Below are 116,012 nucleotides of genomic sequence, written 5' to 3'. Positions count from 1 at the left end.
GCAAACCCTCCCCCAGTCAAGCCTTGTGACGACTCGGCCCCAGCTGACACTGTGACTGTGGCCTTGAGGGACGCTGAGCACCTGGCTAAGCCGCACCTGGATTCTTCACCCACAGACACTGGGAAAAAATACATGCTTGTTGTATTAAGCGGCTACATTTTAGGGTCCTTTCTTACATAGTGACAGATAACCTATACCATGATCTTTGCCTGAATTATTTCATTAGAGCTTATTCACTGGAGATTTTCTAATTCTGTCATTACTTCCACATTTATTTATTTATTTGTTTATTTAGAGACAGAGTCTCGCTCTGTTGCCGGGGCTAGAGTGCCGTGGGGTCAGCCTAGCTCACAGCTGATACGGAAAATGTCGGGCGCTGGGACGCGGCCACTTGGCGCCTCCCCCACGCTCTGCATCTCCGCAGGCCAGCACTTCTCATGGCCAGTTGGAGGGCATGCTGCCGGGCCGGCCCGCGGCAGAGAGCCGCCCAGGGCCCGGGTGCCGGAATGCCCCCAGGCCCCCATACCCCTGCCTGTTTCTGGCCACGCTGCTTGTGTAATCTTGATTGGGTAATTTTTGAATCCTACTGTTTTTGATTCGATGTTAAAGCTTGTTGTTGTTTGGATGTTAAAGCTTGATGTTGATTAGATGTTAAAGCTTAATGTTGATTGGATGTTAAAGCTTGTAGTTGATGGGATGTTAAAGCTTGATGTTGATTGGACGTTAAAGCTTAATGTTGATTGGATGTTAAAGCTTGTAGTTGATGGGATGTTAAAGCTTGATGTTGATTGGATGTTAAAGCTTAATGTTGATTGGATGTTAAAGCTTGTAGTTGATGGGATGTTAAAGCTTGATGTTGATTGGACGTTAAAGCTTAATGTTGATTGGATGTTAAAGCTTGTAGTTGATGGTATGTTAAAGCTTGATGTTGATTGGATGTTAAAGCTTAATGTTGATTGGATGTTAAAGCTTGTAGTTGATGGGATGTTAAAGCTTGATGTTGATTGGATGTTAAAGCTTGATGTTGATTGGATGCTTTTTGAGCCCTACCAAGGGTATAAAAGCAGGGAGCAGAAGGTGCAGAATGGTTAGAAGATTGGAAGACTTGAAGAGAGCTGTAACACTAGATGTGCTGAGCCTGCTGTGGAAGAATAAAGACTGTTCTCTGACTCTTAATGTGCTGCTCAGTTCTTTCCCCAATCAAGAGCTGTAACACTAGCTGTACACATTGCGGCAACACAGCAATCTCAAACTCCTGGGCTCAAGCAATCCTACTGCCTCAGCCTCCCAAGCAGCTGGGACTACAGGCATGCGCCACCATGCCCGGCTAATTTTATATATATATATATATATATATATATATATTAGTTGGCCAATTAATTTCTTTCTATTTATAGTAGAGACGGGGTCTTGCTCTTGCTCAGACTGGTTTTGAACTCCTGACCTCGAGCAATCCGCCTGCCTCGGCCTCCCAGAGTGCTAGGATTACAGGCGTGAGCCACCGCACCCGGCCTGCTTTGTTTCTTGAAGTATGATATTATGCAGAAAATGATACACTTGGTAAATTACAACAAATTGCACATCCCCATGGAATCGCTATCCAGGTCTTAGAACAGAACATCGCCAGTAGCCCCTCTCTTGCTCTCTCCTAATCAATAATCCTTCTCCTCCAAAGATAACCAGTATTTAGCATAGATAAGTTTTGCCTATTTTTGTACTATCTTACACAAATGTCATCATACAGTATGGGTTCTTTTGTATTTGGCTTCTTATATTTGTAAGATTCACCCCGATTTTGTATGTAGTGACATTTATTTATTTTCATCGCTGCGTGCTATTCAATTGTATCAATATAGCCCGATTTACTTATCCATTCTGCTATTGACAAATATTCGGGATATTTGCAGTTTGGGGCTATTACAAATAATGTTATTGCAATATCAGTGGCAGTTAAACAGGTTTTGATTAAGAGAAGGCTCACTGGAGCCAAATGGCCAGGCTTACAAGTCTTCAGTTTATTGCAGGAAAAGCCTGGATGTGACTATAGGGTCCTTACAGGGTAAGGACAATTAAAGCCTAGGCCTAGTCCCTTGGACCCCTTGCTACTGTCTGCCATGCATAGCCTTCCTTAATGCTCTGGCTGAAAGAAGACTAGAGTTTAGGGTTCAGGGAAGTGTACCTTTTGCCAAGTTCTAACCTTAGTAACTATATATATATAATGTATACTCCCTAATATATGATAATATATATCTTCACAAGTGATTATATGTGTATATACATTGCCTAATATATAATATTTTGTATCCCCACAAGACATTATTTCATAAAGTTTTATACAGTTAATATTCATTTACATTTGCCTACATATTCACTTTTTCTGTTGTTTTTCATTTCTTTCTGCATTTCCAAGTTTCTATCCAGCTTAATTTTTCTTCTGCCTGGAGGATAATATTTCATATTTCCTTTAGAGTGGGTATCCTGGCAATGAATTTTCTAATTTTTTTGTTTGTCTAAAAAGTCTGTATTTCACTTTCATATTTGAAGAATATTTTCCTTAGATATATAATTCTAGGCTGGACATTATTTTCTCTCTGCTCTTTGAAGATGCCATTCCATTGTTTCCTCCCATTTTGTTTCTTTTCAGTAGTCAACAGTCAGTGTTATTTCACTTTGAAAAGCAAATAGACAATCAAAGTTAAGAAAATGAGCAAACAATTTTTTGAAATAGGCAATAGATTTGAGCAGAACTTTTATCAAAGTTAAAAAGATTCTATAGGGCCAGGCACGTTGGCTCACACCTATAATCCTAGCAATCTGGGAGGCCAAGGCGGGAGGACCCCTCAAGGTCAGGAGTTCAAAACCAGCCTGAGCAAGAGTGAGACCCCCCATCTCTACTAAAAAATAGAATTTAATTGGCCCACTAAAAATATATAGTAAAAATTATCTAGGCACAGTGGTGCATGCCTGTAGTCCCAGCTACTCAGGAGGCTGAGGCAGAAGGATCCCTTGAGCTCAGGAGTTTGAGGTTGCTGTGAGCTAGGCTGATGCCATGGCACTCTAGCTTAGGCAACAAAGTGAGACTCTGTCTCAAAAAAAAAAAAAAAAAAGATTCTACATCAGATATTATGAGAATTTCATAAAATTCTGTTTATACTGCAATCCTTACAGTCAGGCAACCTAGGTTGAAATCCTGAGTCTTTAACCTTAGGCGAGCCACTTCAGCTCTTTCTATCTCAATATCTTCATCTGTGAAATGCAGATAATAATTGTAAATGTTGTTCTGAGGATTAAATGATTTAACACATATGAAGTGCTGGCACATGGTAAATACTTAAGGATTGTGAGATGGCTTTGTTGTTATTATTATCTTTATTACTATTAGTAGAATTAATAGTAGTGCTAGTAGTTGTATTGAGAAATTTCCTCTTGGTTTTGGCTTCCATAATACTTGGGATCAAATTCAGGATGACATATGGCAATAGTGCAAGACCAGCTTTGTCTTCTTCTGGGTTATCCTTATACCTGGATTATTTTAACCAATATTTTCTACAGTTCCCAAAACTATTTTTTCCCATTCTATGTTCTATGATTAGGATTGTTCTTGGTTACAAGTGTGAGAATGACTGGATTCTAGCACCAAAACACATAAAGATTAGTTCATTGCATCCAACAAGATGTGCAGAGGTTGGCAGAACTGGGGAGTGCAGTAGGTCCATGATGCCATCAGTTTCCCAGACTCCTGTCTTTCTGTTATCTCATTTTTCATTTGTGGTTTTCATTCTCATGGTTTCAAGATGGCTGCTATGCCCAGACATTGCATCAGTGTTCCAGGCAGGAAGAATAGAAAGCATGAGAAACCATCTTCTAGAAGTTTCCTTTTTAAAAATTATTTATTTATTTATTTATATTTATTTTTTTTGAGACAGAGTCTCACTCTGTTGCCCGTTAGCATCAGCCTAGCTCACAGCAACCTCAAACTCCTGGACTCAAGCGATCCTCCTGCCTCAGCCTCCCAAGTAGCTGGGACTACAGGCATACGCCACTACACCCAGCTAACTTTTTTCCTATTTTTAGTAGAGACAGTGTCTCGATCTTCCTCAGGCTGGTCTTGAACTTCTGAGCTCAAGCAATCCTCCCACTTTGGCCTCCCAGAGTCGTGGGATTATAGGTGTGAACCACCATGCCCTGCCAAAGTTTCCTTTTTCATTCCGAAAGGAAATTTCTTCTCATCAGCATTCTGGATACTATAATTAACCAGAACCATGTGATGTGACCACTCTTCCCTGCAGTGGACTCTGTGGAATTAAGGGTTTTTAATTGGGTAAAATGCAACCCCACACAAAATTGAGGTTCTGTGAGAGAGGAAAAAAATGGGGATGGATGTTTACAGGGCAGGTACCTGGCAGTGACTGCCACACAGGGATAACTTAAGCCTTCCTCAACTCCTGTGTTCAGCAACATGGGATCTAAGTACCCAGGTTCCTGGTCCCTCCACACCCACTGGCCTCATCACATGCCCAGTGACCCTCAACCATCACCCTCTAGCTGCACCAGCTTCCTTTCAACTTATGGAGCTTGGGCCCCTGCACTGAGCTCTCCTCTGCCAGGAACGCACCCCCAGAAGCTTGCGTGACTGCTTCCCTCTTGCCCCCCACACCTCAGATTTTTTCCCCCAGTTATTTCACACCTTATTCTCATTGTATTGGCTGGGCCATGAGTCATGCACCAGTGTAGAGATTATGTTATTCTGTTGCTTTCAGACAGAACTGAGATCCGGGTCCTAATTCCAGGTCCTAACCATCTTTAAGTTCAGAATCTGGATCAGAATCAGAAGAAGTCAACCACTGCTGCAGGGGTGGGGTGCTGCTGGGGAAAAGGCAGAAGCCAGGCTTGGAGCTGACCATGGAGGGTTCATGTTCTGTGGCTCCCATCCTCCCTGAGGATCCTGCATGTAACTCAGGTGGCCCCTCAGAGTGGCCGGGGATGGTACAGGCCTGGGCTGGAGCTCAGGAGTTGGAGGTATGAGCACATCTGCACAGAGAGGACCTGAAAAGAAGTCCTCCCATTTGCATCCCAGAATCTTGTGTAGGGCTCTTCATAAGGACAGGACAGGGCCGACTCCTTGGCCTCTGGTTGGCCTCATGAATAGCCCAGTAAAACTGTCCCCATCCGGAGACATTCCTGCCAGCTCTTCTTTTTGCCCCTCAGATGAGACACTGGGCAGTTGCTTTAGACCGATCATGATTCTTCTTCCTCACCTCTTCAGATTCAAGAGATCTACATTCTTTGAGGAAACTCTGAATCTCCTGGCCACTCCAAGGTTTAATTAACTGGTCTGATGGTTTTTCTTGTTTCTTGTTTTTGTTTTTCCTTCTTTACTTCCTGAAGGTTTCTAGTAATTTTAGTCTGATGTCTCACTTTCACAATTTTGATACCTGAGTTTTTCCTGGGATTTTTTTCACTGCAGCTGCAGGGCCTAATCCTGAGCTGGCAGAGAACTAGCACCTACTCCATCCTCCTGGAGTCCGGGAGAGTCCAGAGGTGCCCAAGTGTGGAAATGTGTTTGCTCCCCTCTGCTTCTGGCGGTCTCTACATCTCGCACTCTAATGCCCCATCTCAGAGAGGACTTCGTAGCCAGCTGGTCTCAAGGGGCCACCCAGTCACTCTCTAAGGTACTATCTTATGTTAATTCTCTGCTTCATGTATATATGATTGTAGGATCATACAAATATCATATATGTCATATAGATTGTATGTGAATTTTATCTTTTTCACTATATAATATCAATTGGTCTTTCTCAACAAGAACCTTGTCATTCTGTTTGTCATTGCATCTCAAGTGCCTAGGACACCTCTTCGCACATATAACCAATGATTAATGTCAGAATGAATAGTACTAGATTTTTATAGAATGAGCTAAAGCATCTGTATGGAACTATACTTTTCCTTTCCTCTACACAATACATTTTCTCGCCTCATACTCCTTTTCCCAGAAATTTATCACAGAAAATAAAATTTCTGCAGCCACTAAAGTGCCCCCAAACCATATCTTGACCTAGTGGCAGACACAATGATGTGGGTACTGAATTCTATTCAGGGTGGTGAACAGATGGGTTTTCTTTGTTCTAAACCTTAAAGATAAAATAATATACCCTCAAGAACTCTCATTTAGCTCTGTGATCATTGCCACTACTTGAACTTTTCCCATTTGTGATGTATGGCCCCCAAAATTAATGCATCATAAAATTGAGAATCTGTTGTGCCAATATTGTTTCTAATGTTCCTCTAATTTGTATCTGTTTCTAGAATGGTAATAAAATTAAACCTAAGTCATATGGGGAAAAAGGACATTAGGGGCTGCAGATACACATGCAGTTTCATTAAAAGAATATGTAACAAAATCAAGATTCTGAGATAATCAAAATGTAACCATCTGCAAAATTAATGCTTAAATGATAGAATCCTATGATGAAAATAGGCAGGCATAATAGTTTGGAATTCACGTGGTTTCTTACTAAGAAATGATTATTAAAGGGTAAACAAGCCAATTAAAAAGTAACTGTTAGGCCGGGCGCTGTGGCTCACGCCTGTAATCCTAGCTCTTGGGAGGCCGAGGCGGGCGGATTGCTCAAGGTCAGGAGTTCAAAGCCAGCCTGAGCAAGAGCGAGACCCCGTCTCTACTATAAATAGAAAGAAATTAATTGGTCAACTGATATATATATATAAAATTAGCCGGGCATGGTGGCGCATGCCTGTAGTCCCAGCTACTCGGGAGGCTGAGGCAGAAGGATCACTCGAGCCCAGGAGTTTGAGGTTGCTGTGAGCTAGGCTGACGCCACGGCACTCACTCTAGCCTGGGCAACAAAGCGAGACTCTGTCTCAAAAAAAAAAAAAAAAAAAAAAAAAAAAAGTAACTGTTACCAGGCCCCAAAACAAATAATCTAATTACTATCATGTCTAAAAATAGAATTAGAAATTGTAATCTTGAGAAAGAGACTTATGTCATTTGAAACACAGGATGATAATAAACCCTTTGGTGACACTAATTAAAGCATTTGGAACATATATACATAGAAGACAGAAAAGAAAAGGGAAGGCAGAAAGACCTATTGTACTGAACTAAGTCTTAGGGCTTTTGAAACACAGAATCATCTCATACATTTGTGGTTTGACTTACGGTGTGTCTTTTATTTAGATAACTCCCCCCAAATATAACAACACTAAGGTACATATGTAGCCCTATGTAACAGCATGTCCTCTTTGATGTGCCTTTGTGGTCTCTAAGTAGTAGTGGGGAGGATGATTGTTTGCATAAAGTTTTACCATTTACAAAGCATAATCTCAGTTTATTATTTCACTTGAGATACTGTATTGAGACAGTTTTCTGCCTGTTCAAACAAATGCACTAGGAGATGAACACCATATTTTATTCACTTATATTCTTCCACTCATTGTTACTAGGAAAGGACCACCTCCACCAAGTGACTCTTTACAGAGCAAAAGAAAAATGTGCTCTCTCAATAACAAGAAAACAAATAACCCTATTTAAAAATGGGCAAAGGCACTTAATAGACATTTCTCAAAAAAAGACATACAACTATATGTTTATATATCAACAGATATATTTTAAAAATGCTCAACATCTTTAATCATCAGAGAAATGCAAATTAAACCCATAATGAACAATCACTTCATGCCTCTTAGGCTGGCTATTACAAAATAAATGAAAGATAACAAGTGTTGGTGATGATATGGAGAAAAAAGAATACTTGTACACTGTTGGTGGTGGTATTGCAAATTAATATAGCCACTTTGGAAAATAGTATGGAGGTTCCTCAAAAAATTAAAAATGGAATTCCCGAGGGAGGATCAAGATGGCGGATGAGAAACACCGCCAGACAGAGTGTCTCTGTAGAAAAGACAGATTCTAGCAGAAATTAGAAAAAAGAAGCAAGAAGGCGAGCATACAGAAGATGAGGGCCAGAAGGAGGGTTACCTGAGACCCCGGGAGACTCTACAGGAGGAGGCTGCGGAGAAGAAGTAGAAGCTGAGACTGCTGAAGCAGCCCGGTGACCAGCGGGAAGGGTAGGTGGATAAATCACCTTTCCCCACCCCTGCATTTGGGACTGCTGGTGGGCTCCCCAGCGGGTGGAGAGACCTGCGGACACCAGCCCAGAGACGGCCGCCGCCAGCTAGTGGTGAGCCTATAGCGGACACAGCACCAGACTCCCAAATCCCTTGGGGCACCTCCGTGTGCACAGACACCAGCCACGCAGCAGGCGCCATATTGCCTCCTTCTCCCCTCCGCCGACCCTACCCGCAGCTGCCCAGAGAGACAATACAACCACCAGCCGGAGGCACCTCCAGGGAACGGGACCTTCCCTTTTGGGACCCTACACCTGACTAAGGGGAACTCAGACTGTGAGCTCCCTACCCGCCAGCCCTCCCAGGTGCTGCTGGCACAGTGTTCCCAGGAGAACGGTGCCGACTCAGAGGCTGAGAGACACAGACACAGCTTGGGCTCCCTGTGGGTGAATTGGGACCGGAACTCCTCTCCTTGGTGGGGATACAGTTTGAACTCTGGGACCCAGAGGTCGGACCTGCAGAACAGATCCCGTGCACCAAGGTCTAGCATTGCCCGGGGCACAGAAGGGATATTTGTGAACAGCCTGCTGAGGTTGTGTGCCTCCAGTGGCAGATCAGCATCCTAGAGGGCAACCCTCCTCCCAAAAGGAGGCCGTATGCCCAGCCCAGGTGGCATTCCTGGGCAGGGAACCTCCCCACCGGCATCACAGTTCAGGGGAGGCCTGGTGGCATGAGGTCTGGCCTGCTGGCAGAGGCCTAGGAGTAGCTGCGGAGTTGGGGAGGGTGGAAAGAAGCGAGGCCCGCTCCAGACTGCGGGTCTCAGACAGCCCCACCCCCACAAGCAGATTTTCTGGCTGAAGGAACCATTCCAGCCTCGCCCTGACAGCTTTTCCTGGAAGCAGAGAACAGAACTTTTACCCCTGCTAACGGCATTGGTGGTGCCCGAGGGCAGGCTTACCCAACCCAGCTCTGCCCAGAACAAGAGCTGATAACAGGACACAAAAACAACAGCATAGCCTATTCTTCCAAGCAAGCGCCACCTACTGACAGGGACGGCATCCTGCACAGCCTTTTCACGGCACCCACTGACTCATTATACAGGGAGTGGTTGAATCTCATCCACAGACACCACCTAATGGTTCAGAAACTAAACAAGGCGTGTGAATACCCAAACAAAAACCTAAAGGAAAGAAACAACAACTGATTGACATGGGAAGAAATCAGCAAAGGAACTCAGGAAATATGAAGACCCAAACGGAAAACACACCCCCAAAGAGGAGCATCAGCCCCCTAGAAACAGACACCAACCAAAATCAGGCAACCGAAATGACAGAAGAGGAATTTCATATGTGGATCATAAGAACACTCTCCGACCTGCAACAATAACTCAATAACCAACACAAAGAAACCACAAAAAGCCTCCAGGACCTAGAAGAAAAGTTCACTAAAGAAATAGACACAATGAAGAAAAGTTTAACCGAACTCCTGGAAATGAAGAATCAATTCAGGGAACTACAAAATACAGTGGAAAGTCTCAAGAACAGGGTACATAAAACAGAAGAAAGAATCTCAGAGATTGAAGATAACACCCTCCAACTAAATAAAACCATCACAGAGATACAGCAGAGAAACAAGAGAAAAGAGCAAAGCCTACAAGAGATGTGGGATTATGTGAAGAAACCTAATGTGAGGGTCATAGGGTTACCAGAAGGGGAAGAGGACAACACTCAAGGGTTGGACAAGCTTTTTGAAGATATAATAGAGGAAAATTTCCCAGGCCTTGCTAAAAATCTCGATATACAAGTTCAAGAAGCTCAGAGGACCCCTGGGAGATTCAATGCAAACAGGAAGACATCATGACATGCAGTCATCAGACTGACCAAAATATCAACTAAAGAGGCCCTTCTAAGAGCTGTAAGATGAAAGAAGCAAGTGACATACAAGGGAAAGCCAATTCGAATAACACCAGACTTCTCTAATGAGACTTTACAAGCAAGGAGAGACTGGGGCCCCAATCTCACTCTTCTGAAACAAAACAATGCCCAGCCTAGAATCTTATTCCCTGCAAAACTAAGCTTCATATATAAAGGAGAAATAAAGACATTCTCAGACAAGCAAAGTCTCAGAGAATTCACCAAGACAAGACTAGCCCTACAAGAAGTACTCAAAACAGTGTTACGCATGGAACACCATAATAAAAACTCACAAATATAAAAACAACCAAAACCCAAAATTAAAGGCCAGATAATGCAATGGCTCAAGAGAGAAATCAAAGCAACAACATCCAACCCAACAGAATGAACAGTAATCTACCTTACCTATCAGTTCTCTCAATAAATGTGAATGGCTTAAACTCTCCACCAAGAGACATAGGCTGGCTGAATGGATAAGAAAATACAGGCCAAGTATATGCTGTCTTCAGGAAACACATCTAACCTGCAAGGATGCATATAGACTAAAAGTAAAAGGGTGGAGATCAGTATTTCAGGCAAGTGGAAGCCAAAAGAAGGCTGGTGTGTCAGTTCTAATTTCAGACGATTTAGTTTTTAAACCAACAAAAGTAGTGAAAGACAAAGAGGGTCATTATATAATGGTGAAGGACACACTTCAACAAGAAGAGATAACAATTGTAAATATATATGCACCCAACTTAGGTGCACCCAGTTTCATAAAGCAAACCTTACTGGATCTAAGCAAATGGATTAATAGCAACTCCATAATCACCAGAGATTTCAACACCCCACTGACAGCACAAGACAGATCCTCCAAACAGAAAATTAATAAAGAAATAATGGACTTAAACAAAACTCTGGAACAACTGGGTCTGACTGACATCTACAGGACATTCTACCCCAAATCCACTGAACATACGTTCTTCTCATCAGCTCACGGGACATTCTCTAAGATTGACCATATCCTAGGACACAAAGTAAATATCAAGAAATTAAAAAAAATAGAAATCATACCATGTACCTTCTCAGATCACAGTGGAATAAAAGTAGAAATCAACACTAACAGAAACTCACATTTCTACACAAAAATGTGGAAATTAAACAACCTCCTACTAAATGATTACTTCATAAATGAAGAAATCAAGATGGAAATAAAAAAATTCTATACTCCTACACTGCTGGTCGGACTGCAAATTAGTTCAACCTCTGTGGAAAGCAATATGGAGATACCTTAAAGTGATACAAGTGAATCTACCATTTGATCCAGCAATCCCATTGCTGGGCATCTACCCAAAAGATCCAATGACACTCTACAAAAAAGACACCTGCACTCGAATGTTTATAGCAGCACAATTCATAATTGCAAGGCTGTGGAAACAGCCCAAGTGCCCATCAACCCAAGAATGGATTAATAAAATGTGGTATATGTATACCATGGTGATATAGCACATCTTATATTTTCCTGGTTAGAGCTGGAACCCATACTATTAAGTGAAGTTTCCCAAGAATGGAAAAACAAGCACCACATATACTCACCAGCAAATTGGTATTAACTGAACAGCACCTAAGTGGTCACATAGGTACTGCAGTAATAGGGTATTGGGCAGGGGGGAGGGGGGCGGGTATATGCATATATAATGAGTGAGATGTCCACCATCTGGGGGATGGTCATCCTGGAGACTCAGACTTGTGGGGGGAGGGGAGGAAATGGGCATTTATTGAAACCTTAAAATCTGTACCCTCATAATATGCCGAAATAAAAAAAAAAATGGAATTCCCATATCATCCAGCAATTCCTCTTCTGGATATATATCCAAAGTAATTGAAATCAGTATGTCAAAGACATGTCTGCACTCCATGCTCATTGTAGCATTATTCATAATAGCCAAGATATGAAAATAACCCAAGTGTCCATCAACAGATGAATGGATTTTTAAAATGTGGTATATATGTGCCTTTAACATGCAGGAAATTCTGTCATTTGCAACAACATAGATGAACCTAAGTGGACATTAAGCTAAGTGAAATAAGCCAGGCACAGAGAGACAAATACCTCATGATCTCACTTATACGTGGAATCCAAAAAAGTCAAATTCATAGCAGTAGAGAGTGGAATGGTACTTATCAGACACTAAAGGTGAGGGGTAGGCAAAGAAAGGAGAGATGTTGGTCAAAGGGTACAAGATTTCAGTTAGGAGGAATAAATTCTGGAGATCTGTTGCACAATGTGGTGACTGTAGTAAATAATAATGTGTTGTATGTTTCAAAATAGTTAAAAGAGAGTTTTAAATGCTCTCACCACAAAGAAATGATAAATAAGATAATGAATATACTAATTAGCCTGATTTGTTATGCAATATATGCATTTGATGAAACATCACATTGTATCCCATAAATACATACAATTATTATTTGTCAATTAAAAATAAAATGAGGCCGGGCGTGGTGGCCCACACCTGTAATCCTAGCACTCTGGGAGGCCGAGGGGGGAGGATCGCTCAAGGTCAGCAGTTAGAGACCAGCCTGAGCAAGAGTGAGACCTGTCTCTACTAAAAATAGAAAGAAATTAGCTGAACAACTAAAAATATATAGAAAAAATTAGCCAGGCATGGTGGTGCATGCCTGTAGTCCTAACTACTTGGGAGGCTGAGGCAGAAGGATTGCTTGAACCCAGGAGTTTGAGGTTGCTGTGAGCTAGGCTGATGCCACGGCACTCTAGCTCAGGCAACAGAGCAAGATTGTCTCAAAAAAAAAAAAAAAAGAAAGAAAATTGGACACATAAATCATTTGAGGCAACATGTGACAGATACATGTGCAGTGACTGATGGGAATGGTGCTTTAATGCACATCGTTCATTGCAATTTAGCACAGCTTATTGAACTTTGAGTTGCTACTCAGGGACAATGCATTCAACATGTCTTAGCAGTAAGCTATTTATTATGGATGTTTATATGTTTTCAGACTTTATGGGACCCTGAACAACTTTAATTCAAATGACTAAGTTTAACCTGTTAAATTAATTTGAAAAAATACAAAAAGTATTCCCCATATGAAATCTTCCCTAATTGGTCCCATTTTGTTCTGATGATTAAACTTGTGTAAGTTGCACTATAAAAAAATCCAGTAGAGTACTAGAGAATATCTATGACCGTATTCCAACATTTTGTGATTTAGTGACATTTTAAGGGAGTAACACCAAAAAATAGTATGTATAAATATATAATTATGGAGAACAGAAGGGAACTTCTGGTTGGAACAACTAGGCCTAAAGAGCCCTCATGTCAGCTTTGCTCCTCTTAGAGAAAGGACAGTGATGCTTTCATCCTGACGGATAATCTGAGAGACTTAACCAGTGACACACGCGTGATGATGCTGTTGAAATGGAATTTAACAAGGTGAGGGCATCGGGTTGCTTATGAGCAGCAAGAAACATGAAGTTTCACTGAAGTGCACCCTTTGGAAAGTGTGGGGTATTTAAAAAGTGAGGCCTTTCATTATTCTAATGCAAATGTTGGCTAAATGTACATTTTCTTCAGTTCGGATGTTAAGGTGTCCCTTCCCTGTAGTTTTATTGGGCTATGTGTATATCTCAAGCATTGGTTCACTGATATATTTTGTAAGATTCCAGACTATTTGAAGCATCCCTTTTTAGCCCTATGATGAATATAAAAGAGAGCCTGCCCTCCTGAGTCTTGGAAAATGTACATTTCTTAGAATTATTTTTAAAATGAATCCTAAATAGTTCATCCGTTTAGCTATGGTGGCTGAACATAGGACTCTGTCCTATCCTGAAAACATGTATATCATCATTCAAGGGCATCACCACATTTTAAGGAAGAAAATATTACTATTAAGAAATACGGGCAATTTTGCCAGAGGATAAAATAGGAATATTGCCAGAAATCTGACTTTTTAAAAAATCTTTACATGATTGTTAGTTTGTTTCATTTAAAAATATTAATAAAACCCCACAAGCTTGAGACAAATTGTTATGCACAAAATAATGTGCTAGTGGCACCCCCACCCCCAGGCCAGTGTGAGTCCAGATGCTTCTTTGCTGGTTTATTTCATTTTCTAGGGTCCATTTGCTGCAAATCTTTGTCATGCTTCCAAAATAAAGAAGTCAGTCATCTCAAGTTCAGGTCTTGTCCCAGTGAATTAAAACAAAGTGACACAGATACTATTAGACTAGTGATAACTAAAACCAGACAAATAAGATTTTTTTTTCTCTCATTGGAGCTTGGCAGCATTTTGTGTTTAAAATTTGTGATTGTCTAAATTGTAGGTCAGAGCTAAAGCTAATGAAAACCCGTGGGGGAAAGAATTTTGTGGGTCTGCACACGGAATCTGTAATTCTTCTGTTCAGAGACAATAGCATTACAAAAGAACCTCAATTCTTGAGCAATTCCCCAAGCAGAAAACCCCATTTTGGGGGCAATGTTGACAATGTCTGAATGTCTCAGTTTTTAGGTTGGGGCATAGTCCCTCCTGTGTGGCACTTTGCTAAGTGGACTCAGGTCCACTACTAAGGAAGAATGCATGAGGGCTCTGTGGGGTGGGTCTGTGGAGATTTCTGTGGGCAGTGGGAGGTCTCTGTGCGTTGTCTCTTGGTAAGTCCTCCGTGAGAGGTGGCTCAGTGTCATGTCAGCACCAAGTTTCTGCAAGCGCTGGGTGAGATGAGTGTGACTTCTCTGTGTGAAGTGTCTGTGAAATGTGTGAAATCTGCATAAAAGTTCTCCATGGAGCAAGATGAGGTCTCTGTGCGGCAGTGTGACATCGCCATGTTGTCTCTCTGGGCAGTCTCTGTAGGGGCAGGTCTCTGAGATCTGGGAGGTGCTGCGGGAGGCAGCAATGGAGGACTCTGTGAGGCAGCGGGCATTTCTGTGAGGCCTGCAGTGGGCTCTGTGGGGCATGGCTGTGTGTGGTGCCGGGGTAGGTGCTGAGGGAGGGCCGTGTGGGAACTGTGGGAACCTCAGTGCCAGGCTTCACACGAGGGTCTGTGGGCACACAAGGTGGTGTAGAGGGCTCCACGTGAGGTCACTGTACCATCACCTGGGGCCTGCGTGGTCCTGTGGGAGGCACCGCCTGGTGTCTCTGCACAGGCTCTGTGGGAGGTCTGTGTGGGAGGCTAGGAGCCTTCTGCAGGTCTGAAGGCTCTGTGTGATGGCCCCTCAGAACCGTGTGCAGAGACTGTGGGAGAGCTCCTGCGCTCGCCTCCAGGTCCTGGGCGGCAGGCCTTGGGGGTCCCTGGGCGAGGGAGCAGCTGGGTCGGAGCAGCAGCAGCAGGATCTGTGCCTTCCCCCCCTTCTAGCCCGTGTATCACATCCCTCTGGCCCCTCGTCCCCTGAAGTCCTCAGGGCAAGTGAGGCCCCGAGACTTGCTGTGGACCGTGGCCAGCCCTGGCCTTTCAAGTCCCCTGCCTGGGAGCTGCCCCAGTGCCAAATGTCCGTAATGGTCACCAGACTGGGATCCTGCCTGACATCTGTTGGTCCTTTCTGAAATTGCAGAGGGATTGTAGGCAGGCCGGTCACATATGCCATGGGAAACGCTTCCTTCTTGCATGAGGGCTTTTTGTCCCTGGGTCCTGCCCTCCACCTTGGGGTTGCAGCCCTACCCCCTTGGCCAGTGAGGGCACTGGGCATGCAGTGGCCACCACATAGGGGCCCATGAGCTCTGCTGCCTTCCTGGCTCCCACCTCTCAGATTCTTCTTCTCCTATGTCCCAGCCTTGTCCTCCAGGTGCCACCCTCCCATGGCTCCTGTGCACACAGTCATGCCAGAAGGGAGGGCCAAGGCTGGGAGGGGGGCACTCCTATCACCAAGCTGAGCCCAGAGGGGCCAGCGGGGCTCATCTCTACTCCAGCCTTCAGCAGGGAGGTAGGGGAGACTGTGGGGAGACTGTCTGATCCCCACCATGAGAATCAGGGGGGGCAGATCTGTCTGTACCTGCACCCAGGGCCAGCACCCCACCCCCAAAACTTCCCAGCCCACTTCGGGGTGGAGGCTGCTTGGCTCCACATTCCTGGCGTCCGAGAGGGAACTTCCACCCTAAGAGGCCTCTGTAAACCCATCGCCCACCACTACACAAAGTTCACAGCAGAGGGAAAGCAGGAAAGATGGGTGAGCCAGCTACCAGGGTGGTGTCTCCACAGGGTTTGCCCATCCTGGCAGTCCTGAAGGCTCTGTAGTGTGACCGAGCTTTGAAAACAAGATGCCATGAGGGACCCCAGGGTCAGGGTGGGTCTGCAAGGCCCCGTCAGCCTCCTCCATGCCCCTCCCTTCTAGAAGCCACACTCAGGGAGAGCGGACAATAACCTCCCCTTCCTTGTGCGCCAGCAGCCCAGAGACAGAAGCCACCACCTCTGATGAGAAAACACACAATCTGATTGGAAGGATCACACATCTCAGTAGGAGGAGCCATTAGCACATCGGGGATGTGCTGCCATAGGACAGAACTCGTTTTCTCTGCCGGAACTGGACTTCTGAGAGAAAGGTTCGCTCACCAGGAAAGGTGGGAGAAGTGTGATCTGGTTGACCAGGCAAGACACCTTTAGGTAGACAATAGTGCCTGGGGCAGCCGACAGCGTGGTTGGAGGCTCTTACCACCCTTGGCCAATGCTGGCAGGGCCTGGCTGGGGGGGCCCGGTTGCTGTTCTTGTCTCGGACCCACCTGTTCTTGACAGGAGAGCTGTGGCCCACAGGAGTGGCTTGGTGACTGCAGGCAGAATCACTCATCACTCTCCTTTGCTGCGGGTGGGAGGGGCCTCTGTGGTGGCTGTAACGCCCACCCACTGTGGCCTGGAGTTCCTCTCTGTACCGATTTCCCTTCGAGGCAGGAAGTTCATGGATGGGCCCAGTTTCCTCCTCTAGGATCTGTCCGACAGTGCTCACGAGCCCCCGCACTTTATCCATTCTGGCGTCCGTAAATGATCTGCCTGTGACCCGTCCTGAGCACTGGGCAGTGGCTGATGCAGGTTTACGGTTTTGCCGGGGCTCTCCCTGCCCTGTGTTTTTCTTGGGGAAAATCCACTGCAGAAACTGCCTCATCTTGTTCCTAAAGAAGCTTCCTGTGGAAGCCTGTCTTTTATTTGGCAGGAGCTGGGAGGACTTGCTTCTTAGTGGCTGTGCTAATTCCCTGTCCTGGGAAGGGCGGCTTATACCATTGGTTTGGGAGGTGGTCCTTGGTCTTGCAGACCTTTGTTTTTGCCCCCCTGGCTTGGGCCTCCTGCAGCGCTGTCTCTCGTCAGTAGGGCCAGAACGCTTGCTGAGACTCTCACGTGGCACCCCCATGTCAGCAGTGGACTTGCTGTGGGGGCTGGACAGAGTGGCCGGAAAGGCCCAGATGTCTACAGCCAGAACGTCAGGGTCACAGTCTCCAAGGAGGACACCAGTGGTGTGGTCTTGGAGGAGGACATCTGGGGCAGGGCCTTGAGGCTGGTTCTCTGGCTCCACCTCCACTGCGAGCCCACACTCACTAACACTTGGAGCATTAAGGCATAGCTCTTCTGGCACCTGGGGGACATAAACTATAGAGGGTTGGGAGCTTTTGCTGTTGCTCAGAGACCCTGAGCTCAGGTTGACATTAAGGGTGTGGGAGTCTGCCCTCACGCTGGCTCCCAAGGTGGCTTCCCAAGCAGGGAGTTTCTCTTCCTCAGCCTCCACTGGCTCCTTGGTCTCCTCGGCCCCTGAAGACTGGGACCCTACGGTGAGCTGCAGCATTGACTCACTACGATGGAAGTATCCTGAGGCCATGCTCTCCTCTTCCTCCCACGGCTCACTCCTGGCCATTGCTGGACTTGGACTCCGCTCTGGGCTGCCTCTCCTGGGCCCCAGAACTGCCTCACTGTGCCAGGTTCTGCATGTGAGGGGCTGAGGAGGCCACCTGCCCTCCTGTGCAGTAGAAGGAGCTTCTGAGTGTCCACAGTCGTCACCAGACTGAGTCTCTCTCAGGTCCATCTGGACATTCTCTCCCACAGGTGAGGGGGCAGGGAGAAGACCAGTCAGGGTGAGGACTGACATTTCTGTTATCTCCTCCTCTCCCGGACCTTCCCCAGGATCTTCTCCCAGGAACTTGACAACCTCGGCTGTGGAGTTATCCCTAGATTCACAGGTGGCCCAGGAGGGAAAGGTTGAGAGTGGAAGGGGTGGAGGTTGAGCCTTTCTCAACATAAAGAGATTTTTCATCTTGAGAATCTTGAGGGGCAGGCCCCACCTGTGCCTCACCCGAAACCTTCTAACATGTGCTTCCAGCACAGGCTTATGGCCTGGATCAAGGAGAAGTTCCCGAGAGGTGTCTTCACAGGATTCCTGACCCTTTGAGGATGCTAGATTGCCAGTTTCCACATGCGTGTTTGCGTTTTCAGAAGGGGCCAAGGCTCGGTCAGTAGCAAGCCTGGAATGATGAACACTCACAGGGATCCTGCCGTCCTTAACCTGCTCCAACTTCCTGCTCAAGTGGACTTTCAGGATGTCTTCTACATGCTCCTTGTCTGAGCTTCCTGGTAAGTCATTTCTTGTGTCACTTCTTGAGGGTTTCATCCAGTCGCTTTCTGACTCCTCCTCAGATCTGGCCCCTGGGAGCACCACTAGGGAGCGGTCTGAATTGCAAGATGGATCTGAGTCACTCCCTGGACAGTACGCCAGATCCAGGCTCGGGCATTTCCATATCTGAAATGTTGCTGGGCCCTTGGACTCCATGTCCTGTACATCCTGGCTGCTTCCACCTGCAAAGGCTGAAGGCCAGGAGTCCCCTTGCTTCTCCGTTGCCTGCCCTGCCCTTGGAAATCTGCCCTGCGCCTGCGCCCTGCCCAGAGACGGCTGGTTCCTGGAGGGCAGTGTGGCCCGGTGTCGTGTGAAGCTTGTTCGTGGATGTTGCTCCCAGGGCTCAGGGATGATTATATCTCCTGGGCCGCTGGAGACTGACTCGTGGGTCTGGGAGGCCCAGCTGTCGGGAGTGAGCTGGTGAAAGACTTCCTGAGAATTTTTCACTATAGTGGGTAAGGCCCTCCTGCTTTCTTGTTGCTTCTTCAGAAGGTGACAATCTAGTTGTTGAACAGCAGTTAGGATAGGAAATTGGGCCTCCATATGGACTGTTGGGCAAGATGCTCCACAGAAAGGTATCTGAGGTGAACAGCACAGTGGGGTCGAGAAAGAGGGTGGGAGACAGACCTGGGGGTGGATCCCAGCCAGAGGGAGCTGGGGCAGGGCCATGTGGTGGGGCCAGGACTGGGGCAGAAGGAATTGTGGATGTAGCTTAGCCTGAATTTGTACGGTAAAGGAGTTAGAGAATCCATTGAATACAACAGAGGGGAACTCTAATGGGGGACCAGAGACCCTGACAGCAGCCACCAGGGACTCGCTGTGCAAAGAGGGGAGGCCCCAGAAGAGCTGGCTGCATTTCTGCTGTAAATGGTCCCCCTTGGCCTTGGGATGGGAGAGCTGCTGGGGACCTGGCAGCTGCTCTGGTTTGTCTGTCATGTTGCAGAAGCGCTGTGGGGTTGTGTCCCGATCTCCGCTCGGCGACTTCACCATATTCCCCAGGCAACCCCAGGGGTAGTCTGGGCTCACTTGTTTCAGAGATGACCCCTCCTTTTCGTTCTCCTTCCTCTTACCCATTAGCGTCTCCAGCAGGTCCTGGACGTCAGTGTGGATGAAAGGGGGGCCACGAATCTCCATCTGCCTGTGCATGGCGTCTTCCCAGGAGGAAGCCTCTGGTGGGCGGTTGGAAAGATGCCCCTGCTGGGATTTGCTCTCGGCTGAGGTGGAGAGGCTCCAGGCTCTGCCAGTTCTGGCAGCCACCTGCCACCAGGTGAGGGTTGAGACGGTGTCACTTGTGCAACTAAGGTCTGAGATCTTTGAGACGGGAGGAGGCAACCAACAGTTGTTATAGTGTGGAGAATAGCTCTGTGGGACAGTGCCCAGTGGGGGCGCCATTGAGTCACACTGAGCATGAGCCAGGCTGGAGTCAGGAGGAGGCAGAGGGCAGGCCACGGGAGCAGGAGACCGCGGTGTGGGAGGGGAAAGCGCCTGTGGCTGGGGTGAGGGGCGTTCTGGGGGCAGCAAAGGCTCTGGCGGCCGGGCGGCACTCAGGGATGACTGTGATGATCCAGCACAAACTGGGGAGGCTGTCGGACCTGGTGACAGCCTGGAGGCCAGAGGCGGAGGGCTCTGGGCCAGGGGAGCTGGCGATGCCAGTGGAGACGAGGTGGTGGGCGAAGCATCTTGCACACGCTCCGCACGTGGCCGGTGGGCGCTGGCAGGTGCTGGGTTGCACTCCTCCCCCCGGGGGTCTGGACATGAGAGCTGATGAGAGCCCCCCTTGTCAGGGAGCTTCACCTGGCAGCTGCAGAAAACAGGAGGCACAGGCTATAGCAGGGGTGGGTGGGGTTGGGGGCCAGGCAGGGGTGGGCACCTGCAGCCCGCAGCCCCTCCTCTGCCCCCACAATGACATCACAAATCTCTGCCTCTCCCTGGCCCCAGGGCTCCAGTCACATCCCAGCGGATTCCCTGATCTTCCCCTCCCAAGTCAGTCCTAGGCCCTGGGGTGGCATCCCAGGCCCTGACGGAAGGACTGGGAGAGAAGGGGAGGGTTCTCACCTCTGCAGAAGCAAAGTCAGGTCCCAAGCCCCATCCAGTTCCCTCCGGCAGTCTCTATAAGCTGGAATCAGGAGTTGAGTTAGGTGGGAAGGGAGAGGCTTGGGGATCTCACAGGAGGCTGAGTGTCCCTCTAGGGCAGACTGGGGGGGTTGGACCTTGCAGCCCATGCCTCAGTGTCCCAGCCCACGTGACACCGGGAATGGCAGCAAGAAGCGTGGTCCTCAGTGCTTTACCTTGTACACAGTGCTCCCACGTCCATCCCCCAGGTCCTCACACCCCCTGTGCGGCAGAAGGCAGGGTCCCTCAAAGAGGAGCCAGGCTTTGCCAGGCCGAGCAGCCGTCCACAGTCGGGCCTGGAGGCCCCACCTCCGCTCCAGGCCCCTAGGGCAGCCGCCCCCCGCCCACCTGGCTTCACGCCCAGCGGGATCTGAGAAAATCCCGCTCTGATTTCCTTCCCGGGATGCCCACAGGCCTCTGCAGCTGACTTCCTCAGAGGCAGACCCTTCAGGGACAGCCAGGCTAAGTCCCTCTGGGGTTCGGGGCGGAGCAGCAGCTCCTTACCTTTCAGAGGGCCGCTCCTCTTCCTGCTCCGGGGCCGCTCCCTCCTGTCCGCCTGACGAGAGACGGGGAGACTGAGGGGCTGGGGCGTCCTCGCCGCCCCCCAGACAGGCCGAGAGACGGGGAGACTGAGGGGCTGGGCCGTCCTCGCCGCCCCCCAGACCGGCCGAGAGACGGGGAGACTGAGGGGCTGGGCCGTCCTCGCCGCCCCCCAGACCGGCCGAGAGACGGGGAGACTGAGGGGCTGGGCCGTCCTCGCCGCCCCCCAGACCGGCCGAGAGACGGGGAGACCGAGGGGCTGGGCCGTCCTCGCCGCCCCCCAGACCGGCCGAGAGACGGGGAGGCTGAGGGGCTGGGCCGTCCTCGCCGCCCCCCAGACAGGCCGAGAGACGGGGAGGCCGAGGGGCTGGGCCGTCCTCGCCGCCCCCCAGACTGGCCGAGAGACGGGGAGGCCGAGGGGCTGGGCCGTCCTCGCCGCCCCCCAGACCGGCCGAGAGACGGGGAGGCTGAGGGGCTGGGCCGTCCTCGCCGCCCCCCAGACCGGCCGAGAGACGGGGAGGCCGAGGGGCTGGGCCGTCCTCGCCGCCCCCCAGACAGGCCGAGAGACGGGGAGACTGAGGGGCTGGGCCGTCCTCGCCGCCCCCCAGACAGGCCGAGAGACGGGGAGACCGAGGGGCTGGGCCGTCCTCGCCGCCCCCCAGACAGGCCGAGAGACGGGGACACTGAGGGGTTGGGCCGTCCTCGCCGCCCCCCAGACCGGCCGAGAGACGGGGAGACCGAGGGGCTGGGCCGTCCTCGCCGCCCCCCAGACAGGCCGAGAGACGGGGACACTGAGGGGTTGGGCCGTCCTCGCCGCCCCCCAGACCAGCTGCCGGCCTTCCCGCTCATGGGGGACGTGACCTTCGGCACCGAATTAGTGTCGCTTTGCGTTTGTTTTTTCTTTGCTTTCACTCATTTTTAAAGTGAAGGGAAAATATTTTCTGTCCTCCTCTGAAGAACACAGGAGGGACACACTGCATGGAATGACCGCGGTGTCTTGCGTCACTGTTCCTCTGCGGGAGAAGCTCGCCCCCTGCGCCTCGCCAGGATTCTGCTGCCCGAGGAGGCCAGAGCCGCCCAGCCCTGGCGGGAGGCGCTCGGGCTCGGCACAGCCCGCAGTCGCCCCGCGCAGAGGAAGGGCCGCCAGCCACGGGAAGGCGGTGGTGACTCATGAGCGAGGGCCCAGGGCCGTCCTCCCTCAGGGATCCTCGTCCTCCCTCAGGGATCCTCGTCCTCCCTCAGGGATCCTCGTCCTCCCTCAGAGATCTCCGTCCTCCCACAGAGATCTCCGTCCTCCCTCAGAGATCTTCATCCTCCCACAGAGTTCTCCATCCTCACACAGAGACCTTCGTCCTCCCTCAGGGATCTCCGTCCTCCCTCAGAGATTGCTGTCCTCCCACAGAGATCCCCGTCCTCCCACAGAGACCTCCTCTCCTGTCGCGAGCCGCGCTGGCCCTGAGGCCCGAGGTGGCGCCGCCCGCCGCGCGGTCCAGAGCTTCCCGCAGACACCGCCCGCCCGCCCGCCCGCGCCTAGAGGACGAGCCCGCGTCCCAGCCGGGAGTCTCCGTCTGATTCGGAAACGTGGAAATGACAATGGAAAGAAGGAGAGGATGACTGTGTCGGGGCTGGGCTGAGGGCGCCTACCTTCCTGGCGCTCCTTTTCTGCCGGGCCGGCGGCGAGGACGGGCCGCTCCCGAGGCAGGGGAGCAGGAGCAGGAAGAGCCCCAGGCCACACAGGATGCCCAGGATGAGATCCGTCACCCAGGCGGTGGAGCTGAGCTTCAGCCATGAATCACTAACGCTACTCAGAGGAAACGGATAATTCTCCATCTTCTGAATCGCACTGTTGCCCTAAAGCAACTGAGCCCTGGGCGTTGCCTTTGGGCCTTTTGACCAGGGCCCAGGCAGCATCACAGAGCTGTGGCCTCGTCACAGAGGGCTCCTGGGGTGGGGGAGGGGCGGCGAGAGGAGGGGGCTGGACCACGGCCCCTCCCCCACCCCAGCCCTGCTCAGCGCTCCAGCCCCTGGGCCTTCCAGAGCCCGCCTTTGACTCCATCCTCTCATCCGGTCAGATATAGACCTTGGTCAATTTTCTATTCCTCCCCCCGGGACCAGATATTCCCTGGTTCCTTTTATCCATTGGAGATCTTGGCTTGAGGTCCATCTATTTTATGGCCCTGGAAAATCTGAAGTTGACCCTGGAATTTTGGCCATGTCCCAGGGTTTTTTACTCTCAGAATCTCCTTCGTCTTCAACTTCAGCTTTCCCACACGTTTTTGTCTTAATATCCATGCAGGGACAGCACTTAAGTTTCTTTTACACTTAATTAGCTTTGTAAATTTTGAATAGTAAGTTTTTTATTTCTGTCCCATTTTGATTCAGAGGGACCTACATACATTAAATTAAAATAATTATTCAAAATTCATAATTCTAATTACAAAAGAATTATAGGTAGTTAAACCTTCAAATGGTATTTCTGTAAGTGTGTAGCATTTACAATTTTGGAATTAGTAAAGCTTAAACTGCACAAAGAGTTTGGGACTGCTGTACAGGTATACCTCAGAGATACTGCAGGGTTGGTTCCAGACCACTGCAACAAAGCAAATCACACAAAACTTTTGGTTTTCCCACATAAAAGTTATGTTTATACGATACTGTAGTCTATTTAGTGTACAATAGTGTTAATGTTATGTCTAAAGCAACAATGGACATAACCTAAATTTGAAAATGCTTTATTGCTTTTTATTTATTACTTTATATAACAATCATGTGAGCCTTTAGCAAATCATAATCTTTTTGCTGGTGGAGGGTCTTGCCTCCATGGGATGGTGCTGACTGATCAGGGTGGTGGTTGCTGAAGATTGGGAATGGCTGTGGCCATTTCTTAAAATAAGGCAACAATGAAGTTAGCTACATTGATTGACCCTTCCTTTCTAGATTTTTCTGTGGCATGCAATGTTGTTTGATAGCATTATACCCACAGTAGAACTTCTTTCAAAATTGAAATCAGTCCTCTCAAACTCTGTTATTACTTTATCAACTAGTTTATGCAGTATTCTAAACAATATGTTGTCATTTCAACAATGTTCACAGCATTTTCACTAAAAATAGATTCCATCTCAACAAACCATTTTTGGCCAGGTGTGGTGGCTCATGCCTGTAATCCTAGCACCCTGGGAGGCTAAGGCGGGAAGACTGCTTGAGCTCAGGAGTTTGAGACCAGCCTGAGGAAAAGCAAGACCCCATCTCTACTAAAAAGGAAAAATTAGCTGGGTGTCATGGTGCACACTTGTAGTCCCAGCTATTCAGGAGGCTGAGGCAGGAGGATCACTTTGAGCCCAGGAGCCTTGCCATGAGCTATGATGATGCCACTGCACTCTATCTGGGGCAACAGAGTAAGACTCTTTCTCAAAAAAACAACAATTTCTTTGCTCATTCATAGGAAGCAAAGTCCTCATCTGTTTAAGTTTTATCGTGAGATTGCAGCAATCTTAAATTTTAGTGTGGTTAAATTATAAATCTGTTCTTTAATGGGTAGTTCTTTTATGACTGGTTTACGCAGCCTGACATACCACAAAGTCAAGAAAATGTTGTTCTATATGCTCACTCTTTTAAATGTTTTATAGTTTACTTTGCACATGTCGTGGATCGATATTTACATATGGTTTGAGGAAGGATTTCAGTTTTCTTCCCATATGAATACCCAATTGTCCCAGTACTATTTACTAATTTAAAAGATTGCCTTTTTCTCTCATTGTTCTTCAGTGCCACTTTTCTGTTGTATCATGTCTGTATTTGCATGGGTCTGTTTTTTGTGTTCTGTATTCTTTTATCTCAATCTCTTTTTTAAATCTTACCACCAATACTTCAGTCTTAATTTGCTTTAAAATAAGTGTTAATATCACACCTTAATTTCATTTTTTGACTTTTAGCCCTTCACATTTGTAAATTTTAAAATCAGCTTGTCAAGTTCCAGGAAAAAAACAATGTGTTAAAACTCTGATGGAATGCTATTAAAAATATATTATTTTTAGCTCAGACATTTTGAATGCGAAAAAAATGTATGTCTACCTGAGATGCTGACATATGTTTACCACTGAATCTTCCAATCCAGGAATATGACATTCATTATTTGCTTAGTACTTCTTTACTAGATCTAATTAAAGATTTATAAGTTCACCTAAAAAGATTGTACACACATTTTGTTACATCTATTCCTAGGTACTTGTAAATTTTCATTCTATTGTGATTAATATCTATTTTATTTAATTTTATAAATTGCTAGTATATGGAAATGCAGATTTTATTTTATTTATTTATTTTTTTTGAGACAGAGTCTCACTTTGTTGCCCAGGCTAGAGTGAGTGCCGTGGCGTCAGCCTGGCTCACAGCAACCTCAATCTCCGGGGCTCAGCGATCCTACTGCCTCAGCCTCCCGAGTAGCTGGGACTACAGGCATGCGCCACCATGCCCGGCTAATTTTTTGTATATATATTTTTAGTTGGTCAATTAATTTCTTTCTATTTTTGGTAGAGACGGGGTCTCGCTCAGGCTGGTTTCGAACTCCTGACCTTGAGCAATCCGCCCACCTGGGCCTCCCAAAGTGCTAGGATTACAGGCGTGAGCCACCACGCCCGGCAAAATGCAGATTTTAATTTGTTCATTTTGTATACAACAAATACGCTAAAATGTCTTTTTTTTTTTATATATACAGAGTCTCACTCTGTTCCCTGGGCTAGAGTGCCATGGCATCAGCCTAGCTCACAGCAACCTCAAACTCCTGAGCTCAAGCAATCCTCCTGCCTCAGCCTCCCAAATAGCTGGGACTACAGGTGCACACCATGACACACAGCTAGTTTTTTCTAATTTTAGTAGAGATGGGATCTCACTCTTGTTCAGGCTGGTCTCAAATTCCTGAGCTCAAGCAATCCTCCCGCCTCGGCTTCCCAGAGTGTTAGGATTACAGGTGTGAGCCACCATGCACAGCCAGTACCTGAAGTTTTGATTATCTTCCCAGGGTTATGGGTTTGTTAAACCAAAAATTGGTTACAAACTATTTTAGCAATTTAGAATAATCACCAAACCAATATATTTTAAAAATATAATTTGGATCATTTTATCTCTTCCATAATTGTGTCACAGAGTGCAGAGATTTTGATAATGGAAGCTATAAGGACTCAGGAAGGACCAGGCAGATGGCCTAACTCTCCATGAGTCCATGCATAACACTTAAATAACACATAATGGTATAAATGCATAAACGCATATCCTCTTAAATACCAATTTTGTTTCTCCAATTCAGGTTCATAGCACTGTTTACTAAATAGGTTATAGGTAATTTGACTTGGACCATAGAGTTTATGTAAATTGCATATCTGAAAAATTTCAGTACTGGTTGATTTAGCATGATAATCTGCCAAAGTATTTCCTTGATATTCGATTGATTCTTGTCCTGCTTGTGTTAGTGGTTTTATAGACTAGTCAGTCTCTTCTTTAGAGTTCTGGGAATTCTTACCCAATTCAAATGATAAAATCCTAAATTTATCAAAAACCTTTCTTCAAGAGTGGTTTTCAGGATCCTTTCCATGAAACTCCTTGAAGACACAACACTTTAGGATTATAATTGCTTGCAAAGAGCTTTCAGAGAAAGTACGAGAAAGCAATTAACTGTGGAAACAAGACTTAAAATGGTCATGATTAAAGATACAATTGACAAGGAAATTGAGTATTGCTACGGCCTACAGAAATCTATCAGATTAACTATAATTATAACTGATAACATACACCAAGACATGTCAGAATTTTAGGAATCTCAACTAATTTTGGAACACATAATAACACATTTATACAAATATAACTTAAAGAAGGTTAAACATCATTTCTTATTTGACAGTGCTTCCTGTATAACTTAATATATCAAATAAGCCTGTTCATTATCTCTCTTTTGGATGCTTCAAGAGCCCTCTTTATTATCCTAAACTTAGCTTGAAGTAAAAAAGGCAGAACTTTGAATTTGAAATTTGAATTTAGAAAGCCTATCAAGTATATCAAAGATTTAAAAGACTTAATCAAAATAGGATCAGAGGTCATTGCAAAATAATAGTCGCCATTTAGCCAAAGTGATCATTAAAGGTTTTAAAAAGTAAAAACTTCTACTCTTTGATAGAGAGGAGACTCAGTTTTCCAAACAATCAAAAGACCTACTAAAGAGAGCATGAGACAGAATTTGTCAAAATTTGTCTCTCCTTCTCTTTCGCAGTTTATTCCAAAGGTGAACAAAAATGTTTTACTCTCTCTTATTAATACTACATGAAAACCTTCTTCAAAAGAGAAAACCAAATTGCTTTTGTTATTAGTGTATTATCAATACTAAAGCTATTTTTAATAAAACTTTATAAATTGATTCATCCAATCTAAGTCCATTTTTGACTATACAAGATGATTTCTGTAAAACTTTTTTTAGCCTCTTACAATTTTTTCTACTTTTACTCAACTTTTTATATCCATTTAGTTTCATCTATATCATTTTTCTTCATTTTGAAACTATCTTTAAATAATCTCTACACTAGACAATTTTTTCCTAACAAACACATCTTCTTGTTTTTATAACTTTTCTCATCAACCACACATCTTGCTTTTCTTGTATATTTTGCATATAGAATTATTTCTTATTTTAGTAATTATAACTACATATATTAATTTGAATTTTAACTTAGTGACCCTAATTTCCAGTGGAAAAACCTAGGAAGTAAATCATTTTGAACTGTTTTAAAGCAATATTTGTAGATGAAAAAAAACCATTTTATAATTTCTGAAAGATAATATTGTGTCAATTTTTTAAACAGATTTAAATGTTTAGCTTTCCTATGTCATATAAAAATAAGATGCCAAAACACATAAACTTAAACTTATGTTTAATAATTAATGTTTCAGTATTTGACATAATTAGAAATGACTTAGAATCTAATGAGTATCTATTACTTAATATAACATAGTTCTAAGATTTTAAATTACTGAAAAGAATTTTGAATCAAAAGTTATCTCATGGCTGGTGTGGTAGCTCACGCCTGTAATCCTAGCACTCTGGGAGGCCAAGGCAGGAGGATCGCTCAAGGTCAGGAGTTCGAAACCAGTCTGAGCAAGAGCGAGACCCTGTCTCTAATAAAAATAGAAAGAAGTTAATTGGCCAACTAAAAATATATAGAAAAAATTAGCCGGACATGGTCACGCATGCCTGTAGTTCCAGCTACTCGGGAGGCTGAGGCAGAAGGATTTCTTGAGCCCAGGAGTTTGAGGTTGCTATGAGCTATGCTGATGCCATAGTACTCTAGCCCGGGCAACAGAGTGAGACTCTGTCTCAAAAAAAAAATAAAAAAAAAGAAAAAGAAAAAAAGGTATCTCACATGGTAATAACATTAAATAATATTTTTTGGTGCAACTATTATTATATTCTGGTAATTTACTGAATGTTTTATACATATTATTGTATTTATTTCTCAGTCCAACCCACTGAGGTAGGCCTTATAATTAACCTTATTTTATAGGTAAGTAAACCATTTAATAATGAAGGGACTAAGGTTATCCAACTAGTAAACTCTGGGATTGGAATTCAGAAAAAGTCCCTTTTCCCTTCAGTATTTGAATACCTCACGTTTGAGACATAGGCCTATTTTCTTTTCCTCAGAACTCTTGTCCCTAGCATCCACTCCACAACCCCCTACAAAAGGCATAAAATAAAATGCCTTGCTGAACCAGCTGGGAAAGAGAGGCCATTTTTAATGGGTTCAGGGAAAATTTATAATTCTTGGAGAAAAAATATTGTGGTTAGATCTTTACCTCCATCATACAACAAAAAATAATTTCAAATGGATTAGAATTAAAAGTGAAAACTTTCATTCCACCACAATATTCTTTATAAAGCAAAGAAAAAGTAAAGGGTTTTTAATCTTAGAAATACTGAAAGAACTCTCAAAGAGTGATGAAAGGATGGCCTTGCTAGTGAAACAGCAGAAAAATATCAATAACAAAAATTTATCTAATGCATAGTTTTTTAGTAAGAGCTAAAATCTATCATATGAGCTCTCTCTCTCTTTTTGCCAGAAACTTCCCTTTAGAATTTGCTTTTTACAGCCTTGAGGAGCACTAAATGGACATGATGGAGGATGGGATATGAGCTTCAGGCTTCAGTTCCTGCCCAAAACCATATCTCAAGGGCAAAATCACAGACAAGATCACTATCACCAGCAATAAGCTTGTCTCCAAGGAAAAGGCAGCCATTTCTGTTATTGGCCTGCTGCTAAGAAAAAGAGGAGATGCAGATACAGCAGTTTTTCTGTACCCTAGCAATTACTCCGCAGCTGCTTCTGTTATCAACTGACAACAAGCACTATTTTTTTCCCTTTCTCTTTGTCCCCATAAAAAATGGCAAGCCACTTGGCCTCAGGGTGGACACTTCCCTTCTCTTTCCTTGGGTGCCATGCCAGCTGTTCTCCCTCGTTTTTCTCTCTTCCCCTTCTCTCTCTCTCTCTCCTCCTAAGAAGATAAAATAAATTTCATACTTTTATATCCTAATCTCACATAGAGATTAGGATATGACATAATCTTTCTCTTCTGTGCCGTGAGCACCTAGTGAGTTTTCCACCCTTACAAGTGATAGATTCCGCTAAGTGGGAAAATAAAAAACATTCATAATCATCATGAAGAATTAAATATAAACAGTTGGGAGGTATATTTGTGATTAAAATTGACAAGAAGAAAGTTAACATTTATAAGGCTTCAGTAAGATTTTTCAACAAGAAAACACCAGAGTCTTTATAGACAAATAGGCGCAGACAATTCACAAAGAGGGAATAAAATACAAACTATTAATACACATTTGAATAAAAAGCTCAGACTGACCAGCAACCAGACATTTCACAAAAATAATGAGATATCATTGTAAGGCTGTCGGCAGGCCCCCCTCCCCTCCCTATATCAAAAAAAAAGAAAAGGCTCACGAGACCAGACCCGCAAAGGACAACTGTCAGGCCCCGCTGAAAACAACCACACCTAGATGTCCACCTGGATAAGAAAGTTTTGGCTCCTGGATTCCACAAATACTGCCAGCCCCTCCTATTTCTCAATGACCACCAAAGGTCACAGTGGAAAAACCCCAGCTCTTCCCGCCAAAAGTCCTCAGCCCACTTAAAACAGTCTAAAAGCCTTCCTTCCTTTCAAATGGGTGAGACTTCTCGGCCACCCCCCCTTGGCACCTGCAAACCTTGCCCGAGAGTGCTCAATAAAGCCACGTTGTTTGGCCCCACTCTCTCGCTGCTTCTTTCACTGCCGGAAAACTTTACTATCATCTTTAGCTTACCTGATGAATAAAGCTTTAATAATATGGAAGACAATACAAGTGAGGCTTTTGATGAGAAGTGTATTCATATTGCATGTAGTAAAGTTGTACAACTCTTTACAAAATAATATGGAAATATGAATATGTATTGGCCCTAAAAATATTTCTTCCTATTAACTCAGCAGTTCTTTCTTTCTGGGCTCCTTCTAAGGATATATATACTTAGAAATACAGACAAAGATTTATGAATAAAGACATTCCTAGGATAATTTTTATACCAGTCAAAAGAGAAATAGTCAAGTAAAGGAGGGAAAATTATGATGGTTAAAAATTTGTTCTTCATGTATATCAAACTCCCTTCCCCCTGGGGCCTAGGGACTGTGCCCTAGCACTTCCCTTCTCTAGTGACCTTGTTGGTCTTAAAACACTTGTATTCTCTGTCTCCCCAAAAGAGTTTTGCACGTAGTAAACATTCAGTAGAGATGTGTTGGATTAATTAGCTATCCCAAAATGTATCTCTCTGGCCCTGTGTTTGAAGACTGAGTTTGAGGTACAGCTTGAGATACCAGAGCATGCCATGTCACCTGTGGGGTGGACAGAGGGGGCCCGAGTCCCTTGTCTCCCTTCCGAGGTCCTGGACAGGCTCAAAGTTGGACAGAAAAGGATAGTCTGAATCCAGCTTAGCAAGGAGTTTGGATGATTAGATGTGGCCAGATCACTTAGGAGAAGACAGAATATCCACCCAGGCAGGGCTCAGATTAGTGGGAGGTGAGTGAGGCATTCCCCTCAGGGGCAAAATTTAAGGAGTGTAAAAAATCTCAGTAATCAAAATGGATATTATTTTAGTGTGAGATCTAAAAAAGCAGTACTAATGCCAAAAATTTAAAAACCCCGTGATGAGCAAAATATCAAGATGTTAAGTAAAGATAAGATCTAGCAGTGCCATGCTGAGTTATATTGGAGCCTGAGACAAAATGAAAAATGTACCTTCCTATTTATTAATATATGTGTTTATGTGCTTTTAAAAATGGTCATTTTTTTCAGAAACTTAAAGTTCAAAAATATTGGAAAGATGCAAAGTAGGTTTATTAAACATCTGGCTGAGAAATTAAGGAACAGTAGTCCTGGGGGGACAGCAGGGCAAACATCAAGCCCCTGAGGGTATTCTAAGTAGGGTCCACCAAAAATGAGTTTAAAAAATACACAACACACAAAGAAACATGATTTGCTTCAAGCTAGACTCAGTAGACACAATGAATAAAAGTATTCTCAATGCAAGAACTTAACATGGGGGAAGAGTGATCCAAAAGAGTTGGTTTGAAATGAGTAAAAATAATTAGCTTCTTAAAGGAAAAGTTAACCAAGAGTGGAAATTCAAATGTCCCAGGAGACCTCTAGATAGCGCCACTAACTATAATAAGACACTAATGAACTATGCGGAGATTTAAAAAATGTGAACAAAGGTAGATGGCAGAACAATGGGAAAACCTAAAAAACACATTGTGTGTGTCTGTGTGTGTGTCTACCTCAGGTTACAAAAATTAAATATAAAGTTACCACCTTGTTTCTCAGGGCGGATTCTTTGACTCTTCCCTCTCACTGAATGCTTGCTCACATCCACTAATCCCAAAGTGCTGTCTTCCCTACCTCCTCAAACTCTCTCAAAGCCATTTCTGTCTCCACTGTCATCATCCTTCTGCCTCTGTAAGCACTACGGTATCAGTCCCATGAACACACCAATGGCCATGTGGGGACTTTGTATATAGTATAAATCTCATTTAAAATTGGCAGAGAATGGTGGGAATGCAATTATATGTCCCTTAAAAAACAAAACAAAATTAGACCTCTCCTACATACCATTATTAAAATGAATTCCAGATGAAATTCCTACATACCATTATTAAAATGAATTCCAGATAAAATTTTGGAAAATATTCTATATTCTAAAAGTTTTGTGGTGGAGGATAAGCCATGCTAAACATAATTTGGAATTAAATACCATATAGTAAATGGCAGACAGATTTGAGGATTTTTTAGTTTTTGTTTTGATTTTTATCATAATATTACATGTAGTTGTTTTTTAAAGTGGAATGTTTCTTTCAGTATTTAAAAAGTGACGCAGCAGTGTTCTACCCTACCCTTCCACACTCATAATTCCTGTTCTCTGGAAGCAAGAAGACTTCAGTCATTTAGGGGTTTATTATGGTTATATGCCTATACTTATAAATGATATGTTTACAATGTTAACCTCATGATTTTTATTTTACATATTGTCTATTGACTTCTTACTATGGTAGATGAGAATTTAATTTTTTTGGCACTTCCTCAATATTTACTTTTCCCATCTCTCATCATAAAACATAATAATTTCTGGGTAAGTTACAATGTTTACAGTATCATGAACCTATTATTCACAGCATATTAGTCTATTCATAGTTTATCCTGATTATGTTCTCTTTCTGGTACAATCTTTTCTTTCTCTTTTTCAAAGTAAAAAATTGACTTTATTTTTGTTGCATATTTTTCTATGCACAAATCATTAATTCCCCAAACCTCTGATGAATATATAAACCCAAAACATGTCAGATATTCTACAAGTTTTCTTTTCCCCTTCACTTCCTCTTTTCTTTATTCTGAGAAATGTCTCTTGGTGGATCCAGCTCTCCTATTCCATTCTCTATTACTTATTTCCTTGGAGTCTGTTGCCACTATTATACTGGAATTTTCCTTCACCATCATCTTGAGACTTTCCTTTGATGGAGATCACATTTTCAGAAGTCATATTCTTTTTCTTGGTTTCTTCTATCATTTTGTAGACCATACTCTCAAATAGCTTCCTGAGAAAGCAGTATAGAAAAATTAATTTTCTGAGATTTTGCATGTTTGAAAATATCCAGTTTGGCTGAATGTATATTGACAGTCATATTCATTCCGAATTTTGAAGACAATTCTTTTTATCATTTAATTCACAGTTAGGCGTTGAGAATTTCAGTGTTATCTTGATCCCCAGCCCTTTGTATGTGAACCATTTACTTTTCTCTCTGAAGAAAAATAGAGTCTTTTAGGGTCTTCTCTTTGTCCTTCATGCTCTGTCATGTGTGGCACATCAAATTAATTTATTTTGCTGTGCATTTAGTGGCTACTTTTAATTTAGAAGTTCATGCCTTTTAATTTTAGAAAATTTTCTTATACTTCTTTCCTGTTTAATTCCCCTCTTTTCTTTTTCTTTTTATGCCCTCTCTTTTAGGATTCTATTATTTTGCTTTTGGCCTCCCAAACCAATCTTCTGATTTCTGTATTTTCTTCTCCTACTTTTCACCTTTTTGATCAACTTCTAGAAGTTTTTTTCTTTTCATCCTAATCCTTCAATTGATTTTTTAAAAAACCCTGATATGTTTAAATATTTTAAAGTGCTCTCTTTTTGTTCTCTGAAAATTGCTTTGAATAATTTCCTGCTATCATTTTATGAGGTCATTATTGTTCTCTTATCTATTGAGTATATACTATAGTGTTTTGAATCTTTTTCTGCTCCTGTATGCTCCCATCTGTTTCCTCTTTGCACTTTTTTTTTTAACTATTTGTATTGGTGTCTTTTTTTCAAGTTAGAGCCTTCGTGCAGATATTTGGTGATCCTCAAATGTTCATTTAAGTTTAAGAGGGAGGAAATAAAAATCTAATTGGAAGCTTGGGTAGGGGATTATTGTGTGAAGGCTTCTGTTTCAGGACGAACTATTTCATTGGGGGAAGCCCTCTATGCTAGTATCTATGCTAGTACCTATGGGTTAGGGCCACTTTCCTAGAGAGAATTCTCTCATCTCCTCTTTGTCCCTGGCAGGAAGTCTAGCTGCTAGCACTCTCAAGCCTGAATGGGGACAAATGACTGGGGTTGGGTTATCTCACCATTTATTGTATAGATTTTTTTTATCTAATTCTACTTTTTCTGTATGTCATCCCATCCTCAGCTTTACCTCACATCCATGACACCAGAGCCTTTTGTATCAAATTTTGGTCTTTTTCTGGCGAGTGTAGGCAGTGTCACTTGCTGTGTGGAGAAGGAAGGAGCTCTAGGGATGCACCCTTTGAGAGTTATGTAGGGTGCTGGTTGGCAGGTTGGGTATTAGTGTATTAGTGTGTATTAGTTTGCTGCAATAAGGAAAGACAGTTGAATTTGGAATTTTTACACACCCAGACCTAAAAACCACTAATCTGTTTAATCAAATCAATCAATAATTTATATATTAATTATTTATAGTATGGACCCATACAGATATTTGTTTTAAACTTTGGGTTGTAATCCAACATTACTTTATGTATTTATTACATGTATAGTTTTCCTTTCACAGAATGGCATTGTTGGAATCATACTGTATGTAGCCTTTTCAGATTGGCTTCTTTCACTTGGTAATATGTATTTAAGGTTTCCTCATGTTTTCATGTGTCTTGTTGCCTCATTCCTTTTTATCAATAGATAATGTTCCATTACATATATGTGCCACAGTTTGCTTATGCTTTCACCTATTGAAGGACTTCTTGGTGGTTTTGTTTTAGACAATTATGAATAAAGTTAATACAGATATTTGCATGCAGGTTTTTGTGCACACATTAGTTTTCCAATAAGTTAGATAAATACTCAGGAGCACATTTACTGGAATGTATAGTAGATTATTTTTAGCTTTATAGAAACTGCCAAATTGTCCTCCAATGTGGCTGTACCATTTTGCATTTCCATCAGCAACGAATGAGAGTCCTTTTGCCCTGCATCTGTATCAGCAATTGGTATTGTCGAAGTTTTCAATTTAGTCATTTTAGGTATCTTGTTTGAATTTGTAGTTCCCTGATGACAAATGATATTGAGCATGTTTTCATATGCCTGTTTACTGTTTCTATATTTTCTTCTGTAAGTTGTCAGTTTAGAACTTTTGCCTATTTTTAATTGGGTTGTTACCTTATTGCTGATATATAAAAGTACTTTGTATATTTTAGACTCAAGTCCTTTATCACATATGTAATTTACAAGTATGTTATTTCATTGTGTGACTTGTTTCAAGTTTCTTAAGTGTTTTTCACAGAACAAAAGCTTTTAATTTTTGCTATGGCCAACTTATCAAATGTTTATTAGTTGTGTTTTTGATGTTACATTAAAAATTCATTACCAAACTCGTTTATGTAGATTTTCTATTTTTTCTATTTTATAATTTTGCATTTTAAATTTGGTTCTATGATCAATGTTAAGTAACTTTTTGATTGAAAGGTATAAAGTCTGTGTCTAGTTCATTTTTTAGCATATGAGTGACTAATTTTTTTCTACACTAATTTGCTGAAATATAATTCTTTTTCCATGAAGCTGCCTTTTCACTTTTATAAAAAAACAATTGACTATATTTATGTGGGTCTTTTTCTAGCCTTTCTATTTTGTTCTATTGGTCTATGTGTGTATTTTTTCACCAATATCGCACTGTCTTGAATACTATAGTTTTACTACAGTAATCATGAAATCAGTTAATATGAAGAACTTTGTTCTTCTTCTTCAGTATTGTGTTGACTATGTCCTTTGCCTTTTCATATAAATTTTAAAATCTGTTCATAGATGTCTTCATAATATTGTGCCAGAAATTTGAATGTGATTGTGTTGAATCTATAGATTAAGTTGAGATGATATGATATTTTCATAAAACCAAGTCTTCTGATCCATGAGCATGGAATATCTCTCCATATATTTAGACCTTATGCGGTTTCTTTCACCAGTGTTTTGTAGTCTTTCACATAGAGATCCTGTACCTAATTTGATAGATTTATACCTTAGTACATTCTGGTGCTATATAAATAGCATTTCTTTTTTAATTCAGGTTCCAATTGTTCAGTACAGGTACACAGGAGATCATTTAATATTTGTATATTGAACTTGTATCCTGCAACCATGCTGAATTTACATTTAAAGTGATTACTGATGGGGGGGAACTAATCTCTACCATTATTGGAATTGCATTTTATTTATTGCATTTACCCTCTTTCCTTTTTCCTCCATTTTTTCCTGCTTTCTCTAGTTTTAACTGAGCATTTTATATTTTATTTTAGCAGCACTCTTAGTGTACCATATACTCTCCTTAATATTTTTTACTGATTTTTTTATAGAATTTACAATACACACTATTAAAGCCCACTTTAAAATTATAGTATAATACTTCATGTGTAGTGCTATTACCTTGTCACAGGATATTTCAAATTTTCTCTCCTATCAACTGCAAGATTGTTGTCATTATTTCCTTTATTCATATGCTATAACCACCCAATACATTGTTACTATTATTGCTTTAAATAAGCATTATTTAGAATAATATCTAAAATTATTTTACTTTCATTAACTCCTCAAATGTTGTTCTTTTTAAATAAAGATCCTAGTTTCCAATTTATATTATTTTCCTTTTCCCTGAAGAATTTCTTTTAGGATTTTACATTTCATGCAGGGCATGCTTGCTGGCAAATAGAAAATGGCACAAGCAAGTTGTATGTTAATCCAACTATATCAATAATCACTTTAAATGTAAGTTATCTAAAAACACCAGAAATTGTCAGAATGGCCATACCTTTCCTCAGTTTTTGTTTATTTGAGAAAGTATTTTGCTTTTATTTTTTCCAATTTTATTGAAGTATAATTTGTACACAAAAAGTTACACATAATTAATGTATACAATTTGGTATGTTTAGACATATATAATATATTCATGTTACTATCACAATTCTTTAGAAAAGTGTCTATTCAAATTCAAGTCCTTTGCATGTTTTTAATCAGGTTATTTGATTATTTTGCTATTGAGTTTTAGGAGTTCCTGATTTATTTTGGAAACTAACCCCTTGTCAGAGATGGAATTTGCATATATTTTTCTCCTGTTCTGTAGGTTGCCTTTTTACTTTGTTGATCATTTTCTTTGCTGTGCAAAAGCTTTATAGGTTAATGCAATTCCACTTCTCTATTTCCCTCCATTGTGTGTGTGTGTGTGTGTGTTTTAACATTAAAGAATGTATAGAAATTTATTGAAGGTTTCTCAGGGATGAAAAGGAGGGGGGCTAAACATTGCATCACAACAAAAACTTAATTTTTGGATATTCTCCTCTCACCCCAGGATTCTACTTATATATAGTGGCCCCAAATCTTTTTTAATAAAAAAATTGAAAACCTCCATCTTTCTCCTAACCGCCTCTCTCCTCCCCCTCGGCCTCAGTTCTTGCCCTCTGCATCCCTTTATCCCCTGATATAGGAGTAATCTTGTCCTGTAATCAAATTTTCCTGTCATTCTCAGTGTATGGGTGGAAAGGGGAGAGAAAGGCACAAGGATGGGAGGACAAAGATGCACTGAGGAAAATTTATATGATAATATTTTAACAATATTTTAGAAAAAAAAGTTGTTTTACTTTTGAGACAAGGTCTCGCTCTGTTGCTCATGCTGGATCATAAGTCACCACAACCTCCAACTCCTGGCTTCAAGGGATCCTTCCACCTCAGGCTCCCGCCCCAATACTTTTTAATTTTTTTGTACAGAGGGGATCACATTATGTTGCCCAGGCTGGCATCGAACTCCTGGCCTCAAGTGATCCTCCCACCTCAGCCTCCCAAAGTGCTGGGATTACAGGCACTTGCCATCACGCCCCACCAAAAGTTACTTACCACGATAACTTCAGGAGGCCCAAGCCAGACTCCTCTTGAAATTCACAAGCATGAACTTGAGCGCCCTGGTCCCCTGCTCTTCGGTGTTCAAAGGCGTCGGGATGGAACAGGCTCCCCCCGCCCGGCGGGCCCCCACAGGCCTCTCTGCAGGCGGATGGGCTGGGGCCGGCGGAGGACCCGCGCGCCCTGCCCGCTTCTGCGCGAAGTGCTGCGTGCGGTCCAGCAGGGCCACCGTCCAACCTGCCATCCCATAAAGCACCCTGCCCGCGCCACAACACAACGGCAGCTCAGCTCCGCGCAGGCCTCGGCTGAAGACGCGAGGTAGGAGCGGTCTCCTCAGGGGCCTACGCGGTACCTCCGAGACTGTCGCCCACAGGTGCTGGCCAGGGCCGGGAGCAGCAGAGCCGTCCGTCCCCAGGCGGCGCTGGTCTCGTTCCAGCCACGGGACGGCGGGGAGGCGGCCCAGCCTGGAGTTGTTGACGCCCGGGCGGCCCTGGCCCGGGTCTCGAACGCGGCGCTAATTAACGTCGCTTTCCTGCAGCCGCGCCGCAGCTGGTCCTCCAGGCTCCCCGGCGTCAAGCAGCCCCAGCTGGTGCCACTCGAGCGCGCGGTGGTTCCTGCGGTGCTGCCGCTCCTGCTCGTCCAGCCCTGGGCGGCCTCGTCAGGCCTGGGCGGCCTCGAGACCCGCCGCCACTTCACCCTCGCCAGGTCCCTGTCCGCGCCCTCCAGCCCCCGGGCCAGCCTGGCCGCCTCCCGCTCCAGGCCCGCAGCGCCTTCCGCGCGCGTCCCTCTCCTCGCCCGCCAGCTCCCCGGCAGCTTGGTGTCCAGCTGCTGTGGAAGCCTGTTGACACACTCCTCGCACGGGGGGTGGTCCGTAACTTTTTGGCCAGAGAGGATGTCAAAAATGTCCCCAGCGGCCTTCTGGCAGGTACCGAGAGTTCGCGCGGCGTCAGTTTTCCCAAGAAGGGTGAAATGGCTGCGCTGTCCTTGGACATCCCACCGTCTGCAGGAAGGGGTGTGCTAGAGGCGCTGTCCTGTAGCTTTCCCTCTGTCCACCCCCAGGAGATAGCACTGTCCTCCTGGCTGTCTTCTGGCTCCCCCTGCGCTGAGGCTTCCTCGGTCTCTGCCATCGGCTCAGCTTCGGGGGCGGATTACAGTGCTGGCAAAGGAAGCGAATGGTGGAGATCTCAATCCTGCCTTGGATCTAAGTTTCCTCCATCTCCCCCATTGTGTGTTCTTGTCATCCTTGTTGAACACCAGTTGTCTATAGATACATAGATTTATTTGGGGGCTCTCTATTCTGTTTCATTTGTCTATATACCTGTTTTTATGCCAGTACCATATTCTTTTAATTACTGTAGCTGTGTAATATATTTTGAAACCAGGCAGCATGATGCCTACAGCTTTGTTCTCTTTTTATTCAAGATTGCTTTGGCTATTCAGAGTCCTTTGTGGTTCCACACGAATTTAAGATAGTTTTTTTCTATTTCTGTAAAGAAAAAAAAGTCTTTGGGATTTTGATAGGAAATGCATAGATGGCTTTGGATTGTATAGACCGTTTAACAATATTAATTCTTGCAATCTGTGAATACAGAATGCCTTTCCATTTGTTTGTGTTGGCTTTAATTTCTTTCATCAGTGTTTTATAGTTTTCAGTATACAAGCCTTTCATCTCCTTGGTTAGGTTTCTTCCTAAATATTGTTTTGTGTGTTTGCTATTGTAAGCCAAATTGTTTTCTTAATTTGGGGGGAGGATAGTTCATTGTTGGTGTGTAGAAATGCAACTGATTTTTGTGTATTGGTTTTGTATCCTTCAAAGTTGCTGAATTTGTTTATTGGTTCTGTTTTTTTTGTGAAGGCCTTAGGGTTTTCTATATATAATAAGATCATGCATCTGCAAATAGAGGCAGTTTTACTACTTACTTTCCAATTCTGATGTGTTTTTTATTTCTTCTTGCCCAACTGCTCTGGCTAGGACTTCTAATACTATGTTGCCAGAAATGGTGAGAGAGGATGTCCTTCATTTGTTTCAGATCCTAGAGGAGATGTTTTCAGTTTTTCATCATTGAATGTGGTTAGCTGTGGGCATTTTATATATGACCTTTATGGTGCTGAGGTCCTCTATTCCTAGTTTGTCAAGTGTTTTAATGAAAAAAATGGTGTTGAATTTTTTCAAATGCTTTTTCTGTATCTATTAAGATAATCATGTAGTTTTTGTCAATTCCATTAATGTCGTGTATCATATTGATTGATTTGGGTATGTTTAACTACCCTGGCATCCCAGAGATAAATCACACTTTTTTATGGTGTATGGTCCTTTTAATGTGCTGTTGAATTCAGTTTGCTAATATTTTGTTGAGGGATTTGAATCTATATTCATTTGAGATACTTGCCTATAGGTTTGTGTTGGGAAAATAGGCAAAGAGATATGAAAGGTTTCAGGAGTTTTTCAGGGCTTTGCCTTGAAGGAATCTGTGGACATGTTAGTTGGCAGAATTGAAGCTGCTCACAACAAGGGGGGGCATTGCCAAAGGACGTTTGCAAAGCAGCGTTTCTTCTTTGCTGCTGGCCATCATCGCCTTGAGCTTTTTTTCTAAGCAGAAGCTCAGTTTGGGTCTTTGGCGGAGAAGCTGATTAAAATGCCTGCCCAGCAGATAAGAACTATCCTAGACTTCAATGCTGTTCCTGCTTCATTCCTGACTACATGTCTCCGTGTTTAGAAAAAGTAGATTAGAGTAGTACGCAGACTCAGTGTTCTCATTTTATACATTTTATCTTTAATTCGTATGCTCAGCTAGGTCGGTTTTTAACTTAGAGCTTAACATGCTTATCTTAGAAAAATTGTGTAACCATCTATTCTTGTAGACAGAATTAGGTAAGGTTCCCCTGGAAACCTCAAAACATGAGCTGTACACATAATTCTTTAACAAAAGACAACTATTTGCTGTAACAATACTTACTGATGTGGGATTTCAGTCAGGGCCTCACAGCTCATGAGAATGCTGGAGGTCCCTTAACTCCCCTATCATTTAAACTGCACTTTGTCTCCATCTCAATCATTTCTCCATCTATATTATTTCTTTATTTCCTATTATTTCCATATGCCTTGCGACGATCCTGCCTTGGGGCCTGTTTTGCTGGGAGAGTAGCTAACTCCTGGCAGGTTTGTTCTTGTGGTGTCTTTTTCTGGCTTTGGTATCACAGATATGATAGCTTTGTGAAAGGAGTTTGGAAATGTTCCTTTTTTATTTTTTGGAAGAATTTAAGAAAGATTGTTATTAATTCTTATTTAAATGTTGAGTAAAGTTCACCTATGTAGACATTTAGTTCTAAGCTTTTCTTTGGAGGTTTTAGATTATTGATCCAGTCTCTTTCTTTGTTATCAATCTATTCAAGCTTTCAATTTTGTTTTATTGTGTGTTTCTATTATGCATTTCATCTAAGTTGTTGAATTTGTTAAAATGTTATTGTTCACAATAGTCTTGTATGATCTTCTCTTATTTCAGTGCCATTTGTTTTAATGCCTCATTCGTGTCTGATTTTGGGTCTTTTCTATTTTTTCTTAGTCTAAGTGCTTGCCAATTCTCTTTATCTTTTAAAAAAAACCAATACTTAGTTTTGCCAATTTTTTTCTATTGTTTTCCTAATCTCTATTTTTTTCTTCTCTGATTTATATTATTATCTTCCTCCTAATAAATTCAGGTTTAATCTTTCTTTCTTTCTTTCTTTCTTTTTTTGTTCCTTGAAATGTAAATTTCAGTTGTTTACTTGGGATCTTCTTTTTTGATGTAGGCATTTATCACTATAAACTTCCCTCTAAGTACGGTTTTTGCTGAATCCCGCAAGTTTGGGTATGTATTATTTTCCTTTTGTTTGTTTGAAGACATTTTGTAAATTTTTAAAAATTTTTTTCTTTGACCCAATAGTTGCTTAAGAGCATGTTGTTTAATTTACATGCATTTGTGATTTTTTCCTGATTTCCTTTTGTTACTGTTTTCTACGTTTATTCCACTTTTGTCTTTCATTGTGGCTTAATGAATGTTTAAGCGATATGCTTTGATTCTTTTCTCTTTATGTTTGTGTGTCTACTATAGGCTTTTTTCTTTGTGGTTACTGTGAGTCTTGCATCCAAATCTTGTAATAGTCTATTTGAAGCTGATAAAAACTTAACCTCAATGTCATACAAAAGCTACATGGTTTTACTCCCTCTCCCATACTTTATATTACTGATATCAGAGTTTGTTTGTTTTTATATTGTATACTCATGAACAAGTTTGGAGGGTTATAGTGATTCTTAATACTTATTTCTTTTAACTGTTATAGTGTTAAAAGTGATTTATGCATAACCATTAAAATATTATGATATTCTGTGTTTGTCCACATATCTTTATCAGTGAAATTTGTACCTTAATAAGCTTTTGTGTTGTTATTTAATACCTTTTTTAAAATTTCAACTAGAAGACCTCCCTTCAGCACATTTTGGAATGCAGGTCTAGTGGTAACCAGTTCCCTAAGTGTTTGTTTATCTGGCACAGATTTTATCACTCTTTTATTTTTGAAGTATTGTTTTGACAGATATAATATCTTTGGTTGCCAGAATAAATTCAATACTTGCATTTATTATTCTACTCTCTCTTGGCTTGCAAGGTTTGTGCTGAGGGACCCATAGATAGTTTTATGAAAGTTCTCTTATATATGGCAAGTTGCTTTTCTCTTGCTGCTTTCAAAATGTCTCTTTGTCTTGGACTTTTGACAAACTAATTATAATGGGTCTTAGTGTAGGCCTACTCAGGTTTCAGGTACATAGACATTTTTTGGCTTTATGAATCTGGATATCCATTTCCCTCCCCAGATTTCATAAGTTTTCAGTCATTATTTCCTTAAATAGACTTTCTGCCTCTTTATTCTTCCCTTTTTCTTCTGGAAGTCTAATAATATGTATTGGTTTCACTTGATGGTGTCCCACATTCACCCAGGCATTCTTCACTTTTATTCTTTGATTCTCTATGCTTCTTTGATTGGATAATTTCAAATGACTTGTCTTTAAATTCAGTAAGTGTTCCTTTTGTTTGATTGAGTCTGCTGTTGAAGATATATATTAGAATTTTCAATTCAGTCATTGTATTTTTTAGCTCTAGGATATCTGTTTTTATTGGTTTATTTTTTATTTTTGAATATCCAATCTTGTTCATGTATTGTTTTCCTGATTTTATTTGGTTTTGTATCTGTGATCTCTTGAAGTTCACTGAGCTTATTTAAAATAAGTATTTTGAATTCTTGCTGAGTTCTCCAATTCATAGTGAAAGTTTATTAGTTTCTTTGGGTGATCTTAAGTTTCCCTGATTCTTCCTGACCTTTGTATCCTTTCATTGGTGTCTCATATTTGAGAAAGTAGTCACTTCTTCCAGTGTTTAAAGATTGGCTTCAGCAGGGAAAAGCTTTCACCAATTAGTTCAGCCTTTGTTCTGTGAAAGTCAGATGACGGCATGTGTGGGTGGGTGGGGCATGCTGCTGGTGCCCCACTTGGTGAAGCCGCTGTTTGGGCTCCTGGCCAGGGTAGGATTTGTGGCTGGGCTCTGCAGATTTTCCAAGGTATGCTGGCTGGACTCTCTGGCTGGATGGGGCCACTGACTGGACTCCACAGTTGGATGGGTCCAGTAGGAGGAGCTCCATGGTCAAATAAGTTTGGTTTATATGTTTCCTCCATTTGAGCAAGGCCCTTAGAGAGGACCTTTGTTTGGTGAGACCACTGATGAAGGTGTAGGGCTGCTAAGATCTACACACCATCACTGTGAGCCCCTGTCCCTTTTCCCCATTTCTAGCTGTCCCCAGGTGGTCTGGCCATGCCAATTCCCCAAGTGTTCCACATGAGGCAAGACAGAAGTAAGCTCTGAGGTAGTTCCCCCAAATCCTGGGAAAGTTGAACATCAGCCTCTGTCTTGCTTTCCCCTACTTGATAAATTAAGGGCCAAAGCAGTTGTGTAACCTGGGGGGACAGGCAAAGTAAAACTGTGGTTATGCTTTTTGATGCAGCTTTTGTGCTACATTTGTGTTCTGCTACCCTTTGCCTTGGCTCCCTGATTCTCATAAAGGCACTCCCATCTATGGGTACTTACTAAGTTGGTGTTTCTGTGAGGGAACTAGGGCTGGGGACCTCCTCCTTTACCATACTTCTTACCTTTGCTTCTCTTTGTGTAAGGTTTCGTTTTCCTTCAAGACTTTCTGTTTGTCTTTAGTTTCATGCATTATGACTAAGATACCCTAAGTATGTTGTTTTTATTTATCCTGCTTAGTGTTCACACTATGGGGACCATATCCCTCAGCGAATGACAGGGAGTATAGGAAAAATGAACAGTTAACAAAGAGTATATGAGGAGATAATGTGGAAGGCCTGGAGGACAGGTCAGTGAACTCACAAAAAGTATAAACCCTAACTTGATCCAATATGCACTTTTCACAACACATTTCCTATCATTGTGCTATACAATTCTCTGTGTATGAGTGTGTACTACACATATATGATGTCAATAATGCAAAATATCTTTAAAGCGAGCTGCATTGATGAAATCCACTGAGATCCCTATGTTTCATTTGTTTTCAGTAACTTGGTAATATTTTACTCTCCATCTGTTAAAAGGAGTCTGAAATATCCTCTTAGCTTTTGCACTTAGTTTAGTGCTTTTTTTAGTAACCTCCCTATTGCACTGAAACCATCCTTGGTAAAATACAGAGTTGAAAATGGGGTAAATAAGTAATTTAGCTTTGTTCCAAATGAATGGGTGTGAAAATCTTAAGCGATAAATCTGTTCCAACTATAACAGTTAAGACATTTTGAACCCAAGGTCACTTAACTTCCTGCAAATTGTCAACATATTCTTTGTTATTTTAAATGGATTAGTAGCCAGGTCTAGTAGATTCAGTTGAGAGAGATCTAGAAATCAATTCTTTATACATTTTAAATAGTATCTGACTGAGAAATATATTTCTAAATTAGAACATATGTGTACTTATGCAAGTTTCAGTGAGTGAGGTTATGTATAATACAGTTATTGAGAATCCCTTTTCAGTTGTCTAATTTCCTTACAAATTAGGAAGGATCCATTTAACATTTTAACTATGTCTGAAAAATATATCCCATATTTTCTTAATATTTCAGTTTCAACATATAATTTTTCAATGACTAGATTTAAAATTTATTTATTCTGAGCCTTGGCATTGCTAAAATTATGGATTCATTTTATATTAGTAATAATATTAGTAGCACATAAATTGGTTAACATTGGTTCATTGAATCATTATGGAAATAAACTCTTGCATGCACCTCAAGATGAATTAAATGGGAAAACCAGGGAAAAATTAGTTACTTAGTAGCATCAAAAAGTGAACAATCTTTTTTTTTTTAATTCAGTATATTATGGGGGTGCAAGCATTTTGGTTATATGAAATGTGTTTGCCTCGCCCAAGCCAGAGCTATAAAGTGTGTCCTTCCCCATACAGTGTGCCCTGTTTCCATTAGTGTGAGTTTACCCCCACACCCCCCTACCTGACCAGCACCCGGTGAGTTTTACTACCTGTGAGCACCTTAGGGTTGATTGTTATATTTGAGATTTGCAGGGCTGCAGGACAGAGAGACAGAGTCACGGAGGCTGTAATTATCAAAAGGAGTTTTATTGTCTAGCTCAAGCTAGGGTCCAAGCCCCCAGAGTGCCAGCGCAGTGGCCTCTTCTTTGGGCAGGGACCCCCCTTTGTGTGCTAGTGACCCTTTTATAGCTAAGTTGTTTACACACTGGTCATGCATCCGCCCCCACAGTGATTCTTACTTCATCCTGCCCCTGATAGGCTCTAACCTGTTCCAGGTCCTAGCTGAGAGACTCCAGTTTCCGTGTTCTTTGTCTTTTTCCTCTGCATCCCATAATGTACTCATAATGCCTTGCGGTTAGCAAACAAGCAGTAAACAGAACCTGGAAGGTGTCCATTGTCCTTATAGCCCAGTATCTTATAGATTAGTACCAATTTGATGGTGAGTACATGTGGTGCATGTTTTTCCATCCTTGTGATACCTCACTTTGAAGGATAGGCTCAATCTTTATCCAGGATAATATAAGAGGTGCTAGATCACCATTGTTTTTTGTAGTTGAGTAGTATTCCATAGAATACAAATCAAAACTACAATGAAATATCACCTAACTCCAGTGAGAATGGCCTCTATCAAAAAGTCCCCAAATAACAAATCTTGGCATGGATGTGGAGAGATTGGAACACTCCTACACTGCTGGTGGGACTGCAAATTATTATAACCCCTGTGGAAAGTAATTTGGAGATACCTCGAAGAGCTAAAAATTGAACTTTTTTTTAAAAAAAACCATTCTCCTTAGCAGAGCTACTTCTTTTGTTGTTCAGAACAAGACACACAGACACTTCTTCACAGTCACTACACAGTTCACAAAATAATCTGTTATCCCGGGAAGCACTGCCCATGTCACCAGGAGCAGTAACAGCACCACTGCGGTGTGTGACCTTTTGCTGTGACCTTGGCGCCCTGCGTGGAGCATGAGACAAGCAATTGCTGAAGCACCTTCACCTTCGCAGCGTCCCACAGCCCCGCGCCTGCGCCTGCGCACTGACTCGCGGGGCCCCTGCTCCCTCTGCTGCCGAGGCGAAGGCTCTGGGAAACGACCTGCTTTCTAGGAATGTTAATTAAGGGTTTCGTGTAATGGAGTTTATTCATATCCACTGTCAGTAACTTTGAAAATAACATTTGCTCTGTGACTCTTCATTTCTTACAAATTTAATAGATGCAAACAGAAAATCATCATCACCTGAGACGTGTCTGTACTCATAATGAAAATTTACTGGACTGCGGTGCATGATGAAGTTGTATTTGAACTCTTACCCCACCTCAAAATTCTTCTCTAACATGCAAATTACTTGGTGAAAAAGAAAAATACTTTTCTTGAATTTCTTTTCACTTTTGTAATAGTCACTCATACAGCTAACAAGATATTTTTTTCTAATATTGTGTAGTTTGCCATATTTTACTTTAATTTTTACATTGGTTTTATCTAAGAAGCAGTGATAAATATTCCTTCTGATCCAAAAATGCCATCAGTATTTCAGTTACATTATTACTTTTTTCCAATCATTTCCTTATGTCTTGGAGGTACAATACGTACTTGACATCTCTCTCTATTGGTATATTCTTTCAGAAAATATTTGCCTAATTTATGTTTCTACTCTGTTTTGGCAGAAGAAATATTGGGATAAAATCAATATTAAATATCTAACTGAACATTGTTTGGCACTTTAGCCTTATAGGTAACATTTTTGAGTAAGTGCTCAGTCTGCATGTGTATGTGTAAAATCACTGTAAACAGGACAGCTACAAATGCAGCTTGATAAAATGTGTTTACTAATGACTCAAATACCAGCAATAAAATTCCTGATGGCAGCACACTTTTCCAAAGTAATGAACAACTCTCAGTAAAGTGCCAAACAAAGCACCATGTACTTTCTCCTTAATTTATATGGTAGATCCATTTGTGGAAAGTCAATGCGTAGCACCATCACATAAAAGCATCGTACTTAGCAGTAAACTCAGGGTAGACTCTTCATTTTCACTGAAACATCCAAGAGGAATCTGGGACACAGCACGGTTTTCTAGGGTATAGAAAGGTGTATTCTAGATTTGAAGGATTCTAGATGTGGTAGGTTGACTAGATCCCAGTCCTTGTTCTCTAAATGCCCAGTAAATTTCCAGACTTCCCCCCAGAGGTGGAATGGCCTCCAGTGGGAACCACTGGTATCACACAATGCTCTTAGCAGCACCGGAACAATAGTGTCTCAACTGAAATAAAAGGAAACTGAGGCTCAGAATGAAAACCTGATGCCCTGTCACAGTTAGCCGGCTACTACGTGCAAGAGCCGGGATGGAAATTCGGGTCTGTGTGTGTCAGGGCCCAGCTTTTCCATGAGGCCATGCTGGTGCCAGTCTCACTTGACTGAGTGAATAGATGAATCAAAAAGTAATAACTGAATGAGCGACTCATATTTGAACTCACGGGTCTTCTGCAGCCCCAACCTCCCCTTGCAGGGAAGGAAACTGAGGCCTGCACAGACTATTTGACTTTGCACTATGGGAGGACTTGTCTACACTCTGGCGATTTCACATTCCGAGGACCCAGCATGTTCTCCCGGGTGGACGTGAAGCCACTGGAGGCAAAACCGTGGCTGGTTTCACTGCGTGGGTCTTTACTGGTTCCTTGTATTTTGTGAACTGACAACGAATCGCAGTCGTATTGCAGAACTGGGCTTTTTATTGGCTGTGAGGTTTGGAAAATTAAACAGGTTGAATTAACCACTTCAGTACCAGCGTCAACTATAGTCGACAGCCTCAGATGAATGCACACAGCCCAGTGTCGACTGTAGCCGACAGCCATGATATGAAGGCGCACAGCTGAGCGTCAACTTTAGCATTAATAAAAAAACTTAACTTTTCTAATTTTTCATTTATCAAAATAGTGAACATTTACAAATAACATAATGAAAACATATATGTATATGTTACCTATTCTGATTTACATTACAAGTAAAGCTGCCTGTAAAGTTTCCTCATCACACAAGAGCAAAATGGATGTGTCGTCAATGCACAGCGCAGACTATCGTGCATAATGTGAGTGCCGGCTGTGGGCAAGGTTTCACAGCCAGTGAGCACTGTACCGAAGTGGTTAATGATCAACCAGCCACGGATTCTGACAGCCCAACATGAGGGAGACAAAGTCTTTCAAGTAAAATGTTCAAGAAGAGCTTCTTGCCCCTGCATTTTTGTTTGTTTGATAATTCTGCCCTCTGCCTTGGAGAATGGCTCTGTATAGTCAGAGAAGGACTGGGAACAAAGGCCTTCAGGTTTCTTACTTTGTCACTCAGTGTCCATTCTTTTCCTGAGGCAGCAATCCTTAAACTTTACTTTAGGGAAAGCACCTCTAGGTCCCTGGGCTACAGATGAAGCTGACTCCACCCCAGACTTTTCCCACCTACTCTGGCCACCGACAGGTTGGGAGATGCCCAGAGCCAGCACACACAGATCAAGGAGACAAGCCCGGGCTTGGGCTTGGGCTTGAGCAGAGCCGTGTGCAGGAAGAAGTCAAGTCCGCCCATGCTGAGCTTGGATGTGGAACTCACACAGAGGAGGCAGAACTACGAGATGGACCCTGACCCCAGGCCAGGGTTTTTTAGGTGTATGAGCTAACTGATGCACTTTTTCTTTTAAGCCTGTTTGGACTGGATTTTCTGCCACCTGCAACACAGAATCCTAACAGATTGCAGTAGTTAAAGACATGCCGGGTTGATCCCAGTACGTGCATAGAGACATGCATATACGTGAACATATAATTTAAGGCACAGATGACAACTGTCTTTTGTGCTCTATTATCTTTCAGGGCAGGTCAGGGGACAACAAAATCTATCCCCCTGCCCAGCTGCTGACATTGTTTTGCCCAAATAAAGAGCTACGTTGAATGGATGCACCAGGAAAACAGGGTGAGAAGTGGAGGCGGGAATGGTTTGGTTCCTTCCCTGTGAACAGAAATGGTCCCAAGGACTGCGGAGACGGAAAGGACGTTACCCACAGAGCAAGAGGCTGCTCGCCGGTCCCTGTGCATCTGGACGGGCCAGATGGTGCAGGTGACACCTGCGAGGCACAGGAGCGTGCACAGAGGATCGGCGAAAATCTGACCCTCAATAAAGTTGACTTTTCCAAGTAAGAAAGGTAAATTGATATTTTCTTTATAAATTGTTAATTTCTTTGACACACGCATCTGAAAGTTGCACATTCTTTAACAAGCGTTTCGTGAAGTTCCATCAGCTGCCATGCAGCAGCAGAAGCGGGAGAACAGGGACCTTCTCGCCCGCACTGGCGGGGACACAGGGACAGAGTGGCGGGATGGGACAGGAGAGGCAGGGGGACAGTCAGGTGGGGCAGGTTGCAGGTCCTGCGGCTGCCCAAGTGCCGAAGTGTCACTGGACGTGCCCCCAGCGAGGGGGACTTCACCCGGGGGGCTTCCGCTGGGAATCTTGGCTGACGGGGCTCGTCTTCCCTCCTGAGGGAGAGTCCTGTGGAGATCAGGAAATAAAAGACTCTCACAAACATGGAATAGAAAAATTCACAACCACAATATATCTGTCACACACAGCAGAGAAAATCAGGTATAATCAATCCAGATCCAAGGGGTATTTCACAGGACTTAGGAGTAATAGGTAAGTTAAGTGGGAAAGGGTAGCAACAGAACAGTATATAATGACACAAAGCCTTCTAGAGTTTAAGGGAACAGTACATATATATTTTTAAGGTCAAGGTTAATGCAGGGAAATTCTAGGACAGAGAATGGCTGACTTAAACTTTTCTCCTTTGTTTCCCTCTCAAATTAATTACACACAGGGAACTGTGCCAATATGAAAGAAATAAAGGACACACAGGCATACTTGATGAACAGGCCACTAAAACGTTTTGGAAGCACACAAATGGTATAAATACAAAATTCCAGATGCTGAAAGCAACGTGGGGAAGGGCAGGAACGTCTTACTCCCTTTGCAGTATGCAAAGGCACACAGACACAAACAGGTGACCAAGGACACCACGAGACAGGAGGTGCTTAAAGTAAGATCACAGTGAGGAAGGACACTCTGGACGACTGTAACAAAGCTTGGACTATATAATGCACAGCACAAAATGAAGCAGCAGTGGGGACATGTTCATTTCACAAGGAACGTGCACTTGTCCTCACACAGCCTTGCAGTGTCTCCTTCACTGCCTAGTGGAGGGAACGTGATGTTGGGGTGCCCAGAGGTTGCCGTGGACATCAACAGCCAGTGTCTCGGCCAACAGGTAGAAGGTGTGGTATAAACTGAGGCAGGGCTAGCTGCATGAGTGAACATTTCTGTTAGGCTGGGAGGGGGTTTGGGTTCCGGCAGAGGCAGAAACCACAGTCGGATGGAGCTGTGACCACAGAGCAACCTGCCGTGTAAACAGCCTCATGCAGATATCTAAAAGCATATGAAAAAGTGGGGCGGAGCGTCCCTGCTGTGTAGGTTGTTCAGCAACATTATCTTGAGAGATTAGGTATACTTAGTGTAAGCTAAGAAAACTCTTCACATTCTTGTCTGAGCAGTTTATAATTAAGAATGAAAGCTGGAATTTATTGAGTACTGTCTGTCAGGCCTGTGCTCAATGGTTGAAGACTCACTGTGAAACTACTCCATCTGGACAGAATCAAACCAATTAAGATGTAATCAAACCATCTAAAGCCGAAGCCTAGTTCATGTCGACTGTTAGTCTGATGGTTGGGGTAAGGTCATGTTTGGAAACGGTAACACAAGTAGAACAGCAGGGCCGGGCGCGGTAGCTCATGCTTATAATCCTAACTTTCTGGGAGACCGAGGCGGGAGGATCACTCAAAGTCAGGAGTTCAAAACCAGCCTGAGAAAGAGCAAGACCCCATCTCTACTAAAAATAGAAAGAAATTAATCGGCCAACTAAAAAAATATATATATATGAAAAATTAGCCGGGCATGGTCGCGCATGCCTGTAGTCCCAGCTACTTGAGAGGCTGAGGCAGGAGGATTGCTTAAGCCCAGGAGTTTGAGGTTGCTGTGAGCTAGGCTGACACCATGGTACTCTTGCCAGGGTGACAGAGTGAGACTCTGCTCAAAAAAAAAAAAAAAAAAAACAGCAGCATCACGAGGAATCAGCAGAAAGTAGGCTGACCTTCAGCACGCCTGGTTTCAAGATGAGCCTTACTCAGAATTCCACTCAGAGGTCCCTGTGTCAAAGCAACCACTTGCCAAAATCTATGCACCCTGCCCCCCAGACCAAGGATTAACTCCGTTTTTCACACAGTAAAGCTGATAAAACAGAAATATGGCACTAGTAAGAATCAATTAATAAAACTAATTTGAACAAGTAAAAACTATCACAAATTGATTGCATTGCTTGTGGCAAAGGAAAATATCCCACTTTTGGTGAGCCTTCAAAAATATCATCCTATGTTTGGCGTAAAATTTTGAAGGTAGTCAGGGCTTATTGAAGGCATGTGGAGCCTTTGTTTCAAACCTTTTCACAGTGTTTATCAGCCACAATTGTTCTCACATTGGAATTTTGTATAAACACATACAGAAGAACAAAGCCCAACATATTGAAAGCTGAAAATGGAAGTCAATATGCTTGTTTCAGAAATTAACATAAGTCCAGGCATCCTGTCTCTTGCTAGTATTTTCAACTAGTGAATGAATATGATATATAGGTAGGAGAGAAGAGAAGAAAGCAATAATCTGCTAAAGAACTGATCTGTGCAGGAAGGCAAACTTCATCTAATTGAAGACTCAGCCTTTTTGTTTGAGTCTTGCTCCTCTGCCCCAGCTGGAGTGCGTAGCATCATCATCACTCACTGCAACTTGCTCAAACTCCTGAGCCTCCTGCCTGAGCCCCCGGAATAGCAGGGACTACAGGCATGTGCCACCACACCTGGCTAATTTTCCTACTTTTGGTAGAGATGGGGTCTCACTCTTGCTCAGCCTGGTCTCTAACTCCTGGCCTCAAGCAATTGTCATACCTTGGCCTCCCAAAGTGCTGGGATTACAGGCAGGAGGCACTGCACCTGGCTAACCACCCAGACTATTTTAACAAGAAACCTGTCTCCCATTTCAACTTAAATACATGACATAAATGTAATTAGGAAATAAGAGAAAAGGATCCATGCCTGCACCAGACCTTCACTGAGTTTTCCAAGGGGCCACACGTGTAGTGGCTTGAAGGTCACTGCCTCTGCCTGACACTTCTTTGCTGTAGGCCCACAAACAAGTTCCTTCACTTCTCTGAACCTCATCTTCAGTGTCTTCTATGAAACAGGGATATCTACTCCACAGGGTGGACTGTGGAGAGGTACTGAGTGTATATATGTATATTATATTATCAATGTAGTTATTTTACATAAAAAATGTTTGTATAGATCCGGCGCAGTGGCTCACACCTATAATCCTAGCACTCTGGGAGGCCAAGGAGGGAGGATTGGCTTGAGGTCAGGAGTTCGAAACCAGCCTGAGCAAGAGTGAGACTCCATCTCTACTATAAATAGGAAGAAATTAATTGGCCAACTAAAAATATATATAGAAAAAATTAGCCGGGCATGGTGGCACATGCCTGTAGGGAGGCTGAGGCAGTAGGATTGCTACTTAGGGAGGCTGAGGCAGTAGGATTGCTTGAGTCTAGGAGTTTGAGGTTGCTGTGAGCTAGGCTGACGCCACAGTACTCACTCTAGCCTGGGCAACAAAGTGAGACTCTGTCTCAAAAAAAAAAAATGTGTGTATATATTACAAATAAGTGTGTATAAAATGAATGCATCTAAATATGTATAGACATCTCTCTACCTTAGCATGTAGTAAGCATTCTAATAATGACAGCTGATATTTTTATCAATGATAGTCTTAAGATGACCAAAAACGGAGCACAGAGGAGACAGTTAAATAAACTCAAAGATTTTAATGAGGTGAAAGGTTTTACTTAAAGAGCCCATTACGGGACAAAGTGCACGGACACAAAGCTGCCTTTCTGAACTGAGGCAAACCTGGACACCCCGGGAAACGCCTGCTGACATTCAGCAGGGGCGGAAGGGAACAGCCACATCAATGGTACCTGGCTCCACCTTCCACCACCCAAGTTTCAGAGGCAGATTTCATTTTAGCCTAGTCCCTGGGGAAGGAGCCAGGGTTGACAAGGAGGACTGGGACAGGCCATGGGTGACCCTGAAAGGAAGGATTTATCATGGGGGTCAACAGACTCTTTCTGGATTGAACTCACTGTCTCTCTCACCGCTCACGAACCCAGCCCCCAAATCAGCAAGGCCCTTTAGACCATTCTGTTCTGCCGACCTCGAATGGCGGGTCATAGTAAAGGGGATGGGGCTGAGGAGAGAACAAGGTGACTGAAACCTTCTGACTCGCCTGACCTCCAGTTAATGCTAATGGATATCGGGAGTCCTCCCGTTTCTACCATTTGATACCCTAACCATAAACAGATGACACTATTTCATGTGACTCGCCTAAGTCATAGATGATTAATCTGGAGAAGGTAAGGAGACTGAAAAGTGACACTTGGCTTACAGGTTAATAATGGCAAGAGCGTGACACTGAGCAGGGTGCTAACAGACCATGGGGAGCACAGACAAACAGAGGAGGGGACCTCTGATTGTTGCAGACCTAAGAGCACTCCTGTGCTGTCCTAAGACACAGGTGACAGACAAAAGGGCCCCACCAAGCAAGACGGCAGGAAACCTCAGACAGACTAACCCACGCCGGCCTTCATTTCAAAGAATGCCTTCAGGGTAGTCATGAAACTGCAGGGCTCTTGGGTTTCTGGGACTTGTTCCTGGATAAAGATGCCTTTTGCTATTTGGTTACCCTTGAAAGTGGTATCCTTCTTTTCCCTCTGGAAGCAACCAATATTTCTGTTTGCATCATGTCTACTAGATGATGGAAATGAAGTCAGAATTACCTTCAAGGACCCCTTAGAGTTTCCAAGGCCACCAATGGCAGCCTAACTAAATAACATAGGAAGCATTTTATACATAACTTGATATTATTTTTTCTTTCTTATGCCCTGGATGTCCTAAGATGATATTATTAGCTTTTGAGAATAAACCAGGGGTTTTTATCTCCAGAACTATACCTTTGAAGTAAGTTATCCTGCTCTCAAGATAACTCGGAGAACAATTTCAAGGTTTTGACTTTAAGAAACTTAGTGCTCATTAATGACTATGAAGCGATCAAAGAAACACGTCCCTCTCCTTATGTCCACAGATGCTGGGATGGAGGCAGAGCCCGCCCTGCTGGCTGCTGTGGGCACCAGTCCTTTGCTTGCACCAGAACTGAAGTTCTGCTAAACTGCAGTGACCCTGCCCTGCACACAGATAGAAGACTGAGGTCTGTAATTTCTATTTTAATGGTTTTAATATATAAAGTTAGATATATATATAAACCAGAAAAACATGAGCTGAAAGCAGAATGAAAAATATCTGGGCAGTTGTTCATGCAACAACAACAGCAAAAAACATTTTCATTAAGCTCTTTATGTTCACTCCAAAACTAGCATCACCTGACACTTACCTCTTTCTGAACCTTCCCAGCAATTTACGGAAAAATCCTGGGCTCTGGCTCAGGGGTGATGGTGTTGAGTGAAGCAGGTTGGGAGAGGCAGGAGGGCTGTGGTTTGGTTGCTCCCCTTGCTGACCATGGAAAGTGGTGTTGAGATCAAGGCCGCTAGGGACATCAGGGCCACCTGGGGTGGCCACAGCAGTGTGAGCCTTTCCAGAAGGAGCTGGAGATCTTGGATTTGGAACAGTGATGCAGAGATCAGAAAATTAGAGACTCTTACAGACATGACATATAAAAATCTACAATCACAATATACCTTTTACACACAGTGGAGAAAATCAGGTATAATCAATCTGGATCCAAGGGGTATTTCACAGGACTTAGGAGTAATAGGTAAGTTAAATGGGAAAGGGTAGCAACAGAACAGTATATAATGACACAAAGCCTTCTAGAGTTTAAGGGAACAGTATATATATATATATATATATATATATATATATATATTAAGGACAAGGTTAATGCAGGGAAATTCTAGGACAGAGAATGGCTGATTTAAACTTTTCCCTTTGCTTCCCTTTCAAATTAGTTACACAAAGGGAACTGTGCCAATATGAAAGAAATAAAGGACACACAGGCGTACTTGATGAACAGGCCACTAAAACGTTTTGGAAGCACACAAATGGTATAAATACAAAACTCTAGATGCTGAAAGCAACGTGGGGAAGGGCAGGAACGTCTTACTCCCTTTGCAGTATGCAAAGGCACACAGACACAAACAGGTGACCAAGGACACCACGAGACAGGAGGTGCTTAAAGTAAGATCACAGTGAGGAAGGACACTCTGTGGGCGACTGTAACAAAGCTTGGACTATATAATGCACAGCACAAAATGAAGCAGCAGTGGGCACATGTTCATTTCACAAGGAACGTGCACTTGTCCTCACACAGCCTTGCAGTGTCTCCTTCACTGCCTAGTGGAGGGAATGTGATGTTGGGGTGCTCAGAGGTTGCCGTGGATATCAATATCCAGTGTCTCGGCCAACAGGTAGAAGGTGTGGTATAAACTGAGGCAGGGCTAGCTGCATGAGTGAACATTTCTGTTAGGCTGGGAGGGGGTTTGGGTTCCAGCAGAGGCGGAAACCGCAGAGCAACCTGCTGTGTAACGCACACACCTGCCTCCCCAAACCAGCTCATGTTTTTCAAAGAATAAAACTCTCCTAAACTTGCTTTGCAGATTCGAGAGCAATTGCTAACCGGTAGCTGCTTTTTCCCAAACAGTCATCTTAAAAGTTTATTACCTTGAACGAAACAAAATAGCAGCTTACATGACGGAATATTTGTTTATGGGAGGGGGATGGTGTCCTCCAAGCTTTGCATAAAGTGAAGCCTATTCTGAGAGATGTCCCAGTTCAAGACTAAGTGGCAAAGTGAATGTATAACGTGAGCACACTGTGCTCTCAAACTGTTTCCAAAACACACAGACATGTTTTAAATGAACTATTATAATAAGGTTATGGGTATAGAAACTAGTGGTTAAATAACAGAGTATCCTATGTTGTTTTTAACTATATAGTTTAGAATCTTCTTACTCAAAGACCAGTTATAAAGAATCCTTTATGTAGACTCCTTTATACTTTAAGAGAATAGTCAAAATGCCTAAGGGGTCAAGCGATCCCCTTTTTTTCAGGAAGGAAAAACTAATTAGAAAAATTTAACTGTTTATAGACACAGAAAGAGTGACAGAGAGGCTGGAAGTCTGCAGTCCCACTGCACAGACAGCTGCTGGACTAGACCACCCGCAGGAGTCTCCCCAGGACCACATTATTCCTGAATTCCATCCAGCTCAGTCATGGTGCCCTTAGAATTCCAAAGGCGTGGTTTCTTTCCTTCAAGGATAAGCAGGGATTCAGAATTCTGATCCTGTTTTTCCAGTGTCTTTCACCAAAATCCTTCCAAAAGATTGGATCTTGGAAACCAGCAGGCTCTTCTTTGCCTCACTTCCCGTATGCAGACCAAGCATAATTCTTGTTGGTGTCGGCTTCTGAACAGCCTTCAGCTGGCCCGTCCTCTCCTCTCCTGCTGAGTCTCAGAGCAGAGCCTCAGGCCTCACCTTCACGGGGCTCCCGCCTCTACCCCCACCTCCAGTCTATCCACTCAACCGCCCAGAACTCCCTGAAACATTAACTGGACTTTGTCACTCATCTGCTCCCACCTTTCTGCAGCATGCTGAGTCTTGAGGATCGAGTTCAGACTCCTCTGCCTGACGTGCAAGTCACACATCCTTGGACCCTGCCATCTCTCCAGGCTTTGCCTTCCATCATTTTTCCTGCAACTGGACTTGCTGGCCCTCCTGATGACGTGCAGTCCCTTGGTAAAGCACCATGTTAGAAAACACTTGCAGGACCTGTGTTGTCCTATGCCTGAAGGGCTGGCATCTTCCATTCACTCTTCCAGATTCAAGCAGAGGTCACCTCCTCCATGAAGTCTTCCCGCATGCATCCCCCAATGAGAGTGCAATCACTTGTTGCTGTGGATTCAGTTCATGCATGCCACACTGTACCGTAGCGACGCTTCCTTCCTGGAGATCCCTCAAAGACAGCTATCATCTTGTCACTGTGCCCCAGTGTCAGCAGAAAGCCTGACAAAGCAGGGGCTCAGGAAATGTCCTCCTAACAGAACAGACTAGTTAAGCAACTAGCCAGTGGGATTCTGATCATCCCCACAGGGCTTTAAAATAAACTGTTCAAGAAGAGCTGCCTGGCCCTGCATTTTTGTTTGAGGATTCTGCCCTCTGCCCTGGAGAATGGCTCTGTATAGTCAGAGAAGGACTGGGAACAAAGGCCGTCATTTCCTTCGCTTGCCACTCAGAGTCCATTCTTTTCCTGAGGCAGCAATCCTTAAATTTTACTTTAGGGGAAGCAGCTCTATGTTCTCTGGGCCGCAGGTGATGTTCACTCCACCCCAGACTTTCCCAGCGACCCTGGCCACCGACAGGTTCAGAGATGCCCAGAGCCGGCACACAAGATCAAGGAGACAAGCCCAGGCTTGGGCCTGAGCAGAGCCCTGTGCAGGAAGAGGTCGGCTCTGACGGTGCTGAGCTCAGTCGTGGAACCACCAAAGAGGAGGCTGAACTGGGAAATGAACCCTGACTCTAGGCCTGGACGTTTTTAGTTGCATGACCTAACAGATGACTTTTTTATTTAAGCCTGTTTGGACTGGATTTTCTGCCACCTGCAACAGAGAGTACTAACAATTCTCTTTATGCTCAATATGTTTACCTTAAAACAACTACCATTACTTGACACTTACCTCCTCAATTTTGTCCTTGATTTCAGGATAGTATCAGTGCCTCCACTTGGAGGTTTCCCTCCAAGGGAAAGGCTCCTGATGGCAGGGCAGTCAGGAAACAGTGGGGTTTGCTCCTCTTGTTGGTGCAGAGTGAACCCGTGCCAACTCGCTGGATGTTGAGAGCTGAGTTGAGGTGCAGTGGCCATGGTGTTAGGAATGTTTTCTGCCATGATGTTAGGTATGTTTTCTGCTGCTGGTGGGGCTGGAGTAGAAACCGTGCTGCAGAGATCAGAAAATTAGAGACTCTTACAAACACAGCATATGAAAATTCACAGTCACAATATACCACTAATATGCAGTAGTGCAAATCAGGTATAATCAATCCAGATCCAAGGGATATTTCACAGAACTTAGGAGTAATAGGTAAGATAAGGTAAAGGGTAGCAGAAGAATAGGATATAATGAGACAAACCCTCTAGGAGTTTAAGGGTATAGTACATATATATTTTTAAGAACCAGGTTAATGCCAGGAAATTCTAGGACAGAGAATGGCTAGCTCTAGCTTTTCCCCTTTGCTTTCCTATCAAACTGCTTACACACAGGGAACTGTGCCGATAGGACAGAAATGAAGGATATGCAACCATACCTGATGAACAGGCAACTGAAAAGTTTGTGAAGCACACAAATGGTATGAATATAAAATTCCACGTGCTGAAAGCAAGTAGGAAAAGGGGAGGAACTTCTTACAGCCTTTATATATGTAAGAGGGATGGTGTCCCTCTCACATAAGGCTATGCATAAAATCATGCTTATTTTAAAAGATGTCTCAGTTCAAGTCTAAGTGGTAAAGTGAACATATGACATGAGCATACTGTGCTCTCAACAGTTTCCCAAAACACACTGACATCGTTTAAATGAACTGTTATAATAAAGTTATGGGTATAGATACTAATCATTATTTCACACAGTACTCTATGTTGTTTTCACAATATAGTTTAGAATCTTCTTAGCCAAAGGAAATTTACAAAGAATCCTTTATAAAGACTCCTTTATCCTTTATAAACAATAGTCAGAGGCCAGGCACGATGGCTCATGCCTGTAATCCTAGCATTCTGGGAGGCTAAGGCAGGAGGATCGCTTGAGGTCAGGAGTTCGAGACCAGCTTGAGTAAGAGTGAGACCCTGTCTCTACTAAAAATAGAAATAAATTAGCTGGACAACTAAAAAATATATAGAGAAAAAAATTAGCCAGGCATGGTGGCACATGCCTATAGTCCCAGCTACTCGGGAGGCTGCAGCAAGAGGATCACTTGAGCCCAGCAGTTTAAAGTTGCTGTGAGCTAGGCTGATGCCATGGCACTCTAGCCTGGGCACAACAGAGGAAGACTCTGTCTCAAAAAAAAAAAAAAAAAAAAAAGAATAGTCAGAGCTTTTAGAATAGTCAGAATGAACAGAGCCTTTTTGTTTTGTTTTGTTTTTCAAAAAGAAAAAACTTGATAGAAAAAAATTGAACTGTTTACAGACACAGAAAGAGTGACAGTGGCTGGAAGTCTGCAGTTCCACCTGGCACAGACAGCTACTGGACACAACTACCCACAGGAGTCTCACCAGGACAGTATTCCTCAATTCCAGCTCAGCCATCATGTCCTTGGAATTCCAAGGGTGTAGTTTCTTTCACTTAAGGATAAGCAGAGATTCAGAATTCTGATCTTATCCTTCTAGTGTCTTTCTGCAGAAATCCTTTCAAAGGACTGACACCTGGAAGGGAGCAGGTTCTTCCTTTCCCTCACTTCCCCTGTCCAGACCAGCCATGACATCTTGTTGGTGTCAGCTTCCTGACAGCCTTCAGCTGGCCCGTCCTCTCCACTTGTACTGCCAGGGTCTCAGAGCAGAGCCTCAGATCTCATCTTCACGGGGCTCCCTGCCTCTGCCCCCACCTCCAGTCTATCCAACTCAACTGCCCAGGACTTCCTAAAATATTAACTGGACTTTGTCACTCATCTGCTCACAACCTTCTAGAGCATGCTGAGTATTCAGGATCAAGTTCAGACTCCCCACCCTGGCATGTAAGTCACACATCCTGGGCCCCTGCAGTCTAATATCTGCCATCTCACCAGGCTTTGCCTTCCATGATGGCTCCAGAAACTTGACTTTCTGGCCCTCCTGGTGATGTGTGGTCCCTTGGTAAAGCACCAGGTCAGAAAACACTTGCTGAGGCTGCTTCTATGGCTAAAGGGCTGGTGTCTTTCCACTCACTCTTCAAAATTCATCCAGAGGTGATTTCCTCCATGAAGTCTTCCTTGATGCACCCTCCCAATGAGAGTAAAATCACTTCTAGCTGTGATTCTAGTTCACACATGCCACATTGTATTGTAGGGACACTTCCTTCCTGGAGCTCCCTGCCAAAGCACAGCTATAGTCTTGTCAACGTGCCACCAGTGTCGGCAGAAAGCCTGACAGAGCAGGTGCTCAGTAAATGTTCTCCTGATAGAACAGATCAGTTAATAATGTAGCCACAGGGATTCCGATAGCCACAGCATGAGGGAGACATGTCTTTGAAATAAATTGCTCAGGAAGAGCTGCTTGGCCCTGCATTTCTGTTTGAGAATTCTGCCCTCTGCCTGGAGAATGGCTCCATAGAGTCAGAGAAGGACTGGAAACAAACACCTTCAGTTTCCTTTGATTGCCACTCAGTATCCATTCTTTTCCTGTGGCAACAATCCTTAAATGTTGCTCTAGGGAAAGCAACTCTAGGTCCCCCTAGAGGGGCTGCAGAAGAAGTTGACTCCACCCCAGACTTTTCCCAGCGACCTGGGCCAGCAACAGGTTCAGAGAAGCCCAGAGCCAGCACACACAGACGATGGCGACAAGCCCGGGCTCCGGTTCCAGCAGAGCCGTGTGCAGAGCTCAGCTGTGGAACTACCACAGAGGAGGCAGAACTCGGAGATGGACCCCGACTCTAGGCCTGGACTTTTTTAGTTGTATGACCTAACTGATGCCGCTTTCACGTTGGCCTGTTTGGACTGGGGTTTTCTGCCACCTGAAACAGAGTCCTCAGTGACTCAAGTAGGTGAAGAATGCCGGGTTGTTCCCAGCACATGCACACAGACTCACAGATGCATGTGTTCACATGATGTTAAGGTACAGACAAACACAACTGACTTTTGTGCTCTACTGTCTCTCAGGGCAGGGCAGGGGTCAACAAAACGTACCCCCCTACACACTGCCAACATTTTTTGCCACGGTAAGGAGCCCGGGTCAATGGACGCACCAAATACAACAGGAGGAGAAGGGGAGGCAGGAGTGGTGTGGCTTCTTCCCTGTGAGTGCAAAGGGTCCCAAAGACTCTGGGGAAAGAAAGGATTTTAGCCTCCCACGGAGCAAGAGGCCACTCTGTCTGTCCCCAGGCAGCTCACTGCCGACTGGCCAGATGGTGCAGGGAGACCTGGGAGGCACGCCAGCATGGCAAGGCGGGCACGGACAGATGTCCCGCAGTGAAAACTGATCCTCATCAAAGAGACCTTTCTAAGTAGGAAATGTAAATCAACATTTTTATCATTAATTATTAAAATTTTTGACATACTAATTTTAAAGGCAAATATTTCTTCAGAGATTTTACTAATGTTTCATCACAAGTTCTACAAAGGAAGCAACAAAACCAGTTTGTTTTTCTCACTTTTACAGTAGGCCTACAACCTTGATGCAGGAAACAGTAAATGCAGCAAATATCCACCAAATTTTAAGTCTGTCCGATCGAACTCACAAAAATCCTAATTACAACAGATAGCCCCAATATCACGATAGGCTGCATATTCTAAAAGTTCATCAAGCTGGTTGTTATGAAAGCTTGAACAATGTTTTTCCCCCAGGAAAGTGTGAAAAATGATGGTTATATTTCATAGTCTAGCACACAACGATCTATATAAGCAAAACAGTAGCTGTATTACATTTAAATCTTAAAGAAATAGCAATGTTTTTCTTAAAATTCAGGTTGCATGAAGTTGAATTCCTATTAATCTTATTAATTATTTTGTATCAAGAAGTGATTATCTTTCTTAAAATTCTAATTCACTTAAAGTTCCTAAAGGACAGGCACTACAGATTTGTTAGCAAGATCAAATCAGAAGTAAACAAAATTGACAACAGGGAAACTATACGGAAGATTAATAAAACAAAAAGTTGGTTCTTTGAAAAAATAAACAAAATTGACACACCATTGGCCACACTAACGAAAAGCAGAAAAGAAAAATTTCTAATAAGTGCCATCAGGAACAATAAAGGAGAAATTACAACTGATTTCCCAGAGATAAGATATAATTTATGAATACTACAAAAATCTCTATGCATACAAACTGGAAAATGTGGAGGAAATGGACAATTTCTTAGAAACACACAGCCTCCTTGGCTCAACCAGGAAGAAATAGAATTCCTGAACAGACCAATATCAAGTACTGAAATTGAAACAGCAATAAAAAACCTTCCTAAAAAGAAAAGTCCTGGACCAGATGGTTTCACACTCGAATTTTACCACACCTACAAGGAATAACTGATGCCTATCCTGCAGAAATTATTCCACAAAATTGAGAAGGATGGAATATTCCCCAACACATTTTATGAAGCGAACATAACACTGATACCAAAACCAGGAAAGGATGCAACAAAAAAAGAAAACTACAGACCAATATCCCTTATGAATAGAGATGCAAAAATTCTCAACAAAATCCTAGACAGTCAAATCCAGGTGCTGGTGAAGAAAGTAATCCATCACAATCAAGTGGGTTTCATCCCAGGGATGCAGGGATGGTTCAACATACGCAAATCTGTAAATGTAATTCACCATATAAACAGAAGCAAAAACAAACACCATATGATCCTCTCAATAGATGCAGAAAAAGCATTTGACAAAATTCAACACTCTTTCATGATAAGAACGCTCAACAAAATAGGCATAGACAGGGCTTACCTAAAAATGATACAAGCCATATATGACAAACCCACAGCCAATATCATACTGAATGGGGAAAAATTGAAAGCATTCCCACTTAGAACTGGAACAAGACAAGGTTGCCCACTATCTCCACCTCTATTTAACATAGTGCTGTAAGTCCTTGCCACAGCAATCAGACAAGAGAGTGGAATTAAGGGCGTCCAAATGATAAATGTATTTGGTAAGTTTCAGGATACAAAATCAATATACAGAAATCAGAGGCATTTATATATGCCAACAACAGTAAAAGTGAGAAACAAATCAAAGACTCAATTCCCTTCAAAATAGCAACAAAGAAAATAAAGTACCTAGGAATATATCTAACTAAGGAGGTAAAACACCTCTATAGGGAGAGCTATGAAACATTGAAGGAAGAAATAGCAGAGGATGTAAACAGGTGGAAGAATATACCATACTCATGGGTTGGCAGAATGAACATTGTTAAATGTTCATTATGTTAAATGTATAAAATGTCTATACTACCCAAAGTGACCTACAGAGTCAATGCAATCGCTATTAAAATACCGTCATCATTTTTCACAGAGATAGAAAAAATAATTTTACGCTTTGTATAGAACCAAAGAAGACCCCTTATAGCAAAATCAATCCTAGGCAATGAAAAGAAAATAGGAGGTATCAATTTACCAGATTTCAAACTATACTACAAGGCTATATCAATTAAAATAGCTTGTGACTGGCACAAGAACAGGGACATTGAACAGTGGAACAGAACAGCGAACCCAGATATAAAACCATCCTCATATAACCAACTAATCTTCGACAAAGCAGAAAAAAACATACACTGGGGAAAAGAATCCTTATTCAATGAATGGTGCTGGGAAAACTGAATAGCCACATGTAGAATTCTTAAACAAGACCCACACCTTTCACCTCTCACAAAAATCAACTCAGGCTAGGTAACAGACTTGAACATAGGTGTGAAACTATTAGAATTCTAGAGGATAACGTTGGAAATACTCTTTTAGACAATGGCCTAGGGAAAGAATGTATGAAGAAGACCCCAAAGGCAATCACAGCAGCAACAGAAATAAACAAATGGGACCTGATCAAATTAAAAAGCTTCTGCACAGCCAAAGAAACTGCCAAGAGAGCAAACAGACAACTCACAGAATAGGAGAAAATTTTTGCAAGCTACGCCACTAATAAAACACTGATAACTAGAATTTATTTAGAACTCAGGAAAATCAGCAAGGAAAAATCAAACAACCCTATCAAAAAGTGGGCAAAAGACATGAACAGAAATTTTTCAAAAGAAGACAGAATAAAGGCCAACAAACATATGAAAAAATGCTCATCGTCTCTAATCATCAGGGAAATGCAAATCAAAACTGCAATGAGATATCACTTATCTCCAGTAAGAATGGCCTTTATCAAAAAGTCCCCAAACAATAAATGTTGGCCTGGATTCGGAGAGATAGGAACACTCCTACACTGCTGGTGGGACTACAAACTGGTTCAGCCTCTGTGGAAAGCAATATAGAGATACCTTAAAGGGATACAAGTAGATCTACCATTGATCCAGCAATTCCACTACTGGGCATCTACCCCAAAGATCAAATGACACTCTACAAATGGGACACCTGCACTCGAATGCTTATAGCTGCACAGTTCACAATTGCAAAGGTGTGGAAACAACCCAGGTGCCCATCAATACATGAGTATTAAGGAAGTAAATGTCAGAAGAAAACAATTTTGGTTTTCAAAAACAATTTGAAATATTTTTTGGTTACAAAAACAATTTTGGTTTGCTTTCATGACCAAACTGTTCAAATTAGAAGGAGGATGCAAGCTGATTTTTATACATTTTTACTCCAGGACTCACTTGGACTTTAATCTCTTTATTTCTATCTTTGAATTTAGTTGATACGAGACTCTTCTGCAAAGAAGGAAAATCCATGCCAGCCTAGGACACTGGCTTTATACAGAATAAAACATATTTAACTACTCTCTACTTTTGTCCTTTTCTCCTCTCTTTCCCCCCAACTAACCCTACTTCTCGGGTTCTCCGAACCTATCTAATTCTACTTTACCAATTTTACTGATTTCCTATTTCATATCCTCAAGAAAGTCATCCGCATATAGTGTTGTCTTTATTGACAGATTACTACTAGTGTTTTAAATCATGTTCATTCTGTGTATGCTTGGCCCTCAACCAGATAAAAAACATTCAGAAGATTTTAGACTCTCCATTTCTCTTGGATGCTCAAGTGTCTCTCTTTCTTAGGTAGAGACTGTGCTACTACGTGGCCACCTGGAGCCTTTGGCAAACTGCTGAGCACTCACTGTCTCTACCTTGCTCTCTACCTGTGGCTCCTGCCTCAGGTCCTCATCCTGCTCCCCCACTACCCCCGGCCTTTACTCAAGTTATTAATGTGCACAGAATAATCTCTATTTCCCTATTCACTGTTGTACAATGAACCATGGCTTACTTACTGTCTGCCTCCTCTAGGAAACCTCCCTGGTTTAACTGCATCCTTTCAATCATCACACTCAGCGAGCCAGCCAGGAGGATGGTGCTGAGATAAGAATTTGGAACCCTAGTATCTTGCTAAAAATTAGCACTCAAATTTAACTTACCTTCAGAGAATACTTACTGTTATTATTTTGATTTTGATTTTAAAAGTGGGAAATAAATAACATGCTTCCATTTATCTTGTGAAAAACAAATTTTCTTGCAAACAGGTAAAATTTTATACCTTTTTTTTTTTTTTCCATTCTGAATCACTGAGTATCTATCATCTGTAGTTCTCTCATTGCAAACGTACCTATTTTGTCTTCCTTCTGTTGTGACACCGGGTGTCGTGTTATTCTATAAAAAAGGGCATTTTTGTCTTAAACTATTTGGTAAGCACAGTACAGTGAGGAAAAAAAAAACTCATCTACATAAACAGGAGTACTCAGTCCTTAAATTAAACTATGCTAAAACATCCATAGTAATGGCCAAAAGATCAGAAAAGGGAGCAAGGACAGCAACCTCTGCCCTCTCTTCTGGTAGAAAAGAACATGAAAAACAGCTAAGATAGGGTGACTATGATAGCGGTTTATAATAATCAGTAAAGTAATAATTCACAGACTACTGAAATCAAAGTTGTTGAGATTACTGTTCGGCCTAACCTTAGCGAGAGGAAGACTGCTGCTTGAACTGGAATCATTAGCATGTAGCTAAAAGAAAATGAGAAAAACAACAAACCACAACACAAACCCAAATGGTTTATTAGGAAACTAAACTTCTCATAACACAGAGACCTCTCAGAAACAGTTCATTTGGAGAGATGTGGAATCACAGTGTTTAAAAATGACAACCACAAACTCAGGCAAAATTATTTTTTTTACTGCTGGAAAAAGTCACAAAAGGTTACTTATCTATGTTCTTCTTTCCAGGCTTTTTCAAATAACTCTAAGTGTTCTGTTTACTTATTGAGGGTGATTATCTTGAAGTTCAAATATTGGCTTATAATGGTCATAGGAGTTAGATTTGGTATTTGCAGGTAAATTTAGAAAATGATATATTACATATGTTATACATATCATATATACATATCATACAAACATACATATACATATAAAATGAAATATGTTATACATATCTAAAAAATAAAAACTAAGGAACTAGTTTACATAAACTGATCATTGACATAAAGGGCATTTCAACTCTTCCTCTCTGATCACTCCTACCTCATCAGATTTTTCCTCTAGCAATCTATAGGTGGCATTTATTTCGTCCGGTTGTTGCTGTTTAAGTGACTCTTCAATATCTTCTTCCTCGTACCCCATCCTCAGCAGAATCTCTAAACAAGATGGGTAAAATACAGATTATGTGTTTTGTTTGGGTAAGAAATCATTCTGTTACAGGGTAAAACAATTTTCTTTATTTGACCTAAAAGATCACACATTTTCTAACACAAATGAGCACTTGCTTCTGAGTTACTGGGTGCTACTGTAGGAAACTACATTTAGTTAAGTTTCTAAATATGACAGAACAGATAAGCTGATTCATTACGAACATGGGCTTAACACTCCGTTATTCACATCTTAGGCATATGCATGAATCCAAACAGAAATATGTTACTTATACAAGCACAGGCACACGTAAGCATGTAGGCACAGAGTAATTACCAATGCGTTTCTCATCTCGGGTGATGGTTTCTTCTACGTAGGGTGTCAGTTTCTCCGTGTGTTCTAAGTTCACCCATTCATCATCCATGATTTTCTGAAAAGGTGAACTGTTCATTAGAAGCATAAAATAAAATATTCCGATAGTCACAATATTTAGGAAACTTTATTTTCAACATTTCACTGACCGTAGGTCAAAGGATAACTTAAATTTTTTTTTACTGTCTCAACTCCTGCTTAAAATGTCCCCGGCAAACGTTCAGTATGCCACGCAAACCAAGATAAGTTCTAAAAATACTCTAAAAACTCTCCAAAGTTGTTACTTATTTCCACGTATGTGATTACCTGGAGCGAGCGTCTTCCATGTGGGTTCACCACAAGTAAGCCCTTCAGGAGGTTCTTGCATTCTTTGGAGATACAGGAGGGGACGCTGTATTTTCCCGTTCTCACCTTCCTTATTATCTCCTGTGGACAAGGAGAGAGGAAAGAAAACTAGTGAGTCAACTTTAGGTTAAAAAACAACAGAAAACCCACTGAAACCCCTAAACTGATAGAACATTAAAAACATAAGCCCATATAATTTTATAAAACTCCTTCTAGTTTTATATATTACATGGATACAACCGCTTCCTATACCTTCGGACTGTCCCCATTAAAAGGAAGGGCGCCGGTCACAAATACATAAAGCACCACCCCTAGGCTCCAAACGTCGGCATTAGGGCCGTGATATTTCTTCCCCTCCAAGATTTCTGGAGCTACATAGAAAATGGTCCCGCAACAGGTTTGTAGTGGTGTGCCCAGCGTGAATTGGGCACTGAGTCCAAAATCCGTAATTTTGATGTTGTGCCTGGTGTCTAATAAGAGATTCTCCGGCTAGAGGGAAAACATCAAAACAGAAATAAAATTTAACCAAAATATAATTAGAACTATGCAAGATTAGACATTTCGTAAAGAAGCTTTTTGTAATGTTATAAAAGTAATATCTCCTAATTAATGAAATGAGAAAACATTTTTTTCTAGAGGAAAAATATAGGAGACAAATTTGAACTCCTAATTTTATCACATTAACAATCAATAACAGACATGAAGTGCTAGAATAATTATCCTTAATTCATATACTAATTTAAATATAACTGCCCCAACATAAAGAAAGGTTTTGACAGGTTTTTTTCTTTGTTTTATAGAGACAGGGTCTCATTCTGTCACTGAGGCTAGAGTGCAATGGTGCAATCACAGCTCACTGCAATCTCAACCTCCTGGGCTCAAGCAACCTTCCTGCCTCAGCCTGACGCATAGCTGGGATTGCAGGCGTGTGCCACCATGCCTGGCTAATTTTTAATTTTATTTTTCTTACAGAGATAGGTTTCACTATGTTGCCCAGGCTGGTCTTGAACTCCTGGCCTCAAGCAGTCCTCTTGCCTGTGCCTCCCCAAGTGCTGGGATTATGGGCCACCATGCCTGGCCCTTTGACAGATTTTTAAATTAAAAATAATCAGGGGCTTTTAAAAAAATGGGCACTTGCTTGAAGTGGATAGTCACATTTTACAAAAATTGCTACATAGCTGTAAAATGGCTATTAATGGGGAAGGAAGAATCCCAAACCCATTCAAGAGACAAATCACAGCCACTTCCATTTATTTCAACAAGTATTTACTATGTAGCTACTACACAACAGATGCTATATTAGTGTCTGGACACATAATAAACAAGACAGACAGGGCCCTGCCCTCGGGAGCCCACACTTTAGAAGGGGGAGGCAGAAAGACTCGCAGCTGCCCTGAGACCAAGTGTAGCCGAGGAGCGGCCGAAGCCTGGCGCTGAAGGGAGGGACTGCTTCCCAGAGGCGGCCATGTCGGAGCTCCAGAAGGTGCCGCTGGTCCTAACGCTCGTGCTGACGAGCGCTGTTTCAGGCGGAGCAGAGAGTCCAGAACACACAGTGTGGAGGGAGATTCAGCCAGAGAAGGCTGGGAGGACGCTCAGGGCTGAATCACAAAGGGCTGCACTCAACTAGTTTGGGTTTCCATCCTAAGGGCAATGGGAAGCCCCTGAAGAGTTGTTTATGCAGAGAAATAACAATCTCACTTGTAGTTTTAGAAAAGTCCATTCTGGGCGCAATGTGGGAAACACACGTGAGAAGAAGAGACAGGGAAAGTTGGAAGCAGAGAAGAACAGGCAGGAAACTAGTGCTATAATCAAGTATGAGATGATGGCGTCTGGCCTGGGATGGTTAAGAGACAGGAAAGTGAGTGAGGGTAAGAAATATTTAGAGAACAGCAGTAAAAGGACCTGGTGACTGAGTGGATGGCAAAGCAGAGGGACACCTGAGGGACAGCAGTCACCAGAATGAGCAGTGAAGGTTCAAGTTCAGGAAGGAAGAGTTTGGGCTTTGAACTCGCTGTACCGAGTGCCTGAGGGACACTCCGGTGAAGACAGACACCCTTCTGTCGGCTGGCCCTGGACCCTGGGAGAGCCCCGGCTGCAAGAAGGGACTTGGGGGTCCTCAGCACACAGGTGCCCCTGCAGCTAAGGGAGGAACAGGACCCCACCGAGGGCGGGCAGGAGAGGGACAAGCAAGTCAACGCTGCCATGTAAGGCGAGCAGGGTGAGGACCCGGCTAAGACATGGGTGCAGAGTGTCTGGAGAGTAGGCCGTGACTGGAAGGGGCCGAGGGTGGAGAGGACTCGTGGGGAGAGACCTGTGGACATGCGCGGGCAGCGCTGCTGCTGAGAAGAGCGGGGCGAGTGGAGGCGACAGGGAGCGGGACGAGGCGGACGCGCGGCCGTCGAGGGCCTTCCCTGTGGCCGAGACGGGGACGCGGTGCGGCTGTCCGCACATCCAGGTTCTGCCGAGACTGGGGGGTTTCTGCCCGCTGTTTCCGTTTTCTCTGTGGAGTAGGAAACCTCATCCCATGCGGGGAGGCCGTGAAAGAGTCTCACAGGCGCTGCTGTTAACAGGAGACGACGCCACCTGGAGAAGCAGAAAAGAACTCCAGGTGGCCCCGAGGCCCCTGTCCAGGCGTGACCACGCACCTCCGGAGGAAGGACCCCGCATCTCTTGGCTGTGTGGTGACTGTCCTCCACAGACAACCACCAGCACCTTAACTGAAATGTGAATCCTTCTCATGGACCTCACTTTTATTTATTTCTGATGCTCTACCAGAACTTGACTGAAAGGATCCAATTATTATGAGACTGACTTTTCCCTTATTATGTTTAAGACAAAATCTAATGTGCGCCGCACTTGTGATGAGAGAACTGAACACGTGCGGGCAGAGCGCACACTTAGGACACTTCCACGCACCTTCAGATCCCTGTGCACCACCGACATCCTGTGGCAGTAATCCACCGCCGAGACCACCTGGACAAGGAGACACGGAAGGGTCAGTTCTCACAGCTGCAGATGCGTGATTAACATGAAATAACTTCGTACTGTTCACACGTGCAAAATGCTCAGTGAGCACCTCAGTGTGTGGATTTCTAAAAGCAATTTTCTTGTGCTTTCAACTTTTCAATCTAGAGAAATTCAGGGGTGAGGGCAAGAAGAGATAGGTGAGGCTGTCATTCCTGTTCTCTCCAGTTCTAACTGCGAATTTCTTCTTGGACTCTTCCTGCTGACATTCCACTTGTTTTGGAGCGTAACGCCGGCATCCAACCAACCGCCTGCATCTGGGGGCCCTGGCTGCCCCCAGGCCCAGGGCCAGATGGCTCTGGTGCAGCCTTCCCACGACTGTGTAACCAACTCAGAACCAAAGTATGCATAGTTAGTGGACTTACTTCACCCTCTGAGGCTCAGGTTCCTCTTCCTTAAAATGGAGGCGTGCGTGTTGTGCTGCGGCGCGCTAGGAAGAGTGCCACGCGCACTGTTGACAGGGACCCCACTTCCTGCACACAGTGTGCGTTAGTGGAGCTGCCATTATTCCTGTGGTCAGCACGTTAACTACATTGTCTTACTGCCATTTCACATCTACTGGTAACTTTTTAAAACAGTCTCTTTTTCTAATGTTAAAGTTTTATATGCTCATTATAAAAATTTTAGGAAACATAGAAAAGTATATACAAATATATGCCCGTATTACCACTAAAGAAGGAAGCATCTCTTATTGTTTTGTATTTGCTTCTAGTCTTTTCTCTGGTATTTTGCATGTATATTTATTAATATTCATTTTTTATTTTTGAGACAGGGTCTTGCTATGTTGTCTCAGGATGGTTTCAAATTCCTCTGCACAAGCAATCTTCCCACCTCAGCCTCCTGGGTAGCTGGGCTTATACGTGTGCGCCACATTCTTAGGCTATGAACAATGACTTCTAAAGAAGGTTGAGAACCTGGATGTTGTCTAGGTTAAAATACGAGTGTTAGCCTAACTCACTTGCAGTCATATATGAAAGAACAGAGGCACTAACACTGCCAGCCCACCAAGAAAGAGGTAGGTAAAAAAGATAGATCCAGGAGTCTATTCTCTTTCTCTGAAAAGAACAAGAGCTCAACCAAAAAACTAAAATGGCATAAGTATTAACCAGGCTGGGAATGGTGAAGGAAAACCCACCTGCTCATGAATATGGAAAGAAGGGCCTATGATCCTTGTCATAAACAGGAAAACTTTTTTTCTTTAGTCAAAGAAATGATGACTTACAAGCTCCTGGAATGCATGGCAATTAGAAACAGAAAAAGCAGAAGCACCAGTATCATGCTTGATTCTCCAGGTCTAAAGGAGCAGTCTTAGGCAAACACCGCAGTAAGGAGAAGGGACAACATTAATACCAAGCACTGTAAACGAAGCCATTAATTGTAAAAGCGCGCGCACACACACACACACACATCCCATCTGTCCTGGTCTAACTAATAGGTTCCTCCAATAAAGGCTTCAGAATTTCTGCAGGGAATTTAAAATAAAAACAGAAGCTGGGCACAGTGGCACATGCCTGTAGTCGCAGCTACTCGGGAGGCTGAGGTGAGTAGATCGCTTGAGCCCAGGAGTTTGAATCCAGCCTGAGCAACACAGTGAGACCCTTGTCTCTTAACAAAACAACAACAAGCCCAGAGTCATGGCCTCAAGGTTGAGGTGAGTAAAGGTCTAAGCCTTTCTGAAGAGTTGGACCCCAGCAGGTGGCAGATGGGGCTGGGTAGAGACGGCAGAGAACCGCAGCTGTGGGGTGAAGCGCCAACTGCTTCCTTGGAGAGGGTCCGGACGCAGGCGTGCTCTTGCTGGCTGACATTAGCCTTTCCTCATGCTCAATAAGCCATATTCACATAAATGTTTGCAAGTCAGATTCTTCTGAGTAGGAGCAAAATTAAGTTGTATAAAGCAAAAATATTGGCTAATTTATAAAAGTGAAGAGTACAGTTATGAAAAGGGGCAGATTGGTTTTCTAGTAAATATCTGAGTTTCCTTTCATACACCACAGAATAAAATATTAGAACTGGAAAGAATGACAGAATTCATCGAGTAGAATTTCCTCTTTTTATAGCTAGAAAAAGCTGAGGATCAGGGAAGTTACTTTCAACTTTGATATTTAATAGATTTTAATTCAAAGTACCATTAGGATTTCTTAAGCTTTTAAATTTAGCAACAACAGAAGTTAGGAAACTTAGAAACGAGTCCTTAACTATAAATATCCAACTAAACAAATCAAAGGAGGCACTGTTAGGAGAAAACTTGAAAATCAGCTAAAAACACCTTTCCAAATGCGAAGCTTTAAGTCTCCTATCTGTTATGACAAACGTATATGTGTGGAAAACAAAACTGAAAGGTTCTGAGAGAAATGAGGCCCCACTGCCATTTCAATGTGGACCTTGTAACTGGGAGCAGACAGAGTTCATTTAAAAGCAGGAAAGCACTTGCTCCTTTCCTCCATTCAATCAGCGGTTGCCAAATCAGGGCCTATATGGGCCACATCTGGCTCATCCCAGTTTTTGTAAATAAAGCTTTATTGGAATACAGTCATGTTCATTCATTTAGTGTTGTCTACAGTTGCTTCTATGCTGTAACAGGAGAGCTACATAGTTGCAACAGAGACTATATGGACCACAAAGCCTAAAATGGTCACTATGTGGCCCTTTACATAAAGAGTTTGCTGATTCCTAGTCTAAATAATAGCAGGACATAATGATTACAACATTGAGGTTTGAAGTCAGAGGGCCTGGGTCTCTGAATCTATGGAAGGTCTGCTACTTGCACTGAATTCTGGGCAAGTTATGTAATCTTCTCATCTCTTAGTTGTGTGGAGCAAATGGGCATAATGCTTCTTAACTCACAAGGCTGCTGCAAGATTCACATTGATGTAGCTAAAGTACTCATCCCAGTGTCTGGCATGGTCAATCAGTAATAGTAATTATTACTAATAAAGACAGAAGGGTTAAGTCACCTCTATGCTTAAAACCTGCTCATTAAAACCCCTGTGTCCTTAAAGAGCAACGTAAAGACAAGCAAAGAGGAAAATCACTAACTAACAGATTCAGTTCTATTTGGTCTTGGCTTATGTAAGACAAAACTCATAAATTTTGGGATTGTGCCATTCTTCTTGCTAAAAACTTTGAAATGGCTTTAATTGATGTAATCCTAAATATTACATCTATAGCTCTAGATTTTTAAGGCTCAATAGTCAAAAGTGAAAGTTAAGAGTGAGATTAATGTTGACTTCACAAAGCTAGGAACAGGGCCCATGGCGACCTCTCTAGCGCAGTACCTTAGGTATGAAGGGCACCTAATATGATTTCTCCAGCTGAATGGCCAATGTCTGCCACCCAGTGAGCCTTCTAAGCACTTACGGAGGCTAACACTTTTTGCTTCAGGGTCTAAGCATGATAACTTTATTAAATTAACAAACTAAAGATGCAATGATTCCTACCTGGCGAAACTTCTCCCTGGCCTCCTCCTCATGCATTCTCCCCACCTCTTGTAAATAATCATATACATCGCCTACAATTGAGAGAAATAAAGGTAAGCAGAAGGCCCACTCTGAGCATTAATTTTCCCATTTGATAATGTGTCACTTTTAGCAATGTTCTCATTATTAAACATAGGAATGAAGTCAGACAGAAATATGTAGAGTTTAAGCTGGTCTTAAGTTTAGCCATAGGCATGTAAGTTCACCACTAAAATCTTTAAACTGGAGAAAAGCCTTAGAAAGGAGGATTCTGAAACAGGCCACGATGTGGATGAACCTTGAAGACCTTATGCTGAGTGGAATGCACCAGTCCCAAAAGGACAAATACTGCAGTCCCTACATGAGGCACCTGGAGCAGCCAGACTCACACAGGCAGACAGAATGGTGGTTGCCAGGAGCTGGGGAGGGGACATGAGGGGTTAGTGGTTAGCTTTGGTAAGATGAAAAAGTTCTGGAGATGGATGGTGGTGAGGGCTGCAAAGCAATGTGAACATACTTAAAGCCACTGAACTGTACACTCGAATGGTTACAATGGTAAATTTTATGTGATGTGTATTTTCCCACAATAAAAAATCCAGGGTCTTGGCTTTTATCAGTTAACAAAGCTAATAGTGAAACACTTAATGGCAACCCATAGAATTGCTAAGAGTCAGCTTTTTTACTCTCATCCTAGTATATTATGACTCTGGATGTTAAATGAAACCTTAACAATTATATGGGAAGTGTGGTTCTGTATTCTTTTAAAAAGGAATAAAGAAAAAAACCCCAATATATAATATATAAATGCTCTTACCATGACTGGCGTATTCCATCACCATGTAGATGGTGGTCGTGGTGTTTATCACTTCATATAGTTGCACTGGGGGAGGGGGAAGGATACAGGAGAAAAAGAAACCAATGTCTGGATGCACAAGCCATGCACATATAAACTGACTCTCAAAAGCAACTCTTTCCCTGTTCAAGATTTTAATAGCTGGCCCTCTCAAAAATGGTATTGGGGAATTTTAGCAAATATTATAACAATTTTCATAAAAGCATGGAATTCCATAACAATGAAGATCATTTCTGGGTACTCAGTGAGACTTCAGTATGCGTTCAGCAGTGGAGCAAGGGCTATCTGTGCTTGCTTCTTCCTCTGTCGTTGCTGTCAGTGCCCTTTATTTGCTTCTTGGCTACCTGCCCTCTCACCAGCTCACTCTCTGCACCTTTGGAAAAGCGGTCTCATTTCTCGAAACCTGCAGCAATCGCTCAGCTCTACTAACTCCTACAACTGCACATCCATTCACTTGTCGTTATGGCTTTAAGGATATAATTCCACTTCAGCCCTTTGATGCTTAGGAAACTTAGCACAACTCCCAAAGAACAAGTTTCCTTTATTACTATTCAGAAGCCAGAGAGGAAAGACGTAGAAATGATTATACTGCTATTAACTGGGAAAAAACAAAACAAAACAACTTTTCCTAAGGAATGATTTTCAGCAAGTCAGTGTGATTTTGCTACAGCCGTCCCTTGTTACAGATAGAACTATTTCTCTTGCTGCTAATTCATAAAACTGTAACACATCAATTAGAAAGATACACATTTTTAAATGCAACTAAAGCAAATCTGTGAAGCTATCAAGTCACCACTGTGCGTATCTACTTGATTGTGTTAATACTTACTTTAAAATGAAATTTACAGAAAAAGGCAGGGGACACACTAATCTTTTATATTGCAGGTGATTTTCTGATTCTTTCATGGAGTATTAGGCCAAACAAGTGCCTCCCATAGTAGTCAATAAATGTTTGACGAACTCATGAATAAAACCATCATACTGTTCCTTAGACTCTGATATGTTCAAATTGCCAAGAAAAACCATTTAAGAAAGTTCAGCAATACATGGCTGCTGAACAGCATAAAAATAAAACCTTTCTCATACACCAATGCACATTTTGGCTCTTTGGAGAAAACTATTTTTTTTTTTTTATTTTTTTTTTGTTTTTTTTTTTGAGACAGAGTCTCACTTTGTTGCCCAGGCTAGAGTGAGTGCCGTGGCGTCAGCCTGGCTCACAGCAACCTCAATCTCCGGGGCTCAGCGATCCTACTGCCTCAGCCTCCCGAGTAGCTGGGACTACAGGCATGCACCACCATGCCCGGCTAATTTTTTGTATATATATTTTTAGTTGGTCAATTAATTTATTTCTATTTTTGGTAGAGACGGGGTCTCGCTCAGGCTGGTTTTGAACTCCTGACCTTGAGCAATCCGCCCGCCTCGGCCTCCCAAAGTGCTAGGATTACAGGCGTGAGCCACCACGCCCGGCTGGAGAAAACTATTTTAATGCAAAATGAATTTTTAAAAATTTCAATCTATTATCAAAGATATACCATTTAGTAAGTAAAGAACTCTAATCAGTATAACTGAAGTAATTAAAGGACAAAATAAATATGTTTATGTTAGCTAGTCCTAGTTAATAGTGATAAAGTTTTCTCATGAAAAGCTGGAATGTGAAATCCAGAGTTGGCTGGGCTGGGTGGCCCAAAGGGTTGAAAGGAAAGGCAGACAAAGGAGGTTTTCTTCCTGCTATTTTCTTCCTGCCTCCCTGTGATTATCCTGTTCTTCAAACATCCTGTATTTCACTGATTCTAAGATCTCTAATTTAATTAATATCCCTGATATTAGGATGATGTATTGGTAGCATTTTCCTTTCTTAGTAGTATATAAAAAAATAATGTCTTTTTTTTTTTTTTATTTTGGCATATTATGGGGGTACAGATTTTAAGGTTTCAATAAATGCCCATTCCCCCCCTCCCCCCAAAAGTCTGAGTCTCCATCATGACCATCCCCCAGATGGTGCACATCTCACTCACTATGTATGTATATACCCGCCCCCCTCCCCCCTCCCACCTGCCCAATACCCTATTACTGTAGCACCTATGTGTCTACTTAGGTGCTACTCAGTTAATACCAGTTTGCTGGAGAATATATCTGGTGCTTGTTTTTCCATTCTTGGGATACTTCACTTAGTAGTATGGGTTCCAGCTCTAACCAGGAAAATATAAGGTGTGCTATATCACCATTGTTTCTTAGAGCTGAATAGTACTCCATGGTGTACATATACCACATTTTATTAATCCATTCTTTGATTGATGGGCACTTGGGCTGTTTCCACAGCCTTGCAATTATGAATTGTGCTGCTATAAACATTCGAGTGCAGGTGTCTTTTTTGTAGAGTGTCACTGGATCATTTGGGTAGATGCCCAGCAATGGGATTGCTGGATCAAATGGTAGATTCACTAGAATATACTTAGAACTCACGAAAATTAGGAAGAAAAAATCAAATAACCCCATTAAAAAGTGGGCAAAGGACTTGAACAGAAATTTTTCTAAAGAAGACAGAAGAATGGCCAACAAACATATGAAGAAATGCTCAACATCTCTAATCATCAGGGAAATGCAAATCAAAACCACAATGAGATATCACTTAACCCCAGTGAGAATGGCCTTTATCAAAAAATCTCCAAAAAATAATGTCTTTTTAATGATGGTAGCTTAGATTTGACAAAACAGAGCCTAAGCCTTTTGTTAAAGTATACAATCAAAACCAGCAGTTCTGTGTCAAAGCTTTTTCCTGCCTGTGTTTCCATGTTATTCTTACATTCCATGTGCCTGAAGCACTCTTGATAGGCTAACTTTAACACTAAATGTTACCATTCTCATTTCCTACAGTTGATGTTGATAGCAAACTTATATGGACTATCTTAAGAGTGATTTCACTCTTGAAATACTATTTTTAGATTGTAGGAGCTATCACTGACATAAAAATACATTTTGAGATATATATTATATATAAAGCAGTTAAATAATTTAAAAAGAGCCTTATGATATATGTAGGATCAAAAGTTTTCATTATATATATATAGTGTAGGGTGAGTATTCAGTATTTGCACATGTTCATTTTGTTCTTATAATTACTATGAGGGGAGGTATTTCCTCATCTTTAAACCGACCTCACAGCACCCAACTCAGAGTTCTACACACAGAGGGCACATGAAACAAATCTTCGCTTTATAAAAGAATTCCTGTCAAAATCCCTTTCAATAGCAAGTATCCCATCTTTTAAATATGATTCAGTATACAGGTATTTTCTGTGGAACGTAGTCACAGCACAAAGTATACCCTTGAAAATATTAATTCCTTTTTTCTCTTTTTTTAGAGAGAGAGAGAGAGAGAGAGAAAGAGAGAGATTTATTTTAAGGAGTCAGCTCATGATATCATGGGGGCTAGCAGGTCCAAAATCTGCAAGGCAGGCTGGAGACCCAGCAAAATATTGATGTTGCAGCCTTGGGTCAGAAGACAGTCTGGAGGCAGAATTCCTGAAAATATTAATTCTGACTTCTTATAATTCCCTTCTCTCTACTAATGAAATATAATTATATTTTCTAATACATTAATCAGAAAATTATAGTTATTATGATTATAGATTCAAATGTTTAATACCTAAGCTTTTAAATCTCTCTTCAGTAATTTCAAAAAGTTAACACAAATGATCAAAAGTTTGGATATGTATTCTATTCCCCAACCTGGGGTAGGGGAAGGGAACAAGTCTCTTTCTACCATTTCTTGAATACATATTTAGCTTTATGACATGCTTTCAACAATGCATTTAGACCCAAAAGTATTCTAAATAGCAGAAAGTACCTATATGCGGATGGCGTAACATCGTCATAATTTTGATCTCTCGGTAGATCTACAAAACAAAACAATACCCCAATATAAGTTATTAAATATTATATTCTACCAACACAATATAAATGTAAATTATCTCTTAGGTAATACATTTATTGCTAATGTTTATTATTCAATATCTAAGACTAATACAAAAGTCTAGAGTCACTCTGAAGTAGCTTTATAAGTTATCAAATACTTTCATTTATGAAAAACAGCATAGGTCTCAAAGAGGGAGGATACACTCTTTCACTTTGCTATCTTGAAAACGTAAGAGTAGACCCAGGCAAGGCTAGTTTTATTATGATTAAATTTAGTCTGATTCACTGTCTACTCAGGGGTCCCAATTCTGTATGGTCCCAGTAAATTACACCATGAGCATATTAGATTTATAATTCCAAATAATTCTATGAGAATATTTGGAACAAACCCACCTTGGGAAACCTCACTAGAGATGACAGGTAATTTAGCACGGAGGCTGTGATAGTCTGCTACATTAGCGACCCTAATGAGTCACCCCTCACAGGTCCATGCTTCTGTGGAGTGCCTCTTCCATACTGACAGGAGGTGTGGCCATGCGGCATGCTTGGGCCAACAGGGTGTTAGCAAATCCAAAGCAAGCAGAGGCTGGGTAAGAGGTTAGGCATGGCGGGGCTTGCTCTCTTGAGCAGTGTAAAGACGCTGGTCAAGCCTCTGTGAGGATGAAGGGTGGTGTGTAGGCAGAGAGACCGGCTGTCCCGATTGCATCCAGCCCCCGCCGACCCACCAGCTGAATGCAGCCACACAAGTGGACCCTGGTGAGACCTTACGAAGAATCGCCCTGCCAAGGCCAGCAGAGCGGCCAGCAGAGTAAGGAGAGACATCGAATTGTTGCTGTATATTCACGTATTATAAATTCAGAGAAGGGTCATATTATCATGGCCTGGGTTAATATGACCTCAAAAAAATACAGAATTATACAGGCCACCGTATTCAACTCCCTTGCAAACAAGAGGATGCCAGGATAAGAAAGAAAAAGATCTTCCAAGGCCCTGCTCTCTTTCTATGGGGAATCTGACCAGAACCTGGTCGACCCGGGATACTAGCACCCACCCAGCAGGCAAGGGCTGGGAAAAGCCTCGACAGAGGAGGAGCAGCTGGCCACGTGGGAAGGAAGCTGGTGGGAGCTCACTGGACTCTTGCTGCACTTGTCCCTATCCACTGGGTCTCACCTAGAATTGAATCAGCAGCTCAGGGGAGGTGGGCATGGGTGGGATTTGACAGACCGAAGCTGTGAACCTGAGCTCAGAACTGAAAAGCATGGAATCGGATGAATAGCCTTTCCTGTCTGAAATACTGGCTTGTTTTTAAAGGCAGGAGCCTTTTATCTCCAACATAAATACTCCCCTAGCTGTTGTGGTCGCTCCCACATTTTGTGTTCCGAGATGACAAGACGGCCACCCACATCCCTGTTGACCATTCAGGCTTGAGTTCTTTCTAGCTTCCCTCTGTCAAGCTAACACAAAAATCCTGTTTTCCAATCCACTATAGTTGAGTTGGTAGTTTTAATTTGAATCTCCCAATTACTTCCACAACTGCTAAATTAGAAAATCTCCAATTTAGACACCATATCAATATAGCTCAGGATACTGCACTTAGAGTGACACCCCGACCATGGCCATGGCAACTCTGCACCCTGTAGCCTCTACTTACCCTCCAGCATCAGCTCTGGTCACCCCAACTCCTTTCAGTTACTAGAACACATTAATACTAAGTTCTTTTAAGTCTCTTCTCCCTTTTCATCCTTGAAGTCTCAGGCAGAATCTCTGGAAACTTATATATCTAGGTCTCCTTTGTTTTCCATCATAGCCGTCTGTTCACTTCTCCCCTAGAATGCCCTTCAAGTTGTGATGACACATCTTTGTGCACCTTTTGTCATCACCCTGACATGCACGGGGAGCGTGCCTGTCTCCCTTCACTGCACCTAAAGCCAACCTGGCACACAGCAGGGACGCCTCTGTCTGACAGACGCTTGCATGACAGCAGTCCCTGCCGAAAAGCGTGGTTTGCGCAGCCTCCTCCGCACCCCAGTGACCACACTGCTTGTGAAACCTACACAGCAAAATGCTCGTCACAGAGTCATCGTGATTCTGAAGGCCGAAGAGCAGGTCAAATGAAGGCAATCATTTAAAATCCCACTAGCAGTGCAGTGGAATGGAACCAAAGTGAATTAGAGCCAAAGAGCAGGGAAAAGATGGGCTCTGATAGGAATTTAAGGGAGGGAACACTCACTTCTGTCGCAGACAGCAGGCACTGGGGAGGTACTAGACTTATGCAGGACTGAAAAAAACGATGTCCACAGTTGAAAATGCCGTACAAGTGCTCTGCATATGTGAGCAAGGGTGGGGAGGTGCAACCAATTAAGGTATTTAAGGAAGACGAGGACCAAGTGACCCACTCTGGCCAGCGCAGTGTGTCCAAGTGTGGACTCTAGGCCGCCTGCAACAGACTCTCCACGGCGCCTGTGCAAACGGCAGGTCCAGGGTCCCACCTGTCACTGGATATGAAATGAGGCCTCAGAATCCTACTTTTCACAAGAAGCTCAGGTGTGGTGGTTTTAAAGTATGTCCATAAATTCCTCCCCTCAAAAGGCAGAACTTAACATCCCTTCCTTCGAGTGTGGGCCGGACTTAGTGGCCTGCTCCAATCGACAGCATACGGCAGAAGCGACAGCAGGGACTTCAGGGACTGACCAGACCCTAGCAGGCACTGCAGCTCCCTCCTTGCTCTGACAAGTCACTTGCTCCAGTGTCATAAAGACATTCAAGCACCTTCACGGACAGACCCACGTGGCCACGCAGCGAGGCCTGTGCCCACACCCGGCGAGGACCTGCGGTCCCAGCGACAGCCACGTGAGTGCCCCTGGACAGCGGGCGTGCCAGCCCGGGCAGGTCTTTGGATGACTGTAGCCGCGGCCGGCATCCGGCCGAAGCCCCTGCAGACAGCAGAGCCTGAGTCAGAACTGCCCGGCCACGTCACTCCCAAATGCCTGACTCAGAAACGGAGAGATGGAAAGTGTTTTTTTCTGGAAGTTCTGGAGGAGGATTTTTAAGCAGCAGTAGATAGCACAGCACACACCACACTGAAGTTTGCAAAGTCCCGAGTCACAGCAGAGGTCACACCGGGAATGCACCAGGAAAACACAAAGGACAGAGGACGGGGCCAGACAGAGAGGGCGAGTAGAAGCTCACTCCCGTGGGCAGAAAGAGCAGCCAAAGACTCCCCAGTGGAGCAGCGTCAGGATGTCGCCAAGATGGCTTTCCGCATCCACCTCACTATCAGAATTGCGTATTAGGCAGAAACTGGCCACGCTGGGGCGGGAACGCTGTGCGATGTGAGGCGAGGGGGACGGGGAAGAAGCAGTTGCCAGTTACCAAGTGCTGGCTGTGTCTGACGCACAGAGCCAGTGGCTCCACGTCTGTGACCTTATTTGACTTAATCATCACAATTCCAGCAGGCGAATATGATCCTCTGCAATTTACAGAGAAGGAAGACTGGGGCAGGTGAAGCAGCTCCTTCGAACCCCAGCTAGTCTGCGCGGGAGCCGGGATTCCAGCTCTGAGATGTCTGGCTTCAAAGTCATGCTCATCTCAGGATTCCACGCTGCTACCTTAGAAATTCCCTGCTAAAATAATCAACAACTTTAAGCTGCTGATATAGAAAAGTCCAGAGTAACACGTGGGCATAGAACTTTTTAAAAAGTTGACAATTTGTGTTGAGAAATATGAAGAATTAATGCGATGTGGCTCATAAGACCGTTATTTTATTGTATAACCCTATGTTGCTATATTAAAGACAGAAACAGGAGTTTGCAGGATTTTGCTCTAAAGGAATGTGTGGACTCAACGGTTCACTTATTAGAGAGGCTGCTATCATGGGAGAGCTCTCAAATCTCCAGTAGGGATGTTTTCCAGGAAGGCTTCCTGGTATCTCAAAATCTGTGAGCTTCCCTATGTCTTGAAAGACAAGGCAAATATGGCCCACAGGATGGGAGCTGGAGACAGTGAGTGCCCTTTGCCCAGAGATGCGCCCCAGTCGTTATAAACAACCTGTTTTATAGAGATGGGCTTCCTGCTCTCTCCTGTCTACCTTGAAGTCCACCATCACTAGTCAAAGAAATATAGAGTCACTATACCTCTTTTTGTTATGCCTTTGTTAACTGACAACTACCTCTTAGAACTTATAAGTTAGCCCCTGAAACACTTTGTACCTGTTTGTTCACCGAGATAGATTAGAAGCCCTTTGAGAGGACTTTTGACCTCAACCCACTACCTGCATCCCCTAGCAACTGCATTCCCTGTTGTGCAAATATGTTACCCTGACGACTGGTAATTGATGTCTGTGATTTTAAAAACCTGTATGAATCTAACCATATTGTTGGTGTTTATGGAGATATATCAATCTCCTAAGTAACTCTGCTGTGTTATATCTGATCTTTTTATATATATAAAACTGTAACCTATACCTTAGTCTCTGTGTATTCTTTTATTCTCTCTATTGCCTAATAATTTCCTTATCCTCTGTGGCGACCCCTACCTTAGGGACTTGGCTCTGCGGGGAGAAGCGGCTGATCTCACAGGCCTGCCTCAACTACTCCCCTGCAAATTTGCCTAAAAGTGGCATCAAAATGCCAGAGATTTCATACTCTGGGAATCAGATGGCCAAAGATAGTTAAATCTGGAAGGAATAATTTATTGAAAGGAAAATATGAGCTTTAAGGAAAGTCCTGTAAGGACCATTCAGCATATTTTTAAAGTTTTGATTATAAAAGGACATTTAAGTAAGAGCAATTCAACTGATTTCTACAATTTTTTTTTTTTTTTGAAACAGGGTCTTGCTCTGTCAGCCAGGCTAAAGAGCAGTGGTGCAATCACAGCTCACTGTAACCTCAGACTCCTGGGCGAAAGCGATCCACCCACCTCAGCTGACATTACAGGCATGAGCCACTGCACCCAGCCTCTACTATCTTAATTCACCTTATTTCTCCATATTCCCTTTTCCATCTTAAATGTGTACTAGTTAAAGAATCAAACACAGAAATGTCAGAGAGTAAAGAAATATGTCCCAATAGTGAGGACCTGGAGTGTGCAGATGTTATCTTTGGAAAAAGACAATGTTACCAATCAATAGAAAAATAAAATGAGTACGAGAGAGTGCATGGGGGATTACAGGCATAAAACTGATCGAAATCCTCAGGATCAAAGTGCTTAGGCTGCCTTCTCCAGATGCACAGGTGTGGGGCGGAACAGGCCAGGCAGTCAAGTCCTTGTGCCTGCTCTGCCTCACCTGCCACCACACCTCTGCTGAACAGAGAACGCATCCAAGGCCTCTCAGAAAAAAACAAGAGAGAGGCCGACAGAAGTCCACAAAGTTCATGTGGAAGGCATTGTCAAGAAAAATGCCTTTGTGTAAAAAGGGAAAAATAAGGCCAGGTGTGGTGGCTCATGCCCGTAGTTCTAGTATTCGGGGAGGCTGAAGTGGGAGGATCACATGAAGCCAAGAGTTCAAGACCAGCCTGGGGAGCACAGCAAGGCTCTGTCTCTTAAAAAAAATCAGCCTGATGTGGTGGCACATGCCACTTGGGAGCCTGAGGTGGCAGGATCTTTTGAGCCCAGGAGTTTAAGGCTGCAGTGAGCTATGATCACCCCACTGCACTCCAGCCCGAGTGACAGAGCAAGACCCTGTCTCAAGAAACCAACCAACCAACCAACAAACAAAAAACTCCAAAACAACAACAACAAAACAACAAAAAAGGAAGAATTTGTGTGTTTGCTTCTCAATACATAGAGTATCTCTGGAAGGACACAGAAACTGATGCCACCGGTTGCCACAAGAGCAGGAAAGTTTTTTGCCTGAACAGGGAATTCCTACGAAAGAAAAGACAGCTGACAGTTGCCACAGTTGCACCACTTCCTCTCGACAAGAAGGGAATTTACCGTTTCTTCCCATCACACAGGTTGAAGGGGGAAAGGGGGCGCAAGGCAAACGGCTTCCCGGCAGGGGCGCGTGGCAAGTGGGGCGCATGTGAGAGCCACCGCAGCAAGGTTCAAGGGAAGACGGTGGGGAGAGAGATTCTCATCACTGCCTTGAACCACCCTGACTTTAAAATAAAGACTAGGACAGGAAAGATAATACATGACAGGGGAATGGGGTAATCAATAGCACTATGAAGACCACTGGTCGAACACTAGCCAAAAGCAGTGGCCTCTCCCCCCTACCCAGGAGGAGGCACATACAGACGTGGGGAGATACTAGGCGTGTGGCTACACTGCAGCTTATTTGACCAGAATTGTACTAATGTCATGCAGGTTACTGCTAGACATTTTGGCTATTGGAAACATCCTTGTACATTATTTGTACACTTATGCAAATTACGGTGGGTCTAGGGTGGGATGGGGTGATCCCAGCACACAGCCCTGGTGAGAATGACACCTAGACTTCCTTTAATTACCCCCCAGATTCTCAATTCCTCTCCTCTTTCAAAAGGTAACCTACTTTAAAGATGACTCATTTTACAGTGTTCTGCGTCTCAGAGACGCTTCCACTGCCACTGCCCAACACCTCCCCTCTCTGGAACTCTTGCCTGAGAGGCCTCAACACCCAGCAGACATTCCGCCCTGGGTCATGCACCGGATCACCACCTCCCAGCCTCGACACACCGAGCCAGGACCTCTAGGGAGGAAGTACTACGAAGGAAATGTGCTTTAAAAAACAAAGAGACCTCCACAAATAATTCTAATGCACAGCTAAGGTTGAAAACTACTGATTCAAGCAGGCTAAAGCAACGGTGCTCTATATAACCCAGGGTGGCTGCAGCAAAAGTAATTACACTACAGACCACAGGAAAAGCATGAACTGCTTCTCTCTGCCTTCAAATTATAAGGTTCCCTGATTTGTCCCATAACTATCCTTCCTTCCCTGGAATGTCAAAAAGGCCATTAATGCTACAGAGCTCTAAGCACTAACTGGCTCCCAAACTAACGCCAGCTTCAAAGAGAGAGCAGCTTTCCTCTTCCTGGGCGGGCGTCTCGTGCTCTAGGGGCGCTGGGCACAAGCGCTAACCCTACACCATCCGATTTGAAAGCAGAAACAAAAAAGGCTTCTAAAATATTAAGAGAAATCACGGAAATAACTTCCAGAAATGGAACTGAATTCTTCTAGTTTTCTCTATTATCTGGCTACAACCCTACAATGAAAACCACTTTCCTAAAAGCCCTTTAAGCAGAAGCTGAGAACGTGATGTAAATTTCAAGGGACAAGCCTCATGCCTGATGCATGGGCCGCATAAAGAGTTCACCAGAATGCCTGACGCCACAACATACACGAAGCTGCTGACTTCATGCTTGGAAAAGCTTTTCCCAAAACCATCAGAACAAGACTCCCCATCACAATAAGACTCTCACCCCTCTTCATTTTTCCTTATTTATGCCGACCTCTTTCACCTGGCAGGATAATGCTGCAGAGAAAATTCCACAATTGGGAGCTTCTGTGGGTAACTTGCGCTCCCTGGTTTAGTTTAACCTGGTCATGGAATGCTAGATTATCCACTACCTGAAGAGAGAAGAATCTGTGCAGTTGATGACACTTCTTCCTGTACCTCGACAAATACATCAGGTGTTGCAGAGCAGACTACCTGGTTAACAAGGGTAGACTCCACATCTGGCTATTTGATTTTAGTTGGTTTGGTTCATGGAGACTCTACCTAAGGAGCATACTCCAAACTCTTGGTATTTTCCTCCTGACATCATAATAGTCTTAAAAGGGGCCCTTTTCTGGCTAGAACAATAAAACGTCAAAGAAATACAAGATAATGTGAACACCCTAACCTGTTAGTGCCATGCTGAGACTGGAAACCCGAAATGATCGTAACGGAGAGCAGTGCTGACGTCTGGGTGTCAGTTACACTCCCCCAGGGGAGAGCTTGATCAAAATGGGAGAATTATTAAATAAAAATTACAGGAGGCCACTGTTTTAGACTAAGCTACTGCATAAGGCCCCAAAAGACCAGACTAATAAGCAAAATAGAGTCACTAATGCTAAGGTTTCACATCTTCAATTCTAAACTAACTTATCTGATCTTCCAAGAAGTCAAGAGAGATAACAGCCAATTTCCCAAACAGGCCAGTTTTATGGGCACGATAATATCAATCTACAAATATGCAGTCAACTCAGGTTTACTTATGTACATTTAGTAAAAGTATATGACCCAATGCACAAGCCTCAACATTGTTAAACTGACACTATTTTAACATGTGTGTTCAAACGCTGCCTGAATTAGCCAGTCCACCTTTTTGGTAGTGGCAGTAAAAACAGATTACATATTGCTCATGGCAGAACGTTCCTTAAAGTGAATGTTAGCTTCTGTGGCTTCAGGGCTTTCAATCACTAGCTGAGAAGTGTTCCCAAGGCAAGTGTGATACAATTGTGAATGGTCTGAGAAGAAAACAGGCTGTGAGAACAACTATTCCAAGTGGGGCTGCCAAAGTTGCCTATGCTCCTGACCTTGTTGCCAGCCTTCCATGGAAAAAGAAACCCGTGAAAAAGTATTTGCAACAAATGTACACGGAATGCTTCTAATTTACATTATGAGAGAAGAATATGAACTTACACAGTTTTAAACAATGCTCTATAAACTGAAACTATTATACTTATCAGGTTATTTAACTTGGATGGATCTGGCTTTCGCATAAGTCTTCTGGGGATGATGGTTCGTACTTCAACTCTACCACAAACAAATCTTAACGTTGTAGTTATTAGATTATTATAAGCCAAATTATAAGCCAAACAATGCTGATGAAAATATGCAAAATCACACTATCAGGCTAACCAGACAATCTACCATGAACTAAATTACTAAATTGATGACGATGACACAAACAGCAATTTGTCGTCATCATCATTATAAAAGAATAGCAGCAATTAAAAACCACAAGCAAAAATAATGGAAAAAAGCAAGCAAGCAAGCAAGAAGTAAGGGAAAATTGCAGCCAACCTGACACATTACTAGGATAAAATTTTTCCTGGAAAATGGCTAGAATTCCAATTATATTCAGGTACATATGGATAGTGGAAGATTTGTAACATTATAGAATACTGAATTAGAGTCCTCGTAAGCTTCTTTATAAATTAATTTTAGTTCTGAATACCAAATCTGAGTAACTACTAACTTATTTATTAGTACCAAGTCCTTAGATAAATGAAGAAATGAAGGTTTGAGGAAATGGACTGGAATTTTTAGATCTTTGTTCTTCAGAACAAAGGACTGGAATTTTTAGATCTATTCTGGGACCACCTGGAGAAGGCTTAAGGCCTAGTATGGGCTTCAGGTCACAAAGAAGCACTTGTTTAAACACATTTTCAGAGAAAGTCTATTCCCTTCCCACCTCCCACATATATAACAGGGACAAGGCTTCAGAACTATCAGGATAGAAATAACCATTAGGAATATATTAATAATGTACATAGAGAATTACTCTTATCAAAATATCTTACAACTGTACAGTGCTTTGCAGTTTACAAAGCTCTTTTATAGGCATTATTTTATAAATACATCCATCATGAGAAGATAAAATTATTATCTCCATTCTAAAGATAAGAAACCCAAGATCCAGAAAAGTTCAGTGCCTTGCTCAAGGTCAAGTTAGACACTCAGCTAAGTGGCTTAAATTAAGGGACTTAATTTATATATAATTAATTATATTAATATACATTATATGTAATTAACATAATTCAGGACATCCTGTTACTAGTTCATGGTCTCCAAGCTACTATTGGCTAAATCTAGAAATCAAATGAAGCATACAAAAAGGCTTTGCAAAACTAAAAAATACTAGAAGGATTTTATTATGAAGATCATTAATTATTTACAGATGCAGCAGTGAATTACCTAGGCCCGGGCCTTCCCTAAGCAATGCAATCTCTACTGGGGTCTAGGCATTAGGACTTTCAAAATCTGCCCAGGGCAGAAATCTTCTGATCTAAGGTAAATCATACAAATAGCAAGAGAGCTTTAGAAACATGCTTTTTCACTCTTATTCAGTTCTACTTTTATATTGTCCTTTTATACTAATTAGTCATCGCATCTTAATTGGACATGTCGTGTCAAGAGATTAAGAAGCCAAAGTGCTGACTTTAAAGATTTCAGTCTTAACTATAATGAAGGCACACAAATCTGCACAATACTGACAATGTGAAAATATTTTTGTACCATATCATTTTGTAAAACTCTATTTTGTCAAAATTTAGAATATTCAATTAAAAACTATAGCTTTGTACATCTATAATAAATCAATTAAAAATACATAGAAAGTACAGCCTTTAGTTTGTGCTATTAAGAACATTTAAAAATCATAATCTTCAACTGAAGATGACCCAACTATTTTTATCAAATACTACATTTAAGTTGAATTCATTTGAGGAATAGGAAGCTTTAGAGCACTAAACATAATAAATAAAAGTAATATTATGATTGAAGTACTTAAGGGAAAAATTAGATGGCAATTAGCACTGAAAATCATTTTTAAAATACTGAATACTGTCCCAGTCTTACCATTTTGAGACTTTCTGGAGTACATTTGGTCTTATCAAGTACTTTAATGGCCACCTAGAAAACAATAATAAATATTTAAGAATTTTAAGAATTTAGTAACCATGGACTAACATATGGCATTGTTAAAAAGCAAGCAAGCATACAAACTTGAAAATGTGAAACTTAGTTGGTTATAACTAATTGAAACTTTATAAAGATGTACAACTGAAAATTTTAGCTTCATAAAAAAAGTGGTTTCATAACATTTTATATTTATAGACAAAGGTGGAATTATCTCCTTCAAAGTAAAAAAAAAGAAAACAGAAAGAGATATATAATGAAAAGATTTTAAAAAGATATGTAATTTAGCAAATCTTTTCTTCACTATGTACTGACATTTTAATTTTAGCTGACTCTATGATCCTAGGGCAGGAACTATCGCTCTTATAGGTTTACATAGCCCAGAATGCTCCCAGAGTGTATCTCACAGTGAGAGCTTAATAAATACATAAATAGGTTGGTGTTGAATCTGAAAACTTTAAAATCATTTTATTAAAAAAACAAACAAGGCCGGGCGCGGTGGCTCACGCCTGTAATCCTAGCACTCTGGGAGGCCGAGGCGGGCGGATTGCTCGAGGTCAGGAGTTCAAAACCAGCCTGAGCGAGACCCCGTCTCTACCATAAAAATAGAAAGAAATTAATTGGCCAACTAATATATATAATATAAAAATCAGCCGGGCATGGTGGCTCGTGCTTGTAGTCCCAGCTACGCGGGAGGCTGAGGCAGCAGGATCGCTTGAGCCCAGGAATTTGAGGTTGCTGTGAGCTAGGCTGACACCACGGCACTCACTCTAGCCTAGGCAAGAAAGCGAGACTCTGTCTCAAAAAAAAAAAAAAAACAACAAACAAACAGAAAAGCCCTTTAGGCAGTTAGGCAAGGAGAGGGACCAATCTGGGGCTCACCGAGGGGAATAAGTACAGAGGCAACAAAGGGCCACCTGGCAGCCCTGTTCCGACACGGGTGGGATACCAGCCCTGTTCCGACACGGGTGGGATACCAGCAGACAACACCAGCCGCCAGGAGCCGAGGAGAAAGAACCGCAGCTTCTGTTTATGTGCATCTTTTATCTTAAGAAACAAGAACCAGTTTTACTGACATTTACCAAGTAGACCTGTTCCCACATCCCCACCTGGTCGGCTTGTCATGGTTGGACAGAAACACTTCCTATGGAGGGTGGGAATCCAGAATGAAGGGAGGGTGGAGTGACGAGAGAGGGAACATGAGCGAGAGGGGCGTCGCCAGGACCAGGAAACACAAGTCACACCAGCTCTGGGCCTGAAGTTCGCGCCGCCAATGAGCAGAGAGGCGGGCGGCGGCGCCTGCGTGCGTGTGCACGGCGCGTGCGCGGTGACGCGCTGAGGGAGCGTCCGCAGCCCAAACGGAAAGGGCCTTGGACGTCCTCTGTGCGTGGTTTGCACGCTTTTTGGTCCTTTCTATGCTCCTAAAGATTACTGAGGACCCCAAATGTGGGTTATATGAATGGATATTTACCATATTACAAATGAAAACTCGGAAATTATAAAGTATTTGATAATTCATTTCAAAATAACAATAAACCTATCACATGTTAACATAAGTAATTTATTTGTATGAAATTTTCATCTGTGCTTCTGCATTCAGTCTGCTGTGATGATCACACATCATGTAGCCCCTGGAAAACTATACACTTGCAAAAGAGAGAATGAAAAAAGCTAACGTTTCAATAGTATTGCAAAAATGGTTTGACTTTGCAGGCCCCTTGAAAGGGCCTCAGAAAACCTCCAGGTGTCCCCCTGCCTTATTTGAGAAAGGCCACACTATGCATATTAACACTGTGCTTTTAAAAACTGCTTAACCGGGTTCGAAGTCTCCACGTGTCCTAGTCATTTATTCCCTATGAACTACAGACAGGAAGCGCTGCGGCTCCCGCCCGGAGTGGAAGGGCCACCACCCCAACCCCAGGGGGGCAAATCAGAACTGGGGAAGGAGTGAAGAGTAAATGAATGTGTGTTTCAATGGAAGTAAAGGAGCGGAAGACAATAGTGGCTGCTGAAACAGGCAAACACTGATTACCTTTGCACATCTCAACACCATAATCAGAGATGGAAACAGGGCAGTGAAGAAATGGGGCTTCTGGTGTTTTCACAGAACAATGTGGTCTTAAAAATTGCATAAATCAAAGGCAAATGAATTAATTACTTTCAAACTTTACTTTCATTGCTAATTTTATGTGGTACTTTTGGATCCCCCAATTCCAAAGACACCTGTTAGATACTCTGTTCTTTTCTGGCCTCCATCATATTTTCCTCCTCCTCCTCCTCCTCCTCCTCAGAAAATAACACAGCATTTTTTTTAATTGTGGAACAAACTAAAACTTTCTCATCAAGACATGAAACACAAATGTAATCAAGAAAAAAGATGAAAAAAATTTACTACATAAAACTTAAAATTTCTTTTAAAAAAGATATAATAAACAGTAACAATAATCTAGGGAAAATGTTCCTAACCTATACAACAGACAGATGACTGAAACATAAAGAGTTTAAATCACTAAGATAAAAAAAAAAGTACATATACAACAAATACAACCAAGATACTTATTTTAAAAAGAAAATATAAATGGCAAAAATATATGAAAATATCATAAATATAAGTAGGTATCAGGGAAAAGTAGCTTTTGTTCTTTCTCACATCAGTTTTTGCCCATCAGTGATTTGGTTGGAATGTTTGTCTGCTCCCAAACTCAGGTTGAAATTTAATTGCCATGGAAACAGTATTAAGGGGTGGGACCTTCAAGAGGTGATTAAGCCAAGAGGGCTCTGCCCTCTTTTCTCCCATTCTCTCTCCTCCTCTTCCTGTTCCACCTCCTCTTCCCCTCCCTGTCTCCAGGCTTCCTCCCTTTGTCCTTCCAGCATGTCAGGACGCAGCAAGAAGGCCCTCGTCAGAGGCCTCCCAGCCTCCTTGACTGTGAGAAATAAATTTCTTTTCTGTATCAAGTATGGGGTCTCTGGTTTTGGTTACAGCAGCAAAAACAGACTAAAACAATCAGACAAAAATTACCTACAAATGTGGCAATGGTGTGGGAAAACGGACATTCTCATTCATTTTGGTAGGATAATAAAGTAGGTGCATCCCTTTTTTTCAAAACTGATTTAGCAGTATCTATGACAATGTCAAATGTTCACCCGCTTTGACCAAGGACTTCCATTTCTAGGAACTTACCCTACACAAACATTCTTAACAGCAGCACACAAAGTTATACAAAGGAATGTTCACTGCAGATCTGTTTCTAACAACACAAAAATGAGAAACCACCCCAGTGCCCACTGACAGCTAATAAACCAAGGCACCACCATGCGCTGGAAGACCACGCTGCCAGTAAACTGAGTTACGGTGGATCTCGGAGTGCTCAGACCCAGATACGGTCAACTTACATTACCAAGTTTAAAACCAAACTTACCATTATGCTCCATTAGAGTCCCTTTTTTGTTAAAATAAACAAAAAGTTAATGTCTATACAAAAAACTCTGAGAATATATACCAAATTGCTGAAAGTGATTTCTTTGAAGAAAAAAATTTGAAGGAAATTTTACTTTATGCATAATAGATTTCTGTAATATTTATATATGATTTGGGGTCATACCCACAATAGAAAAAAAAACAGGAGTAAAATGGTTTTGCTCACAGCTTTTTAGAAAACTGCGAAAACTTTTAAATTAAGCCACTCTCTGCTAGTCATATTCAAGCGCTTCTGGAGAGAGAAGCCACTAGAATTAAACACAGCCAGTCAGACTCCAGCCACTGTAAGGAAAAGGGGGGTCTGTCCCTGCCCCTCTGCTCTGCTGGCTGCCGCTGCGCCCGCAGAAGGAAACTGGCCAGTGACCACCTGGGACTGCTGGGAAGTAAACTCGGAGGTTTGGTTTCTCATCTCAAGAAAGTTTTGACTGAAGAAACACAGGGACAGCTCTATCCACCCTGTTGTTTAGATTCCAAAAGCAGTCCAAGCGACTCAACCACAAGGAGTCCTAACTAAAAATCCAATGGTATTTTGTCACTAAAATAGAGGTGAATTGTGAAGAGGCAAAGTTCTGGTTCCAGTCTTTACCTAAGATTCCACTTAGCGTCGACCCACGCTTCCCACCTTCCCCAAGTCCCGGCTCGAGGCTGTGCTGCTACACACGGCTGCTCGCTGGCAGAAGGCCGGCCGGGGCTCCTGCTCCAGCAGCCCCAAGCCAGGGGGCCGTGGGCATCCACGCCATGGCACTTCCGTCACAGCGTCTCGGCACATCCACCAGGAGGGTCTGGCACAGGGAGAGCATTTCTTTTAAAAGCTTCCTTCAAAAGTATTATCACATTCATTCAACAAATATTTATTAAGTGCCTAAGAGGTGCTGAGCACCACGTGCAGTACTTCCGCCCAGCCCTGCAGGCTAGGGGCAGCCCAGCAGACTAGACGGGGAGAGAGACAACTCAGTGATTCCAGCACAGTGTAACTGGTTCAGACCAGGGCAGCGTCAGGATTTTGCCCCGTCCCGTGCCTGAGGAGAGAGGTCTGTCAAGGACTACTCCCCAGAGTGACCCCCTTGGAAGGGTGAGGAGCATTTCAGGCAGAGGGAAGGGCAGGTGCAAAGACCTAAATGCAGGAAACTATGTCAAAGCAGCAAAGCAGACTTCACACCACACAGGAAGAATGTGAGCAGGAGTTAATTTCATGGTTTTAATGGGTGTATGTTGATAAATAAGGAGTAAGTTTGAGCAAAAAGCCCGTATGACAGAGGCTAGGAAAGTGCATGCCGCCTTCTTGCACTCTGCCATCAAACACAGCTATGAGAAAAGTATTTAGAGAGAGAAGAAAACTCTTGAGGAAAAATCTGTAAGTATACACAATACAATGCACCTGCAAGTACCGTGAGCACATACACATAAGTGCATACTTGAAGTTCAAGGCAATTTTTGCTGTGGTGGCAGACATGTACTACTGAAAAAGAATAAAACACTACCCATTCTTAAAGTTGAAGACTACTCAAACACTCATGCACATTTAAAGTAATGGGAAAACAAAAGCACTCCCAGACAATATGTGTTCTATGTTCTTTTAAAAAAGTTTCATTAGCTTAGAAATAAGCCCCAATATACACATTCTTCCTCTCTCTCTCACATGCAATTAAACAGGGCAAGTGTTGTAACAGAGATAAGCATAATTCGCATTTACCTCTCTTGCTGTCAGCAAGTGCCTGGCCATCCGCACGGCCCCGTAAGCCCCCTCACCCAGGCTTTGCAGGAACCTGTAGTTGCCGATGACGTTGCAGACAGGCTCTTCGCTTCCATAGCAACCGCTGGTGTGAGAGGAGAATGTCGGGTCGTCCCCGTCTCCGGGAGACGCGTCCTGCAACACAGCACACGCAAAGACACGGGATCAAAGACCACATCGAGCTCGCCAAGTTTTAAGCGCCTATAGTTGAAAAACAACACTGCTTTAATGTTAATCCTAAATTATCTAGCACTTGAAAGGAATTTAACCACATGACACGAATTTGCGAGGAATGTCGAGAGACGAATATCAAGTGTTGAAGTTCAAGAGGGTGTTCAGAAAGCGGCTAGCCGCGTTGGGTGTGTGGCGTCAGACACAACAGGGGCGAAAGGACTGCCCCCAGGCCGCCGCGCCCAGCTCTTCCACCTGCAGCAAGCGCACCGCACGGCGGACCCGCACGGGGCTGGAAAGCAGCAGAGCAGCTGTCACCGTTCCCAGACCAGGAGGCGGCCGCAGACCTTGAGAGAGATCCTAAAATATCTGGATTCCCAAAGTCTTTCCACATTATGCTGCTAACAGTTCAAAACAATGTGCTCAAAGAAGCAGCCGGACTGTGTGGCCCTTGAGATACCTGTTGAATGGACGAATAAAGCACTCGATAAGCGCAGTGAAGGCCAAGCAAAGCACACACGCCGAGGCCCTCTGCACGCTGCGGGGAGGGGTGTGCCCCCGCGGACACGCGCGCATTCCACACGCACACACGCGCTCCCGCCCCCGCCCCGCGTGCTGCAAGCGTGGACGTCCCACCCCAGCCCTGCGGCGGCTGCTCCCGCTGGAGGGAGGGAGGGAGGCTTCTCCACGTGCACACGCCCTGCTGTCGCTGCCTGCACACTCTTCTCCTTGCCAGCTGTCCGTCCAGAACCATGCCCTCCCCTCGCTCACTTTCTATACCTACAGGTCAAAACAAGCCTCATGCAGCTGGCGAACTTAACAAACCACTTTGCAATGCTGTTCATGTTCAACGATGAAAGCATCGTTGTTGTCGATGTGTTTTGAGACAGGTTCTCACTCCGCGGCCCAGGCTGGAGTGCAGCGGCTTCCCCACAGCCCACTGCAGCCTCCTACTCCCCGCCTCAAGGGATCCTCCCTCTCGGCCTCCCACAGTGCTCAGATGACAGGAGTGAGCCGCCACGCCCGGCCTCGGCTCCCATTTTTAACTTCTAAGCCTGGACTCTTCCCATCACACGTCCCTGTAAGAAAGCAGCCTACTCTTATAAAAACGACAAGAAGATAATCTCACTGGCATGAACTATAGATGGGAGAAGCTGAGGACACAGGGAAGGAAATGATAAATCAGTAGTCAAAGTTCATATAAGGTGAAGAATAAATTAAAAAAAGAAATGATAAATAGAAGACCATACGAGACCACTAATGCTAATGACGACTAACATTTACGTATTACTTAGTATGTGTCAGGGATTATTCTAAATACTTTACCCATTTGTCTCATTTAATCACTCAGTAATTCAACCAGTATTTACTGGCCACCTGCAATAAATCAATTGCATGTTCTAGGTATTTGCAATACTATCAGGAACACAACATATATTCCTGTTCTCATAGAGCTTTTAGTATTGCATGGAAAACTGACAAAACTCAATAAACATTAAGAAATACGTAGACCGGGTAGTGGCTCACGCCTGTAATCCTAGCACTCAGGGAGGCCAAGGTGAGTGGATCCTTTGAGCTCAGGAGTTCGAGACCAGCCGGAGCAAGAGTGAGACCCTGTCTCTACGAAAATTAGATAGAAATTAATTGGAGAGCTAAAAATATAGAGAAAAAATTAGATGGGTATGGTGGCGCATGCCTGTAGTCCCAGCTACTCGGGAGGCTGAGGCAGATTGATTGCTCGACCCCAGGAGTTTGAGGTTGCTGTGAGCAAGGCTGATGCCATGGCACTCTAGCCTGGGCAACAAAGTGAAATTCTTTTTTAAAAAACCAAAAGAACAAAAAACGTGGCCAAAAGTGTCTGACACACCTCCCATTAGGAAGGTGGGCCCCTTCCCTTGAATCTGGGTAGGCTTCTGACTGCCCTAGCCAGGACAGAATGGAAGAAGTAACATGACGTGATTTCTGAGGCCATTAATAGGCCATGAAAGGCAGGACTAGCTTTTGCCTTGTTTGAGGAGACCCTGAATCACCACGGAAGAAGTGCAACCACACGAGGCCTCCTGCGCAGCCGCTCTGACCACGCTGAGCCAGTCTTCCAACCAGACCTGCCGAGGGGCCAGACACGCCAGCAAAGGAATGGTCTGTGATGTAGGTCCTCCAGCCCAGCTGCTCCAATCCCCGTCCTTTCCATCCCTCCTGTGGTGAACTGAGGTCCCAGACATAGGGGATAAGACAGCCCTGTTTGAATTCTGGACGCACAAACTGCAAGCACAGCAACACGGTTGTGGTTTTACACTCAGTTGTGCAGTGGTTTGTTCCACAGCAATAATAAGTAGAGCTATGTAATAAGCAGGAAATAAATGTTAAGAACCTGAACTAAGTTACCAGATATGGGGGAAAATGCTGGAATACTTTATATGAAGAAGGTTGTTTATAACTGAGTATCTCAGATGTGTTTATATCAATCTTCTCTTTATGACTTTAGAAAATGTAAAGGCTCCTTAATCGACTCCTTTAATAAAGCTAATACCTGCCTGAAGCTGGCAGTGGCAGGCTTAGACTGATAAGGACTAGCAAAAGGACAGGCAGGGGTTAGGCAAGGGAGGATGGGCAGGAGCTAGGAAAGGGAGGAAAGAGGTACAAACAAAAATGTGAAAAGATGCTGTCAAAACAGCCACAAATGCCTTCAATAACAACAGCCACTGCCACAGTAGGAATATCCCTCTGGACACTGAACTATAAGCCAAGAGGTCTGCTCCTCTCCACGATTCCTATTCTAGAATCTGCTGTGTAGTCAACGCAGTCATAAAGCTACTGACTTCATAACCAATGCTGTGTAGTCAACGGCGTCATAAAGCTACTGACTTCATAACCAATGCTGTGTAGTCAACGCAGTCATAAAGCTACTGGCTTCATAATGGGGTTAAGGTGGGTTAAGGGGTTAAGGTGAACCTCGTTCAGATTTCACATTAAATCCTACCAATACACATTTTCCTGTAAATTATCCATGACACAAAACCCACAATACTTAGGCCCCATCCAAAAGCAGCTGCCTAACTGTTAACAAGAAATACAGACAAAACAAACCCCTGCTGTTGGAGCTTCACCTTTGAACCCCAAGATCCCACAGAAACAATGCCTGAATAGTCTCCATAAGAGGACATAGGACTAGCCATAACTGAGCTGCTCAGGGGCCTGGAGGACAGAGTTAAAGAACTCTAATTGAAAAAAAGTTGGATTCCAACAACAACACCAACAACAACAAAAAGTGCTTTCTTCCACCCTCCCCATTGCTGTGTGCAGTCAGGTGCATGTGGGCAGCACAGGTCCCTTATTACTATCTGCAAACCAACTCCAGTGCCCCGTGCTTTAACCTCTCGTGTACGATAGGACATTGGAGTCTCCCAGCTAGGTAGTTTGTTTTCTCCTTTGGGTTTAATTTGAAATTTAAATTGGATATGAGTCAATCCTCTTTGAAAGTGAAGATAAAAGATAATAGTAATTTGGCCAGGTGTGGTGGCTCATGTCTGTGATCATAGCACTCTGGGAGGCCAAGGTGGGGGGATCATTTGAGCTCAGGAGTTTGAGACCAGCCTGAGCAGGAGTGAGACCCCATCTCTACTAAAATAGAAAGAAATTAATTGGCCAACTAATATACATAGAAAAAATTAGCCGGGCATGGTGGCACATGCCTGTAGTCCCAGCTACTCGGGAGGCTGAGGCAGAAGGATGCCTTGAGCCCAGCAGGTGGAGGTTGCTGTAAGCTAGGCTGACACCACAGCACTCACTATAGCCTGGACAACAAAGTGAAACTCTGTCTCAAAAAAAAAGAAAAAAAAAAAACACAAAAAAACGGGACCGAAAGTGTCTGACACACCTCCCATTAGGAAGGTGGGCCCCTTCCCTTGAATCTGGCTAAGCTTCTGACTGCTTTAGCCAGGACAGAATGGAAGAAGTAACGTGACGTGATTTCTGAAGCCATTAATAGGCCACAAAAGGCAGGACTGGCTTTTGCCTTGTTTGAGGAGACACTGAATCACCACGGAAGAAGTGCAACCACACGAGGCCTCCTGCGCAGCCGCTCTGACCACGCTGAGCCAGTCTTCCAACCAGACCTGCCGAGGGGCCAGACACGCCAGCAAAGGAATGGTCTGTGATGTAGGTCCTCCAGCCCAGCTGCTCCAATCCCCGTCCTTTCCATCCCTCCTGTGGTGAACTGAGGTCCCAGACATAGGGGACAAGACAGCCCTGTTTGAATTCTGGACGCACAGTCTGTGAGCACAGCAACATGGTTGTTGTTTTACACTCAGTTGTGCAGTGGTTTGTTCCACTGAATAATAAGTAGAGCTATGTAATAAGCAGGAAATAAATGTTAAGAACCTGAACTAAGTTACCAGATATGGGGAAAAATGCTGGAATACGTTACCATGGTATGAAGAAGGTTGTTTATAACTGAGTATCTCAGATGTGTTTATATCAATCTTCTCTTTATGACTTTAGAAAATATAAAGGCTCCTTAATCGACTCCTTTAATAGAGCCAATACACGCCTGCAGCTGGCAGTGGCAGGCCTAGGATGATAAGGGCTTGGAAAGGGAGGACAGGCAGGGACTAGGAAAGGGAGGATGGGCAGGGGCTAGGAAAGGGAGGATGGGCAGGGACTAGGCAAGGGAGGATGGGCAGGGGCTAGGCAAGGGAGGATGGGCAGGGGCTTGGAAAGGGAGGACAGGCAGGGGCTAGGAAAGGGAGGACAGGCAGGCGCAGGAAAGGGAGGATGGGCAAGGTCTCCTCGAGGGAGGACAGGCAAGTTCTAGGAAATAAATCAGCCAAAGTTGAATAACAAAAAAAGGGAGAACAAACAGGGGCTAGAGAAAAAAACAAGCAAAAGCTATTAAAAAAGGAGGATGGGCTTGGATTAGGAAAGGTAGGAGAGGCAGGGTCTAGGACAAAAACAAGGAAAAGCTATAAAAATAGGAGGATGGGCAGGGGCTAGGAAAGGGAGGAGAAGCAGGGGCTAGGATAAAAACAAGCAAAAGTTTAAAAAAAGGAGGATGGGCAGGAGCTAGGAAAGAAATAAGCAAATGTTAAAAATCAAAAAAAGGCAGGACAGAGAGGGGTTAGGAAAAGAAACAAGCAAAAGCTATCACAAAAGGAGGTTGGGTAGGGACTAGGGAAGGTAGGAGAGGCAGGGGCTAGGAAAGAAGCCAAAGTTAAAAAAAGAAAAAACGGGAGGACAGGTAGGGGCTAGGAAAAGAAACAAGCAAAAGGTATAAAAAAAGGAGGTTGGATAGGGACTAGGAAAGGTAGGAGAGACAGGGGCTAGGAAAGAAGCCAAAGTTAAAAAACAAAAAAAGGGAGGACAGGCAGGCGCTAGGAAAGAAATAAGCAAAAGTTAAAAAACAAAAAAAGGGAGGACAGAAAGGGGCTAGGGAAAAAAAAAAAAAGCAAAAGCTATAACAAAGGGAGGATGGGCAGGGGCTAGGAGAGGTAGGATGGGCAGGGACAAGGATAAAAACAAGCAAAAGCTAAAAAATTAGGGGAGGACGGGCAGGGACTAGGAAAGGGAGGACAGGCAGGGGTTAGGCAAGGGAGGATGGGCAGGAGCTAGGAGAGGGAGGAAAGAAGTACAAACAAAAATATGAAAAGATGCAACAACAGCCACTGCCACAGTAGGAATATCCCTCTGGACACTGAACTGTGAGCCAAGAGGTCTGTTCCTCTCCACGATTCCTATTCTAGAATCTGCTGTGTAGTCAACGCAGTCATAAAGCTACTGACTTCATAACCAATGCTGTGTAGTCAACGGCGTCATAAAGCTACTGACTTCATAACCAATGGTGTTAAGGTGAACCTTGCTCAGATTTCACATTAAATCCTACCAATACACATTTTCATGTAAATTGTCCATGACACAAAACCCACAATACTTAGGCCCCATCCAAAAGCAGCTGCCTAACTGTTAGCAAGAAATACAGACAAAACAAACCCCTGCTGTTGGAGCTTCACCTTTGAACCCCAAGATCCCACAGAAACAATGCCTGAATAGCGTACATAAGAGGACATAGGACTAGCCATGGCTGAGCAGCTCAGGGGCCTGGAGGACAGAGTTAAAGAACTCTAACTTGAAAAAAAAAGTTGGACTCCAACAACAACAACAACAAAAAGTGCTTTCTTCCACCCTCCCCATTGCTGTGTGCAGTCAGGTGCATGTGGGCAGCACAGGTCCCTTATTACTATCTGCAAACCAACTCCAGTGCCCCGTGCTTTAACCTCTCGTGTACAACAGGACATTGGAGTCTCCCAGCTAAGTAGTTTGTTTTCTCCTTTGGGTTTAATTTGAAATTTAAATTGGATATGAGTCAAACCTCTTTGAAAGTGAAAATAAAAGATAATAGTAATTTGGCCAGGTGTGGTGGCTCATGTCTGTGATCGTAGCACTCTGGGAGGCCGAGGTGGGAGGTTCGTTTGAGCTCAGGAGTTTGAGACCAGCCTGAGCAAGAGCGAGACCCAGTCTCTACTAAAATAGAAAGAAATTAATTGGCCAACTAAATATATGTAGAAAAAATGAGTCAGGTATGGTGGTGCATGCCTGTAGTCCCAGCTATTCAGGAGGCTTAGGCAGAAGGATCGCTTGAGCCCAGGAGTTTGAGGTTACAGTGAGCTAGGCTGATGCCACAGCACTCACTCTAACCTGGACAACAAAGTGAAACTCTGTCTCAATAACAAACAAAAAAACCCACAAAAAAACATGATCCAAGGTGTCTGACACACCTCCCATTAGGAAGGTGGGCCCCTTCCCTTGAATCTGGGTAGGCTTCTGACTGCTTTAGCCAGGACAGAATGGAAGAAGTAACATGACGTGATTTCTGAGGCCATTAATAGGCCATGAAAGGCGGGACTAGCTTTTGCCTTGTTTGAGGAGACACTGAATCACCACGGAAGAAGTGCAACCACACGAGGCCTCCTGCGCAGCCGCTCTGACCACGCTGAGCCAGTCTTCCAACCAGACCTGCCGAGGGGCCAGACACGTCAGCAAAGGAATGGTCTGTGATGTAGGTCCTCCAGCCCCAATTGGAGCAGGTCCTCCTGCTCCAATCCCCCTGTCCTTCCCATCCCCCCTGGAACTGAGGTCCCAGACATAGGGGACAAGACAGTCCTGTTTGAATTTTAGACACGCAATCTGTGAGCACAGCAACATGGTTGTTGTTTTACACTCAGTTGTGCAGTGGTTTGTTCCACAGCAATAATAAGTAGAGGTATAATAAGCAGGAAATAAATGTTAAGAACCCGAATTAAGTTACCAGATATGGGGGAAAATGCTGGAATACGTTACCATGGTATGAAGAAGGTTGTTTATAACTGAGTATCTCAGATGTGTTTATATCAATCTTCTCTTGATGACTTTAGAAAATATAAAGGCTCCTTAATCGACTCCTTTAATAGAGCTAATACACGCCTGCAGCTGGCAGTGGCAGGCTTAGGATGATAAGGGCTAGGAAAGGGAGGACGGGCAGGGGCTAGGCAAGGGAGGACAGGTAGGGGCTAGAAAACGGGGGAGAGGTAAGGGCTAGGCAAGGGAGGATGGGCAGGGGCTAGGCAAGGGAGGATGGGCAGGGGCTAGGCAAGGGAGGATGGGCAGGGGCTAGGCAAGGGAGGATGGGCAGGCGCTAGGAAAGGGAGAATGGGCAAGGTCTCCTCGAGGGAGGACAGGCAAGTTCTAGGAAATAAGTCAGCCAAAGTTGAATAACAAAAAAAGGGAGGACAAACAGGGGCTAGGGAAAAAACAATCAAAAGCTATTTAAAAAGGAGGATGGGCTTGGATTAGGAAAGGTAGGAGAGGCAGGGTCTAGACAAAAACAAGGAAAAGCTATAAAAATAGAAGGATGGGCAGGGGCTAGGAAAGGGAGGAGGGGCAGGGGCTGGGATAAAAACAAGCAAAAGTTTAAAAAAAGGAGGATGGGCAGGGGCTAGGAAAGAAATAAGTAAAAGTTAAAAATCAAAAAAAGGCAGGACAGACAGGGGCTAGGAAAAAAAACAAGCAAAAGCTATCACAAAAGGAGGTTGGGTAGGGACTAGGGAAGGTAGGAGAGGCAGGGGCTAGGAAAGAAGCCAAAGTTAAAAAAAGAAAAAATGGGAGGACAGGTAGGGGCTAGGAAAGGGAGATTGGGCAGGGTCTAGGGAAGGGAGGACAGGCAGAGGCTAGGAAAGACTAAGCGAAAGTTAAAAATCAAAAAAAGGTAGGACAGACAGGGGGCTAGGAAAAGAAACAAGCAAAAGGTATAAAAAAAGGAGGTTGGATAGGGACTAGGAAAGGTAGGAGAGACAGGGGCTAGGAAAGAAGCCAAAGTTAAAAAACAAAAAAAGGGAGGACAGGCATGCGCTAGGAAAGAAATAAGCAAAAGTTAAAAAACAAAAAAAGGGAGGACAGAAAGGGGCTAGGAAAAAAAAAAAAAGCAAAAGCTATAACAAAGGGAGGATGGGAAGGGGCTAGGAGAGGTAGGATGGGCAGGGACAAGGATAAAAACAAGCAAAAGCTAAAAAATTAGGGGAGGACGGGCAGGGAGTAGGAAAGGGAGGACAGGCAGGAGTTAGGCAAGGGAGGATGGGCAGGAGCTAGGAAAGGGAGGAAAGAGGTACAAACAAAAATATGAAAAGATGCTGTCAAAACAGCCACAAATGCCTTCAATAACAACAGCCACTGCCACAGTAGGAATATCCCTCTGGACACTGAACTGTGAGCCAAGAGGTCTGCTCCTCTCCACGATTCCTATTCTAGAATCTGCTGTGTAGTCAACGCAGTCATAAAGCTACTGACTTCATAACCAATGCTGTGTAGTCAACGCAGTCATAAAGCTACTGGCTTCATAATGGGGTTAAGGTGGGTTAAGGGGTTAAGGTGAACCTCGTTCAGATTTCACATTAAATCCTACCAATACACATTTTCATGTAAATTGTCCATGACACAAAACCCACAATGCTTAGGCCCCATCCAAAAGCAGCTGCCTAACTGTTAACAAGAAATACAGACAAAACAAACCCCTGCTGTTGGAGCTTCACCTTTGAACCCCAAGATCCCACAGAAACAATGCCTGAATAGCGTACATAAGAGGACATAGGACTAGCCATGGCTGAGCAGCTCAGGGGCCTGGAGGACAGAGTTAAAGAACTCTAACTTGAAAATAACGTTGGATTCCAACAACAACAACACAACAACAAAAAGTGCTTTCTTCCACCCTCCCCATTGCTGTGTGCAGTCAGGTGCATGTGGGCAGCACAGGTCCCTTATTACTATCTGCAAACCAACTCCAGTGCCCCGTGCTTTAACCTCTCGTGTACGATAGGACATTGGAGTCTCCCAGCTAGGTAGTTTGTTTTCTCCTTTGGGTTTAATTTGAAATTTAAATTGGATATGAGTCAAACCTCTTTGAAAGTGAAGATAAAAGATATTAGTAATTTGGCCAGGTGTGGTGGCTCATGTCTGTGATCATAGCACTCTAGGAGGCCGAGGTGGGAGGATCGTTTGAGCTCAGGAGTTCCTAGCAGCCTGAGCAACACTGAAACACCATTCCTACTAAAGAATGTAAAATGTAGCCGGGCGTGGAGGTGCATGTCTGTAGTCCCAGCCCTTCAGCAGGCTGCGACAGCAGGATTTCTTGAGCCCAGGAGCTGGAGGTTACAGTGAGCTGTAAGGATGCCACTGCCATCCAGTGGGGATGACCCCGTGTGACTGTCTGTCTTCGGAATAAAAATACAAAGAACAGCAAAAGACTAAACCACCTCAACTCCAAAACAGCAAATTTTTAGAGAAGTAAGAAGACAAGGGAAAAGGACTTTGAGTCTCTATGGGTGGCCTCTTGGGGCAAGGCAAACAGCTGGCAGATAAAGCCCAGTTAGTACGTTTGTTAATAGCGATTCCTCTGGTATCATCTCCAGGCCGAGCAGGTCTAGAGCCGCCCTCACTGGGACCCTTGGCTCCCTGGTAGACAGGGCGGCGGGGCCCCTTCTGTTTTTATAAATCTCCCCTGCTTTCAGGCAACAGACGGAGGGCAGAGAGCTCTCCTGCGTCTGCTGCTTCTTCACTGTCCACAGCTCGACAACCCTTCAGACCGTGGGAGGCACTTTCTGGCCCCCACACTAGGCAGCATCCAGACGGCCCTGCTCTGCCTCTGCCCCTGGCCTGCACAGCCGTGGCCGTGGTGACAGGTCACGGGGTGCAGAGTACATATGAGTTACTGACGTAGACAGACAGCAGTTAGGCATGGCCGTTGTCTAGAGCACTCGTGTCTCCCTCCAGTCCTTGTCCTCTCTCCCTTCTCTGCCTCTCTGCCTCTCTCCTCCTGTCCCTCTCCCCTGGAGTCCAAGCTGGGCCCTGTCCTCTAGTCCCAAGACCCCCACATCCGAACCTTGTGCTTTTGGCCTACTTACCTGCCTGCTGACCCTCAGCCCTGTCCTAGTCAGGTTGATGCTCTTGCCTGCTTCTTCTGTGGCACTTTTGCTAATAATACTCCAGCTACCTACAACATGGTCACTATTTTTCTCTGTTCATCCAGATCATTCCGGTTCTACTAAAGTCCCTCAGATCTGTGAAACCTTTTCCCATGCCAATCTGTACTGTTCTTTTTTCAAACTTGATCAGTTGTCCCGCATACTTGACCATCTCAAAAGGTCAATCGGCCTGTTTAAATTGAAAATAAGTAGCATAGCGCTACATTTTGTTTTAACCGCTCAAATGCCAATAATGTAAAATGACTTTGTGAGAATTTCGGGTAGCCTTCTAAACGCCACAATATACACACACAGTTCACATGGCTGCCGGCTGTCCCTATTCATGTCCCTCGGGCCTCGTGAGCTGAGAAGCAAGGCCCCTTCAACCCAAGAGGACGATTCATCCAGCTCGGGACGCACGCCCCCCGCAGACTGGCTCGTTCCTTTGAACAAATGACTGGGGCCAAGGGAAGGGGCACTAGGTTTGGCCCAGTCTCGGTAACCCTGGTGCCGCGTGGTTAGACACTGTGACTGACGTCCCCCAGACTGACAGCGAGCAGGTCGCCCCCGCAGTAGGGGGCGAATGTCAGCAGGCAGAGTGGGCAAGTGGGTGGGAGAAAAGCAGTTCCTCACAGGAAGGAAGGCATAACAGACAGAATCAGCAACCGTCCCCCAAAACAAAGATTCTCCTCAGTTTGGGTCCGTCCCCTTGGTGTAGAGAAAACAAAAAAGCTTTAGAAACTATAAAATTGAGAACTGAACTCTCAGCCAGTGGTAACTGCTAGAGGACAGCCTCATGTGAATATACTGATTTTCCTTAATTACACCTTCTTTCATTTGAGTGTCTGAACACATTTTATGATGACCAGATGGCACGGAACATCTAAGATGATAGTGTTGTTCTCCGTCTTTCAAAGAGGAGTGCACTGAGTCTTGGAGGAATGAAAAACCAAACCCAACCAACCCAGCCATGACTAATAACATTCACAGGTCCGTTGTCTGGGGAAAGTAAAGGGTTTTCAGTCTGCGTCTTATCCTGTCCACAATGGAGACTTCCAAATTTCAAAATGTCAGAGGAATTTTTTTTAATTGGAAGATGACATTAGGGTATGCAGTAGCTGTGGTCTGAATGTGTGTTTCCCCTAAATTTATGTTGAAACCTGCCAATGTGGGGGATTCAAGTGGGGCCTGTGGGGGTGATTAGGTCATGAGGGTGGGGCCCTCACGAATGGGACTGGAGTCCTTATAAAGGGGCCCCAGAGAGCTGCCTTGTCCCCTTCCACCATGTGAGGACACAGCAAGAAGGTGCCATCCGTGGAACAGAAGGCTGCCCTCACCAGACAGACAATCTGCTGGCACCTTGACCGTGGACTCCCCAGCCTCCAGAACCCCAGCCTCCAGAAATGAGAAATAAATTTGTTGTTTATAAGCCACCCAGTCTAGGGTGTTTCGATATAGCAGCCCAAGAATAAGATGGCAGATCTATTTGTTTTCTTTTCCCAGTGTCTTCAATGAAAACTCTTCACATCTTTTCAGGAATAAAGCAGAAGGAATGTTGTTCAAATGGAACGAATACACCCACATAAGGAGCAATAAACAATCTACTTTCAAATCTGTAGATTTCCCCGCCAATGTTTCCCATGCCCATCAGCCACAGATCTCCACTCGAGTCTGCTTCTGAAGGAGCCTGTTCCCACGCACTGTGGCTGACCAGACAGCGACTGGAGGATCACGGCCCCTGGGAGGAGGGTGCCGCAAGCATTCTCCCCTCGTTTTCTTTGGCCAACAAGTTTCTGACCCACAGAGCAATTTAAAAAATTGCCTTCTAAGCCCTGTACCTAACTTTGGTGTTTCTTTGCAACATGTTCCTTCAAAACAATTATTCATGGATATTTTCACAGTTAAAAAATTAAAAAAATGTGTTGAGTGAAAAATCTCACTTTCACCCCATTGTCTTTTTAGTTCTCACCCTACTGTACCGAATAATAACCCCTTTGATCAGATGTATACAAATAGTATAGACTTTTAATGTAAATGTGAACAAATATGAACATATATTCTCATTTTACCCTCTTTAAAACAAGAGCAAGGCCAGGTGTAGTGCATCACACCTGTAATCCCAGCACTTTGGGAGGCCAAGACAAGAGGATCACTTGAAGCCAGGAGTTTGAGACCACCCTGGGCAACATGGTGACACACTGTCTCTACAAAAAAGAAAATAAATTACCCAAGTGTGGTGGTGTACACCTGCAGTCCTAGCTACCTGGGAGGCTGAGGCTGAAGGATCCCTTGAGCCCAGGAGTTCGAGGTTGCAGTGAGTTCTGATCCTGCCGCTAATTCCAGCCTGGGTGATGGAGTGAGAGCCTGTCTCAAATGGAAAAAAAAAAAAAAAAAAAAAAAAAATCAAACACCAAACAAACAAGAGGCAGTACTGTTCTGAATCTTTCTTTCTTTTACTTAGCATTGTGTCTCAAAGATCTTTCATGTTGGTAAATAGACAGCTTCCTAGTTCTTTTATTACACTTGCATAGTCTTCCATCAAGTGGATAGACTGTATTTATTTAACCAATGATCTATTAACTTACATGTAGATTGGTTTCCATCTCTTACTCTTAACAAATAATGCTGCAGTGTTTATTCTTATACATAAGTCATATATGTACAAATACATCTGTGGGATAAATCCCAAATATGGAATTGTTAGGCTTAGTAGTTAATAAATTTGTCATTCTTGAGTTTTTGTTTTGTTTTGTTTTGAAACAAGTTCTCACTTGTTTATTGCCCAGACCCCAGACTGGAGTACAGTGATACAATCACACAGCTCACTGCAACAACTCCTGGGCTCAAGTGGTCTTCCTGGCTTAGCCTCCAAAGTAGCTAGGACTACAGGCACTCACTACCATGCCCTGCTATTTTTAAAAAATGTTTGTAAAAAGGTCTCACTATGTCGCCCAGGCTGGTCTCAAACTCCTGCGCCTCAAGAGATCCTCCAGCCTCAGCCTCCCAAAGTGCCGGGATTATAGGCATGAGCCACCACACCCAACTTCCTGCGGTGTTTCTTAATGCAGTATACCCTTCTTCTCTTGGCAAACTCTTCCTCATTCTCCAATGCTAACGTTAAACATTAGCTACTTCTTGAAGACTTTCCTAATTCCCTGTCGGAAGATAGTCACGTGCTCCCACCCTTGTGCTCCTACTGCACCACAGCTGTAGCTCCATTATAGTTCTCAGCCCTTCGTTCTGAGATTGTTCATGGTATGGCAGTCTCCTCTACTAGCCTATAATGCTGAAAAGCAGGGATGCTGTCTGCTCTCGCTTGTAACCCCAGCACCATGGACAGTACCCAGTGTACTATAAATGCTCAATAAGGATAAATGGATGTATAAAGACATCACTATGACTGGAGTTAAGTTCCGAAAATTATGGTCCTTTGGAGAACCTGAGACAAATGTCAAATAGCAGTGTGTGCTGTTATGCTTTACTATTTGGCCTGTCTGGGTGAGTTGACTGAAAGAGAGTTACCGGACCGGGAACAGAACACACTGAGCCCAGATAAGTACCAGATAAGGTTCCTGTTGGAATCAAGCATCACAAATCAAACTTTCACCACATAAGCAAAACTTAGATTGATTGTGGAAGCTTAGAATAGGAGACTTGAACAGCCATGTCTCAAGACGCATGGTGACAGGGTAACAGGTCAGTGCTTTGGAAACAGGAGGAGCTCTGGACTTCTCTCTCTCTCTCTCTCTCTCTTTTTTTTTTTAAGACAGGGTCTCCTTTGTTGCCCAGGCTAGAGCAGGGCACCAGCCTGGCAACCTCAAACACCTGGGGTCAATCAATCCTCCTGCCTCAAGCCTCCCGAGTAGCTGGGACTACAGGTGTGCAACACCACACCCAGCTAGTTTTTTCTATTTTCAGTAGAAATGGGGTCTCGCTCTTGCCCAGGCTGGTCTCGAACTCATGGCCTCAAGCAATCCTCCTGCCTGTGCCTCTCAGCGTGCTAGGATTACAGGCATGAGCCACCTCACCTGGCCCCTGGGCTCCTCTTTTGAATGTCTTCAGAGGTGATTCAGCTCTTACCATTTTCCACCTCTAAGTTCTCAAAATTCTCAGCAAAGATCTAACATAAAGAAAAGATATGTGTTTTAGGTGATGGACATCCAAATTACACTGACTTGATCTTTACAAATTATATGAATGCATTACATTATCACTTCTACTGTAAATGTATGCACATCTATTATGTTATCAATAAATTTTGTTTAATTCTTGGGAAGGAGCCTGACAGGTCAGCAGGTCTCCCCTTGGCTCATTCAGCCACAGCTACAGGCCAGGATGGGCACGCAGGCACGACCTTCGGGGGAACGGTGATGTGCCAGGCAGCCACTGCAGTTTCCAACTACCAGCGGCGCGAGGAGGCAGGCAGTGGCTTCCTCTCAGGTACATGTGGCAGAGTGACAAGGAAGCCAGGGAGAGGCAGGCAGGCTAAGGGGCAGGGTTCAGACAGGAGAGCAAGCAGTGGCTTCCTCTCAGGTACATGTGGTAGAGTGACAAGGAAGCCAGGGAGAGGCAGGCAGGCTAAGGGGCAGGGTTCAGACAGGAGAGCAAGCAGCAGTCTAGCCGTCAGGATTAGACTAGCAGCCAAATGTGGAGCTGCAGCCAACTGAGCACACCTGGCCCCACGTCAAGATCGGCCCTGGGACCCAGGAGAGGTGGGAGCCTGCCTTTGGCAAATGAACGGAGAGCAATGAGATGGATGTTCAGGCTGGAAACCAAGCTGGCCCTCGCATCCACCACTCCTGCATCTGGAACTTGGAGCAGAGCTACCCACGCGCTGCTCTTCATTCACCTGCCAGCTGCCACCTGGAGGACAGCCGGGCGCAGCCTGCCTTCATCCCCACAGCGTCCCCACTAAGCACCCACGTGTTTCACCATCTCCCAACTATTGGTGCCTGTTATTTTCTTCTACTTGATGGCACCCGACCTTGAACCCAACCTGTCTGCTGGTGTGACTGAGGAAGGGCAGGACGTGGCCTTCACTGTGTGCCCGCTGTGCTCCGGACGTGGGGATGGGCGTCTCACGTGCACACTCGCATTGTTAGTCCTCACACCTGCCACGTGAGGGAAGAATTAGCTCTAATTTTTTTAAGAACCACTTTATTGAGCTATAATTGTCATACAAAACGCTGTACACGTCTAATATATACGGCAATGAGCAAAGTATGAAACCAAAACCACAATCTAGAGTTTGGAGACACCCATGAAACCATCACCGCAGTCTACGCTGTAAACATATCCCACCTCCCAAAGTTCCCCCCATGAGTAGACCTCCTATAAAGATGAATTAATTTAAGCCAAGGAAGGCAAAGTACCTTGATCAAGGTTATCTGAGACCCCACTGCCCATATCCCCCACCATGGCACCCGCTAACTCATCTCGATTTTATCACACACACACAGGGCCCATGGCGCCAGTCTGGATGGCACCTATATGCCAGCCATGATGTCGTGTCCATGAGTCAGGGAACCTCGACTCTGGCCTCAGCTGTGCTATTAATTGTGTGGTGGTTCAGTTTCCCATGTGTAAAGTGAGAAAACTGAATTAGCTGAATCCAGACCCTTTTATTGCTCTAGAAGTGCTATGCCTCTGGTTTCACAGCTTTTGAGACACTTAGACAATCCTTCTGCTTTAGAGAACTTTAGTCTGCAGATCTATGCCTTACTGGGGCGACATTGTGTTAGCCTCTGCAAAACTATGCCAGCACCCTTGACGTTCTTCTTTACTCCTTTGCTAATCTTTTCACATAATGTATGATTCAACAAGGCAGAATTGAGTAGCACACAGGATGATTCCCAAGGAGACTCTGAATTCACCTAAATAGTTTCTCAGGTATAATTTGGTATATTATCTTCTTTTTATTTTATTTTATTTATTTATTTATGTATTTATTTATTTTTTATTTTTGAGACAGAGTCTCGCTCTCTTGCCCAGGCTAGAGTGCCGTGGCGTCAGCCTAGCTCACAGCAACCTCAAACTCCTGGGCTCAAACAATCCTCCTGCCTCAGCCTCCCGAGTAGCTGGGACTACAGGCATGCGCCACCATGCCCGGCTAATTTTTTATATATATTTTTAGTTGGCCAATTAATTTCTATTTTTAGTAGAGACGGGGTCTCACTCTTGCTCAGGCTGGTTTCAAACTCCTGACCTTGCGCAATCCTCCCGCCTCGGCCTCCCAGAGAGCTAGGATTACAGGCGTGAGCCACCGTGCCCAGCCTATTATCTTCTTTACCTCTCTGGACTATAAGAGTGATTTAGAAACTGCCCTTCCCCACACCCCATTTTTGGTAGTGGAAATCTTTGCCACATGAAGTCCTTATTCAGAATTCTAAGATGTAAACCAAATGTCAATGGGCATGAAAAATGTTATCATCTCAACAGCTAAGAAAAAAATCCTGCTGAGAAAAAAATATTTTGTAGTTTTATGGATAGAAAGTGAGGCAAACTTTCATACACTAGGAGTTAAAAGCAATGTGGAGGTCAAAGGGCTGCACAGAAGACAGTAGAGACAGGGCTCAGCACACACTGGTGGGCTGGAGCTCAAGACTCCTGAAATTAATGGATAGATCTTTTTAAGAGTGGACATGTCTAATCATTTCTTTAAAATTGGGCAGCCCCCAAACTACCCTCTTTTTTTCTTTAATCAGGCAGCCCATGAACCAGAATGGGTCTGAAGAGAGTCCCTAATATTCAATTTATTTATTCATGTATTCATTTTTTCAGAGAAGGGGTCTTGCTGTGTTGCCAGAAGTGCTGGGATTATGGCAGTGCCCACTGCCCCCAGGCCCTACTATTCGGTTTTAAAGTGTGAGGTGTCTGTGATGTAAATCCTGTTCTTTTCCTCAATTTTGTGTGCTATACACATCAGCACCCTTAGGTGAGTGGGGCTTTTTGTTTGTGTAGGGTGGGTGTCGGGGGTGAAAAATAAGGAAAAGGACTGAGTTCTGCATAAACTAATTCACCGAAAGCAGAAACTATCATTTATCAAGTGCTTCTGGGTCCCAGACAATATATTAATGCTTGGTACATTTAATCTTAAAAGCCTGAAGTCCCCAACCCCTGGGCCACAGACAAGTACCAGTCCGTGACCTGTTAGGAGCTGGGCCACACGCAGGAGGTGAGGGGAGGAGAGTGAGCAAAGCTTCATCTGTGCTCACACCCATTCCCCGTCACTCACGTCACCCCTGAGCTCTGCCTCCCGCCCTCCCAGTCTGCGTCTTCCACGGAACCAGCCCTGGTGTCAAAAGGGCTGGGGACCACTGTTCTGAACAACTTTGGGAATAAGGTGCTGTTATTATGCCCATTTTGGAGATTATTGAAGTAAAACTTAGAGAAAATACATTATTTGTACCAAGATGCCCAAGAAGCAAGTGGTGAGAATAGGACATGAATTCACATTCACCTGACTCCAAACTTCATTTCTTACCCAGTCACCACCCTATATGGCTGCCCACGATAGACGGGGACTTAATCATGGGGACTACAAAAACTTGGAACAAGGAGCAAGTTATGCTTTCTACTCTTGCCTTCATCCCCCTGAGTTAGTTTTTGCTATTAAAATATTTTGTATTTTACAAATAAAAGGAATTTACTAGATAAATATAAACATGGTGTCAAGTTCTGTTAGTACTATTATATGGTGTTTATTAACTTACAATTTGCTCACCATTATACTGTATAAGGTAGGTAGGTAGTCACATGGCAAAAGGCAGTATTAGCATGGTGGTTAGAAGCATATATCTGAATCCTTCACTCAGACATTTCTTGACTATATGAAACGAGGGTAATCAATTAACCTATTTGTGTCTTCACTGTCTCCTTCATAAGATGAAGTTTACAGGCCAGTGTTATTACTGTATAGCCACACCTTCATTTTTGACCTAAACTCAATCACCCAGCTTGATCATCCATGTGTTTCTCTCCAGACTTGGATCTTAACAATTTTTGGCTTATTCCAAAAATATAAAAATCATTATAAAATAAAAAAGATAGTTACAGATAAAACAAAATCAAACAAACAAAAAAACCTCTGAAGACAACTCTATTACTGAAATTTCAAAATATTTCCAGCAATAATATTATTTATCTAATTGAACATAGTTTCCCAGGGAGATAATTTTGAATGGGGCAGTATTGCTTTATCATTATCTCAAGTACTATAAAACAGAGGAAATCACATACACCCTCCCCTTGTGGGCTCTGGATCCAGATAGCTGGGAGCTCAGTATCATATCCTCAGAGAAATGCCCGAAGTAGTATTCCCTAGCATAGACACATCGGGAATTAGGGCACAAAGAGCAGAGTTAACTCAAGTTTGGGGATGTGGTTCTTAATTTTCCTAATAACTAAATGCTCACAGATACCCAGTGTTCCCAGAGTCTGTCACCGCTCACTGCCACCCCTGTCTATTCTCTGACTCTATCTACTTCTTTTGGAATTTGCCAATATGCTGTCTCCCCAATTTACATAAACACCCTGGACTTTGTTCCTATTTGGACACTAGCCAGCCAAATTCAAGCCCTGTCTTTGGTTTTCATAATACCTGACTGCCAGATTTGAGGTTCCCTAACTTAACTGGCCCCTGCCTTTGTTCCCAAGTTTATACCTAAACTTCTTTGTTTGGCCCAGACAGGTACCACCCATAGTTCAAGTACAACACAGCCAACCTATCTTCTAGAGCCTGCGGGTGAAGGTAAGTAAGTGTTCACCCTTGGCTAGGAAAATCTGGAAGGTAGAAGACAGGAGCAGAACCACATAGTGATAATAAAACTAGTAGGCTGGAAAATGGGTAACAGATCATAGGTGAAACTAGATTAATGATAATATATTCAGTATATCATTAATTTATTGTATTTATAAATGATTCAGATATGATAATCAATCGATATGGTATATCATAGTATACTCCATTCAATATTTATTGTTGGAGTTTTACTTATGGTAGAGAACATCATAGTGATTTTCAATTTCAACACAAAAAAGATTATATTCATTTGAACAGTTTTGTCATTTTTTTTTCCCAGTCACATCGAGGTAGACAGAAGTTCTTGATGTGTGCAATAAATCTGAAATTCTTGGCTGAGTGCAGTGACTCACGCCTATAATTCTAGCACTCTGGGAGACCAAGGCAGGAGGATCGCTTGAAGTCAGGAGCTTGAGACCAGCCTGAGCAAGAGAAGACCCCATCTTTACAAAATAATAGAAAAAATTAGTCAGGCATGGTGGCGTGTGTTTGTAGTCCCAGCTACTCAGGAGGCTGAGGCCACAAGATGGCTTGAGCCCAGCAGTTTGAGGTTGCAGTGAGCTATGACAACACCACTACACTCTAGCCCAGGCAACAGAACAACACTCTATCATAACAAAAAAATGGAAAGAAATGAAAAAAAGGAAAGGGAAAGAAGAGAGGAAAGGAAAGGGAACAGAAGGGAGGAAAGAAGAAAGGAAGGAAAGGGAGGAAGGGAAGGAGGGAGGGAGGGAGGGAGGGAGGAAGGGAGGAAATAAATTAATATTTTGAAAACCAGCTCCATCTGAGTGAGAAGACTTGGCATGAGGAAACTGCACCAATTTGGGGATGGAGCCATTATTTTCATTAATTCATTCATCCAGAAAACAAGCACTTTCTTTTTTTCCCAAATTCCTATGCACACTGCACACGTCTTATTTTGAAGTAAAAAAACAAACGGGCAAAAACACCCGCATGTGGCCCGCAGGCTGTAGTTTGAGGACGCGGCTCTATTCTTTTGTGTCATATCTCACACATATAGCAAGAGTGGTGGTAACATATTGGTGGAGAAAGAATGCAGACAACACCTTTATTTGTCATATCACCACCAGCCCCCTCTCCCTAATTAGAGACTAGCAAAAATAACAAATGCACATTTGGAAACCCAGGAAGCCTGTAGAAGCAAATCTAAAGGCTGACAGGGTGTACCCTGTATAACTGCAACATAAATCAAGTTCAAATCTGTTTTATCTTAAGTTTTGATATTTGGAGACAGTAATTGCCAGGGGGAATTTCTTTCCCCTTTATTATGTAAAATAATGTCTTACTTGAAGGAAAAGTAATAGCAATGATAATGA

General features: G+C 43.4%; 1 protein-coding gene and 1 long non-coding RNA gene across 2 annotated transcripts; one reads left to right on the top strand and one right to left on the bottom strand.

Moving 5' to 3' along the window:
• The first annotated feature begins 38,497 nt into the window (after nt 1–38,497).
• LOC142874262 (uncharacterized) lies at nt 38,498–58,115 on the top strand. The gene is made up of 3 exons (XR_012922067.1): nt 38,498–38,547; nt 55,072–55,194; nt 57,588–58,115. It is a non-coding gene; the product is annotated as an uncharacterized LOC142874262 (long non-coding RNA).
• On the bottom strand, nt 49,983–91,280 carry LOC105881324 (MAP/microtubule affinity-regulating kinase 3-like). The gene is made up of 14 exons (XM_076008520.1): nt 91,087–91,280; nt 89,951–90,004; nt 79,336–79,384; nt 75,451–75,516; nt 74,619–74,689; nt 71,074–71,130; nt 68,410–68,646; nt 68,119–68,238; nt 67,777–67,870; nt 67,336–67,448; nt 66,426–66,469; nt 58,675–58,932; nt 55,378–55,596; nt 49,983–50,334 (listed from the first exon to the last, which is right to left on the bottom strand). The coding sequence occupies exons 1-14, from the start codon at nt 91,111–91,113 to the stop codon at nt 50,058–50,060; spliced, it is 1,686 nt and encodes a 561-aa protein (XP_075864635.1). The 5' UTR covers nt 91,114–91,280; the 3' UTR covers nt 49,983–50,057.
• Nucleotides 91,281–116,012: the final 24,732 nt, after the last annotated feature.

The sequence above is a fragment of the Microcebus murinus genome, chromosome 12, assembly GCF_040939455.1.
Source record: "Microcebus murinus isolate Inina chromosome 12, M.murinus_Inina_mat1.0, whole genome shotgun sequence".
NCBI lineage: Eukaryota > Metazoa > Chordata > Mammalia > Primates > Cheirogaleidae > Microcebus > Microcebus murinus.
This window is presented reverse-complemented; position numbering and strand designations above follow the sequence as displayed.

Bases quoted from the DNA above. Each gene is read 5' to 3' on its own strand.
- LOC105881324 (XM_076008520.1), bottom strand. From the start codon at position 91,113: ATGTGGGAACAGGTCTACTTGGTAAAT. The intron at 68,647-71,073 runs GTGCGTGGAAGT...TTTTCCCTCTAG, and splicing joins TGGTGCACAGGGATCTGAAG to CCGGAGAATCTCTTATTAGA. The intron at 67,449-67,776 runs GTAATTACTCTG...CATCTTGTTTAG, and splicing joins CCGAGATGAGAAACGCATTG to AGATTCTGCTGAGGATGGGG.